This window comes from Ahaetulla prasina, chromosome 1 (assembly GCF_028640845.1).
Source record: "Ahaetulla prasina isolate Xishuangbanna chromosome 1, ASM2864084v1, whole genome shotgun sequence".
NCBI classification, from domain to species: Eukaryota; Metazoa; Chordata; class Lepidosauria; order Squamata; family Colubridae; genus Ahaetulla; species Ahaetulla prasina.
Genome location: NC_080539.1, coordinates 374,590,871 through 374,735,049, shown reverse-complemented (window position 1 = coordinate 374,735,049; position 144,179 = coordinate 374,590,871). Strand labels below are relative to the sequence as shown.

The 144,179-nt window shown below is 42.0% G+C and overlaps 4 protein-coding genes and 1 pseudogene across 5 annotated transcripts; 4 read left to right on the top strand and 1 right to left on the bottom strand.

Moving 5' to 3' along the window:
- The first annotated feature begins 26,627 nt into the window (after window positions 1–26,627).
- LOC131188289 (vomeronasal type-2 receptor 26-like) lies at window positions 26,628–40,831 on the top strand. Its single transcript, XM_058163472.1, has 5 exons — window positions 26,628–26,650; window positions 27,152–27,443; window positions 30,658–30,735; window positions 31,549–31,678; window positions 39,927–40,831. Exons 1-5 carry the CDS (start codon window positions 26,628–26,630, stop codon window positions 40,829–40,831), a joined length of 1,428 nt encoding a protein of 475 aa, XP_058019455.1.
- A 5,670-nt stretch (window positions 40,832–46,501) lies between these two features.
- On the top strand, window positions 46,502–107,840 carry LOC131188403 (ceramide synthase 4-like). Of its 2 annotated transcripts, none has more exons than XM_058163656.1 (11): window positions 46,502–47,323; window positions 56,171–56,344; window positions 59,990–60,107; window positions 60,858–60,976; window positions 94,485–94,542; window positions 95,476–95,526; window positions 96,382–96,474; window positions 97,478–97,606; window positions 99,225–99,331; window positions 101,103–101,259; window positions 106,257–107,840. In XM_058163656.1, exons 2-11 carry the CDS (start codon window positions 56,175–56,177, stop codon window positions 106,368–106,370), a joined length of 1,116 nt encoding a protein of 371 aa, XP_058019639.1. In that variant the 5' UTR covers window positions 46,502–47,323; window positions 56,171–56,174; the 3' UTR covers window positions 106,371–107,840. The 2 variants fall into 2 exon arrangements, with proteins under 2 accessions (XP_058019639.1, XP_058019638.1); XM_058163655.1 differs by lacking the exons at window positions 94,485–94,542; window positions 95,476–95,526; window positions 96,382–96,474; ... (2 more) ...; window positions 101,103–101,259; window positions 106,257–107,840 and adding exons at window positions 63,410–63,467; window positions 64,152–64,202; window positions 71,644–71,736; ... (2 more) ...; window positions 76,519–76,675; window positions 77,818–78,983 and having other exon boundaries at window positions 46,522–47,323.
- Window positions 85,761–92,605, top strand: LOC131188404 (ceramide synthase 3-like). The gene is made up of 2 exons (XM_058163657.1): window positions 85,761–86,371; window positions 92,239–92,605. The coding sequence occupies exons 1-2, from the start codon at window positions 86,229–86,231 to the stop codon at window positions 92,549–92,551; spliced, it is 456 nt and encodes a 151-aa protein (XP_058019640.1). The 5' UTR covers window positions 85,761–86,228; the 3' UTR covers window positions 92,552–92,605.
- LOC131188284 (vomeronasal type-2 receptor 26-like) lies at window positions 107,128–123,427 on the top strand. The gene is made up of 6 exons (XM_058163459.1): window positions 107,128–107,132; window positions 109,781–110,072; window positions 112,195–112,272; window positions 117,426–117,644; window positions 121,072–121,201; window positions 122,523–123,427. The coding sequence occupies exons 1-6, from the start codon at window positions 107,128–107,130 to the stop codon at window positions 123,425–123,427; spliced, it is 1,629 nt and encodes a 542-aa protein (XP_058019442.1).
- Window positions 123,428–140,775: 17,348 nt separating this feature from the next.
- On the bottom strand, window positions 140,776–144,024 carry LOC131193179 (periodic tryptophan protein 1 homolog; annotated as a pseudogene).
- Window positions 144,025–144,179: the final 155 nt, after the last annotated feature.

Below are 144,179 nucleotides of genomic sequence, written 5' to 3'. Positions count from 1 at the left end.
ATGAGACATCATGACTTCTATCATAACATGGTGACCATCTTGAGAAGATGGGTTTATGTCTGAGAAGCTAGAGGAGTCTTCTCGGTGAAGGGCCGCGGTGTGGCTCAGGCTGTAAGAAGCCTGTAAGAAGCCTGTATTAAAACACAGCTGCCTGCAATTACTGCAGGTTCTAGTCCCACCAGGTCCAAGGTTGACTCAGCCTTCCATCCTTTATAAGGTAGGTAAAATGAGGACCCAGATTGTTGGGGGGGCAATAAGTTGACTTTGTAAATATACAAATAGGATGAGACTATTGCCTTACACACTGTAAGCCGCCCTGAGTCTTCGGAGAAGGGCGGGATATAAATGTAAATAAAAAAAAAAGATCTGCAGAATCTGCAGAATGCAAGTATTTGACTCTGAAACTACTAATGTTCCTCTTTATTACAGGGCATGGTTTCCAACTCCAGTTTCATCAAGATACAGTTCAAGACATGGAAAAGAAATTAGCTCCATGTTCCAAATTTAATTATAAGGTAAAGGTAAAGGTTCCCCTCGCACATATGTGCTAGTCGTTGCCGACTCTAGGGGCCGGTGCTCATCTCCGTTTCAAAGCCGAAGAGCCAGCGCTATCCGAAGACGTCTCCGTGGTCATGTGGCCAGCATGATTCAATGCCAAAGGCGTACGGAACGCTGTTACCTTCCCACCAAAGGTGGTACCTATTTTTTCTACTTGCATTTTTACATGCTTTCGAAACTGCTAGGTTGGCAGAAGCTGGGACAAGTAACAGGAGCTCACCCCGTTACACGGCAGCACTAGGGATTCGAACCGCCAAGCTGCCGACCTTTTGATCGACAAATTCAACATCCTAGCCGGTGGTTCTCCTCCTATCTCTCTGACCGGGCGCAGACGGTGTTGGCAGGGGGGCAGAGATCGACCCCAAGACGCCTCACTTGTGGGGTGCCTCAGGGGTCGATTCTCTCGCCTCTCCAACATCTATATGAAGCCACTGGGTGAGATCATCAGTGGTTTTGGGGTGAGAGACCAACTGTACGCTGATGACACGCAGCTGTACTTCTCCACCCCAGGCCACCCCAACGAAGCTATCGAAGTACTGTCCCGGTGTCTGGAAGCCGTACAGGTCTGGATGGGGAGAAACAGGCTCAAGCTCAATCCCTCCAAGACGGAGTGGCTGTGGATGCTGGCACCCCGGTACAGTCAGCTGCAGGCGCGGCTGACTGTTGGGGGCGAGCCACTGGCCCCGATGGAAAGGGTGCGCAACTTGGGCGTTCTCCTGGACGGGCGGCTGTCTTTTGAAGATCACTTGATGGCCGTCTCCAGGAGAGCTTTTTATCAGGTTCGCCTGATTCGCCAGTTGCGCCCCTTCCTTGACCGGGATGCCCTATGCACGGTCACTAATGCTCTTGTTACCTCTCGCTTGGATTACTGCAATGCTCTCTACATGGGGCTCCCCTTGAAGAGCACCCGGAGGCTCCAGTTGGTCCAGAATGCAGCTGCGTGGGTGATAGAGGGAGCCGCTCGTGGCTCCCATGTGACACCACTCCTGCGCAGGCTGCACTGGCTACCTGTGGTCTTTCGGGTGCGCTTCAAGGTTACTACCTTTACTACCTTAAAGGTTACTACCTTTAAAGTGCTCCATGGCATAGGGCCGGGTTATTTACAGGACCGCCTACTGCCACCGATTGCCTCCCACCGACCCGTGCGTTCTCACAGAGAGGGACTCCTTAAGGTGATGTCCACCAAGCAATGTTGGCTGGCGACCCCCAGGGGAAGGGCCTTCTCTGTGGGGGCTCCCACCCTCTGGAATGAGCTTCCCCCAGGAGTTCGCCAACTTCTGGACCTTCGAACCTTTCACCGCGAGCTGAAGACATATCTATTTATTTGCGCAGGACTGGCGTAGGATTTCAGTTTTAAATGGGGTTTTTACTGTTTTAATTATATTTTAAATTTGGGCCAATTTAATAAGTTTTTTAAATATTGTTTTTATCCTGTATTTATTCTTGTTTATTTTTATTTGGCTGTAAACCACCCTGAGTCCTTCGGGAGATAGGGCGGTATAAAAATCCAATAAAATAAAATAAAATAAAATAAATAAATAGCCCCTGAGCCACTGCATCCCTAAATTTAATTATAGGATTTTCCTATTGTGATTCTTCACTAGATGAAATTTGAGATAGTTACTTTGGTCTTGTTAACTGACAAATGAATTTTAGAAATGAAAAAATAATTTATATCACAGCCATGGAATAATCCACTGATTTTTTTAAAAAATATACTTGAACTTTTTTACATTAAAAACATAGAAAAAAAGGAAAAAGAAAAGATTATATCACTTAACAGCTATTTGTGGTGTTTTTCGTCTAACAATAATTCGTGCAATGATTACAAACATTAAATTGTACGTATTTGTGTTCTTATTTTATCTGTTGATTATACTTAATAACTAAATATCCCTGTCTATCTCCTTTTCATCCATCCATACCACCGTTCCCATATACCATGAAATACTGATGTTTCTTTATCTTTCAAACTCAGAGTTAGTTTGTCCATTTCTGCGCAATTCATGATCTTTTGTATAATAAGTCTCTCTGTGGGCACACATGGCTGTTTCCAACATTGAGCGAAGGCCATCCTAGCAGCAGTTAATATATGTAGTATTAAATATTTTATAGTCTTCATGTATTTTTTTAAAAAAATCCCCAATAAAAAGAGTTCGGGTTCTAGATCCAATTGTTCATTCGTGATTTATTGTATCCACTTTTTAATTTTTAACCAATATTTACAGGATTTGGGGCAGGACCATCACATATGGTAATATGTTCCCTCTTTATATTTACATTTCCAGCATATGGGAGACATTTTGGGATACATTTTCACTAGTCTCGAAGGGGGTAGGTGCCACCTATAGAACATTTTATATGCATTTTCTTTGTATGCTGCTGATTTTGTTAGTTTATAATTTTTGTTCCATATTTTCTCCCAATCTGATAAATTTATATTATGTCCAATATTTTGACCCCATGCAATCATACATCCTTTCACTACTACTTCTTCCAATTCTACTTCCAGCAAGTATTTATAAGTTTGGGTAATATTTTTTTGTCTTGCCCTAGTAAAATTTTATCTAATTGTTCTAGTTTAAGATATATTCCATATTCTTTTATATCTTGTTTGTATCGATTTTGTAACTGAAGATAGGCCCACCAGTCAACCCATAGTCCTTGTTCTTGGAGGTCCTGTAATGTTTTTAATTTTCCATGAATATTGAATAGATCTTTATATTTTAGCATTTTATTCAAATCTAAATTATTTGGGTGGATCATCGCTTCCATTGTGGATAGCCAAATTGGGATTATTATATAGTGTTTCTTTTTAACTTTAATCCAATTGTTTATTAGGGAATCTCTAATCAAATGTCTGTGGAAATATTGTTGTTTTGTGTGGCCTGTTTCCCACAGGAAGGCATGCCATCCTCTCTGTAGGTCGTGGCCTTCTATAGTTAGTATTCTTTTATTCTTTAAATTGATCCAATCTTTTAACCAAACTAGTGTCGCTGCACTATAATATAGCTCCCAATTTGGTAATCCAAATCCTCCTCTGGTCTTCATATCTTGTAGATATTTCATTTTTATTCTAATCTTTTTCCCCTGTCAAATAAATTTTCCAATTGTTTTATTAAGGTCATTAAAAAAGGTCTTTTCTAATTTGACTGGAACAGTCTGAAACAAATATAGGAATTTTGGTAATATAGACATCTTTACGGCTACTATTCTTCCTAATAGTGACAGCTGCATCTTCAGCCACAATTCTAAATCTTTTTTTGTTTCTTGTAATAATTTGTTGTAATTATACTCCTTTATCGCATTGCAATGCGCTGTCAACCATATCCCTAAGTATTTGATTTTTCTTGTTGTTTGAAGTCAAGTGATCTTTCCAGTTCTATTATTTGTGGTTCTGTTAAATTTTTCGGTAGAAATTTCATTTTCTGTTTATTAATTTTCAGTCCTGCTACAGATCCATATCTTTCTAATTCCTTAATTAGTGCTTGTCCTCGCTCTAGTGATTCTTCAATGATAAAAGCCAAATCATCTGCAAATGCTTGCAGTTTATATTCTTCACTTCTGATTTTCAATCCTTTTATTTCTGGATTTTGTCTAATTCTTTCTAATAATACTTCTAATGAAAGTATAAAGAGCAGAGGAGATAGGGGGCAGCCTTGTCGAACTCCTTTCTCTATATTTAAAGTTTGGGTATTTTCTCCGTTGATCATAATTTTTGCTTTTTGTATCGAATATATTGCTGTTATGATATTCTCAAATTTGGTGCCGAAGTTCATATCATACACTTATTGAATCATAAAGTGTCAATTGAGATTGTCAAATGCTTTTTGGGCATCCAAGAAAACAAGGGCTACCTGTTTCTCCGGGTGAGCTTCATAGTATTTTCCTGCCTGAGAAGGAGTGACTCCAGTGCATGGGGTATCACTCTGTCTTCTGGCTCTATGGACAGGGTTCAAACTTAAGAGACGCCCCCTTTGTAGACCTCCCACTTTCAACGATGTTCGACGAGGGTTCCGAATAATGTACCTGTAACAACACCCCACGGACACCTCCCTGACCAGACCCTTTCATTAGGGTGGGGCTGGAGTCACTCCTTCTCATCAGAAAAGGGGTGTATCAGGTAAGACCAACACCCATTTTCCTGCCTGAGAAGTCGTGACTCCAGTGCATGGGACTTACCCAAGCTGTCAGTCCTCATGGGTGGGAAGCCGTCTGGTCATCTCCTTCAGGCGTCTCTACCACACGTTGTAGTACTCTCCGACCAAAGGCTGCCTCAGCCGATGCATATGCGTCAATCCGATAATGACGTATAAAAGGTGACGGAGTCGACCAGGTCGCTGCCCTGCAAATCTCCTCCACCGACGCTTGTGTGGCCCATGCGGCCGATGTGGCCGCACTCCTCGTTGAATGTGCTGTAATAGCCTTAGGCCTTGGTAAAGCCTGAGCCTCGTAGGCTCTAGCTATGGTGGCTCTGAGTAACCTGCCCACCGCCGAAGCGGAAAGCTTCTGTCCCATGGTGGATGGTTGGAATGACACAAAAAGTGCCTCTGTCCGTCGGAAAGCCCTAGTTCTTTTGATGTAAACCCTCAGAGCCCGTCTTACATCCAGAGTGTGCCACACACGTTCCTTCGCGTGTGATGGATTAGGACAAAAATCCGGAAGAACCAACTCCTGGGCCCGGTGGAACCAGGAGTTGACCTTCGGCACAAAGGTTGGGTCCAAACGCAAAACCACTCTATCGGAGTGGAACACACACAAGTCTTCTCGCACCGAGAGTGCGGCCAGTTCCGAAATCCTGCGGGCCAATGTGATGGCTACCAAAAACAGCGTCTTGTAAGTCAAAAAACTGATGTGAACTGTCCTAATCGGTTCAAAGGGAGCCTTGCAAAGTGCCTGCAAAACCTTCTGAAGGTCCCAGGTGGGATAACGGTGAACCACTGCCGGTCTCAGGTTGGTCGCCCCCTCAAAAACCTCTTTACCTCTGGGTCCTTTGTCACCGACCGCCTACCCGCAGAACCTAACACTGACGCTATCACTGCCACCTGCCTGCGTAATGTCCCTGGTGCCAGCCCTTTCTTCAACCCAGCCTGCAAAAACTGCAACAATTGTGGAACCTTTACCTTGGTTGGCTGAATGCTTCTACCAGTGCACCAAATCACAAAGGTTCTCCAAGTGGAATCATAAATTCGTGTAGTAGACGGTCGTCTAGCCGCCTGCATTGTTGTTATCACATCTGAGGGAAATTTCCGTCTTTCTAGCAGTCTCCGCTCAACAGCCACGCGGTCAAGTGCAACCACTGGGGACCCGGGTGATGAACCGGTCCCTGACTGAGAGACACCCTGTCGGGTGGAATCCTCCATGGTGTGGCGACCGACAGACGTACCAGATCCACGAACCACAGCCTTCTGGGCCAGTATGGTGCCACCAGAATAACCTGTGCCCTGGTCTGCAGAATCCAACCAATTACCCGAGGAAGGATAGCCATCGGCGGGAAGGCATATAGTAGACCCCTGGGCCAAGGAAGACGGAGGGCGTTTACCCCTTCCGCCCCTGGTGCTGGGGACCTGGAGAAATACCGAGGAAGTTGATGGTTCACTGGAGATGCGAAGAGATCGATGACCGGCTGTCCGAATCGCCTCACAATCTCCTTGAATAACTCCGGATCCAGTCTCCATTCTGCAGGATCCAGAGGTGCCCTGCTCAACCAATCTGCTCTGACATTGTCTATCCCGGCAATGTGTTCCGCCCTGATGGAAATCACATTGCGCTCGGCCCAGCGACAAAGGCGATCCGCCTCCGCCATGAGCCCCCTGGATCGAGTGCCTCCCTGCCTGTTGATGTGGACCTTCACTGTGATGTTGTCTGTCAGGAGAAGCACATGTCGATCCCTCAAACAGTGCCTGAATGTCTGAGTGCTAACCTGGCCACTCTCAGCTCCAGCCAATTTATGCTCCTCTTTGTCTCCCCCCTTGACCAAGAGCCCTGGATCACCTGGTCCTGACAATGAGCCCCCCAGCCTATCAGACTGGCGTCTGTTGTCACCGTGATGCGGTCCTGTTCCAAAAAATGGCAGCCCCTTTCCATGTTCCTGGACTTCCACCAGCGTAGAGACATTAGAACGTCTCCCGGGACCCTGACCTTGAACTGTGACGTGTCCCTGCCTGACCTCTGAAATGGTAACATGAACCATTGTAGAGGCCTTGCATGAAACCTTGCCCATGGGACCACCTCTATGCAGGAAATCATCTTGCCCAGCAGAGATGAGAGTAATGCAAGCGGAACTCTCCTCTGTGAGCGAATCTGCACTACCAGGTCCTTGATGCTCTGAAGTCTGTCTGGGGACAGGAAAACTTGACCCTTCAGCGTATCTATTACTGCCCCTAAATGTAACAGCCGGTTCGTGGGAATGACGTGACTCTTTCCCATGTTTATGGAGAAACCATGAGTCTGCAGACAAAGTATCGTCTCCCTCAAATCTTCTATTGCCTGTCTGTGAGAGACTGACTGCACCAAAATATCATTCAGGTAGGCCTGAATCCATATTGGACGAGCCCTGAGAAGCGCTCCTAACGCCGCCAGGATCTTCGTAAAAACCCTGGGGGCCGAGGCAAGGCCGAATGGAAGCGCTCGGTATTGCAAATGCTTACCGTCGTAAAAGAACCTAAGGAACCTCCTGTGCTTCCGATTTATCGGAACATGAAGGTATGCCTCCGTAAGGTCTATGGAGGTCAAGAAGTCCCCCTTCCGGACATTCGTAAGGATTGACCGCAGGGAGTGCATCTTGAACCTCCGATACTTCACATACCTGTTCAATCCTTTCAGGTTGAGAATTGGTCGCAGCCCCCCCGAGGCCTTCTGGATGACGAACAACATTGAGTAATAACCGCTCCATTGTTCGTAAACCGGAACGGGCTCCACCGCTCCGATGTTCAGCAAGTGCTGAACCGCAGTGTCCATGATCTCTCTTTTTGTCACATCTTGAGACCTGGGACATCGAAATAAGACCGTCGGAGGGGGTGCAAGAAATTCTAGTGAGAGACCTGATGAAATGGTCTCCCTTATCCATAGATCGGAGGTGGTTTTCTCCCACTGGTCGGCGAACAGCCCTAGACGGCCACCAATGGGAGCCTGATGCCTGCCGTCAGCGGTGTCTGCAGAAGGAGCGGTTGCCCCTTCCCCGAAAAGGACGCCGTGACTGACCGCGGGACCTGCCTTTGTCAGAGGACCCCTCCTCTGAGTGATGATAGTGGCCCCACTGACCTCCCTGTGTTTGAAAACCTCTCTGATATCTGCCAAAGGCCGACCCCCAATAGGGACGAAAATAAGACTTCCGAAAGGAGGGGGAAAACCTTGTATCCCCTCTCCTTGACAAGGCAGTCAACACCTTCTTCTTCCCCTTAGTTTCCGTCAACACGGGCTCCAAAGCCTCACCAAACAACTTTGCACCTTTAAATGGCACAGAGGCCAATCGCCATCTGCGCTTTGTGTCTGCCTGCCAATTTTTTAACCAAAGAAACCTCCGTGCTGTGACCGAGGATGCAATCGACTTTGTCACATATTTCGCGGAGGACGTAGTGGCATCCGCTGTGTATTCCACAGCTGCCACTATCTTGTTGAAATCCTGATGAGTCCTCAGATCGGTCACCGGCACTTTCTCCTGCATTTGTTTAAGCCACAGGAGGACAGCCCTGCTGAAGAAGGATGCTGCTGTGGCCACCCTTATACCCCAGGCTGCCGCCTGATGCGTCTTCGTGAGGGCCTGCTCCAACTTCCGATCCTCTGGCTTCAAAACTTCCTCAGGTTCAACCAAGGTGGCCGAAGAGGAAGCAAGGGCCAAAACCGGGTCATCCACCTCAGGCACTCTCAGGAGGTCCATCAGGTCAGAAGCCATGTTAAAAAACCGTCTCTCAAGGGAGGACATGTTCGGTAATGCGGCCAGGGCTTCCCACTGTTTCTTAATCATATCTAGAAATAATTTAGGAGCAGGAACTGTCTCCGTCTCCACCGTTGGTTCAGAAAAAAGCATGTCTGCAGGGTCCTGCTCTGGACAGGCGCCTTGTTCCCCTATGAGTTAACCCTAACCCTAACCCTAACCCATTCTAAACTATCCATTATTATTCTTAAATTGTTTCTAATTTGTCTGTCTGGGAGGAATCCATTTTGGTCTGAATGTATATAATCATTCAAAATTTTCTGTAATCTGTTGGCGATAATAGTAGCAAATATTTTATAATCTACATTTAACAGAGAGATTGGTCTATATACCAGCCTAGGATCCGTATCCTCCTTCGGGATTAGCGAAATTAGTGTTTCCCTCCATGTATCTGGCATTTTAGCTGACGTTAATACCTCATTAAATAAATCAACCATTATTGGTCCTATTTGTTCTTCTATTGTCTTATAGAATTCTGCTGGAAAACCATCAGGGCCTGGTGTTTTATTACTTTTCTGGGATCTAATTGCTTGATTTAGTCCATCATAGTTATATCCTTAGTCAGCATTTCTTTCAATTCTTCTTTTATTTCTCGAGTTCTTTTTTCCTTTAGATAGTTTCTAATCTGATCCACATCTATTTTTTCTTTCTTATAGAGATCTTCAAAATATTTATGTGCAATCTCTTTTTTCTTTTCTATTGTATATTGGTTTTCTTCATTTTCATCTTGTAATTGGTAGATGGTTCTTCTCTCTCTCTCTTTTTTGAGCTTATAAGAGAGCCATCTTCCTGGTTTATTTTCTTGTTCAAAGTGTATTTGTTTGGTTGCTTTCAGATTTCTGACCAGTTCTTCCTGCTCTACTAAATTGAGTTTGTGTTTATAAAGAATCAGTTGTTCTTGTAGTTGGGAGTTTAATGGGTTATTCTGTAGATTAGTCTCTAATTTTTTGATTGTTTGAAGTAGATTATTTTGTTGGGCATATTTTTCTTCGTTCTTTTTTGCAGTAAAGAATATTATAACTCCCCGAATCACAGCTTTCATAGTATCCCATAGGTTTTGGGTCCATGTATATTGATTATTATTTTCTTTAAAATAAAAATTTAGTTCTTCCTTAATTTTCTTAGTAAATTCCTCATCTTTCAATAATTGAGTATTTAGTGTCCATCTTCTCTTTGTTTTTTTCCCCTTCCAGCTAATTCTAAGCGGGTTGTGGTCTGCCCATGAATTCAGTAAGATTTCTACTTCTGCCACTTCTTCTATTAGGTCTCCACTCATCCATGCCATATCAATGCGTGATCAAGATTTATGGGGGTTCGAATAAAAGGTGAATTGTCTTTTTTCTGGGTTTAGTGTTCTCCATATAGCTATTAAATTTAATTCTTTAGTCATTTCTACAAATATTTTTGGTAATTCTCTTTTTCCCCCACTGTCTTATTCCCCCCATTGTAGTCTTTTTGATAGTCTGTTATCGCATTGAAATCGCCTATCATGGATATGTTTTCCTTTTATAATTCAATAATTTGGTCATATATGACAATCCACTGATTTTTTTAAGCTCATAGTCAAAGGCAGTAGAATGCAGGAACCAAGTCTGATCAAATGGGGCCATGTACAAAGAAACATCTGTCCTGCCTGGTCACCATTCAGAAAGGTCCAACATTTAGCCTTCGATACTGAAAAAAATCTGATGAATTTCAGACCAGGATCCTGTTAGGACCACTTTGAATCCTGCTGTGTGCTATGCTTGACATAGAAACATAGAATAACAGAGTTGGAAGGGACCTTGGACCAACCTCCTACTCAAGCAGGAGACCGTATACCATTTCAAACAAGGGGCTGTCCTGTCTCTTCTTAAACACCTCCATCAATGGAGCACTCTCAACTTCTTAAGGTAAACTGTTCCCCTGAATTGCTTTCAATATTATGAAATTTCTTCTTAGTTCTAGGTTGCATCTCTCCTTGATTAGGTTCCACCCATTGCTTCTTGTTCTACCCTCAGGTGCTTTGGAGAATAGTTTGACTCCCTCTTCTTTGTGGCAACCCCTGAGAAATTAAACAGAAGCTGTTTTCAAACAGGAAGACGAGTAGAGAAGCAAATGGTTAACTAAACAAGAAGGATAGGGTCACACAAGATACTAAGCCATAGAAACACAAAACAAGATTAAAACAAATTGAGTGTATTTTTTCAAGTTGGACTCGGGGCACATACTGAGCAAAACAGATATTCTGCATAGATGCCCACTAAGATTTCAACTGACCTGCTGAAATTTGTTGCACAAACAGACACAGATTGCTATCTTGCTTTGGGCTAACACTTCCTCCTTGGAATGGTCTTCTCCCAAAGTTGGGCAACTGTTGAAGGCTATTCATGACTTTATAAAGGTCTTTCCTTGTGGAACCTATGGACCACTGGTTGGATTTACTTCTCTTTTCCCCCTCTATCCTTTTTCAATAAAACATTATTCTTAACTGTTTTTAATCATTGCTGTTTTAAGATGCTTTGAGATGGATTGATAGGGAAGTATGCAGACAATGAATCAGTAACTGAAGAAATTCATATGGGGAACTTCCTCTCTAAGGATCTGTGGACTGAGTAACAAGCAATAGTAATTACCTGCCATGACTGGACATTTGAGATCCTCTTTCCAAGCCTCATCATGGTCGGTTGGGCTCTGGATCCATGCATTGCATGTAATGCATGTGCCACAGCATAAATGGCATTATAGATATTGTAACTTTCACCTGTCATACTTGTTTCAAAAGTGTAATTTGGCAAATTCTGCACATTCTCCTTTCCTGTACATTGTTTTTTCCCCTTTGGATGGGTCTTGCCTGGTTCGTGGATAATGCAGTGAAAGACATGTTCCCACCACTCTGGGAGCAAGACGTCTCCTTGGGGGTTCAAAGGATCTAAAGACAAGAGGAAATGGCTAAATTCGGAGACATCCTCTGTATGATCCCTAAAATGAAGATTCCATGGAGAGGCTTTATCATTTTCAATACATCGTCAGATTCTACAACACTGAATTTCCAATGTGAAGTTAAGATCCAAACTTTCAGAATTGGTGTTCTGTTTAACATTTCATTAGCACCCAGAGACAGCTGTACGTTCAAAGCACTGATGGAGTCCCCGAACAGAATGAACACTTCAATTTTAGACCATGTTTGGAAAAGGTGAAATAATTTTCTCATTATAATATGAGTGTCTTCCAATTTGAACTTTTCAGTGAAGGCCAGGCAGATCTCCTTCTCCTGGAGCATTGGCGTCAGAGTTGAGATGAAATGTTCTCCCCTGTCATCTTCTGGGGCCAGAAGACCAACCCAGTTCCACTGGAAGTACAGGAGCAGCTGCACTAAACCCACATACTGAGGAGATTCCTTGGGATTAATCCAGATGAAGGAAGGATAAACTCTTCTCTCCCCCCGAGAGAACTCAAAGCCAACACCGAGCTGGAAAAAATAAGATTCTTTTTTCAAAGACAAAGTAAAAGTTGATGGTCAGCTTAGGGGTCACCATTGTGTGCTTAATGGCCCCAGTATTGAAGCTGACTCATTTGAGCGGCAAGCTTAACCTCCTTCCCTTCTTAGGAAGAGCCACCAGTTACCCATTTTTATTGGTTGTGGTACGTCAGAAGACAAGAGAAGAAACCAGCAACCTGATACAAAGAATGAATGGTACTAAAATGATGTCTACCCGTTTATGAAATATAAACTAAGAGTCACATGCTCATGATGCCCCCAGCCTCAAAAATTAGTATGCTTCTGATCTTTGTCTACTCCATACTGTATCCAAGAGAACTCTCTTACCTGTGGGACCTTAAAGATGCTGAAGATGGAGGCCATCAGCCTTGAGGATTTGGCGCTGAGACCACCAATGACGGACAGCAGAGTGTCCTGCAGGTCACATTTGTACCCTGGAACCACTTGGCCTCGTGAGGAGAGCAGGGAGAGGCTGTTTAAGGAAATTAACTTCGCCTGGAAATGGGCATACGTATGGAAGCCAAGTGTAATGTTTGGGAGGAGAAGCAAATCTCTATTGACCTGGGAGACGGCAAACGTCAATGCAAGGAACTGCTGGTAATTACCGGGTATGAACCTGTAGTGGGAAAAACATTGGAGAAGATTACAGAAAAGCTTGGGTGTGGTGGTACTGATGCCTCACTGTTTTAGCTTTTTTCCAAAGGATCTCCCTTGGCTAAACTTGGATGGCTTTGTGAGAAAGGCGACAAGCCTTTCCCTCCATATCATGGACGGTTTTATAGCCCTCTATTATCCCTCCCATCTTCACTTTGCTCCAGTGGCTGAAATCCTTTCCAACTGCTCCTCTTTCATCCTAATAATTTAAGGTCTCTTCTGTAGCAGCTTCTTGAGGTGAGCGTAGAACTAAAATGTGGTGGTGGTGGTGGGTCACCTCACTGATTTACTGGAGACCATTATACACGAGCAATCCTGATTCCAACACTGAGAAGGATTTTTGTAACTCCTGAACACTGGAAGAGGATTGAGTTGCTATTTGAGTTTTCTAACCACAAGTTACTATTCAGATTAATATTATAATTTGAGTTCTTCATTTTTGCTGCTTACCATCTTTCTTGTGAAGAGGTTGAGAATTCCGCCCTGTTTTAACAGCTTGCTATTTTATTGAGAAAAGCACAAAATGTGCACTACACTAGGACAGTACAAAATACTGGAATAATGATTTCTGAAAGGAGTCCCCGAATTTAAAGCAAAGAGAACATTCGTCTGCAAGTTTTTCCTCCAACTTAAACTTACGTAGTGTATACAGGGAGATTCACTGTATCAAAGTCTGGGGCAGGACTCTTAAAAATAGTTCCAAAGGGCAAATTCCCACCAATAATGAGATCACCAGGCCTATAGTAGCTTTCTTTTAAGTTAATATAATCCTTGCACACACAAATGGTTTGCAGCCTCTTTGCTATAGTTGGAGCCAGGAGCCAGAAGAGCATCAGCATCAGCAGTAGCATAACTCCTTCCCGGTCATTCTTATCATCTTCCCTCCTAGAACAGAAATCAAGGTTTATGCAGCAACTGAATTGAAGGTTGCTTCTCAAATCTCCCTGGAATTTTAGCAGATCAGACACCACCTGCGCCACCTGGATGGCACCAGGACAAATTTATATCAACTATCCTTCCTTTTACCTGTTTTTGGGCCATGACCATGGAGAAAACAAAGGCACATGAGTCTCTTCAAACCCAGGAGTTAGATCTTTGCAAGGCAGGCTAAGGTGACACGTTCTGCCCCCCATCTGGTGATCTCAAAGATATTTTTTAAAGCAACTTTTATCCTGGAAGATCTTTGTGTCTAGAAATCCACAGGGGATACATGGAGAATCACTGTTTTTCTGATAATTATATTGTCCTTAAAGACTTTGTCCTTTCCCCTTAGCAACAGCTTCTCTTCATGCAGCAGAATGGAAAACATGTTTGTGTCTCTTCTTGTAATTCTTCTTGTAATTCACAGAGCAGATGGTCATGAGGAAGTTGTAGATTTGACCTCCATGAAACTGACCCCCCTGGAAACAAGAGGGTGTTTGGCCTGGGCCATAGTTGGTCAGCTAGAATGAGTGCTAATGGGGTTTGGTGGCACGTGAGAATCAATTGTACCCTGGTAACTGTGAGCAATGCTTGGATGGAAGAACTAGTTTATTTGTACCACATGGCAGTAGATGAAATTAGAACCTGGAATAACAAAGAATAGGTGCATATTGTTATGGTTCTCTCCTTTATCTGAAGGTGGTTCCACTCAGTGGTGGTTGGTAGGAAGATATTTTATTTATTTTATTTATTTATTATTTTGATTTTTATACCGCCCTTCTATTTTGATACTTAGACTCTAGAAAGAGTGTAGAGAAGAGCAAGAAAGATGATGAGGTGCAGTGTTGGGCTGCAAATAATTTAACAAACGGTTCTTCCTAATGATTGGCTGGGTGGGCGTGGCTTGGTGGGCCATGTGACTGAGTGGGCATGGCCAACTCTGCGTCATTCGCATGGGTGGTGCTTGTATGAGCCAGGCGAGGTTGAGGGAGGAATTCAGGGGTCTTGTTGTGACTCCGGACCCTGAGCCTGTCCTCATGGAGGAGGATGACTCGGAAAGTGAGGGAGAAGAGCCGACAAGGCCTCCCTCTCCAGGTCCCTCCTTCCTAGCAATGCCTCAAGTGCCGGCGGAAGGCCAGGAAGAGGGTGTGTTGGAGCCCCCACAGATAGTGGACGAGGAGGACCAATCCTTGATTGACCCTAGGCAGCATCGGAAAGAGAGGCGTGCGCAGCAGAGGAAGAGGTGTGGCAGGCCCAGAGAGTGCTGAGTCACTGAGCCACACCCCATAAAAGCGGGTGGGGTTGCCATTGGGCCCTTCTGACAGACAAAAGCTACTAAGTGTGAACTGCATCGTGTGAGCTTCAGACAGTTTTTGGATTTAAGGCTTGGATTTTCGTGAGTAACTCTTGACCATTCTTTAGACTCCCAGTTGCTCCAGCAATGGACTGTAAACACGCTGAGTCTTGATAAGAAACTTGGCTGGCACTTGGAGAGCAGCTGCCAGAACTTTCCTCTGCCAAAGGAAACCAGGCCAACTTGTAAATAAATTGCTGGCAGACATCCTTCGGCGCTTGTGTTTTCTTAGGTGAGATGGGAGGGACAGAACAGGTCTCTAGTGAGGAAGGGTGGGAGGAAAGAAAGATCCAACATGTGTGTGTGAGAGAAAGAAAGAAGGAGGGAGGGAGAGAGAGAGAGAGACCACACCGCTGCCAGCCCTGATATAACTCTCTGAGATTGGATATCTCTCTCTCCCTCTCCCTGCTTTAGGCTTTAGGCAGGCTTAGAAAATCTGCCAGGCAGAGGGAAAATGCATGTACTATGGCATGCTATGGATGCCATTTGCTCACCCCTTTACCTGGCTCTCCTCCTTTCACTGTCTCCTCGGTGCTTGCTAAATTGCTTGCACTCTCCCTCCCCAGTCTATCTTGACGCAGGTGGGAGCTCACAATTGCCCTTTGCAAGCACGCTGTCGGTAAAGCTGGGCATCAGTGAGAGCTGGCTTTTTGCCTAGGTTTGTCCAGCTGTTGGTGGGAAAATGGCTTCCTCCCCAAGCCCCCATCTGTTTTCCCCCAACAGCTGGACAAACCTAGGCAAAAAGCCAGCCCTCACCAGTGTCTTGCATGTACCGGCCCTTGAAGCTGCCATTTAAAGAAAGAAAAGGATGTTTTTGGTACCCAGAGGTGTCATCATTGGGAGGGTGAATCACCTGTGGAAATGACTTAATTGCAACCCTACGATATGCTCGGGAGCGAGGGGTGGGGTCTCCAGGCCATTGGTGGTATTCAGCCAGTTCTATCCAGTAGTGGTGGCTGCGGGAGGCTCCGCCCACCCAGCCGGATGTCGTCATGTCCCATTTTTGATGCTCTGAGCATGCATAGAAGGTCCTGCACATGTTCAGAGGTGGTGTGCGTGCTCCCATTTGGGAACCGGTAACGAAGGTAAGTGAATACAACCACTGCTCCAGGCTCTAAATAAGGTTCCTGTCAGGGTTCTAAGGAACACCCCCAATGAAATAAAGCTCTGAGGCTTGAGGTTCCTCAAAGTTCTAATTTATTAGAGATGTCATGTTGGCACAGCTGGGAAAACCCAAAACTGAAAGCTTCCAGGTTTTCCACACCCAGTTGACAGTTCACAGCCCTGCCCCACACCCTCAAGTTCATCACATTGTCCAATCAACTCTTCACACTCAATTGGATACAATCTTCAGGCAGTCTCCATCAGACACAGGCAAAAGTCCTTGAATATGGAATGTTGTTATGACTAAGTTTCTACCACTCCAACAACAACCCCCTCCCAACTTCTCCAGCTAAAATATGTGGCAGTTAAGAAGCAAGAAAGAAAATCGCCTTCCAAAACTGACAGTTCCTTTTACACCTAAGTCCTACAACCCTGCCCACCTCTCTGACTCACTCACCCTCAAGTTCCCATTGCATCCAGTATCACTGTTGGGGCTTCATGCTTTTTCGCCATTTCTGATGGAGCACTCCACCGTGCTCCAAAGCCTGTTGGCCTTGCTTCCTCCCTTGTGGAGAGGCCAAAATGCAGTGAGCAGAGGGTGACATTGTGTGCATTTCCCCCCCCCCCAGTGCCATATGTAGACCATGAAGTCACTGAAGCCTGGGTTGTCAGGGATGGGTGGTGGTGGGAGCATGCCCATGCAGGCAGGATCCTCACTGCTGGCAAGCAGTGGCTTCATTGGGGTGGTTTTAATGACCAAGACCAAGTCGCAGTTTGGGAGCTTCTTGGACAAACAATAATTCTTGGACAAACAATCATTTGACGACTGTCTCCAGGAGAGCTTTTTATCAGGTCCGCCTGATTCGCCAGTTGCGCCTCTTCCTTGACCGGGATGCCCTATGCATGGTCACTCATGCTCTTGTTACCTCGCTTGGATTACTGCAATGCTGTCTACATGGGGCTCCCCTTGAAGAGCACCTGGAGGCTCCAGTTGGTCCAGAATGCAGCTGCACGGGTGATAGAGGGAGCCTCTCGTGGCTCCCATGTAACACCACTCCTGTGCAGGCTGCACTGGCTACCTGTGGTCTTTCGGGTGCACTTCAAGGTTTTGGTTACTACCTTTAAAGCGCTCCATGGCTTAGGGCCAGGCTACTTACGGGACCGCCTACTGCTACCGAATGCCTCCCACCAACCCGTACTCTCGCACAGAGAGGGACTTCTCAGGGTGCCGTCTGCCAAGCAATGTCGGCTGGCGACCCCGAGGGGAAGGGCCTTCTCTGCGGGGGCTCCCATCCTCTGGAATGAACTTCCCCCTGGACTTCATCAACTGCCGGACCTTCGGACCTTCCGCCGCGAGCTGAAGACCTATCTGTTTATTCGCGCAGGACTGGCATAGGATTTTTTAAATAGTTTTAATATTTGATATAAATTTTATAAATTTTATGGGGTTTTTATGATTTTATATGTTTTAATCCGGCCTTATGTTTAATAAGTTTTTTAATTATTAATTAATTAAATATAATTAAATTAATTAAATATAAATAAATTAATTATTTGTATATTATTGCTGTTTTATCTTGGCTGTAAACCCCCCTGAGTCCTTCGGGAGAAGGGCGGTATAAAAATCCAATAAATAATAAATAAATAAATAAATAAATAAATAAATAAATAAATAAATAAATAAATAAATAAATAAATAAAAATGGAGTGGAGGCCTGAGGGAAAGCGCCTAGTCCAGGCACACAGCCTTCCATGGCAGACCCCTTTGTTTCAGATAAAGCTTGTGACAACCTGATCTGGAAGGCTTCGAGGGGTTCTAGAGTTTTCATGCACCTCTGCCAGCCCAAGCGCCCTGTCTTGCTGCACCACAGTGGACTTGGCCTCATGTGGGACCCAAGGCAGATGGAAGGACGAGCAGGCCCACCGTGCTCGGCTGAAGGGTTTGGGCAACCTCGGGGTGGCTGGGGTGGCTGGGGCCTGCTCACCCTCCCATCTGCCTCGGGTCCCTCATCCAGCCCGCGACAGGACACACTGCTTCCAGGCCAGCAAACAGGGAGGGAAGCAAATGAGAGAAGCAAACAGTGAGGGAAGCAAACAGGGAAAGGAAGCAGTTGGAGAGGGACTCAAATGGGGAAAGGAAGCAAACAGGCGAGAGAAGCGAATGGAAGAGGGAAGCAAATGGGCGAAGAACAGCTGAGCCGTGGGCATGAGGACAAGCATGAAGGCAGGTGTTGTGCCTCGTCCTCCCTCCTCTCCTCAGCCAGGCCCCTCCAGTCTCCTCCCGGGCCTGCTATCAGATTCGGAGTCTGATAATGAAGATGAACGGCCTGTCATGCCTCCAGCCCCTGGCCCTGGCCCCATGCCCGGACAGGATGTCAGGAATGAACAGATAAGCCCAAGACAGCTTACTCATAGAGTGTGTGTTCCTTCGATGCAGCCGTCAGAGCAGGAGGTCAGCCAAGTGGTGCAATTACCCGGACCTGCTCCTTCTGACCCCTCCCTTTCTCAGATGCCGACAGTAGAAACTGCTGAAGGGAATTCAAAGTGGGAGGATCCTCGCTTCCAGAGATCTGAGAGGTGACATCAGCAGAGGAAGGGAGGGGCAGGCCTGGATAAATGCTGAGTCATGGAGCCACACCCCACAGCCTATATAAAGGACCTGCTTGAGTCAAGCAACTTTGAGTCAAGCAAAGTCTCATTTAGTTTGCTGAAGTCACACCTTGGATTCCTGCCTGCCCTGAGAAATCTGAAAGGAATTTGGCAAAACTGCAGAGGCTTCGTGGCCACACTTGATACGGACTTCCTAGACCCGGTCGTCGGAGGGGGAGGGGGACACAACAGCAGGTGAGGGAGGAAAACAGGCGAAGAGCAGTTAGGTCATGTGCATGAGGACAAGCACAAAGGCCAGCGAGGCAAGAAAAGGAGTGGCTGGGAGGGTAGGGTGGGATCACTTTCCTCTCCACCTACTTGAGCACCAAAGGGAAGTCCATGGTGGCTGTGGAGATCTTCTCCATTTTGGCCTCTGGAGCTGCTCTCTTGGCTTGTATTTCCCCCCCTCCCAATGCTACATTATTCTACTGAGGCCCCATTTTAATTGTAGAGAAAATATGATAAGAAACAAGAATCTGTAACTAATGTAGGAATGGGCTACATTTATATTTGTTTTTGAGGCATGCTTAGGATGTGATGACATTTTTAAAAAATTATGAAATAATCAAGCATCCTCCATTGTGCATAGTGTCTCTTGAGCATATAATAACTTTGCTGTAATTGTTGTATATAAGTCTTCCAGGATTTTGTAGTTGCCTATCCATTTGTGTAAGTAAAATCTGTTTTATATTAATGTTTATTTATTTATTTATTATTTTTTTATTTATTTTTATTTGTCGTAACAATATATACAAGCATTGCATAAAGGATTATATAATATATAAACATATATATGAGGAGAAATGAGGTACTATAAACATATATATACATAGGGGAAGAAACAATAGGACAGGAACGGTAGGCACGTTTGTGCTCTTATGCACGCCCCTTAGAGTCCCCTTAGGAAAGTGGTGAGGTCAACCGTGGACAGTTTTTGAGTAAACCCTTTGGGGTTATGAGAAGAGACCACAGAGTCAGGTAATGCATTCCAAGCATATACAATTCTGTTACAGAAATCGTGTTTTCTGCAATCTAAACTGGAGCGGTTGACATTGAGTTTAAATCTGTTGGTAGCTCTTGTGATATTGTTATTGAAACTAAAGAAGTCATTGACAGGAAGGACATTACAACGGATGATTTTATGAGCTAAACCCAGGTCCTGTCGAAGGCGACAAAGTTCCAAGTTTTCTAGACCCAGGATATCAAGTCTGGTGGAATAAGGTATTTTATTGATTTCAGAGGAGTGGAGAACTCTTCTCGTAAAATACCTTTGGACACGCTCAACTGTGTTGATATCAGATATATGGTATGGGTTCCAGACAGGAGAGCAGTAATCAAGAATTGGCCTAGCAAATGTTTTATATGCTCTGGTCAGTAGCGTGGTGTTTTTTGAAAAGAAGCTACGTAGAATTAAGTTAACAACTCTTAGAGCCTTCTTAGCTATATAGTTGCAGTGGGCTTTGGCACTTAAATCGTTAGATGTAAAAACTCCAAGGTCTTTGACAGGGTGGGGGTCATCTGCGAGGCAATGTCCATCAAGCATGTACTTTGTGATTGGGTTCTTTCTTCCAATATGCAAGACTGAGCATTTACTGGTTGAGATTTGTAGTTGCCAAATTTTAGACCAAGCAGTTAGATGATCAAGGTCCTTTTGAATTGTGGATGTATTGTCAGTGGTGTTGAAAAGTTTGACATCATCAGCAAAGAGAACACAGTTACTTGAGATATGATTACAAAGATCATTTATGTATATTATAAAGAGAGTTGGTCCAAGAACGCTACCTTGAGGAACACCACTCTTGACAGGAACAGGATTTGATAGAGCATTACCAATTTTAACTATTTGTTGTCTGTTTGACAGAAAAGCAGATATCCAGTTGTGTAAGGGTCCTGAAATGCCATAGGATTTTAATTTTAGGAGAAGTTTATCATGTACTACTGAGTCAAAAGCTTTACAGAAGTCTATGTATATTGCATCTATTGATTTACCTAGATCAAGATTTGTAGTCCATAGGTTTTTACAGTGGAGAAGTTGTAAATTGCATGATAATTCTTTCCTGAAGCCAAATTGTTTATTTGAGAGAAGGTTGTGTATTTCTAAGTGCAAGGTAATGGATTGGTTGATGATGGATTCCATTACCTTGCAGGCGACGCAACATAGGGAGATTGGTCTATAATTATCAACTAAGCTGGGGTCGCCTTTTTTGAAAACTGGAATGACTGTGGCTAGAGACCAGAGATTGGGAAGGGAACTGGTTGTAAAAGTTTTATTAAAGATTATACTTAGGGGTTCTGCTAAATTACTAGAGAGTTTTTTTAAGAAGTAAGCACAAAGTCCATCAGGTCCAATGGATAGAGATGGTTTCAAGTTACAAAGAGCTTTACCAACATTTTTTTCTGTAAAATCTATAATTGTTAAGTCGTCATACTCATTGCTTGTACGATTTGGGAATGTGGGATGAGTGCCATCACTGTTGACAAAAACTGAGCCAAAGAATTTGTTAAAGAGGTTTGCTTTAGTTACTTCGTTATTGTATTCATTGCCGTTAGAATCTTTTAGTGGTGGCATGGATCTAGAGTCTTTAAGCTTGTTGTTGACAAAATTATAGAAGGCACGACTGGAATTAGTGCGCAGAAGATCCTCTTCTTGCTTGGTGTGGTAATTTGTGCATTCAGTTTTTATTTGGTTGCATATAGTTCTGTAGCGATTTTTAAAATTGGCTACATAGCCCTTTTTGTTTCTTTTCCAGAGGGATTTTTTTTTAGATTGAAGCTTTTTTATTGATATGGGTAGTTTGCTTTTCCTGATCTTGGTGGTAGTTTGTGGTACATGTAGTTTGATAACTCTGTTGATTTCAAGTAGGAAAACTCTATAGTGGTCTTCAGCAGTTATACAGGATGAGAACAGATTTAGCCAGTCCAGAGATGAAAGATCATTGTTTATAAGGTCATAATTGGCTTTTTTGAAGTTGTAGATGGGAATGCTATTGATATGACGATTTAAGTGACGACGTATATTAAGATGGAAGTCAATCATGCAATGATCACTGTTGGAAAAGGGTTCTCTTATTTGTAGTCCATAAATGGTATTGTTGTTGTTGCAGAAGATGAGGTCAAGGCAGTTGTTTAGTCTTGTACTGTTAGTTACAAGTTGTTCAAGACCTAGGTTTGTAACAGCGTTGTATATTGTAGTGTGGATTGGATCAGTTGTACTTTCGTTTGTTATCCAGTTGATGAGAGGTAAATTTAGGTCACCCAGGAAGATGAGTGGATATGGGCAAGAGGCAGCCCATGTTAGTAGTGAGGTTAAAATATTAGCATGAGTAATGTCGTAGTCAGGGGCTCTGTAGCATAGAATGAATCGAAGTGTGGTATTAGATGATAGGTCACATACAATAGTTTCAGGAAGAGAAAGTTTGTGTGCAACTTGAATGTTTTTTAGATTCAGTGACTTTTTATAGAAAATAGCCACTCCACCACCTCTTCGGTTTTCACGATCTGAACGGTGAACTTGATATTCTTTGTTTAAAATGATGAAATCAGGGATGGATGAAATTAGCCATGTTTCACAAATAAATATAATATCAAATGTACCACTGTTTAGCAGGAGGATAAGTTCAGGTAATTTGGTAACAATACTTCTTGCATTCATCAATTTACATTTAAAATCTGTAAAGAGAGGTGTTAAAGAGGTAAGGGGCGTGCATACCTAGTTTTGAATGTTAGTTGGTTGAGGGATATGTATAACTGGTGGTTGTATAGGAGGTTGGATGGGTGGATGGATGTTTTGGGTGGTGAGTGTTTGGATGTTGTGTACTTAACTGTTTGTTGATATGGTTGGTTGGATGGATGGTTGAAAGGTTGGTTGGATGGTTGGTTGGAAGGTTGGTTGGATAGATGTTCGGATGGCTGGCTGAATGGTTTGTTGGATGGCTGATTGGATGACAGTTTCGATGGATGGTTGCTACATAGTAGAGAAATTAAGACCTAAGCAATGCAGCCTTAAGGAAAAGGAAGAAACGGAATACTTTTTAACAGGGGACTCATTTTTATCCATGTACAGCCAATAAAAACAGAAGTTAGAAACATGGAAACATAAGAGAAGGACTAATTTTATAAGGAAGGCTTGCTAAAATGGATAAGCAAATATTATTACTATTATGTGACTAATACCAATGCAATGAACATAATTGTAAACATATTATTTCTCAAAATTCCTTGTACCCAGAGAACACATTGTTTGTTTAGAAATGGAATTTTTATATGTAATAAAACTTTTTTAAAAAGAGGGGGGGGAGGAATTTTCAGCTCACAGGGCCTGAGGTAATATTTATCAGATCATTCTCAAAGAAGCACCTGAAAACTAACACTTTCCCTCAGGGGTGGGTTTCAAAAATTTTTACTGCCCGTTCTCTGGGTGTGTTCTTTTTGTTCTTTTTTACTTTTGTCACTAGCCTTTGTTCATTGTGAGCCTTAGCTTTCCTCACTTCATCTTTACAGGCTCGGGTTATTTGCTGATATTCTGCCTTAGTTATTTGCCCCTCTTTCCACTTTTTATATGTGTCCTTTTTGTCTTTCAATTTGTCAGATAATTCTTTATGCATCCATGCTGGTTTCTTTTGAGATCTATTATTTTTCTTCCTCATTGGTATTGTGCTAGACAGGGCTTTTATAATCTCACTTTTCAAAATTTCCCAAGCTTCTTGAGTTGTTTTCCCCCTGAGGATTCTCATCCATTGAATCCTTCTCAAGCTCTCTCTGAGTTTATTGAAATTAGCTCTCTTGAAGTCCAAGACTCTAGTTTGACTTTGTTCTACTACTTGTGTTTGCATAACGTTGAATTCCAATATTGCGTGATCACTTGCCCCCAAGATTCCTACAGCTTCAACACCTTCTATCATTTCATCTCTGTTAGTGAGAATTAAGTCCAATATAGCTGATCCCCTTGTTCCCTTCTCTACTTTTTGGGAAACAAAGTTATCTGCTAGGTTTGTTAGGAACCTGTTGGATCTTCCACTTGGTGCAGAGTTTGTCTCCCAGTTGATGTCAGGGTAGTTAAAATCCCCCATTACTACTGTAATGTGCTTCCTACATACCTTAGTTAGCTGACTAGCAAAAAGTTCATCATTTTATGTGCTGCTATGTACGTATAATCTACTTATTCCATGGAAGCATTGGTATGAGTGGTCACAGTTACCAGGATATGACAGATTGTCGTGCGCCACCATGTCCATTATCTCTCATACTTTCTGACCAAACTGTGGCACAGGCCAACATAATGTATGCAGGGGCTCAGTTTTATATAGGTCAGATAGGCAATGTCACCATGACTCTCAAGTCCACCTGCTCTGTGCATTACAAGAAGAGACACAAACATGTTTTCCATTCTGGCGCATGAAACAAAGCTATTCCTGAATGGGTGGAACAAATTGTTTTGCCTTGCAATTATCAGAAGAATGGTAATTCTTCATGTATCCCCTATGGATTTCTAGACAGAAAAAAATCTTCCAAGATGAAACCTGCTTTAAAAAAAAAAATCTCTTGAGTTCTCCAGATGGGAGGCAGGAGATGTCACCTTAGCTGGTCTTGCAAAAAGCTCACACCGGAGTTTGAAGAGACTCACATGCCTTCGTTTCCTCTTTTGTCACATCTCAAACAGAGGTAAGAGGAAACACTGTTGATTTAAATCTGTCCTGGGGCCATTCAGGTGACACAGGTGGTATCTACTGCGCTGGTTAGAGTAAGTAGCTTGCTTAGGAATTAAGAACCATCCCCTTAAGAGATTCCTTTTAAGAAATGTAGTTTTATGTCACATCGTCACATCTGTGTTTCTGACTGGCCACTGGGTCAGACTTCTGATTGGCTGCGGGGCTAACTTGCTATGTGTAGATTAGTGGGGGGTTTTAAATTTCAGCCCTATCGGGAGCTGTTTGCTCCTTCAACATGGGGACAAACTATTTCGTTTCACCTACGTGAATTTGGAACAGACTATGTGTAACTCAGAAGAATCTCTTCAATGACTGCGAGTTATCATTTAGAGAATGCCTGACGAATAAAAGTAATCTGCAAGATATCCTTTCCATGGAGTTTATCTGTCTGTGCCAAGCAGTCTGCTGCTTGAAGCAGAATATCTACTGTGCTAAAGTTTTAGTGAGATTTCAGGAGCAACCATCAAATCAGTTGCTGCATAAACCTTGATTTCTGTTCTAGGAGGGAAGGTGATAAAAATGACCAGGAAGGAGTCATGCTACTGCTGATGCTGATGCTCTTCTGGCTCCTGGCTCCAACTACAGCAAAGAGGCTGCAAACCATGTGTTTGTTCAGGGATTATATCAACATAAAAGAAAGCTACTATAGTTCTGGTGATCTCATTATTGGTGGGAATTTGCCCTTTGGAACTATTATTAAGTATGTGGTCCCGGTCTTTCAACAACGCCCATGGATGTTTAATGTAAAAGCTTTGTAAGTTTCACCTGGAGAGAAAACATTCAGTTAATTATTGAGTTTACTTCAAATTCAGGGACCCCTTTTCACAAATGCAAATACTTCTTCTAGTATTTGCGCTGTCCTAGTGTAGTTCACATTCTGTGCTTTCTCAATAAAGTACCAAGCTCTTAAAATAGGCTGGAATTCTCAATCGTTCCTTCAGGAAGACAATAAATAACAACAAAAGTGGAGAGGAACAACACATTAGAAATGGTGCTGGCCTGGCGAAGTAGTCACATTATCATATGAAATTAGATAGTTAACAGCCTTGCCAAAAAAGGGCATTAAGAGTTGTTAACCTAATCTTGCGAAGCTTCTTCTCCGATAATATTGTACTGCAAACTAGGGCATACAAAACCTTTGCTAGACCAATTCTCGAATACAGCTCATCTGCCTGGAACCCGCACTGTATATCAGACATTAATATAATTGAGCGAGTCCTGAGATATTTCACGAGAAGAGTCCTCCACTCCTCTGCTCACAACAGTATACCTTATGCCATCAGACTTGGAAATTTTGGCCTTAGACGACTTAGAACTACGCCGCCTTCGGTCTGACAAGCGTAGTATACAAAATTATCTGCTACAATGTCCTACCTGTCAATGACTACTTCAGCTTCAAACACAACAATACATGAGCACACAATAGATACAAACTTAAGGTAAACTGCTCCAAACTCGATTGCAGAAAATAAGACTTCAGCAACAGAGTGATCAATGCCTGGAATGCACTACCTGACACGGTGGTTACTCTCCCAAACCCCCATAACTTCATAACATAACAACAGAGTTGGAAGGGACCTTGGAGGCCTTCTAGTCCAACCCCCTGCTAGGCAGGAAACCCTACACCATCTCAGTCAGATGGTTATCCAACATTTTCTTAAAAATTTCCAGTGTTGGAGCATTCACAACTTCTGCAGGCAAGTCGTTCCACTTGTTAATTGTTCTAACTGTCAGGAAATTTCTCCTTAGTTCTAAGTTGCTTCTTTCCTTGATCAGTTTCTACCCATTGCTTCTTGTTCTACCCTCAGGTGCTTTGGAGAACAGCCCGACTCCCTCTTCTTTGTGGCAACCCCTGAGATATTGGAACACAGCTATCTTGTCTCCCCTAGTCCTTCTTTTTATTAAACTAGACATACCCAGTTCCTGCAACTGTTCTTCATATGTTTTAGCCTCCAGTCCCCTAACCTTAAACTGTCTACCGTGGGCCTCACCCCATTCCTAAGCAGTCTGTAAGAGGCGTGCATAAGCGCACCAACATGCCTACCGTCCCTGTCCTAATATCCCCATTGATTTGTATACATTTCCTGTGTTCATATTCATGTATCTGTTATCTCGTACATGTCTGACAAACTAAATGAATAAATTAAATAAATAAATAAATAAGTCGTGGTGGAAAACTCAAATAAAACTCGATCATTTTCAAGTGTTCAGGAGTTGTAAACTCCCACCCCCGGGTGTTAGAATCAGCATTGCTTATGTATAATGGCCTTCAGTACATCTATAAGGTGATTCCCACTGTAGTCCTGGGCTCATCAACCGTTACCATACCTGAAGAAGCTTCTCCAAGAGAGACCCTAAATTATTAGCGTGAAAAAGGAAGGATTGCAAGAAGATGGGAGGAATAGTAGAGGGGTGTAAAAGTCTGTGAAGTGGACGGAAAGGCTTATCTCCTTTCTCACAAAGCCGTTCAAGTTTAGTCAAGGAGGATCCTTTGAAAAAACTCCAACCTCAAAGAAATGTGAGAGTTGCTGCCCAAACCCCTCCCTGCAAACATTGAAGCAAACTCCAACCATACATATGAGCTTTCCTTTAATGTTCCCCAATATTTTTCTCTTTACAGCCTCATCAAAGTCATCAAAGTTTAATCAAAAAGATCCTTAAAAAAAAACCCCAAAGCCAATAAAATTTGGGAGTTGCTGCCCCAACGCCCCATCAAACAGTGAAGCAACTCTTAGCACACACCAGCAGCTTTCCTGTAATGTTCTCCAATGTTTTTCTCACTACAGGTTCATCCCCAGTAACTACCAGCAGTTCCTTGCATTGACATTTGCTGTCTCTGAGGTCAATAAGGATTTTCTTCTTCTCCCCAACATCACCCTTGGCTTCCACATCTATGGCCATTTGCAGACTGAGATGATTATTTTCGCAAACAGCCTCTCCATGCTGTCCTCACGAGGCCAAGTGGTTCCAGGGTACAAATGTGACCTGCAGGACACTCTGCTGTTTGTCATTGGTGGTCTCAGTGCCAAGTCCTCAAGGCTGATGGCCTCCATATTCAGCATTCTTAAGGTCCCACAGGTAAGAGAGCTCCATTGGATACAGTATGGAGTAGACAAAGATCAAAATACACACAGAGAAGCCAAAGATGAAACTCAAAGTTGTTGTTGTTAGTTGCGAAGTCGTGTCCGACCCATCGCGACCCCATGGACAACGTTCCTCCAGGCCTTCCTGTCCTCTACCATCCTCTGGAGTCCATTTAAATTCATGCCTACTGCTTCAGTGACTCCATCCAGCCACCCTGTTCTCTGTCGTCCCCTTCTTTTGCCCTCAATCTTTCCCAGCATTAGGCTCTTCTCCAGTGAGTCCTTCTTTCTCATTAGGTGGCCAAAGTATTTCAGTTTCATCTTCAGGATCTGGCCTTCTAAAGAGCAGTCAGGGTTGATCTCCTCTAGGACTGAGTTTCTGACTCTTAGATTATTCTTTATTAAAGGATAGCCATCTTTTTAGTGCCATTTATTGTCTGTATCAGGTTGTTGGTTTCTTCTCTTGTCTTCTGACAACCAATAAAAATGGCTAAGAAGGGAAGAAGATGAAGTTTGCCAGTCAAAATGAGTCAACCTGATTGAAGGGCCATCAACCACACAATGGTCACTACTAAAGTCATCATAAAACTTTTATTTTGTCTTTGAAAAAAGAATCTCTTTTTCTCCAGCTTGGTATTGGCTTTGAGTTCTCTCAGGGAGAGAGAAGAGTTTATCCTTCCTTCTTCCGGATTAATCCCAAGGAATCTCCTCAGTATGTGGGTTTAGTCCGGCTGCTCCTGTATTTCCAGTGGAACTGGGTTGGACTTCTGGCCTCTGAAGATGACAGAGGAGAGCATTTCATTTCAACTCTGACGCCAATGCTCCAGGAGAAGGAGATCTGCCTGGCCTTCGCTGAAATGTTGAAGTTGGACGATATTCATATTACCCTGAAAAAATTAATCAGCATTTTCAAAAACTGGTCTGAAATACAAGTCTTTATTCTGTTGGGAGACTCCAGTAGTATTTCCAATATACAGATAGCTGTGTCTGTTCATGAACAATCGACAAAGACAACATTTCAGAAAGTTTGGATGTTAACCTCCCATTGGAAACTTAGTATGGTGGAATTTCAAAACATGTTGCAATGGATAAAGCCTTTCCATGGGTCTCTGCATTTTAGGGACCACACTGGGGATGTCTCAGAATTCAGCCATTTCCTCCTGTCTTTAGACCCCTTGAACTCACAAGGAGACATCTTTCTTCCTTGGTGGTGGGAAGCAGTCTTTAAGTGCAAACTCCATAAATCAGGAAAGATCCCTCCAAAGGGGGAAAAACAATGTACAGGAAAGGAGAATGTGCAGAATCTGCCAAATTACATTTTTGAAAGGAGCATAACAGGAGAAAGTTACAATATCTACAATGCCGTTTATGCTCTGGCAAATGCTTTACATGCAATGTATGGATCCAGAGCCCGACCAACCATGATGAGGCTTGGAAAGAGGATCTCAAATGTCCACTCATGGCAGGTAATTTCAGTGGCTAATCATGGCTTATGTCTCTATGGCTTAGCATTAAACTTAATCTTGCGTAGCTTCTTCTCCAGAAACACCACACTACTAACCAGAGCATATAAACCAGAGCATATTTGCTAGACCAATTCTAGAATACAGCTCGCCTGTCTGGAACCCTCACCACATTTCTGGCATCAATACAATTGAACGTGTCCAGAAATATTTTACAAGAAGAGTTCTCCATTCCTCTGAAAGCAACAATATACCTTTTATGTATTTATTTTTTATTTATTTATTTATTTATTTATTTTTATTTTGTCACAACAATATATGTAGGTATCATACAAAAAGATTATATAGTAAATAAATACATATATGAGTAAATATAAGGAGGTATAAGCATATATATAGGAAGAAGAAAAGAAAAACAATAGGACAGGAACGGTAGGAACGTTTGTGCACTTATGCATGCCCCTTATGGTCCTCTTAGGAATGGGGTGAGGTCAATAGTAGAAAGTTTTTGGATAAAACTTTTAGGATTATCCCACCAGACTTGAAATCCTGGGTTTAGAAAATTTAGAACTCCGCCACCTTCGACAAGACCTGAGTTTAACTCATAGAATCATCTGTTACAATGTCCTTCCTGTTGAAGACTACTTCAGCTTCAATCGCAACAACACACGAGCACACAATAGATTTAAGCTTAATGTGAACCGCTCCAATCTTGATTGCAGAAAGTTTGACTTCAGCAACAGAGTTGTTAATGCCTGGAATGCACTACCTGACCCTGTAGTCTCTTCCCAAAATCCCCAAAGCTTTAACCAAAAACTATCTACTGTTGACCTCACCCCATTCCTAAGAGGTCTGTAAGGGGCATGCATTAGAGCACCAGCGTGCCTACCGTCCCTGTCCTAATGTTCCCTTTAATTGTATCCAATTTCATATAGTTATTACATACTTATGATTATATATATGCTTATATATTATATATTTATTTCATGCTTATGCTTATGTATACTGTTGTGACAAATAAATAAATAAATAAAATCCTGTGTGAACCCATCCCATTTCTTCAGTTTTACATTTATCGCACTGCTCAGCTTGTTGTGTGAATGTGGCAAGTCTTTGTCTACTTGAGCACATAAAGCAGGACTCAAAATAGTCTCAATGGGTTGTTTGTCTCAAATCCATCAGACTTTTCGGCATAAATGGATGAACAGTTAACTCCTCTGAACCGTGAAATGACAAACTACGGCAGGCACTTCCTTCTACTTTTCTCCACTACGTCAAACCTGTGGACTTGTACACGGTTGTCATACAAATTATTTAACGGTTGTGTAAAATGAATTTATCAGTTACAAGACCTTGGGACAAAGTAAATATTTAAAAGTGCATAGAGCCAAGTATATAAAATTATATTCTATTCTATTCTATAAAGGGAGAAGTCAACCTTTTCTGTATCTTTTTCACGCAGGAAAGCCTTAGAGGTCACAGATTTTATTGCAACCAATTCCTTTAATAAAATAATCTTCTGCTTCAACCTAATGGAGTTGAGGGTCTTTCTTTCCTAAGGGACCAGATTGGGGCAGGTCTGCCAAAGGGTCTCCATTCTTTCAGATTCTTCCCTATTTGAGGAATGTCCAGTTCAACAACAGTGCTGGAGAGGAAGTCTCCTTCTCAGAAGATGGACTGGGATCTGCTTGCTATGATCTTCTCAACTGGGTTCTCCTCCCCAATCAATCTTTTGTCCCCGCAAAGTTTGGGCAAACAAATCCTGAGGCTCCCCCAGGCCAGGATTTCACCATTAACTCTGATGGAATCATCTGGGCCACAAAGGTGAGCTTCAAGGAAATGTTGTAAGTTCAGGAAAAGATTCATTCTCTTCCTGAGATGCAAAACATCTTTCTAACTTGTGAAATAATCAATTGAGTCAGAAATTGAGTCAGAAGTCATGGCAGTCATTTTATGAAAAATTTCCATTTAATGTAACACATTTGAGGTCTGATTTGTGTGTGTTTTTTTAATTTGCATTTATATCCCGCCCTTCTCCGAAGACTCAGGGCGGCTTACAATGTATTAAGCAATAGTCTTCATCTATTTGTATATTTACAAAGTCAACTTTTATTGCCCCCCCAACAATCTGGATCCTCATTTTACCTACCTTATAAAGGATGGAAGGCTGAGTCAACCTTGGGCCTGGTGGGGCTTGAACCTGCAGTAATTGCAAGCAGCTGCTGTTAATAACAGACTGTCTTAGCAGTCTGAGCCACCAGAGGCCCTTATTCCACAAAGGGCTGGGATTGAAAAGAATGTCTGCTTGAAATGCAGGATGCAATTAAAGCGAGCAACAGTGTTTTCCATGGACCATTTCGGCTCAGTTGTATCCTTATCTTTCTCTTAGAAATGTTGTAGTGCAGGCTGAGACCCCAGATCCAGTCTCCCACATCCATGGGTGTGTCAGGAATGCCAGTGGCCTGAATCCCGCAGAGCTGTTCTTGATTTCTGATAGCCAGTGGCAAACTATTTGTTTAGAAAAAATAAACTGAACATAGAAGTAGGAATAAGGAAGGGAAATAGGAATGGGGAAAAGAATGAACGCTGCAGGTTTATTGCTTAGGTCATCTCAAGTATTTCTCTTTTCTCTTTCAGAAAATGCCCTTTGCCAGGTGTGGCATGAAGAGGTGCCAGGCAGGAGAGAGGAGAAGAGTTCCAGAGGGAAAGCAGGTTTGCTGCTACCAATGTGACGCTTGTCCAGAAGGGACCATTTCTAATCAGACAGGTAGGGCAGACTTCAAAAGTAGATCTTCCACAATCTAGAAAGACATTCATTAAATCATTTTTCGCTATTGTTGTTTTTTTTGATAAGATTGACATAATAATAATAACAGAGTTGGAAGGGACCTTGAAGGCCTTCCAGTCCAACCCCCTGCCCTGGCAGGAAACCCTACATCATTTCAGACAAATGGTTATCCAACGTTTTCTGAAATTTTTCCAGTGTTGGAGCATTCACAATTTCTGCACGCAAGTTGTTCCACTGATTAATTGTTCTAACTGTCAGGAAATTTCTCCTTAGTTCTAAGTTGCTTCTTTCCTTGATCAGTTTCCTCCCATTGCATCTTGTTCTACCTTCAGGTGCTTTGGAGAATAGTTTGACTCCCTCTTCTTTGTGGCAACATCTGAGATATTGGAAGACTGCTATCATGTCTCCCCTAGTCCTTCTTTTCATTAAACTAGACATACCCAGTTCCTGCAACCCTTCTTCATATGTTTTAGCCTCCAGTCCCCTAATCATCTTTGTTGCTCTTCTCTGCACTCTTTCTAGAGTCTCAACATCCTTTTTACATCGTGGCGACCAAAACTGAATGCAATCATACTTTTCTTTTCTGTTTTTTGAAAATGTTTTTTATTTTTATTTCTTATACACATGTTGTAAATATACATTCTCTTATGCCTAATTGATCATACATATACTTTTGTTTTCTAAAGAAAGGATAAAGATAAGACATTTTAATTACATTCGGGGTTGCTCTACTACCCTTTCTTTTCCCTCCTTTCACAACAAATCTTCTTCTCCTTTCTTTCCCCTCCCTACCTCCTCCCCTCTCCTACTTTCCTCCCTCTCCTCTCCTTCCTCTTCCCTACTTCCCCTTCCTCTCCCCCACTCCTCCCCTCTTTTCCCCCTTTCTCACCTTCTCTCCTACTCTTGTTCCCTATCCTTTGTTCCTCTCCTTCCTCTTTCTTTCATTCCTCTTTCTCACTCTCCTCCTCTATCTTACCCTCTACTCCTCTACTCCTCTACTCCTTTCTTTCTTCTTTGTTGTGCAATATTTCCCTTATTTGGTATCCGAGCAACTCCGATATTTTAATAATGTATACTTCCTTTTCAGTTACTTTTCCATTTTACCCAATCTGTCATTTCATAATTGTACATTTATATTTATAATCTTCTTTCTCCCCCCGCTTTTCCATTTACTCTGGCATCGTCTGGGTTTCTATTTCTTTTTTGTCTTTTCCCTCATTTAACTTTCTATTATCAAAATAATTTATCTATCATCTTTTATTCATATTTCTTTTCTAACCACACATAGAATCTTCCCCATGTCTTGAAATACACCAATTCCTCTTTATTCTTAGAGTTAATCTATTCATTTCCGCACAGACTAAAATCTTTTTTATTACTTCACCTTCTGACGGGATTTTGTCTTCCAATTTTGCGCAAGTGCAATTCTTGCTGCTGTTATTACATGTATAATTAAATACACATTTTCTTTGCTATATCTCTCTGGCAAAATACCGAATAAAAAAAAATCCTCTGGTTTTAATTCTATAGGTTTATGTAACATTTTCTCTAACCATGTCTGTATTCTAGACCAATAGTTTTTTGCTTCCATCTATGACCACCACATATGATAATCCTGGCAAATGCGAGCATTTCCAATATTTAGCTGATTTATCTTTAAACATTTTTGCTAGCCTTTCTGGTGGCATATGCCACCTATAAAACATTTTATATAATTTTTCCTTATATGCCATTGCCATTGTCAATTTATAATTTCTTTCCCATAGTTGTTGCCATTTCTCTAATTCTATCGCATAACCAAAGCTTTTCGCCCGTGTTATCATTGTCTCTTTTACTTCTTCAACTTCTAATCTAATTCGCAATGAATAATTATACAATCTTTTAATCATTTTTTTCATCCCTTCCAGTCAATATCTGATCCAACTCTGATTCCCCCAAATTAAAACCATATTGTTTCAAATCTTTATCATATCTTGATTGTATTTGCAATCTTGTGCACCAATCAGTCTCAATCCCTTGTTTTTCTAAGTCTTGTTTCTGTTTTAGTTCTCCCTTCTCTGTTAAAATGTCCTTGTACCTTACAATCTTGTTCATGTTACTCATATTCATATGTGTCAACGCTTCTGTTGTTGAAAGCCACATTGGTATTTCCATATAATGTTTTTTCTTTCACTCTCTCCCATACTGTTAACAAGCCATTTCTTACACAAAGTCTCTGGAAGTATCCATGTTTCCTATTTTTCCCATACCATAAGAAAGCATGCCAACCTAGTTGCAAATCATGTCCTTCCAAAGTCAATAGCCTTGTATTTCTCAGTAGGATCCATTCTTTAACCCAAGTTAACATTGTCGCTTGGTGATAAAGTTCCCAATTTGGTAGACCAAAACTTTCTCTAGTTCTAGAATCTTCTTTTGTAAAAAGTTTTATTTTCATTTTCCAACAACCTATTCAATATACAGTCTCTTATTCAACATTAATCATTAATTTTCATTTGTTACTTATTTGGGCCTGCCCAGCTACCACTTCCTTCCTTAACAAGCCTTTCCTCCTCCCTCCTCTACTTTCTTCTACTTTCTTCATCCTTCCTCTCCTTCACTTTTCTACATCCTCTCCTCCTTCCCTACTCTTCTCTTCCACCCTTTCTAACCCTCTCTCTTTCCCCTTTCTTCTTCCTCTCCTTTACCCCTTTTCTACCTCTCTCTTTCCTACCTACTTTCTTCCTTCACTCACTCCTCTCCCTCTCCATTCCCTTCTGAAATAGCAGCTGAGCAGCCCCGCTTTCATTTCAAATTATTTCTATTTCTTAATTACTTATCTTCAATCATTCCTTTACATTAATCCTTCATCTCCCCCCCCTCCCCCTTTCCCCTCCCTCCCCCCTCCCACCCCCCGAGACTTCCCAGAACAAAGTACAGGGTATAAAATTAACAATCATAAATTAAAATACAACATAATTCAAATCCATAGTCACTCCTCTCTCTAAGACCTTAACTCCCCTTCCAGAAACAAAAAGGTACATTCTTCTTCCAGTCCATTATATATCAGTCCTAAAATCTTCAGAATCTTCCAATTAAATTAGTATTTCCAGTTCATCAATAATATCCAATCTTCATCGATCAAGACCAAAACGATATTCCATCTTCCAGTATCTAGTTCTAGAATCTTGAAGCAATTTATTATTAATTCTTGCTTTCTTCCCTTGCCATATTTATTTCCATAACATAGCCTCTGGTGGCTCAGCAGACTAAGTCTGTCTGTTATTAACACAGCTGCTTGCAATTACTGCAAGTTCAAGTCCCACCAGGCCCAAGGTTGACTCAGCCTTCCATACTTTATAAGGTAGGTAAAATGAGGACCCAGATTGTTGGGGGTAATAAAGTTGACTGTATATAATATACAAATGGATGAAGACTATTGCTTAAACACAGTGTAAACCTCCCTGAGTCTTCGGAGAAAGGCGGGATATAAATTCAAATAAAAAACAAACAAACAAAAAAACCTCTCAAAATATTTTTTCTCTAGCTTTACTGGAATTGTTTGAAAAAAGAGCAAAATTCTTGGTAATACATTCATTTTAATTAGTGCTATTCTTCCCATTAACGATGGTTGCAGATTTTTCCATTTTTCCAAATCTATTTCAATTTGATTTCTCAGTTTATAGTAGTTATCTTCCTTCACTGTAATACATCTTGAAGTTAGTTGGATGCCCAAGTATTTCACTTTCTTCATTATTTGAATATCTAACTTCTCCATTAGTTGCTTCTTTTGTTTTTCTCTTATGTTTTTAACTATAATTTTTGTCTTATCTTCATTTATTTTCAATCCAGCTACTTCTCCATATTCCTCTATTTGCTCTATTAGCTTTGGGCCCATTTCTATTGGTTCTTCCATAATGAATACTAGATCATCCTCAAATGCTTGTAGCTTATATTCTTCCCTTTTAATTTTCATTCCTTTTATTTCTTTATCTTGTCTTGTTTTTCTGTTTAAAATTTCTAGCGTCAAGATAAATAACAATGGAGATAACGGACATCCTTGTCTAGTTCCTTTTCTGATATCTACTTTCTCTGTCATTTAATATAATATAACAACAGAGTTGGAAGGGACCTTGGAGGCCTTCTAGTCCAACCCCCTGCCCAGGCAGGAAACCCTACACCATCTCAGTCAGATGGTTATCCAACTTTTTCTTAAAAAAAATTTTTTTTAAAAATTTCACCATTTATTATTACCTTTGCCAATTGGTCTTTATATATAGTCTTAATCATATTAATGAATCTATCCCCAAAGTCCATCTTTTGTAATTGTATAGTCATAAATTGCCAATTCACATTATCAAATGCCTTCTGTGCATCTAAAAATAACAATGCCATTTGTTTCTCTGAATACGGTCTGAATGTATGAATTCATTTAACAACCTCTTCAATCTTTCTGCCATGATTAATGCAAATATTTTGTAATCTGCATTTAATAGTGCAATTGGTCTATAATTCTTTATTTGTTGTAAATCTGTTTTTTCTTTTGGTATAAGAGTTATATATGCCTCCATCCATGAGTTTGGAACCTTGGCTTCTATTAATATATTCTATATTCTATTAATTAAATACTTGTAACATTGTATATACCTCTTGCAATTTTTTATATAATTCCTCTGGTAGTCCATCTGATCCCAGGGTTTTTTCATTCTTCTGCCTTTTAATTCCCTTCATTAATTTCATCATGAATATTCTTTCTTCTAGTGCTTTTTTTAACTTTTTCTGGTATTTTAGGAATCTTTGCTTTTTCCAAATATTATTCTATTTTCCCTTCTGATATCTGCTCTTGTTGATATAATTTCTTATAATATTCCTCAATTATTATTTTTTTTCCTCATTTTGATAACATATCTTTCCATCTTGATCTAATAATTGAGTTATCAGTTTCCTTTCTTTCTTTCTTTTTCATTTTGTATGCTAGCCATCTTCTTGGTTTATTTGCATTTTCAAAAGAAAAATGGCTTTGTTATTATTATTATTTTATTATTATTATTTATTAAATTTTTATACCGCCCTTCTCCCGAAGGACTCAGGGCGGTGTACAGCCAGAGTAAAATACAAAATATATACAATTAAAACGGATTTAAAATATAAAATTACTAAATGGCTCAGAATTAAAATGAATTTAAAATTTAAAATACTACTACTAAAACCCAATTTAAAATCAATCCATTTATGCCAGTCCCGCTTGGATGAATAAATATGTTGATTTTATTTTCCTTGTCAAGTCTTCATTTGCAATTAAGTTCAATTTATGTTTTTTCAAGTCCATTAGGTTCTTAATTTTCTTTTTTGTCTTATGGATTTTTTGCAAATCTTTCTCTAATTTCTTGTATTCCACCTCCAATTTCTTTTGATTTTGTCTATTCTGTTTATTTCTTTTTCCTGCAAAAGTCATTGCCAAGCACCTTATATATGCTTTACTAGTGTCCCATATGTTTTGCAATGATGTATGTTCTTTTCTATTTTCTTTGAAGAAAAAAGTCAATTCTTTTACCATATATTCTATAAAGTCTTTCTCATTTAATAGGCTTTGATTTAATGTCTATCTCATTATTTTTCTTTGTCCTTACCATATCATCGTTATTGGATTGTGGTCTGCCCATATATTTGCTTCTATATCAATCTTGTCTATCTTTATTTTATTTTATTTATTTATTTTATTTATTTATTTGTCACAACAGTATATATAGGTATAAGTATGTAATAACTATACGAATTGGATACAATCAAAGGGAACGTTAGGACAGGAACGATAGGCACGCTGATGCTCTTATGCACGCCCCTTACAGACCTCTTAGGAATGGGGCGAGGTCAATAGTAGATAGTCTTTGGTTAAAGCTTTGGGGATTTTGGGAAGAGACCACAGAGTCAGGTAGTGTGTTCCAAGTATTTACAACTCTGTTACTGAAGTCATATTTTCTGCAATCAAGATTGGAGCAGTTTACATTAAGCTTAAATCTATTGTGTGCTCGTGTGTTGTTGCGATTGAAGCTGAAGTAGTCTTCAACGGGAAGGACATTGTAGCAGATGATTCTATGAGTTAAACACAGGTCCTGTCGGAGGCGGCGGAGTTCAAAATTTTCTAAACCCAGGATTTCAAGTCTGGTGGAATAAGGTATTTTGTTGTGATCAGAGGAGTGGAGAACTCTTCTTGTAAAATATTTCTGGACACACTCAATTGTCTTGATGCACTCATACTTTTCGACCGAACATTTCAGTTGATGGATCTAAGCTGACCTGACCACAGACACCACCTTTCCCAATCCGCAGCAGTTCCATGTACAATAGCCTCAGGGCACAATTTATGAATCGCCAACCTGCATTTCCACTCCTACTCTAATATCCAATTGCAAAAACCAACTTCCAAACATTTCCAAAAGGAGTGGGATATGCAGTTCAAACGATATGTCTATGGAGATTCTCAGTCATCCAGGTTAGTGGCCACCAACTGGTGGTCTGTGGACCACTGGTGGTCCGTGAGAAAATTTTGGAGGTCCGCAGCAAAATTATTTGCATTTTTTATATTGCACTAAATTAGGGGTCCTCAAACTAAGGTCCCTGGGCTGGATAAATGCAATGAACGTTTGTGTTGCTGCAGTCTCCCCCTTTGGGGTCTGTGTGGGTCAGAGGGGGCAGAAATTGTGACTTGGGGTCTGCTTCAGCCTCCTGGTGCAGGGCTTTGGGCTGGAGAGAAGCACTGCTGGTAGCGAAGAGCCGGAGGGCTTTGTTCCAATGGGACTGCATCATGGCCTGGAACTGACTGACCATCTCAGCCCGCTGAGCCTCCAGGTGTGAGTACCTGGTCTTGCACTTCCACAGGTCTTCCTTCTGCTTGGAAAGCCTATGCTCCTAGTCCTCAGAGAGGTGCTTCTGCTGAGCCTCCTTCTCAGTCAGATCCAATTTGAACTGAGCTGTTTTGCCAACTCTTTCTTGTGGCGGCTGCTTAGCTCCAACAACTGCTTCCTGTTGGGGCCCTAAGGAGCCCGGGTGTGGAGGCGAGGAGTGGCTGGGAGGGGAGGGGTGAGTAGAGGCTGGTGAGGCGCCCCTTGACATGAGTGATATCGAGTTGACCACACCCACCTAGTCACATGACCACCTAGCCATGCCCACCCAGACAGTCATTAGGCAGATCGTATAAGTGGTCCTTGGGGTTTAAAATTATGAATTTAGTGGTCCCTGAGGTCCAAAACGCTGGTGACTCCTGATCTATTTGTTGTCCCAAAGGTTGTTTTTTTTGTTTTTTTGTTTCAAGAGGCAAGCAGACTTTCTGGTTTTTCTTTGAAGATGTTTCGCTTCTCATCCAAGAATTCTTGGACTCTTCAAAGAAAAACCAGTTGTATCTTGAAAAAACAAAAGTATCTTTGGGAGTTCAAGCTATAATTTTTATTATTTAAGGTGTGCTTCTTCTGTCAACTCTATCAATCTCCGAGGGCCTCTGGTGGGCCTTCAAGGGCCTCTCCCACCAAGGCCTCTGGTAGCTCAGCAGACTAAGACAGTCTGTTATTAACACAGCATATTGCAATTACTGCAAGTTCAAGCCCCACTAGGCCCAAGGTTGACTCAGCCTTCCATCCTTTATAAGGTAGGTAAAATGAGGACCCAGATTGTTGGGGGCAATAAAAGTTGACTTTGTATATAATATACAAATGGATGAAGACTATTGCTTAACACAGTGTAAGCCGCCCTGAGTCTTCGGAGAAGGGCGGGATATAAATTCAAATAAATAAATAAATAAAATAGACCTTCCAAAGAAAGAGCAGGACAGCAAAGAAGTCTGAAAGAGCAAATTTGAAGGACAAAGCGGAGAAATTAAAGCAGGGATAACCAACAGGAAAATCTACATGCAAATAAAACAGCAACATTCCTGGATGTAACAGTCTTCTGTGGGTTCCAATATTGTGAGTGGGGGGAAAAACAGTATTGAAAGCCCCAGTGGACATCGAAGTGCCCAGTAGGTGGAGAGCTGGAATTGAGCAAATCCTGTTCTCTAGCTAACTTATCCCAAGGATCATCATAAATAAAGGAAGATTTGCCCTTTTTTGATACACCATAAATTGCACCATGGGTACCTTCATCACTCCTTTGGTGAGTTGGCTTCAACAGAATAATGAGAATCATGTTATCTTTGCAGGAGGGAGAATGTCCATGGTAATTGCTCAAGAAGTCCTTTGACAAAGACTCTTGATTTCAGATGCAGCTCACTGTGAATCCTGCCCAGAAGACCAATATCCCAACAAGGACAAGGACCAATGCATTGCCAAGAAGATCCACTTCCTTGCCTATCAAGACACCCTGGGATTCACTTTAGTTTCTCTTGCTCTTTTCCTCTCTGGGATCACTTCTGCAGTCCTGGTGATTTTCTATAAACATCACGACACACCGATTGTCAAGGCCAACAACCGAGATCTCACCTACATCCTCTTGGCCTCCCTCCTGCTCTGCTTCCTCTGCTCCTTCCTCTTCATTGGTCGACCTGTGAAGCTCACCTGTCTCTTCCAACAATCTGCCTTTGGCATTCTCTTTTCCCTGGCAGTTTCCTCTGTGTTGGCAAAAACTGTCATGGTGGTTCTGGCCTTCATGGCCACCAAGCCAGGGAACAAGACAAGGAAACTCTTAGGAAAACCACTCACCAACTCCATTGTCATAGCCTGTCCCCTGGTCCAAGCCCTTCTTTGTGCCACCTGGCTGTTAATCTCTCCCCCATTTCCCAACTTGGACTTTCACTCCTTGTTTGGAGAGATCATCTTGGAATGTAAGGAAGGCTCAGCTGTAATGTTTTACAGTGTCCTCTCCTACCTAGGTTTTTTGGCCCTTGTTAGTTTCACAGTGGCATTTCTAGCTAGGAAATTGCCTGACAGCTTTAATGAAGCCAAGTTCATTACTTTTAGCATGCTGGTCTTTTGCAGTGTTTGGATCACTTTCCTCCCCACCTACCTGAGCACCAAAGGGAAGTCCATGGTGGCTGTGGAGATCTTCTCCATTTTGGCCTCTGGAGCTGCTCTCTTGGCTTGTATCTTCTTCCCCAAATGCTACATTATCCTACTGAGGCCTGACTTGAATTGTAGAGAAAATATAATGAGGCACAAGAATCTCTGATTTATGTGAGGATTGGAAATTTTTATTTTGACTTTGGGGCATGCATAGGGGGGTGGGAAGCACTGAATTATGGGCATGGGCATGCATGTGTGCAACTTCCGTGCGACCCCCGACTTTGGCAAACAATGGCAAAAAGGTTTGCCATCACTGGAATAGAAGAATGGCACCATCAATGCCCAGCCCAACAACCACTTCTCCTGTGTCACTAAGAGATGGCTCATACAGATGAACAGCAGGAATTCCCTCTCAAGCGATTACACCACAGCTGGGCCCCTGATCACTGCTCTCCCCTCTCGCCCTTCCCCCTGCTTCCCCATTATGAAGTCTTCTCCTACTGGAAGATGGCAACCAGTTATGGTCACCACATTACAAAAAAGTTGTTCAGACTTTGGAGAAAGGGTAGAGAAGGACGACTAAGATGTTTAAAGATCTGATAAAACATAGGAAGAGCAGTTGCTGGAGTTGGATATGTCTAGTCTAGAGAAAAGAAGGACTAAAGGTGACATGATGGCCTGAGGGTAGGGTTGCCTTCCATGAGCTTAGTTATTTGCTTGCAGATATTTCATTACCCGACTGGGAAACATCATCAGTGCTAGAAGGGAGGGCATTTGTGGAGTGGAGGAGAAAGTGAGGGGCGAGGAGGAGGAATATGGGGTGGAGAAAGGAAGGAGGAGGAGAAAAGAAGGAAAGGAGGAGGAGGAAAAGAAGAGAAGGAGGAGGAGGAGGGAAAGAGGGGGGAAGGAGAAAGGAAGAAAGGGGAGGAGGAGAAGGGAAGGTAGGGGAAGAGGAGGGGAGACGGAGGAAGAGGAGGAGGGAAGGAGGAGGGAAGAGGAGGAGGAGGAGGGGAGGAGGAAGAGGAGGGAAGGAAGAGGAAGAAGAGAAAGGAAGGAGGAGGAGGAGGAGGGAAAGAAGAGGAGGAGAAGGGAAGAAAGAGGAAGAGGAGGAGGGGAGGAGGAGGGGAGGAAGAGGAAGAGGAGAAGGGGAGGAGGAAGAGGAGGGAAGGAAGAGGAAGAAGAGAAAGGAAGGAGGAGGAGGGAAAGAAGAGGAGGAGAAGGGAAGAAAGAGGAAGAGGAGGAGGGGAGGAGAAGGGGAGGAGGAAGAGGAGGGAAGGAAGAGGAAGAAGAGAAAGGAAGGAGGAGGAGGAGGAGGGAAAGAAGAGGAGGAGAAGGAAGAAAGAGGAAGAGGAGGAGGGAGGAGGAGGGAGGAAGAGGAAGAGGAGAAGGGAGGAGGAAGAGGAAGAGGAGGAAGGAAGAGGAAGAAGAGAAAGGAAGGAGGAGGAGGAGGAGGAAGAAGAGGAGGAAGGAGGAAGAAGGAGGAAGAGGAGGAGGGAGGAGGAGGAGGAAGAGGAAGAGGAGAAGGGAGGAGGAAGAGGAGGAAGGAAGAGGAAGAAGAGAAAGGAGGAGGAGGAGGAGGAAAGAAGAGGAGGAGAAGGAAGAAGAGGAAGAGGAGGAGGGAGGAGGAGGGAGGAAGAGGAGGAGGAGGAGGGGAGAGGAGGAGGAGGGAAGAAGAGGAAGAAGAGAAGGGAGGAGGGAAGAAGAGGAGGAGAAGGAGGAAGAGGAAGAGGAGGAGGGAGGAGAAGGGAGGAGGAAGAGGAGGGAAGGAAGAGGAAGAAGAGAAGGAGGAGGAGGAGGAGGAAGAGGAGGAGGAGAAGAGGAGGAGGAGGGGAGGGGGGGGGGAGGAAGAGGAAGAGGAGAAGGGGAGGAGGAAGAGGAGGGAAGGAAGAGGAAGAAGAGAAAGGAAGGAGGAGGAGGAGGAGGGAAAGAAGAGGAGGAGAAGGGAAGAAAGAGGAAGAGGAGGAGGGGAGGAGGAGGGGAGGAAGAGGAAGAGGAGAAGGGGAGGAGGAAGAGGAGGGAAGGAAGAGGAAGAAGAGAAAGGAAGGAGGAGGAGGAGGAGGAGGGAAAGAAGAGGAGGAGAAGGGAAGAAAGAGGAAGAGGAGAAGGGGAGGAGGAAGAGGAAGAGGAGGGAAGGAAGAGGAAGAAGAGAAAGGAAGGAGGAGGAGGAGGGAAAGAAGAGGAGGAGAAGGGAAGAAGGAGGAAGAGGAGGAGGAGGAAGAGGAGGACTTTAGGGTCCTTGGAGCTCTTCGAGCTTAGTTATTTGCTTGCAGACATTCCATTACCCAACTGGGTAACATCATCAGTGCAAGTGAGGGTGCCAGTTACTGTATATCTGAACAGGAAGCAATCCAGCCACCCCCTCAGTTCAAGATTCTAGTTGCTACCTGTAAAGAGCTACATACCTTAACGATTGCAGTTATTTATTCTGGTTGTTATTACATCAGTTCTATAGCCCATCTGGTAGTCCAGTCAGTTTTGGTAAATAATAAAATATAATCTATTACATATTGCAATCTTGGTCATCTATGGGGTTCCAGCAAGTACCAGTCTGAATTTCTCCATTTATGCTCCCGTGGGGATTGTGTTTTAGTTAGGAGTGTCACACTCTTGGTTTAAAAACAAAGAAACAAAAATGTACAGTATGTAAATACACATTTGAGCATATTAGGAAATGCACATTTTGAGAGAAGGAGGCGGGGGGAGGGGAGGGATATAGGACCAGCAGGAGAGCTTTAGTTAAGAGCCATGGTGGCGCGGTGGTTAGACTGTTAGAGTACTGCAGGCTACTTCTGACTGCCAGCTGCCTGCAATTTGGCAGATCAAAACTCACCACACTCAGGATTGACTCAGCCTTCAGTCCTTCTGAGGTGAGTAAAATGAGGACGCCAGATTGTTGGGGGCAATAGGCTGACTCTGTAAATGGCTTAGAGACGGCTTGTTGTGTCTGTGCCCCCTGAGCCAGGCCTCCTGCCAGAAAGTGATTTGGATCTGGGCCTGCTGCCAGAAAGGGACTTGGAAAGTGAGGGGGAAGGGCCGTCAGGACTTACCTTGGGAGCACCGGCTTCCCTGGCCCAGCTCCAGGAGCCAGAAGCAGGCCAGGTGGAAGAGATAACGAGGCCTCCGTCCCCTGACTCTTTCTCCCCCCAGGCCATGCCTTCAGACCCAGCTGATGGCAATCAGGCCTGGCTGGACCCTAGGTTTCGTAGGCAGGAGAGGAAGGAACAACAGAAGCAGGGGTGGGGCAGGCCTAGGAAGTGCTGAGTCATGGAGCCACACCCCACAGGATATAAAGGCAGCCAGAACTGCTGTGTCTCTTCGTAGCAGGCAAATCAACTGATTATCTAAGAGATGAAGTTTGTTCCTGAGTGACTCACCAGCGTCAAGGGAGATAACAGAGACACTTGGCACACGCTCACTATTCTGCTGCCAGAGCTGATAGTGCCGGCTAATTAAGCCATTACTCAGACGGAGGCTAAGGGGGGACGGAACAGGGCTGTAAAGCACTGTGCAGTGGCATATAAATCTAAGTGTGTTTGCTATTGCTCTTCTGTGGTTGAGGAGTTCAAGCCCATTTGTTGGAGAGCCTGCACCCTAGTGGCCGATCACAGAACTCCTCAACGATACTGGGAGCTCCTTCCTAAATCCGAGCATCATCTCTAACACCATAGCTCAAAAGACAGAGCAGCCTACAGCCACACCACAAACATCAACAAGGTTCAAAAAGCAATTGAACCAGTCTTCTGCAATGTCTTCCATAGTATCTGTTCCACAGAATGGTGCTGGATATACATCAGATGACCTCAGCAAATCCGGGAGAAGCTAGGAATAGAATAGAATAGAATAGAAGGGAAGGGAAGGGAAGGGAAGGGAAGGGAAGAGAAGAGAAGAGAAGAGAAGAGAAGAGAAGAGAAGAGAAGAGAAGAGAAGAGAAGAGAAGAGAAGAGAAGAGAATTTTTTATTGGCCAAATGTGATTGGACACACAAGGAATTTGTATTGGTGCATATGCTCTCAGTGTACATAAAAGAAAAGATACATTCGTCATGAATCATAAAGTACAACACTTAATGATAGTCATAAGTTACAAATAAGCAATCAGGAAACAATATCAATATCAATATAAATCATAAGGATACAAGCAACAAAGTTACAGCCATACAGTCATAAGTGGAAGGAGATGGCTGATGGGAACGATGAGAAGATTAATAGTAGTGCAGTCTTAGTAAATCGTTTGACAGTGTTGAGGGAATTATTTGTTTAGCAGAGTGATGGCCTTCGGGAAAAAACTGTTCTTGTGTCTAGTTGTTCTGGTGTGCAGTGCTCTATAGTGTTGTTTTGAGGGTAGGAGTTGAAACAGTTGATGTCCAGGATGCGAGGGGTCTGTAAATATTTTCACGGCCCTCTTCTTGATTCGTGCAGTATACAGGTCCTCAATGGAAGGCAGGTTGGTAGCAATTATTTCTTCTGCAGTTCTAATGATCCTCTGAAGTCTGTGTCTGTCTTGCTGGGTTGCAGAACGAAACCAGACAGTTATAGAAGTGCAGATGACAGACTCAATAATTCCTCTGTAGAACTGGATCAGCAGCTCCTTGGGCAGTTTGAGCTTTCTGAGTTGGCGCAGAAAGAACATTCTTTGTTGTGCTTTTTTGATGTTATATGGGATGTTATATTCCCGACTTAGATCCCTGTCAAGTTCCCAGAAGTCTCATCGGGACCTCTGACAGGATCAGCAATAGAGCCTTGGAAATGGAGTATAAGCCCATTTGTTGGGGAGCGTGGCCTGTCCCCTAGTGGCCAATCAGAGAACTCCTTAACCACACTGGGAGCTCCTTCCTAAATCCCAGCATCATCTCCCTTACAATTGAACAAGGAGAACAAGCCATGGGGCCCCTCTAGAGGTGGCTGGAGGATCAATGATCCTGAATGGTAGCTGGAATCCAGCCAAGTTTGAAAAAAACTTTGGAAAAAGTGCAAAGAGCAACTAAGATGATTCAGGATCTAGAGACTAAAACATATGAAGAATGGTTGCAGGAATTGGGTATTGGCTAGTCTCGCGAAGAGAAGGACTAGGGGAGACATGATAGCAGTCTTCCAGTATTTGAGGGGCTGTCACAAAGAAGAGGGGATCAAAGGGGCCGGAATAGCTCAGGCTGTTAAGAAGCCTGTTATTAGAACACAGTAGCCTGCAATTACCGCAGGTTCAAGCCCGGCCCAAGGTTGACTCAGCCTTCCATCCTTTATAAGGTAGGTAAAATGAGGACCCAGATTGTTGGGGGGGCAATAAGTTGACTTTGTAAAAAATATACAAATAGAATGAGACTATTGCCTTACACACTGTAAGCCGCCCTGAGTCTTCGGAGAAGGGCGGGATATAAATGTAAACAAAAACAAAAAAAAAACTTATTTTCCAAAGCACCCAAGGGCAGGACGAAAAACAATGGATGGAAACTAATCAAAGAAAGAAGCAACCTCCGAACGAAGCAGAACAATTAACCAGTGGAATGGCTTCCCTTCAGAAGTTGTGGCTGCTCCAACCCTGGAGGCTTTTGAGAAGAAACTGCACAGCCATTTGTCTTAAAATGGTCTGGGCTCTCCTGCTTGAGCAGGGGGTTGGACTAGACGACCTCCAAGGTCCCTTCTAACTCTTGTTATTCTGTTATTCTTTGCTGTTCTGAACCAGCCTGTTTTGGAACACTATGTACAGTACATTGTGTGCCTTTTTCACAAGTAAACTAATTTCGTAAGCAGAGAATGAGGTGTTCTGGGACTTGCTCTCTCTCTCTCTCTCTCTCTCTCCCCCCCCCCCGATTTCTCATTTTCTCGCTCACTTATTCTTTCTCGTTCTCTCTCTTTCATTCTCTCTGTCTCGTTCTTTTATTCTCTGTGTCATTCTCTCTCTCTCTCATTTTCTCTCTCTCTTTCTCCTTCTGCCCCCGCTCTCCCCCTCTCCCCCTCCCTCTCTCTCTGTCTGTCTGTCTCTCCCTCCCTCTCTCTGTCTCTCATTTCTCATTCTCTCTCTCACTTATTCTCTCTCATTCTCTTTCTCATTCTCTCTCTCTTTCATTCTCTTTGTCTTGTTCTTTCTTTCTTTCTTTCTTTCTCTTTCTCTCTTTCTCCTTCTTCCCCCTCTCTTCCCCTTCCTCCCCCTCCCTCCCTCTCTCTCTGTCTGTCTGTCTCTCCCTCCCTCTCTCTGTCTCTCATTTCTCATTTCTCATTCTCTCTCTCACTTATTCTCTCTCATTCTCTTTCTCATTCTCTCTCTTTCATTCTCTTTGTCTTGTTCTTTCTTTCTTTCTTTCTTTCTTTCTTTCTTTCTCTCTTTCTCCTTCTGCCCCCTCTCTCTCCCTCTCTCTCTCCCTTTCTCTTTACAATCGTCAGAGCTACTCCAGGCAGAGATGGGGAGACCTTCGGTCAGTCCCAGAGGCGGGGATTGGCCCTGCGTGCTCCTGTCCTGAGAGGCTCCTCGGCATTTTGCTCACATTCAGGGAAGGCGTCCACACTGAATTCCACCCACCCAAGGATCCCCATCTCTCTCCCGGATCAGAGTCTGATAATTCCGTTCCGCCTAAGGACGCCCGTCTTCTCTCTTTCCCGGATCGGAGCTGGCAAAAGAGCAGCCCAAGTCCCAGGCGGCGACAGCAGCGACGGCAACGGCGGCAGGTCTGGCGTTGGAACCGAGAAGACGGCCGGGGTGGGGTGGGGGACATTTAGGAACCCTGGAGAGCATCAGTCCGGGCACCCAAAAGGGGGTTGGAGGAAGCGCCAGGCGTCCTTTCCGGGGAGGGGGGGGGAATCAACGCTGTTTGTCGGAGCGATGGGCGGGTGGGAGGGAGGAGAAGAGACCCCCGTCCTGTGTTCACCCAACCAGCCCGAGCAGAAGCGGCTCCGAGATAGAGGAGGCGTCGCTGTCCCCGGCTGAGTTTCGTTTCTCTTTCCCGATTCGGGCTCCCGCGGTAGAAGCTGTTTGTGGGGACGCTCCGGGCGGGTTTCCTTCAGGTTCTGGGTCCCCGTGTGAATCCAGAGAACGGTGGATTCAGGACCCAGGTTCTCTATCCCGGGCAGAAATTCCGTTTCAGAGCTTTCGTTGCCAGACCAAAGATGTTGTTCAAAGTAAGTGTCTCCAACCTTGGCAACTTTAAGCCTAGAGGTCTACAACTTCCAGAATTCTGGCTGGGGAATTCTCGGAGTTTAACATAACATAACATAATAACAGAGTTGGAAGGGACCTTGGAGGTCTTCTAGTCCAATCCCCTGCCGAGGCAGGAAACCCTACACCATTTCAGACAAATGGTTATCCAACATTTTCTTTAAAAATTCCAGTGTTGGAGCATTCACAACTTCTGCAGGCAAGTTTGTTCTAACTGTCAGGAAATTCCTCCTTAGTTCTAAGTTGCTTCTTTCCTTGATCAGTTTCCACCCATTGCTTCTTGTTCTACCCTCAGGTGCTTTGGAGAATAGTTTGACTCCCTCTTCTTTGTGGCAACCCCTGAGATATTGGAACACTGCTATCCTGTCTCCCCTAGTCCTTCTTTTCATTAAACTAGACATACCGAGTTCCTGCAACCATTCTTCATATGTTTTAGCCTCCAGTCCCCTAATCATCTTCGTTGCTCTTCTCTGCACTTTTTCTATAGTCTCAGCATCTTTTACATCGTGGCAACCAAAACTGGATGCAATATTCCAAGTGTGGCCTTACCAAGGCATTATAAAGTGGTATTAACACTTCACATGATCTTGATTCTATCCTTCTGTTTATGCAGCCCAGAACTGTGTTGGCTTTTTTGGCAGTTGCTGTACACGGCTGGCTCATATCTAAATGGTTGTCCACTAGGACTCCAAGATCCCTCTCACAGTTACTACTATTGAGCAAAGTACCACATATACGGTACCTGTATGATGTCAATCTACCATCTTCGCTTTTGGTGGTATCTCCAGTGATTGGAGAAGGAAAAGAGGAGAAGACCAGTGGTTGAACATCAGGAGAAACTCAGCTAAAGCTGCTTTTTACACGACACACTTTGCCAGATCAGCTCCAGGCGATGTTGGTATTTTCTTTTAGAATGGAATAGAATGAAGAAGCTGGAAGGGACCTTGGAGGTCTTCTAGTCCAGCCCCCTGCTCAAGCGGGAGAACCTGTATTATTTCAGACAAGTGACTGTCTAGTCTCTTCCTGAAAACCTCCAGTGATGAAGCACCCACAATTTCTGGTAGCAAGCTGTTCCACTGATTAATTGTCCTCCCTGTTAGGAAGTTTCTCCTTAATTCCAGGTTGCTTCTCTCTTTGATTAGTTTCCAACCATTGTTTCTTGTCTTGACTTCTGATGCTTTGGAGAATAATTTGACCCCCTCTCCTTTCTCACAGCCCCTCATATACTGGAAGATTGCTATCATGTCACCCCTAATTCTTCTTTTCATTAGACTAGCCAAGCCCAAATCCTGCAGCCATTCTTCATGTGTTTTAGTCTGCAGGCCTTTGATACCAGGGCCTCTGGTGGCTCAGACTGCTAAGACAGTCTGTTATTAACAGCAGCTGCTTGCAATTACTGCAGGTTCAAGCCCCACCAGGCCCAAGGTTGACTCAGCCTTCCATCCTTTATAAGGTAGGTAAAATGAGGACCCAGATTGTTGGGGGCAATAAAGTTGACTTTGTATATAATATACAAATGGATGAAGACTATTGCTTGACATAGTGTAAGCCGCCCTGAGTCTTCGGAGAAGGGCGGGATATAAATGCAAATAGTAATAATAATAATAATAATAATAATAATAATAATAATAATAATAATAATAATAATAATAATAATAATAATAATAATAATATTTGCACACAGGACGTACAATAATATGTGTGGGAAACATAGCAGTGTGCTTATATTCATTAAAGTCATGCCCGCAGACCTATATCATTTATCTTTTGTGGATTGAAAACTGCACAATCAATTGTACAAACTCAAACCGTTCTAAGTGTGAGAAACAGTCATAAGTTCCCTTTGGCAGTGCTGTTGTGACTCCGGATGGTCACTAAACGAACTGTCGTAAGTCGAGGACTACCTTTAAACTGGATATTAGAGAGCAAGATTGGGATCACAACTTTGAGAGGTAATCAAGCTGTGGCTAATTTAATCCTTGGGAAATGCTTCACACTCAGCAATTTTTATAAAAACACCTTCCACACCTGACTTCTTTTACTTTTATCACGATTTTGGGGCTTGTCCTAAGGCTGTGAGGTGGGCATTGTGTGTGTGTGTGTGTGTGTGTAGGAGCTTCAGAGCTGCTGTCTCGGGTGGAAATGGTTTGTGGCTCAGGATATGGCGGGACTCCAGCTGTGGCCGGAGCCCTGGTGGACTTTGTCAAACATCACAGGTTTTGTGAGCAGCTGCTGTTCTCGGGGTTGGGTGTGGGGGTGAGCTGTATTGCAACAGGGGTCTCTTTTGCAATGCCTGGAGATAGCCTGGGAGATTTGGCTGAACACGTCTCCCTATCGCTTGCCAAGCAAAGCCTCAACAACGACTGCAAGGACAGACTTTCCTTGGTTTGAAGCCTCCGCCTTGAAGGATTCCATATGATTCTTCAAGTCTATGGAGATTCTCAGTCATCCAGGTCAGGGCTCTCCAACCTTGGTCCCTTTAAGACTTGTGGACTTCAACTCCCAGAGTCCCTCAGCCAGCAGCCCCTCCCTCCTGGGAATCTAGAACAGGGCTCTCCAACCCTGGTCCCTTTAAGACTTGTGGACTTCAACTCCCAGAGTGCCTCAGCCAGCAGTCCTTCCTTCCTGGGAGTCTAGAACATGGGTCTCCAACCTTGGTCCCTTTAAGACTTGTGGACTTCAACTCCTAGAATCCCTCAGCCAGCAGCCCCTCCCTCCTGGGAGTCTAGAACAGGGCTCTCCAACCTTGGTCCCTTTAAGACTTGTGGACTTCAACTCCCAGAGTGCCTCAGCCAGCAGCCCCTCCCTCCTGGGAGTCTAGAACAGGGCTCTCCAACCTTGGTCCCTTTAAGACTTGTGGACTTCAACTCCCAGAGTGCCTCAGCCAGCAGCCCCTCCCTCCTGGGAGTCTAGAACAGGGCTCTCCAACCTTGGTCCTTTAAGACTTGTGGACTTCAACTCCCAGAGTCCTCAGCCAGCAGTCCTTCCTTCCTGGGAGTCTAGAACAGGGATCTCCAACCTTGGTCCTTTAAGACTTGTGGACTTCAACTCCCAGAGTCCTCAGCCAGCAGTCCTTCCTTCCTGGGAGTCTAGAACAGGGTCTCAACCTTGGTCCTTTAAGACTTGTGGACTTCAACTCCCAGAGTGCCTCAGCCAGCAGCCCCTCCTCCTGGGAGTCCGATTTCGTTGTTTGCTTGTTTTTTGGGGAAGATGTTTTGCTTCTCATCCAAGACACATTCTGTCATCTTGATGATATCCCTCCGTTAATTGGCTTTTTTTTTTGGCAATTGGAGCACCTGGCTGACTCACACATAAATGGTGATTTATGAGGGCACCGTGATCCTTCTCACAGGCAAGACCGCTGAGCCAGGTACCGCCTATTATTTATACCTGCATCAGGGTTTTTTTCCTGCCTGGTTTCAGGACTAAACTTGTCTCCCCATTGAACTCCATCTTAGACAGACAGGCAGATTAACAAAGCCAGAAGTGTGCAGCAGCTGCTAAAAAAGCCAACACAGTTCTGGGCTGCATCAACAGAGGGATAGAATCAAGATCACATGAAGTGTTAGTACCACTTTATAAGGCCTTGGGAAGGCCACACGTGGAATACTGCATTCAGGTTTGGTCGCCACGATGTAAAAAGGATGTTGAGACTCTAGAAAAAATGCAGAGAAGAGCAAGAAAGATGATTATGGGACTGGAGGCTAAAACATATGAAGAACGGTTGCAGGAACTGAGTATGTCTAGTTTAATGAAAAGAAGGACTAGGGGAGACAGGATAGCAGTGTTCCAATATCTCAGGGGTTGCTACAAAGAGGAAAGAGTCGGGCTGTTCTCCAAAGCACCTGAGGGTAGAACAAGAAGCAATGGGTGGAAACTGATCAAGGAAAGAAGCAACTTAGAACTAAGGAGAAATTTCCTGACAGTTAGAACAATTAATAAGTGGAACGACTTGACTGCAGAAGTTGTGAATGCTCCAACACTGGAAATTTTTAAGAAAATGTTGGACAGCCATTTGTCTGAAATGGTGTAGGGTTTCCTGCCTCGGCAGGGGGTTGGACTAGAAGGCCTCCAAGGTCCCTTCCAACTCTGTTGTTATATGATATGATATTATATTATATTATATTATATTATATTATATTATATTATATTATATTATATTATATTATATTATATTATATTATATTATATTATATTATATTATATTATATTATATTATATTATATTATATTATATTATATTATATTATATTATATTATATTATATTATATTATGTTGAAAGGGACCTTATAGGTCATCTAGTCCAACCCCCAGCCCAAGCATGAGACCCTACACCATTTCTGAAAAGTGGCTGTCCAATCTTCTCTTGAAAGTCTCAAGTGATGAAGCTCCCACAACTTCTGAAGGCAACTTATGTTCCACTGTTTGATTATTTTATTTATTTATTTATTTATTTATTTATTTATTTATTTATTTATCATATTTGTATACCGCCCTATCTCCCTAGGGACTCAGGGCGGTTCACAGGCGAATAAAAAGGTACATATAGATACAGAGTAAAATAACAGTTAAAAAGCTTATTCTACATGGCCCAATTTTTTAAAAAACAATATAAATAATAAAACCCATTAAAACCAATATAAAATTTAAAATCTAATCCAGTCCTGCGCAGATGAATAAGTGTGTTTTAAGCTCGCGACAGAAGGTTCGGAGGTCCGGAAGTTGACGAAGTCCTGGGGGGAGTTCGTTCCAGAGGGTGGGAGCCCCCACAGATTGTTCTCGCTGTCAGAAAATTTCTCCTTATTTCTAGATTAAATCTCTTCTTGACCAGTTTCAATCCATTTTTCCTTCTCTGGCCTTCAGGTGCTTTGGAAAATAGCTTGACCCCCCCCCCCGGTCCTCTCTGTGGCAGCCCCTCAAATATTGGAACACAGCTATCAAGTGTCTCCCGGTCCTTCTCTTCATTAGATTAACCGTGCCCAGTTCCTGTAACAATTCATCGTATGTTTTAGCCCCCAATCCCCTAATCATCCTGGTTCCATTTTTTATTATTATTATTATTATTATTATTATTATTATTATTATTATTATTATTATTATTATTATTATTATTATTATTATTATTATTATTATTATTATTATCCCGCCCTTCTCCGAAGACTCAGGGCGGCTTACACTATGTCAAGCAATAGTCTTCATCCATTTGTATATTATATACAAAGTCAACTTTTATTGCCCCCAACAATCTGGGTCCTCATTTTACCTACCTTATAAAGGATGGAAGGCTGAGTCAACCTTGGGCTTGGTGGGACTTGAACCTGCAGTAATTGCAAGCAGCTGCTGTTAATAACAGACTGCATTAGTCTGTTGAGCCACCAGAGGCTCTATGGTCTCAACATCCTTTTTATAGTGTGGTGGCCAAAACTGGATGGAGTACTCTAGGTGGGTCTTACTAGCGTTTTATAGAGTGGTATTAGTACCTCCCTTGATCTTGGTTTTATCCGTCTGTTAATGCAATTTAGGATTGCATTTGTTTATCTGGCTGCCGCTGCACACGGCTGGCTCATATTTAGCTGGTTGTCCACTAAGACTCCAAAATCCCTCTCACAGTCACTGCTATTAATCCTGGTTTCACCCAATCTGTATGTGTACTTTTGGGTTTTCTTACCCAAGTTATCCATCTTACTGGATAGTGCCCCATTTTACTGGATATTCCAGTCTGTCAAGAGCCTTCTGACTATTGAGTTTATATTCCAAAATCTTAGCAGTTCCCACCAAACCAGTGGTCTGAAAGAGGGCTCAAAGAGGCCATCTCTGCTAAAACTGAACAGCCCCCCTTCAACAGAGAAAGTGGGATACGAGTGCACCTGTCTCCTCTTTAGTGTGCAGCCCACACCTGATTACAAAAGGTGACTCTGAGGATGATTCTGAAACTATAGATAAATCCCCAGGTGGCCTCAACGACTCTCAGAGAGCTAACCACCATCTCTAAGAGTGTGTTCTGTCCTCCTTCGCCTCCATCCGAGTGATGGCTTAATTAGCCGGCACTATCAGCTCTGGCAGCAGAATAGCGAATGTCTGTCAAGTTCTCTGATATCTCCCTCGACGCTGGTGAGTCACTTCAGCTCTTAGTTAATCAGTTGATTTGCTGGCTACGAAGAGACACAGCAGTGCTCACTGCCTTTATATCCTGTGGGGTGTGGCTCCATGACTCAGCACTTCCTAGGCCTGTCCCACCCCTGCTTCTGTTGTTCCCTCCTCTCCTGCCTATGAAACCTAGGGTCCAACCAGCCTGATTGCTATCAGCTGGGTCTGAAGGCGTGGCCTGGGGGGGAAAGAGTCAGGGGATGGAGGCCTCATTATCTCTTCCACCTGGCCTGCTTCTGGCTCCTGGAGCTGAGCATGGGGAGCCGGTGCTCCTGAGGTAAGTCCAGACAGCCCTTCCCCCTCACTTTCCAAGTCATTTTCTGGCAGGAGGCCCAGCTCAGGGGGCGCAGATTCAACAGAGTGCTAACATCCAGGTGACAACCAAATATAAACCCTTCGATTCCCCTCCAGTCAGTTAGAACTGAAGAAGCTTCTTGGATGAGAAGTAAAGTGTTTTCAAAGAAAAAAAAAACCCAAGAAAGTCTAGTTGCCCTTTGGTAAAAAAAACACCTTTGGGACATCCTTCTGAGTTTCTACTCCAAAGCAATTCCCCCCAGCTTAGTGTCATTTGTGAATTTGGTGGGTGCTCCTTCAATCCCCTTGTCTAGGTCATTTATGAAGATGTTGAAAAACACTTGGGCCTAAGACAGAATCTTGTGGTACCCCAGTGCATACATCAACTCCATGTTCTATTGTAGTTGATGTATGCACTTGTATGCAGTTGATGATGTATAGAACATGTAGAACTACATGTTCTGTGTAGTTCTATTGAGAACTGCACTGTGAGTGTGATTGGTCAGCCAACTGCAAATCCATCTGATGGTGGTACTATGTATGCTATATCATTCTATCTTACCAAAAAGATGTCTATAGTCTACTTTATCAAATGCCTTTCTGGAGTTTAAGTATACTATATCCCAAGTATTTCCTTACTCCACTGATTTTGTCAGTCAAAGAAGGCAATCCGGTTTGTTTGGATGACCTACTTTCAACAAACCCATGGTGGCTTCCGGTAATCACCTTGTTCATTTCTAGGTGCTCACCTAGAAATCTGTTGCTTGTTGATCTTTCCCTAGATTTTTCTCAGGTAGTGATGTCAAGCTGATTGGTCTGTAATTTCCTGAATCCACTTTTTCCACTTTTTTGAAAATTGGAACCCCATCAGCTCTTTCCCAATCTTCTGGTGGGTCCCCTGTCCTCCAGGAGCTCTAAGACAACTTCCACTCATTGTCCACTTCATCCCTAGTGTTAAGAATTAAATCTACTAGAGCTGACCATAGTTCTCTCTTCCACTTTTTTTTTTTTTTTTGACGGCAAAGTTGTAAGCTAGGCATGTGATACATGATCACAGAAGTGTTTCAATAATCCTTGAATTGTCTGTTTCCTAACTTGACCTAGCTAAAAGCACTGGCAGAAAGGGAAGGAGATGGAGTACTGTTGCTGGAGTAGTGTGGGAAGAAATATCCATCTGGTTCAGTTCCAAGCTGGGAGAAAGACACTGGAAACATGGAGGCTGATTGGAAAGAAGGTTTAGTGATGAAACAGAACCATTTGGATTCTGGTGCAGCTGACCACATGGAGTTGAGAGTGGATAGCTTTTATACCTTCTCTTCGGTTTTGCACTTGAACTTCATATTCCTGTGCAAGAACATGTATTCTATTTGCTGTTGTCAAACTCCCATAGGGCCATGTAGGGGTTATGTAGGGGTCATAGCTGGTTCTATAGGCAAAGTACAAATGCTAGGTGTTTGTCTGAGCTACGTTTGGTTGAAGTTTGGACTGGTGATGCAGTGAAGGGGTTTGTGTTCTGAAAGGGTGTTGGGCAATTCCTATTGTGGCTTAATGGCTTTGTCCTGTATTGGATCTTGAGTAAGGGCTATTTGCTTATGAATAGGCTATTTGCTTATGAATAGAGCTATCTAAATACTTGTCTTCTTTCAATAAGCTCTTTATCTCTTAAGTGCTGACATCTGCTGTGGGCTATTAAGGAAGGTGGGAGCTGCTTTCTGCCTCTAAAAAAACACACATCTCCATTTCTCATTTAGGGAAATATAATATCTCCCTTTATTAATATTTCCCAAAATATGTCATTCTTCTGGGAGTTGGGTGGGTGCTAAGCTACTACCAGTAGGAAGGGCTGAGAGGGGAGCCTCATTTTGAAAACACCCGATCAGTGTCCCATCTCATACCCTGACTTTCTTCTCTCTTCCCAGGGAAATGGCTCAGCTCACTCAGTGGCTTTTGAGAGAGGAATACTGGCTACCTCCAGGATTCACCTGGGAGGACATGCAGGAGACAGAGAACATCCTCTATCCCCAACCCCATCACCTCCTGCTCTGCCTCCCCGTCGCTCTCCTGCTGGTCGGCCTCCGGTTCTTGTTTGAAAGGCAAGCTCTTCATTTGGCTCTTTCAGTCAAAACCAAGGAGCAGTGGAAGGAAGAGGCCCTCCCCCACCTATTTGGAGAGATCTTTCCTTCCCTCCCCACCCAAATGCTTGACACAGTGGGATGTCCCTTTTGCCTTTAGCAGTCATTTTGGATGCACTGAATTTGTAAGATTGACAAATATGAGAGCCAATGAAAATTGAACATGGCATTATTATGAGCCACAGTGGCGCACTGGTTAGAGTGCAGTACTGCAGGCTACTTTTGCTGCCTGCCAGCTGCCTGCAATTTGGCAGTTCAAATCTCACCAGGCTCAAGGTTGACTCAGCCTTCCATCTTTCCGAGGTCGATAAAATGAGGATCCAGATTGTTGGGGAAAATATGCTGTCTCTGTAAACCACTTAGAGGGGCTGCAAAGCACTGTAAAGTGATATATAAGTCAGTGCTAGTGCTATTATTTGAGCCAGTGTTCATTCGGTGTGAAGTATCAGCTGTATGCGGATGATACTCAGCTGTACTTTTCTACACCGAACCACCCCAACGAAGCTATCGAAGTGCTGTCCCGGTGTCTGGAGGCCGTACGGGTCTGGATGGGGAGAAACAGGCTCAAGCCCAATCCCGCCAAGACAGAGTGGCTGTGGATGCCGGCATCCCGGTACAGTCAGCTAAATCCGCGGCTGACCATCGGTGGCGAGTCATTGGCCCCGATGGAGAGGGTCCGCAACTTAGGCGTCCTCCTGGATGAACGGCTGTCTCTAGAAGAGCATTTGACGGCCGTCTCCAGGAGAGCGTTCTACCAGGTTCGCCTGGTGCGCCAGTTGCGCCCCTTTCTGGACCGGGATGCCCTATGCACGGTTACTCACGCACTCGTGACGTCTCGCCTGGATTACTGCAATGCTCTCTACATGGGGCTCCCCTTGAGGGGCATCCGGAGGCTACAGTTAGTCCAGAATGCAGCTGCGGGTGATAGATGGAGCCCTCGTGCCTCCCATATGACACCTATCCTGCGCAGACTGCACTGGCTTCCTGTGGCCTTCCGGGTGCGCTTCAAGGTTTTGGTGACCACCTTTAAAGCGCTCCATGGCATTGGGCCGGGTTATTTACGGGACCGCCTACTGTGACCGAATACCTCCCACCGTCCCGTGCGCTCTCACAGAGAGGGTCTCCTCAGGGTGCCGTCAGCAAGGCAATGTCGTCTGGCGACACCCAGGGGAAGGGCCTTCTCTGTGGGGGCTCCCACCCTCTGGAACGATCTACCCCCCGGACTTCGTCAGCTTTCGGACCTTCGGACCTTCCGCCGCGGGCTTAAAACATACTTATTTAATTGTGCAGGACTGAGCTAGATTTTAAATTTTGGGTTTTAAATTGGGTTTATTTCTATTTTTAATTGGACGGGCTTTAGAATAAGTTTTTTAAATGTTTTATATTGTATTTATATTCTATTTATCTGTTTTTAGTGCCTGTAAACCGCCCTGAGTCCCTTGGGAGATAGGGCGGTATATAAATATGATTAAATAAATAAATAAATAAATAAATAATTCCAGGGGCGAAATCCAGCAGGTTCTGACAGGTTCTGGAGAACCGGTAGCGGAAATTTTGAGAAGTTTGGAGAACTGGCAAATACCACCTCTGGCTGGCCCCAGAGTGGGGTGGGAATGGAGATTTTGCAATATCCTTCCCCCAGGAGTGGGGAGGAAATGGGGATTTAGCAGTATCCTTCCCCTGCCATGCTCACCAAGACACGCCCACCAAGCCACACCCACAGAGCCGATAGTAAAAAAAATTGGATTTTACCACTGATTCATTCTCATGACCAAAGCTGTTGCCTTTTCTAAGAAAATCGCCATCCCCTTGAGCAAAAAACTGGGTTTGCAAGAAAAGGTGAGATGGAAACCTTCTCCAAACCCGATCCTGGAAGCTTTTTACACAAAGAGGAGGAAATTAAATCCAGAAATCACACCCAGATAACTGATTCAGCTGGATTCATTAACTTCTTTATGTACATAATAATTAGATAAAGTATTTACAATACCAATAGTTGATTCTTCCAATGTTTTAGAAGTTACAGGAAGAATACAATGGCAAGAGAGAACAATTAGTTTCATTTCAGCACAGCAGACAAGCACAAGCTAATTTCATTTTAGATCTGAGCACAGAGCTTAATACAAAGAGAATCTCCTCTATGAGGGCAGTTAATCTTCTGCACAGACTCAGAAGCTGCAGACTATGACACACCCTGGCTCCAATCTGTCTCAGCTTTCAATTGGCTGACTTAGTTGCTATGCCTATTCATTGGCTGACCTTCTTACCATGTCTCTGCCAGTTCATGAATAATCTGACAAGTGTTCATTCGCTTGACCAAACCTGTTGCCTTTTCCAGGAAAATTGCCATCCCCTTCAGCAAAAAATTGGGTTTGCAAGAAAAGGTGAGAAGGAAACCTTCTCCAAACCCGATCCTGGAAGCTTTTTACACAAAGAGGAGGAAAAATCCCCAAAAGGTGAGTTTCTTCTACACAGGATTGCAGATAAATACCACCCATCTCACTCTCAGAGGAACTATGGGCAGTTTACAGCTCAAAGGATAAACACTATGTGAAAGTAAAATACATCAATAAAATGGGAGCCTAATATAAAGATAGAGTAAAGTAAAAATGAAAAGGTGAATGGAGACTCTTTAAGGTGTTAATCACTCCCAGGTTTGCATGTCACACTGCAAGCCCCATATAAGTTGGGAGAGCCAGATCTTCACATTTTGCTGAGATGCCAGGAGTGTGGGGGCCCACCTCTCTGCTTTTCTCCTCCCCCGATCCAGAGGTGGATTTCAGCAGGTTCTGACAGGTTCTGGAGAACCGGTAGCGGAAATTTTGAGAAGTTTGGAGAACTGGCAAATACCACCTCTGGCTGGCCCCAGAGTGGGGTGGGAATGGAGATTTTGCAATATCCTTCCCCCAGGAGTGGGGAGGAAATGGGGATTTAGCAGTATCCTTCCCCTGCCATGCTCACCAAGACACGCCCACCAAGCCACACCCACAGAGCCGATAGTAAAAAAAATTGGATTTTACCACTGATTCATTCACATGACCAAAGCTGTTGCCTTTTCCAAGAAAATCGCCATCCCCTTGAGCAAAAAACTGGGTTTGCAAGAAAAAGTGAGATGGAAACCTTCTCCAAACCTCATCCTGGAAGCTTTTTACACAAAGAGGAGGAAATTAAATCCAGAAATCACACACAGATAACTGATTCAGCTGGATTCATTAACTTCTTTATCTATATAATAACAGATAAAGTATTTACAATACCAATAGTTGATTCTTCCAATGTTGTAGAAGTTACAGGCAGAATACAAGGGCAAGAGAGAACAGTTAGTTTCATTTCAGCACAGCAGACAAGCACAAGCTAATTTCCTTTTAGATCTGAGCACAGAGCTTAATACAAAGAGAACCTCCTCTATGCAGGGCAGTTAAGCTTCAGCACAGACTCAGAAGCTGCAGACTAAGATACACCCTGGCTCCAATCTGTCTCAGCTCTCAATTGGCTGACTTAGTTGCTATGCCTATTCATTGGCTGACCTTCTTACCATGTCTCTGCCATTTCATGAATAATCTGACAAGTGTTCATTCGCTTGACCAAACCTGTTGCCTTTTCCAGGAAAATCGCCATCCCCTTCAGCAAAAAACTGGGTTTGCAAGAAAAGGTGAGAAGGAAACCTTCTCCAAACCCGATCCTGGAAGCTTTTTACACAAAGAGGAGGAAAAATCCCCAAAAGGTGAGTTTCTTCTATACAGGATTGTGGATAAATACCACCCATCTCACTCTCAGAGGAACTATGGGCAGTTTACAGCTCAAAGGATAAACACCATATGAAAATAAAATACATCAGTAAAATGGGAGCCTAATAGAAAGATAGAGTAAGGTAAAAATGAAAAGGTGAGTGGAGACTCTTTAAGGTGTTAATCACTCCCAGGTTTGCATGCCACATTGCAAGCTCCATACAAGTTGGGAGAGCCAGATCTTCACGTTTTTCTGAAAGGCTGGGAGTGTGGGGGCCCACCTCTCTGTTTTTCTCCTCCCCCCATCCAGAGATGGATTTCAACAGGTTCTGACCAGTCCTGGAGAACTGGTAGCGGAAATTTTGAGTAGTTTGGAGAACTGGTAGTAAAAATTCTGACTGGCCCTGCCCCCATCTATTCTCTGCCTCCCGAGTCCCAGCTGATCGGGAGGGGATGGATATTTTGCTGTAACCTTCCCCTGCCACGCCCACCAAGCCATGCCACGCCCACCAAGCCACACCACGCCCACAAAGCCATGCCACGCCCACAAAGCCATGCCCACAGAACCAATAGTAAAGAAATTTGAAAACCACTACTGCCCCCATCCCTGCATGTGTATTCATAGCAAAGAGAAATTAACAAAAAAATTAAAAACTGTGGGGGACGGATGTTGCATTTCCCAGAAAAGTGATCTTGGAACTTGGCTGTGCAGCTTTTCTCACCTGGTTCTGCCTCCTGCCTTCTAGGAAGAAGTCAGCGGATTAGCCAAGCAGTGCGACCTCCAACCAAGGCAGGTAGAGAGATGGTTCCGGTACCGACTGAATCAGAACCACCCCAGCGTGACCAAGAAATTCTGTGAAGCCAGGTGAGTGGAAACTCTTGGGGCAGGGCAATCCATGCGGACCAGAGCATCTCTTTTTGCCCAAAAAGGATCTTTGTCACTATTGACTTTACAAAAAGATTCTGAATGACTTTAGAAGGGTGTTTGTGTTGGATGTCTAGTAGGAGTATGCCTGTTTGAAGAGTCTTTATCAATTGATCAAGAATGCTTCTCCCAAAGTTTCTTTACTTAAGGGTGGGTTTCTAAACTTGAAGAAAGTTCACCAGGGGAGAGAAAGTCTTTGAAATCAACTGATCCCCTGGGTAGCTGAATTCTGTCAGAAAGCTTTGGAGCACAGGGAAGACGAGACGGGTTGCGTCATCAGCTGGGATGGAGCAGTGGGAGAAGATGGCAAGGAAGTGAATGGCAGTAGGCACAAAGTAGAACTGCTTAATTCATTCTTTGCACCTGTCTACATGCGAAAGGAAAACAATACCCCAGCCTACCAAAAGTAGAACCATTAAAAACAGACTAAGTACATGTCCAAATAGGTAGGAAAAGGTAAGAAACACCTGTCCAACCTAGATAAGTCAAATCACCAGGACCAGATGGTTTACATCCCAGAATTCTGAAGGAGCTGGCAGATGTGATCTCAGAGTCACTTATTTTCAAAGATCCTGGAGAATTGGTGAATTACCAGAGGATTGGAAAAGAGTTGATGAGGTTCTTATCTTCAAAAAAAAGGAGGTTGGATTTCTAGACAAACAGAAAGCATTTGACAATGTGAACTGGCAATTTATGCTAAAACAATTAAAAGATATGGATTTTGGGGAGAGATTTATTAACATGATTAAGGCAATATATTATAAGTAAACAGAAAAGGTACATGGAGATATGACAGGTTAACATTAGAAAAGGTACAAGACAAGGATGTTATTTATATCAACACTATTATTTATATCAACACTGGAAGTATTAAACAGAAATAATAATAATAATAATAATAATAATAATAATAATAATAATAATAATAATAATAATAATAATAATAATTTCTATACCGCCCTTCTCCCGAAGGACTCAGGGCGGTTTACAGCCAGATAAAACCAACAATAAATAGATACAATACAATTAAAACCAATATTAAAAAACCTATTAAATTTGTCCCATAATTAAAATACATTAAAACCATAAAAACCTCATTAAAATTAATAATAATAGTAATAATTATAATAATCATAATAATTATTATGCCAGTCCTGCGCGGAAGAATAGATACGTCTTCAGCTCGTGGCGAAAGGTCCGGAGGTCAGGAAGTTGTCGAAGTCCTGGGGGAAGCTCATTCCAGAGGGTGGGAGCCCCTACAGAGAAGGCCCTCCCTCTGGGGGCCGCCAGCCGACATTGTTACACAAGATATAGGGATAAAAGGTATGGAAATAGAAAAGGAAAAATATAAATTACAGGCATTTGCAGACAATTTAGTCTTCATTCTGGAAGATCCACAAGAAACAATCATGCTGCTATCAATACCTGTGAAGATCCTGGAAAAGATTTATCAGGCAATGAATCAGTGTACACCTAGAGGAAAGCAAAGTTATAACTAGAAGTGTTTGTTATGCCAAACAAATCTTATTGCATTCTTTGATAAAATGCAATAGTGGACCAGCAAACTGCTGTGGGCATAGTATGCTAGGACCTCAGTAAAGCATTTGACAAAGTAGACCACTACCTACTACTTGATAAGAAAGGAAAATGTGGAATAGATATTACCATCATCAGATGGATTCGTAACTGGCTGATACATCACATTCAACATTTAGTCCTCAATGGAACTACATCAGAGGGAAGTAGGCAGCTGGAGACCTCTTTCCTTGGGTCCAGCACTCTCTGACATCAACATCAATGATTTAGATGAAGGAATAGATGCGAAACTCATCAAATTTGCAGACGATAACAAGCTAGTGGGAATAGCCAACACTTTAGAAGATAGGCTCAAGATCCAGAAGGATCTTGAGAGATTTGAACACTGGGCCTATCCAAAAAATGGCAAGACACTTCTTTCTCTTTTCCTTTTCCTCCACCATTTCCCCACTATTTTCATTTTCATTTTATATTTTGATAAGTTCATTAAGATTATAGTTTTAAAAAGAAGGGCATTTGTTTGATGCAAAGGAAAGCATCCCTCTTCAGCATCTTACAATACTGGTAGCAATGTGTTTTGGCCTCCGAACCAGTGGAGGGCCCCATTAGATTGTCAGAGAGCACATTTGTTGGGTGTTTATGACTGGCGATACAAAGAGGGGCGATCCTTTGGTGGATGGACAGTCATGTCTCCTCTGTGATCCACAACCAAACTAGTCATCTTGCCCTCAATCCTCTGTCAGCTGGACTTTGTATTCCCTTCTAACACTAGAAGCTCTGGGTCTCCCAGCCTGTTGTCCAATTATATCCTGATGCTTTTTTCTGATTGTTTTCCAGCTGGAGAACCGTGCAGTTCTTCGTTTTCTTCTTCATGGCATTGGCCATCCTTTACAATGTGAGTACCAACTTTCCCTACTTCTTTTGTTCATTGTCAAAAAAAACAAAAAAACAAAAACAAAACACAACTGGTCATGTGTAATGCAGGTATTGACCACGGGTGAAATGCTACCAGTTCGGACAAATTTGGCTGAACTGGTAATAATAAAAGCTACCGATTCAGGCGAACTGGTAGTAAAAAATATGCTACCAGTTCAGACGAACTGGTATTTCCGATGATCAGCTGTGCCGTGCGATTTATATTTGCTAGAAAGCAGGATATCCTACTTTCTAGTGAATCTAAATCATGCGGCACAGCTATTTCCCCCCCCTCGCTGTTCTACTTACCTTAGAAAAGGCTTCTTAATCCTCCTTTTTCAGCGCTTTGTGGTAGCGCCTGTGGTGTGCATGCCTGCAAAGCATGCGTTTGCCGCACACCGCACATGCGTGTGCACATCAAACCAATAGCAAAGTGAACTGGTAGCAGACTTCAGAGCATTTCACCCCTGGTATTGACCTTCTCTGCCTCCCACCTCCTAATTGATTAGCAAAAGAGGGTCCATTTTTCAACTCTTTACAATATCTTAGTGACTACAGTTGCTTTGTGGTCTCCTTTCCCTTTCATCGTCCCTTCATATCAGGTCTAAAGAAGTGTTGGTGGGCTGGTATGATGTCACTCCTAATGAATGGTGTCTTCTTGCAGAAACCCTGGTTCTGGAATGTCCGCGAATGTTTCGATGGGTACCCACTGCAGGTAAGGCATCAGGAGACATTTGAATGACCATTTCAATGGAAAAATGTGCATCAATTACTAAGCCCTTGTGCAATGTGTGTGTGTGTGTACCAAATTTATATTTGCTGATAAAGAAATAAAGGGAGACTAGTATAGATTTATTTCGAGCTATTTAGCTCTCATCAGCTAGCCATACCTTTACTTGGAATTGAACTTGGGCTGCTTGCATATTAGGCAGTTGTATTAACCTCTGAGCCACAAGGTCTCCTCGCTTTGTAAGCTTGAGCCAGGGGACAGATTAAGTGTTTTTCTTTCGAAGCACCTGGTCTACCCCAATATGGGAGGGAGCATACTGCTTCCCTTTCGCCTTCGATTGGAGCTGACAGGTGAAAGGGAAGCAGTGTGCTCCCTCCCAGATTAGGGTAGACCAGGTGCTTCGACAGAAAAACACTCTCTCTCTCTCTCTCTCTCTCTCTCTCTCTCAAATATATATATATATATATATATATATATATATATATATATATATATATATATATATATATATATATATAATATTATATATAGGTCTTTGGTTATTCGGGTTTTCTCCCGCGTAAAATTGGAAGTGTCTTGGTGACGTTTCAATGAAGTCGAAAGAGCTGCAATCACACATTGCTCCCAGAAGCACGAAGCTGAAGCCTGAAGATGACGAATGAGACTTCGTCGAAACGTCGCCATTTCAAACCCCTCCAATCCATACATGCAGCAGACTGACACCCACTATGAAGATGTAGCACGACCACGAACACGAAGCCAAACAACAGCTATGCAGCTCACCAAATCCCCCTGCAGCTCAGACTAATCTGAGCAAAACCAAGCCCCCACCCAAACAGGACACACCCCCAGCCAATCAGAGCACCAAAAAACCCCCATCCAATCAGAGCACAGCCAAGCTCCCACCCAATCAGTTCAAACCCCCACTAGCAGTTAAAAAGGAAGACACAGCTGCAGTCACACATTGCTCCCAGAAGCACGAAGCTGAAGCCTGAAGATGACGAATGAGACTTCGTCGAAACGTCGCCAAGACACTTCCAATTTTACGCGGGAGAAAACCTGAATAACCAAAGATCTACATACAAACACCCGCGAAAACCTCAGAAAACATATATATATATATATATATATATATATATATATATATATATATATATATATATATATATATATATGACTTTCATCCAAGCTTTAGGAATTCAATTCTGTCCTGTTTTTGCAGCTGAAAAGGAAGGGATTAAGCAGTGATAAGAAATATCACATGAGGACAAATGTAAGGAAATCACCACCACTTTCCTAGCTGACAAATTTATCTTCCAAAGGATGGAGGAGGGAACAGCTATATCGGACTTAATTATAATTAAGAGGGACGATAATGCAGGAACAGGTAATAGAACAAAGACTAGTGAGCTGATTTTAACAAACCAAGAAAGACAATAGGAAGGATTCCGTGGACCAATCAGTTTGATATCAGAACCTGGGAAAACCTGTAAATATCTATCTATATCTTTATCACTAATCACATCTCTAGAATATAACTTAGTATAATATTCTAAAAAAGCTTTTTTAATCAAATTTTGCTGATATACTTCCTTACCTCTATATTCTATTTTATCAATTATACGTCGTTTCTGTTTCTTTCTTAATAAATATGCTAACCACCTTCCAGGTTTATTAGAATTATTAAACAAATTATGTTTTACATATTGTAAATTAGTTGCCACCTGATCTGCCATTAACATATTAAATTGACCTCTTAATATATTTATTGACTCTTTTATTTTACTATCTCCTGGATTGCATACCAATAACTGCTCCTTCCTTTTAATTTCCTCTTCTAGTTCTTTTCGCCTTTTGTGCAGTCTATTTCTATATTTATTATTCATCTCTAATAAAATTCCCCTCATATAAGCTTTGCTGGTGTCCCAAACTATCTCTATAGGTGTCCCTTTATCCATGTTCAAAGAAAAAAATTCCTTCATTAGAGTTTTACATTCATTTACATTTTGTTCATATTTAAACAAGTTCTCATTCATCCTCCACGACCTCCTGGCCTCTTTTTCCCGATCTAACTCAATCCATACCGGGCTATGATCAGACAAGGTTCTAGAACAAATTTTTGTCTTCTTCACTCTGAAAAACAAATCATTAGTAATTAAAATGAAATCAATCCTAGAAAAAGATTGATGTCTGTCAGAAAAAAATGTAAAATCTCTCTCTTTTTCATTGCGTTCTCGCCATACATCTCTCAATTCTAAATCTTCCATCAAATCAAAGAATGCCTTTGGCAGTTTTACACGATTGGAAATATTTCTAAGACTTCTTTTATCTTTCTGGGTATCCATCACTCCATTCCAATCACCCATTAATATATAAGTTTTATAATCCCAAGATGTTATTCTTTTATGTAAAAACTTATAAAATTTTTCTTGTTGTTGATTTGGTGCATAAACTCCTATTAAAAGTATTTTTCTCCCTTCCAATAAAAGTTCAATAGCAATATATCTTCCTTGATTATCCGCCTCAATTAATGTTGCAGATAAATTACTCTTTATATAAACAACTAGTCCATTCTTCTTTTCTGTAGCAGATGCAACAAAATGTATTCCCAATTTCGAATTTATCAAATATTTCTGGTCTAATGTTCTAATATGTGTTTCTTGTAAACATACAATGTCATTTTTAAATTGCTTCAAATAATGAAATATCTTTCTTCTCTTTTGTGGTGAGTTTAATCCATTGACATTCCAAGATAAAAGTCTAATTGCCATTATCAGCAATCGGAAACTTTTGAAGCACCAGCCACAAATCATATCTTTCTTTGGGCCTTGCTCCTCCCACTGTTTCCGTCTTGGTAATAGCAGATTGAGCCTGTTGAGCCTTTTCTTCTTGTTCCTTGCGTTTGACAGCTGCTCTTGTCATCCTTGGTTCTTTTGGAATCTCTGATCCCATCTTAGACACATCCAACGCTTGTAAAAGGTCTTCTTCCATTACTATCACTTCTTTTTCTTTAATTTCACCTTCCTTTCTCCTACCATCCGGAGATGGTGGACTTTCAACTTTAAGCACATAAGCATAAAAAACTTGTGCTTTACTGACTGTATTAAGACGATGTGCTTTCCCTTCATATCAATTAATTTCTTCAGAGGAAATAGTGTTTGCAATTAAGCAGCTTAAAGCGAATAAAGCACCAGGTACAGATGGCTTGACAACTACTTATTATAAAAATTTACAAAATGAGATGATTGTACCACTTAAGGAGTTATTTAACAGAATACAAAGGGGAGGAGAAGCTCCTCCTTCATGGATGACAGCTTTTATCTCATTAATATCTAAAGAAGATCGAGATGGTTTTAAACCAGAGAATTATAGGCCAATATCGCTTTTAAATACTGATTATAAGATATTTGCTAAGATACTAGCGAATAGATTGATGCCACTGATGAATCAATTAATTCATAATGACCAATCAGGATTTATTAAGGGGAGACAGATGAGATATAATATGAGACAAATTGTAAATTTACTTGAATATTTGGAAGGAAACAGCCAGGTTTCAGCAGCATTCCTCTTTTTGGATGCCGAAAAAGCTTTTGATAGATTGGATTGGCAGTTTTTGTTTAAAGTAATAGAAAAAATGCAATTTGGGGATTATTTTATTCAAGCAATTAAGGCTATATATCAAAAGCAAACAGCTCAAATAATAGTAAATGGTGGATTAACAGAATCTTTCAAGATTGAGAAAGGGACTAGACAAGGATGTCCCTTGTCACCATTATTATTCATTCTAACTTTGGAAATATTATTGAGTAAGATACGTGGTTTAGATCGAATAAAAGGAATTAGAATTAAAAATCAAGATTATAAATTAAGAGCGTTTGCAGATGATTTGGTTGTTTCTTTATCTCAACCAATACATTCAGCTGTATATTTGATGGAGACAATTGATCAGTATAGTAAGGTATCTGGGTTTAAAGTGAATCAACAGAAGACAAAAATGATAATTAAAAATATGAATACACATCAGAGGGAAGAATTAGAAAGAATAACTGGATATGAAGTAGTTAAAAAGGTTAAATACTTAGGAGTATACATTACAGCATCGAATGTAAAATTATATAAAAATAATTATGAGGTATTGTGGGGAAAAGTAATTAAAGAAATGGAGAAATGGAAGAAGTTACAATTATCATTGTTGGGAAGAGTGGCAGCTATAAAAATGAATGTTTTGCCTAGATTTTTATTTTGTTTCAAATGATTCCAATTTTGAAGAAAGATGCAAATTTACAAGAATGGCAAAAAGGGATTAATAATTTTGTATGGAAGGGTAAAAAACCGAGGATAAAGTTAAAAATAATGCAAGACGTTAGGGAAAGAGGGGGTTTAAAAATGCCTAATTTGAAATTGTACTATGATGCAGTTGTTTTAACTTTAATTTCTGATTGGATTAATTTAACAGAGGAAAGGATTTTGAATATAGAAGGTTATGGTTTGTTATATGGATGGCACGCATATGTAATATATGACAAGAAAATTGATAAGACATTTAAGAATAATATGGTCAGAAGTGCGTTGTTGAGGATTTGGAAAAAATATCAATATAAGTTAGATGGAAAGATACCAATATGGACCATCCCCAGACATATGATAGAGAATATAAATATATTACAAAAAATGGAAGTTATCACTTACAAAGAGCTTTTGACTATGGAAAAAGGGGAATTACAGTTAAAATCTAGGGAGAAATTGAGGATGAAGGAAGAAATTATACATGGTTCCAGTATGGACAATTGCAATTTAGATGGAAAATAGATCAGAAAATTGGTATAAGGCAAAGTGATGATAATCTGGTAAAACAAATAAAAGATCAAGGTCAACAGCATATAAAGAGATTATATAATGTATTGGTTGAAATTGATTCAGAAATGGAGTTGGTTAAAGATTGTATGGTAAAATGGGCACAAAATTTTCAACAACCTATAATGTTAGAAACATGGGAAAAATTTGGGTGAGGAATGTTAAATTCATAAGCACAAAATTAAAGAGAAAATTTTTATAAAATGTTTTATAGATGGCATTTAGATCCTAAAAAACTGTCATGTATGTATCCAAATGTGAAAGCAAAATGTTGGAGATGTGATTGTGAGGATGCTACCTATTATCATATATGGTGGACTTGCAAAAAAGTTAAAGCCTTTTGGATTAAAATATGGTGGATTATGCAGAACATTTTGAAAAAGAAGATCAAGTTTGTTCCACAGTTCTTTTATTAGGAATAATCTCAGATTGCACTGTTATAGAGACAAAACTGATTCTGAATTTAATAACTGCTGCAAGATTATTGATTGCACAATATTGGAAGAAAGAAGACTTACCTACAATTGGAGAATGGATTAGTAAAGTATCAAATTTAGCAGAAATGGCAAAAATTTCTGCCTACTTGAAAGACTGTACACAAGAAAAATATATTTTGGAATGGAGGAAGTGGATTGATTATATTCAAAATAAGTATCAGATTAAAAAATATCAATTAGTTTTTGAGTGAAGTTAGGAATTATTATGTATTAGTTTAAGAAAGAAGGGAATTGATAGTGTGATGGTGTGAAATGGAATATGTTTTATGTTATATTTTAGATTATGTTTGTTAGTTACAATACCCTGTATTCTGTTCTGGGAAGTCTCGGGGGGGGGGGAATGAGGGGGGGAAGGGGAAGACTATAAATTGATTGGTTGCCATTGTACAGGAATAATGGTAGAATTAAACAAGTTGGAATGGTGTAATGTCGGGACTGCTCGGCAAACACTCCCGAAGGGAAAGGGTAAGGAAAGAGGAGTAAAGAAGGAAGAAAGTAGGTAGGCAGGTGGGTAGGGAGGAAAGAAGGGAGGGAGAAGAAAGGATAGGAGGAGGAGAAGAAGGAGAAGATAGAGGGTTAGAAAGGATGGTAGTGAGAAGTGGGAAAGAGGAGGGGAAGTAGGAAAAGGTGGTGGGGGAAGTTTAAGGAGAAGGTGGTGGGGGAAGTTTAAGAAGGATGAGAAGGGAAGAAAGGATTAAAGGGGGGAGTGGCAGTCGAGCAGCCCTGATTGAGTATAATTTCAGTATAGGACTGATTGTTGGATAAGTGATTGTATTGTACACTGGTCAAATTGTGAGAATTATTATGGAAAAATAAAAATTTTGCAAAAAAAAAAAAAGACCTGGGAAAACCCTGGAAAAGATATTAAAGCAGCAGATTTGTGAACATATAGAAACAAATAAATTGATTAGGAGAAGTCAGGATGGGTTTGTTAAAGGCAAATGATGCCAAACAAACCTTATTGCCTTCTTTGATGAAAGGACTAAATCAGTGGACCAAGGAAATGCTGTGGGTCAGGGGTGAAATCCAAATTTTTTCCCTACCGGTTCTATGGGTGTGGCTTGGTGGGTGTGGCAGGGGAAGGATATTGCAAAATCTCCATTCCCTCACCTCCTGGGGGGAAGGATACTGCAAAATCTCCATTCCTTCCCCACTCTGGGGCCAGCCAGAGGTGGTATTTGCTGGTTCTCCGAACTGCTCAAAATTTCTGCTACCGGTTCTCCAGAACCTGTCAGAACCTGCTGGATTTCATCCCTGCTATGGATATAGTATACTTACTCCAGCAAGGCATTTGGTAAAGTAGACAAAAAAGTAGACAAACCCCTCCTTCTTGAACACTGTGGGATAGACAGCACCGCCACCAGATGGATTTGCAGTTGGCTGACCAACCGCACTCAGCAAGTGGTTCTCAATGAAACAAGGTCTAGATAGAGAGAAGCATGCAGTAGGACATCTCTAGGACAGTATTTCTCAAACTTGACAACTTTAAGATTATGTGAACTCCTAAAATTCTCTAACCACAGGACCGGTTAGAGGTTAGTTAACTGGCACAGGACTGGGCTATTTACGGGACCGCCTGCTGCCACTGATAGCCTCCCATCGACCTGGGAGGGTCTCCTCAGGGTGCCGTCAGCCAAACAATGTCAGCTGGCGACCCCCAGGGGGAGACCCTTCTCTGTGGGGGCACTTACCCTCTGGAATGAGCTTCCTCTGGGGTTACGATTACTCCCCGACCTCCGGACCTTCCGACGCGAGCTCAAGACTTTTTTATTTCATCGCGCAGGGTTGGCCTAATGTATTACTGTTTTAAGAGGGGTTTTATTATTGTTCTTTGAATAATTTTAATTAGGTGCTAGCCAATTTGAATTAGATTTTTATATTGTCTTTTAATTTTATTTATAAATACTGTTTTATGTTGGCTGTAAACCGCCCTGAGTCCTTCGAGAGAAGGGTGGAATAGAAATTTAATAAATAATAATAATAAAAATAATCACCATGAACACAATACTAGGATATTGTCTTCACTTTGGAAGCTGAGGACATGACACCATTTGTCCATTTATGCATTGCAGCCTCTCCAGCCGAGTCTTTTGGGCTACTACCTCCTACAGTTCTCCTTCTACTGGTCCTTGGTCATTACAATTCCTTTTGATGTCAAACAGAAGGTGAGTGAGCTCTGGCAGAAGAGATGTAATCCAGCTGGTCAGGAAACCCCAGTCAGATTCCAGAAGGAAATCTGTGTCTTCTTTTTGGTGCACTATCAGCATTTATGTGGAAGCCCATCTGGCCAATGCAGCTCAGGTAGTTCATTTGAAAACTCCACAGTCGATAAAAAGAAGAGGAAAAGTAAAACAAAACAAAGCAAGGGTGCTAGGTTTTCAATTTTCTGTGACAGTTTCCCAGCCACTCTCACAATCCCTTTCTACCTTCCTCCACCCAGCAGCAGCCAGATACTCTGTTTGCTGGGAAGGAGAGGGGGAAGGGAGAAGGGAGAAAGGAAGGGAAGGGAAAAGGAAGGAAGGAAGACAGGAAGGAAGGAAGGATTTCCAAAACTCTTCACAAGATAAAGAAATATTTCTGAAACAATGACTCAACAGGGCACAGTTGTCTAATTCCACTCAAAACCTCTTCCCCATAATGGGATGTATGGGCCTGCTGGGGGAGCTATAAAATCAATAACCCAGTTATCTTCTCTTCCTGCAGGACTTCAATCTGACAATTTTCCACCATGTGGTTACCATCTTGCTCATTGGCTTCTCCTATTGCCTCAATTTCATCCGCATTGGTTTACTTGTCATCTTCCTACACGATGCTTCCCAAGGTCTGCTGTATGTAAGTTAATGCTCAGGAACACTCTTCCTCTACCCCAAGATTAAAAAAAAAAGAATACTGTCAAGGTTCCAAGGAACAACCCCAAAGAAATTTTGCTTCTTAACTGACAAATACATTATTCCCCTTCCTCTCTTTTTGAAAAAACAACAACTGACTCATCCATGTTTTTTGGAAGGAGGAAATAAATCTGGAAAAGAATTTATACTAGCCTTTTCTTGCCTGCAGTCTGCTAGATGTGTTGGGACCAGCTAAATAATTGCTGCCTTAGTCCCAATCTGAAAGGCTTCTTTGAAGGTCAAGAAAATACAAAATGAAACTAATAATTAAGAGAAAGAAGCAGCATCAAAAAAAATGGGGGTTGAAATTGTTTCAAATTTTCGATATCCAGTTTTGAGTTTAAAAGCATGTTTGTTCTGTATTGAACACACAATGTTTGGAAATGAGCTAACACCCACTTGTGGGATACTAAGATATTCCCATTTGGTTGCAAGCTGGTCTTCATTCAGGTTTCTCTTTAGCATTTTCATATTCTGCAAACTACAATTCCCAGGATCCCACCGGGAGATAGAAATTTGCCATCATACTATGAAAGTTGAGTGTTCTCACAACAGGAGCCTCAAAGGTGCTTTTTCAAGAGACAACTAGACTTTCTGGTTTTTCCTTGAAGACATTTCGCTTCTCATCCAAGAAGCTTTTTCAACTCTGATTGTATGGTGGGGAATGGAAGAATTTAAACTCCTTGCACTCAGCTGGTCATTTGCGTTCTTTTAGTGAGTCGTTAAGCTCTCCTGGAGGTTTATCTTTTTTTTTTATTTGCATTTATATCCCGCCCTTCTCCGAAGACTCAGGGCGGCTTACACTATGTCAAGCAATAGTCTTCATCCATTTGTATATCATATACAAAGTCAACTTATTGCCTCCAACAATCTGGGTCCTCATTTTACCTACCTTATAAAGGATGGAAGGCTGAGTCAACCTTGGGCCTGGTGGGTCTTGAACCTGCAGTAATTGCAAGCAGATGCTGTTAAGAACAGACTGTCTTACCAGTCTGAGCCACAGAGGCCCAATATCTGTGTCCTCAGGATCACCTGAGTGGTGCAAATGGGTGTGGAGACTTCTTGGCTGCAACCAAGTGACTCAACTTCCAAGTGGCCTCAACGACTCACTAAAAGAATGCAAATGACCAGCTGTCTGAAAGAGGTATAAATCCTTCCACCCCACTATCCGGTCAGAGCTAAAGAAGCTCCTTGGATGAGAAGCAAAACATCTTCAAAGTCCAGTTGCCTCTTGAAAAAGAACCTTTGGGACAGCCATGACCTGGATGACTGAGAATCTCCATAGATATCAACGATTTCTACTTCTTTTTCTCTCTTTTTCCCCAGAGTGCAAAGATGTTTAACTACCTGAAGTGGCGGAAAACCTGGAAAACACTCTTTGCCATTTTCTCAGTGCTATTCCTCTTTGTTCGTGGCATCGTTTTCCCTTACAAGTACGTTTCGGGCAGGAATTTAACTGCATCATTTTTTTTGACGTTTCCAATCACATCTTGGGACATCTTTTTTTACATTGTGATGACCAGAACTGGATGCAGTATTCCAAGAGTGGCCGTACTAAGGCTTCCTTAGGACCACTTTACAAAGCCTTGGTACAGCCATACTTGGAATACTGCATCCAGTTTTGGTCAACACAATATAAACAAGATTCTTGTGTCCTCCTCGCCTCCGTCCGAACGATGGCTTAATTAGCCGGCTCTTGGCAGCAAAATAATTAGTGTCTGCCAAGAGCCCTCGATAGCTGCCAAGACGCTGGTGAGTTACAACCTTCAGCTTTAGTCAATCCGTGGATTTGCCTGATACAAAGAGACATACCAGCTCTTGCTGCCTTTTATATCCTGTGGGGTGTGGCTCCATGACTCAGCACTTCCTAGGCCTGGCCCTCCCCTGTTTCTATCGTTCCTGCCTCTCCTGCCTACGAAACCTGGGATTGAGCCAAGCCTGATTGCTGTCAGCTGGGTCTGCAGGCATGGCCTGGGGAGTGGGGAAGAGTCAGGAGAAGGAGGCCTCGTTATCTCTTTCGCTTGGCCTGCTTCTGGCTCCTGGAGCTGATCCAGGGAGGCCGGTGCTTCCAAGGTAAGTCCTGATGGCCCTTCCCCCTCACTGTCCAAATCACTTTCTGGCAGCAGGCCCGGCTCTGAGTCACTTTCTGGCAGCAGGCCCGGCTCCAAGGCACTCTCGGGCATGGGGCCAGGTTCGGGGGCGGGAGCCACAACAAAGATGTTGAGACTCTGGAAAGAGTGCAGAGAAGAGGAAGAAGAATGACTAGGGGGCTGGAGGTTAAAACAAATGAAGAACAGTTGTAGGAATTGGGTATGTGCAGTCTAGAGAATAGAAGGACTAGGGGTGAATGATAGCAATCTTCTAATATTTGAGTGGCTCTTACAAAGATGGGGGTGGTGTGTGGGTTTCAAACCAGGGGTGAAATGCTCCCAGTTCGCACCGGCTCTCCCGATTAGGTAGCGATGGCAGCTGCTGGTTTGGAGGACCGGTAGCAAAAATCCCTGGCCCCGCCCCCTGCCCCTGCTGAGCCGCACCATCAGCAGAGGTTTTTTTTTTACTTTTAAAAGTTTTTCTTCAGCCGAAAACATGCCTTTAAAAGTGAAAAAAAAAACCTCTGATGATCGCGGGGCTGAGCAGAGATCATCAGAACACTTTAAAAGTTTTTTTTTTAAAAAAACCCTCTTCAGCCAAAGGGGAAAAAAAGGAAAAGGAGGGGGGGCTTTAAAAGGCTCCTCTGGCCATCCCAGCTTAGTTCCTCATCACCAGAACCTTAAAAAACATGTTTTCTACATGTTAAAACAATTATTTTAAGAGGTTCTGGGCTGTTATGAGGGAACTTCAGCTGAGATCGCCAGAGGAGCTGACTTTAAAACTTTTTTCCCTCTGGCAATCCCAGAGGAGTTTCCTGATCCTAGCAAGTTTTTAAAATCACTTTTTAACAGCCCCCACTTACAAGAGCCCCCACCCATGCCCACCCAATGCCCCCTCCTCACTTACCTATAATTACTGCTCCTTTCGGGCTGGCAACGCAATGCTTACTTCAGCTACTGATTACAGCTTGCTTTGATTTCCTGCTTTGCTGAATGAGGAACTCTTGGAGTTGAAGTCTACAAACCTAAAGCTACTAAAGTTGGAGACCCCCTGATCTAAAAAAATAAATAAAAAATAATAAAATATTTGTGCAGCTTTCTGAGATTTGGTGTGTTTCTGTAATGTTTCACTCTAACTACACAAACACACAAAATCTCACAAAGCTGTATGTGGCATTTTTTTGTGTGCGTGAGTAAGTTGTGTTGTGTGTGTGTAAAGTGTGAAAGTGTGAGGTTCCTGCTTGTTGCAGGGGCCATTTTGGGTGAAGTGCAGCTGCTTTTACATTATGTGTGAGTCAGTTGTGTTGTGTTGTGTTGTGTAGTGTGTGTGTAAAGTGTGAAAGTTGGTTTTTGGTACCTCTTATTGTTTTGTATACTTTGTTTATTATCTTGATCTTCGGACTTTTCGCCGTGAGCTGAAAACGCACCTATTTATTCAAGCAGGACTGGCTTAAAAGTTTTACTAATTTTAATTGGGGTTATTTATATTTTAAGGTTTTAAATTGTTTTAAATTTTGGGCACCTTGTAATATGTTTTGTTTTAACCTTGTTTTAATGTGTATATTGTGGATTTTTATCTGGCTGTACACCGCCCTGAGTCCTTCGGGAGAAGGGCGGTATAAAAATCGAATAAAATAAATAAATAAATAATAAATTTTTATTATTTATTGTTAGTGGCCACGCCCACCCAGTCATCTGACCACCAAGCCATGCCCACCAATTAAGCCACGCCCACAGAACCAGTAGGGAAAATTTGTAGATTTCCCCCCTGTTTCAAACTATTTTCAAACTATTTTGAAAGTTCCTGTCCTATTGTTCCCTTCATTATATCAAATTAATATTATTGATGCATATTTTTACTTATATATTTTCTTCAATACATGTTGTTTTATCTATGACAATTGTTTGTGTATACTGTTGTGACAAAAAAAACAAAACATTTTCCTCTCTCTTTTTCCATCCCCTCAAGGGTTCTCTACAACACATATTACTATTTGGCGGAGCTCTACCCACCGTATTTTGGCTATTACTTCTTCAACATCCTCCTGATCTCCCTGTATCTTCTCAATGTTTTCTGGGCCTACCTAATCATCCTCATGATTTATAGGTTCCTGATCCATGGCAAGGTAAGGGCAGAAATTGGGCATTTGTGAATTGGACACTAAACACTCGGGAACTGAAGGCATGTGTTGGGGTGGGGGGAGAAGACCACCAATTACTTTGGTTTAACCCTGCTCCACTTTCATTTTTATTCCGTGTTGAGTCTGGTGCAAGATTCCTTGGTTCTGCTGATACTCAGTCTTGCCTCTGGTTTTTCCCAGCTTGAATTATAGATTATAAACTCTGCAGGACACTTGAACCCTGGGCCCTATCTAACAAAATGAAATTCAGTGTAGAGAAAAGTAAAGTCTTCCACTTAGGCAAGAAAAACCAAAAGGAAAACATTTAGACTGGGTAAAACCAGGCTGTTCTGTCCCCTCCCGGCCTCATGATGTTTTTTTGATTCCATTTCCAACATTTGCTAGAATATTTTTAAACATTTTAGCTAACCTAGCCGGTGGTAAGTGCCATCTATAAAACATTTTTATATAAATTTTTATATAAGTTATATAACAATGGCCTCTTAAACATTTTGAAGCCCCTTCTTCTAAAACAGTGGTTCTCAACCTTTATAGTGCTGCGACCCCTTTAATACAATTCCCCACGATGTGGCGACCCCAACCGTAAAATTATTTTCGTTTTGAATTTATCGCGCCTGAAGCCGTATTGGCTAGCGATCTGAACTGCTTGCGACTGCCTTGAGGACGGAGGCATTAAAGCGGAGACTCCTCCCCTATTAAGTTTATGGCGCCTGAAGCCAGATTAGGCTAGCGATTGGGAGTGATTGCAGCTGGCTTGAGAGGGAGACATCAGAGCAAAGATTTCTCTTTTTTTTAATTCATCGCGCCTGCAGCCGAATTTGGCTAGCGATTTGAAGAGCCTGCAGCTGGCTTGTGGAATCAACCATTGGAGCGCGATTCTTCAACTCGCAAGTATACTTCCCAAAGCAAATCGTCATTCAACCTCCAACAGGGTCCCGACCCACAGGTTGAGAACCGCTGTTCTAAAAAGCCATGGGCTTGCCTGTACGCCATGCAAACCATAGCACGGCCCTTGGGGTTTTGTCACCAATGCCAAAGGCCAGTTGTGTGTCTCCACAAAAGATTCGTTTCCCTCTGATGGACTCCAGCCAAGCAGGATTGGTGACATCTCTTTTTCTCTGTTGTAGCTGGAAAAGGATGTGCGGAGCGACTCAGAGGGCAGCGAGGAAGAGGATGTGGATGAAGTGGACCAGAAGGCAGAAGCTATTTTCCAAGGCACCCGAAGGCCAAACAAGGAATAATGGATGGAAACTGATCAAGGAGAGGTTCAACCTACAAATAAGGAGAAATTTTCTGACAGTGAGAACAATCAACCAATGGAACAGAAGTTGCCTTCAGAAGTTCTGGGAGCTTCATCACTCGAAGCTTTCAAAAAGAGACTGGACGGCCATCTGTCAGAAATGCTATATAGGGTCTCGTGCTTGGGCAGAGGGTTGGACTAATGACCTACAAAGTTCTTTCCAACTCTGTTATTCCATTCCATTCCATTCCTCTATTCTGTTCTATTCTATTCTATTCTATTCTATTCTATTCTATTCTATTCTATTCTATTCTATTCTATTCTATTCCCATCCCATTTCTATTTCTATTTCTATTATTTCTATTTTATTGTCAGGCAAACAGGAGCATCGTGAGGTAAACCACAAACAACATACAGCACAGATAGAAGAAAAGGGCGGGAGAAAAGGGAAACTCCCCCTTTACACCCAGAGCAACCAATCACAGTGTAGATTGTCTCATGCACGAACAGACAAGTTAGTCAGGAACATCATGAGGTAAATCGTGAAGGAGCAGACAATATAGTCAGCAACACAGGAAAAACATGAGGTAAATTAAACAGTATATAGAACACACAGAAGAAAAAAGGCGAGGAAAAAAGGGAAACTCCCCCTTTATGTTTACAGCATCCAATCACAGTTTAGCTTACCTCATGCATGAGTAGACAAGCTAGTCAGGAACACAGGAATATTGTGAGGTAAATCAAACAGTATACAGAACACAAACAGACTAGATGAGCTACAAAGTTCCTTTCAACTCTGCTATTCTGTTCTGTTCTGTTCCTACTCCTACTCCTACTTTTTTGTCAGGCAAACAGGAGCATCATGATTTATATTGATTGTTTCCTAATATGATTTGATTGCTTATTTGCACCCTATGACTCTCATTAAGTGTTGTACCTTATGATTCTTGATGAATGTATCTTTTCTTTTATGCACACTGAGAGCCTATGCACCAAGACAAATTCCTTGTGTGTCCAATCACATTTAGCCAATAAAGAATTCCGTTCCGTTCATTTCCATTCCGTTCCATTCCATTCTATGAGGTAAATCACAAACAATACCCACAGCAACCAATCATAGTATATAGGCTCACGCAGGACCCCACACTTTCTACGAGGGAGATGGAAACATTGGGAAACTCTGCCCTAGAATATAAACTGAGACTGAACCTCCTCCTTCTAGCACTGATGATGTCACCTAGTTTGGTTTGGAGAAGGGAAGGAGGAGGTGAAAGGAAGGAGGAGGAGGAGAGAAGGAGGAGGAGGAGGGAAGGAGGAGGAAAAGGAGAAAAGAAGAAGGGGCAGAAGAGAAGGGAAGGTAGAGGAGGAGAAGGGGAGGAAGAGGAGAAGGCAATGAGAAGGAGGAGAAGGGGGGAGGAAGAGAAGGAAAGAAGGAAGAGGAAGAGGGGAGGAGGAAGAGGAGATAGGAAGGAGGAGAGGAGGAGGAGGAGGAGGGAAGGAGTTGGAAAAGGAGAAGGTGATGAGAAGGGGAAGAGGAGGAAGAGGAGGAGGGGAGGAGGAAGAGGAGAAGGGAAGGAGGAGAAGGAGAAGAAGAAGGAAAGGAGGAGGGGAATAAGAGGAGGAGGAGGAGGGGAGGAGGAGGAGGAGGAAGAGGAGAAGGCGACGAGAAGGAGGAGAAGGGGAGGAGGAAAAGAAGGAAAGGAGGAGGAGAGAAGAAGAGAAGGAGAAGGAGGAGGGAAGGATTTGGAAGAGGAGAAGGTGATCAGGAGGCGGAGAAGGGGAAGAGGAGGAAGAGGAGGAGGAAAGAAGGAAGAGGAGGAGGAAGATAAGGGGAGGAGGAGGAGGAAGAGGAGGAATATAGGCTCCTTGGTGCTCTCTGAGCTTAGTTATTTGCTTGCAGAAGTTTCATTACCCAACTGGGTAACTTCATCAGTGCAGGTGCCAGCTACTGTATCTAAATAGGGAGCAATCCAGTCAACCCCTCAGTTCAAGATTCTAGTTGCTACCTATAAAGAGCTAAATGGCATTGGGAATAAATAACTAATGGATACCTTCCTGGAATATTCTGCATATCATACCTGGCCTTCAGTGCCTGCTAAAAGCCCTATATACATATAAGAGTCTTAGTGGACAACCAATTAATATGAGCCAACAGTGTGTGCCTGTGCCAAAAAAGCCAATGCAATCCTAAATTGCATAACAGAGGGATACAATCAAGATCAAGTGAGGTACTAATACCATATTCTATAAAGCGCTAGTAAGAACACACCTAGAGTACTGCATCCAGTTTTGGTCACCACACTATAAAAAAGATGTTGAGGCCATAGAAAGAATGCAGAGAAGAGCAACCAGGATGATTAGGGGACTGACCTATGTTTAACTCCTAGAATCATCTATTGCAATGTCCTTCCTGTTGAAGACGACTTCAGCTTCAATCACAACAATACAAGAGCAAACAATAGATTTAAATTTAATGTTAACGGCTTCAATCTTGATTGCAGAAAATACGACTTCAGTAACAGAGTTATTAATGCTTGGAATGCACTACCTGACTCTGTGGTCTCTACTCAAAATCCCCAAAGCTTCAACCAAAGACTATCTACTATTGACTTCACCCCATTCCTAAGGGGTCTGTAAGGGCACAAACGTGCCTACCGTTCCTGTCCTATTGTTTCCTTCCATTATATCCAATTTATATAGTTATTGCATACTTATATATATGCTATATAATATATAGTTACTTCATGCTTATGCTTATATATACTGTTGTGACAAAATAAATAAATAAATAAATAAAATAAAATAAAATAAAACAATGCACGCCACGCCTAAGAAATTCCCCCCAACCCCCTTATTGTCTTAAGTCATCCTTTTAGTTGTTTTACACTTTAAAGGGTTATCTTGGCGATTTCCATCCATCTACCAATATCTTACCTTATTTACTTGTAATTTTTACCTTGGGCCAATGTTCCTGTCTCCTGATAGGATTTTTTCCCCAGGTGTAAGTTCCTGTCTCCTGGTAAGCTCTTAGCAAGTCATAATACCTTACCATTTGTAGACACTTTGCATAGTCAGGGAAACAGCAGACAGACGGTCTCATACTTTGGTATTACATTTGTTAAGCTTTATAAAAGAATAGCCTTTATTTATTTCCTTTAATGGCCTGGGCTCTCCTGCTTGAGCAGGGGGTTGGACTAGAAGACCTCCAAAGTCCCTTCCAACCTACTAACACCCAAAACTAGGTATGCACGCCCCTTACCTCTTCAACACCAATCATATCAGATCTCAAATGCAAATTGATAAATGCAAGAAGCATAGTCAACAAATTACCTGAATTTATCCTCTTATTAAACAGTGGCACATTTGATATCATTTTTGTTTGTGAAACATGGCTGAATTCATCCCTTCCTGACTCCATTATCTCAAACAAAGAATATCAAGTCTATCGATCAGATCGGGAAAACCGAAGAGGTGGTGGAGTGGCTATCTTTTACAAAAAGACACTGAATCTAAAAATATCCAAGTAGCACATAAACTCTCTTCCTGAAACTATAGTATGCGACCTATCCCTTGACACTACTCTTGATTCTTACTATGCTACAGAGCCCCGACTATGACATTACCCACGCAAATATGGTAACCTCAATGCTAACATGGACTACCTCTTGCCCATACCCTCTTATCTTCCTGGGTGACTTAAATCTACCTCTCATTAACTGGACAACCAATGAATGTTCAACTGACCCAATCCATACTACACTATACAACGCTGTTACAAACCTAGGTCTTGAACAACTTGTAACTAACAATACAAGACTCAACAACTGCCTTGACCTCATCTTCTGCAACAATCCAAACTCAATTTACGGGCTACAAATTAAAGAAACTATTTCAAACAGTGACCACTGCATGATTGATTTTCGTCTCAATATACGTCCATACTTAAATCGTCATAACACCAGAACTCCCAACTACAACTTCAAGAAAGCCAATTACGACCTTATAAACAACGATCTTTCATTTCTGAACTGGCAAAATCTGTTTGCAACCTGCATAACCGCTGATGACCTCTATAGAGTCTTCCTACTTGAAATCAATAGAGTCATTAAATTATATGTACCACGAATGACTACCATGTCCAAGAAAACAAACTACCCATATCAATAAAAAGCTTCAATCAAAAAAATCCTCTGAAAAGAAACAAAAAGGCTATGTTACAAACTTCAGAAACCGCTACAGAAACATATGCAACCAAATAAAACTGAATGCACAAATTACCACACCAAGCAAGAAGAAAACCTTCTACGCACAAATTCCAATCGTGCCTTTTATAATTTTGTCAACAGTAAACTTAAAGATTCAAGATCCATCCCACCACTAAAAGATTCTAACAACAAAGAATGCAATGACGAAACAGTCAAAGCAAACCTCTTCAACATTTTCTTTGGCTCAGTTTTGTTAACTCCGATAACACATATCCAACATTACACAAACGAACCAGCAATGACTATGATGATTTAACTCATATAGATTTCACAGAAGACAACGTTGGTAAAGCTCTTCACAACTTAAAACCATCGCTTTCTATTGGACCTGATGGTCTATGTGCATATTTCTTAAAAAAACTTTCCATTAATATAGCTGAACCCCTAAGTATTATCTTTGATAAAGCTTTCACTACCAGTTCTCTTCCCAAACTTTGGTCACTAGCCACAGGCATCCCCATCTTCAAAAAGGAGACCCCAGCTTAGTCGAAAACTACAGACCGATCTCTCTTTGCTGTGCCACCTGCAAAGTCATGGAATCTATCATCAACCAATCCATTACCTCACACTTAGAAACTAACAACCTACTCTCCAACAAACAATTTGGTTTCAGGAAAAAGTTATCATGTAACTTACAACTTCTCCACTGCAAAAACATATGGACTTCAAATCTAGATCAAGGCAAATCAATAGATGCAATCTACATAGACTTCTGCAAAGCTTTCGACTCAGTAGTACACGATAAACTTCTCCTTAAACTAACATCCTATGGCATCTCAGGACCCCTCCACAAATGGATATCTGCTTTTCTGTCTAACAGACAAGTGGTCAAAATTGGCAATGCTTTATCAAATCCTGTTCCTGTCAAGAGTGGAGTTCCTCAAGGCAGCGTCCTTGGACCAACACTCTTTATTCTATACATTAATGATCTTTGTGACCATATCTCAAGTAATTGTGTTCTCTTTGCTGACGATGTCAAACTATTTAACACCACAGACAACACTTCTATCATTCAAAACGACCTTGACCATCTAACCGCTTGGTCTAAAAATTGGCAGCTCCAAATTTCAACCAGCAAATGCTCAGTCTTACATATAGGAAAAAAGAACCCAAAACTAAGTACATACTAGATGGACATTACCTTACAGACGACCCCCATCCCGTTAAAGACCTTGGAGTTTTCATGTCAAATGATCTAAGTGCCAAAGCCCACTGCAACTACATAGCAAAAAAGCTCTAAGAGTTGTAAACCTAATTTTATAGCTTCTTTTCCAAAACACCACACTACTAACCAGAGCATATAAAACATTTGCTAGACCAATTCTAGAATACAGCACACCTGTTTGGAACCCTCACCACATCTCTGACATCAATACAATTGAACATGTCCAGAAATATTTTACAAGAAGAGTTCTCCATTCCTCTGAAAACAACAAAATACCTTATCCCACCAGACTTGAAATCTAGATCAAGGCAAATCAATAGATGCAATCTACATAGACTTCTGCAAAGCTTTTGACTCAGTAGTACACGATAAACTTCTCCTTAAACTAACATCCTATGGCATCTCAGGACCCCTCCACAAATGGATATCTGCTTTTCTGTCTAACAGACAAGTGGTCAAAATTGGCAATGCTTTATCAAATCCTGTTCCTGTCAAGAGTGGCGTTCCTCAAGGCAGCGTCCTTGGACCAACACTCTTTATTCTATACATTAATGATCTTTGTGACCATATCTCAAGTAATTGTGTTCTCTTTGCTGACGATGTCAAACTATTTAACACCACAGACAACACTTCTATCATTCAAAACGACCTTGACCATCTAACCGCTTGGTCTAAAAATTGGCAGCTCCAAATTTCAACCAGCAAATGCTCAGTCTTACATATAGGAAAAAAGAACCCTAAAACTAAGTACATACTAGATGGACATTACCTTACAGACGACCCCCATCCCGTTAAAGACCTTGGAGTTTTCATGTCAAATGATCTAAGTGCCAAAGCCCACTGCAACTACATAGCAAAAAAAGCTCTAAGAGTTGTAAACCTAATTTTGTAGCTTCTTTTCCAAAACACCACACTACTAACCAGAGCATATAAAACATTTGCTAGACCAATTCTAGAATACAGCTCACCTGTTTGGAACCTCACCACATCTCTGACATCAATACAATTGAACGTGTCCAGAAATATTTTACAAGAAGAGTTCTCCATTCCTCTGAAAACAACAAAATACCTTATCCCACCAGACTTGAAATCCTAGGCTTAGAAAACTTGGAACTCCGCCGCCTTCGACAAGACCTAAGTTTAACTCACAGAATCATCTATTGTAATGTCCTTCCTGTCAAAGACTACTTCAGCTTTAATTGCAATAATACAAGGGCAACCAATAGATTTAAACTTAATGTAAACCGCTTTAATCTAGATTGCAGAAAATATGACTTCTGCAACAGAATCATCAGTGCTTGGAATACTTTACCTGACTCTGTGGTCTCTTCCCATAATCCTAATAGCTTTAACCAAAAACTTTCTACTATTGACTTCGCCCCATTCCTAAGAGGACCATAAGGGGCGTGCATAAGCGCACAAACGTGCCTACCGTTCCTGTCCTATTGTTTTTCTTTTCTTCTTCCTATATATGTTTATATGTGTATATACTACATAATCTTTTTGTATGATGTTGTGACAAATAAATAAATAAAATAAATAAATAAAAAACTCTGTTATTCTGTTAACCTTTGCTGTTCTGAACCAGTCTGTTTCTGCAAGTTGTGTACAGTACATTGTATGGCTTTCTTACAGGTGAACGGATTTGGCAAGCAGAGAATGAGGTGCTCTGGGATTTGCAGTTCTCTCTCTCTCTCTCTCTCTCTCTCTCTCTCTCTCTCTCTCTCTCTCTCTCTCTCTCTCTCTCTCTCTCTTTCATTCTCTCTGTCTTATTCTTTTATTCTCTGTCTCTTTTCTCTCTCTCTCCCTCTCTCCCTCTCCCTCTCTCCTTATTCTCTCTCTCATTTTCTCTCTCTTTCTCTCTCCCCCTCTCATTTCTCATTTTCTCTCTCACTTATTCTTTCTCATTCTCTCTCTCATTCTCTCTCTCTCTCTCTCTCTCTCTCTCTCTTTCTCTTTAACATAACATAACATAACAACAGAGTTGGAAGGGACCTTGGAGGCCTTCTAGTCCAACCCCCTGCCCAGGCAGGAAACCCTACACCATCTCAGTCAGATGGTTATCCAACATTTTCTTAAAAATTTCCAGTGTTGGAGCATTCACAACTTCTGGAGGCAAGTCGTTCCACTTATTAATTGTTCTAACTGTCAGGAAATTTCTCCTTAGTTCTCAGTTGCTTCTCTCCTTGATTAGTTTCCACCCATTGCTTCTTGTTCTACCCTCAGGTGCTTTGGAGAATAGTTTGACTCCCTCTTCTTTGTGGCAGCCCCTGAGATATTGGAACACAGCTATCATGTCTCCCCTAGTCCTTCTTTTTATTAAATTAGACATACCCAGTTCCTGCAACCGTTCTTCATATGTTTTAGCCTCCAGTCCCCTAATCCTCTTTGTTGCTCTTCTCTGCACTCTTTCTAGAGTCTCAACATCTTTTTTACATTGTGGCGACCAAAACTGGATGCAATATTCCAAGTGTGGCCTTACCAAGGCATTATAAAGTGGTATTAACACTTCACGTGATCTTGATTCTATCCCTCTGTTTATGCAGCCCAGAACTGTGTTGGCTTTTTTAGCAGCTGCTGCACACGGCTGGCTCATATCTAAATGGTTATCCACTAGGACTCCAAGATCCCTCTCACAGGTCTTTCATTCTCTCTGTCTCATTCTTTCATTCTCTCTCTCTTTTCTCTCTCACTCACTCTCCCTTTCTCCTTCTCCTCCTCCTCCTTTCCTTCTGCTCCACTCCCCTTCCCTCTCTCTTTTCCCCTCCTCTCCCTCTCTCGTCAGAGCTACTCCAGGAAAGGCGCAGAAATGGGAAGACCTTTGATCAGTCGAAGGGAGCGAGTGACCCTGCGCGCTCCTGCCCTGTGATGCCCCTTGGCATCTTGCCAAGGAATTCAGGGAAGGCGGTCCCTCTGCAGTTCCACCCAGCCATCCACGGACGGACGCCCGTCTTCTCTCTCTCCCGGATCGGAGCTGGCAAAAGAGCAGCCCAAGTCCCAGGCGGCGGCAGGTCTGGTTTTGAGACGCAGAACACCGGGATGGGGTGGGGAGAGCATTTAGGATGGCTGGAGAGCATCATTCCGGGTACCCAAAAGGGGGTTGGAGGAAGCGCCGGGCGTCCTTTTCGGGGAGGGAGGAATCAACGCTGTTTGTCGGAGCGGTGGGCGGGTGGGAGGGAGGAGAAGAGACCCCCGTCCTGTGTTCGCTCAACCAGCCCGAGCAGAAGCGGCTCCGAGATAGAAGAGGCGTCGCTGTCCCCGGCTGAGTTTCGTTTCTCTTTCCCGATTCGGACTCCCGCGGTAGAAGCTGCTTGTGGGGACGCTCCGGGCGGGTTTCCTTCAGGTTCTGGGTCCCCGTGTGAATCCAGAGAAAGGTGGATTCAGGACCCAAGTTCTCTATCCCGGGCAGAAATTCCGTTTCCGACTTTCCCGTGCAGAAATTCCGTTTCAGAGCTTTCGTTGCCAGACCAAAGATGCTGTTCAAAGAACTTTATTTATTTATTTATTTATTTTATTTTGTCACAACAATATATGTAGGAATCATACAAAAGATTATATAGTATATAAACATATATGGGTAAATATAAGGAGGTATAAGCATATATATATGAAGAAGAAAAGAAAAACAATAGGACAGGAACGGTAGGCACGTTTGTGCGCTTATGCACGCCCCTTATGGTCCTCTTAGGAATGGGGTGAGGTCAATAGTAGAAAGTTTTTGGATAAAACTTTTAGGATTATGGGAAGAGACCACAGAGTCAGGTAAAGTATTCCAAGCACTGATGATTCTGTTACAGAAGTCATATTTTCTGCAATCTAGATTAAAGCGGTTGACATTAAGTTTAAATCTATTAGTTGCTTCGCTGGATCGTTTCCCAAATTCTCCCCTCCCCCCCCAAAAAAAGTCAATTTGGTTCAGTTGGGCAGCAAAAGTAAATGTTTGACACAGGGATGTGGTTAAAAAGGTGCTTTTTTTTTTTTTTCCCCAGAGGCAACTGGACTTTCTGATTTCTTTTTGAAGATGTTTCGCTTCTTATCCAAGAATGAGAAGTGAAACGTCTTCAGAGAAAAACCAGAAAGTCCAGTTGCCTCTGTGGGGGGAAAAAACCCACCTTTGGGATAACCATGAGCCGGATGATTGAGAATCTCCATAGACATCCACATCTCTGACATCAATACAATTGAACGTGTCCAGAAATATTTTACAAGAAGAGTTCTCCACTCCTCTGAAAACAACAAAATACCTTATCCCACCAGACTTGAAATCCTAGGCTTAGAAAACTTGGAACTCCGTCGCCTTCGACAAGACCTAAGTTTAACTCATAGAATCATCTATTGTAATGTCCTTCCTGTCAAAGACTACTTCAGCTTTAATTGCAATAATACAAGGGCAACCAATAGATTTAAACTTAATGTCAACCGCTTTAATCTAGATTGCAGAAAATATGACTTCTGTAACAGAATCATCAGTGCTTGGAATACTTTACCTGACTCTGTGGTCTCTTCCCATAATCCTAAAAGCTTTAACCAAAAACTTTCTACTATTGACCTCACCCCATTCCTAAGAGGACCATAAGGGGCGTGCATAAGCGCACAAACATGCCTACCGTTCCTGTCCTATTGTTTTTCTTTTCTTCTTCCTATGTATATATATATATATGCTTATACCTCCTAACATTTACTCATATATATGATTATATGTTTATATACTATATAATCTTTTTGTATGATGTTGTGACAAAATAAATAAATAAATAAATAAATAAATAAATAAATAAATAAATAAATAAATAAATAAATAAATAAATAAACAAACAAACATTGGGGATGTGATCTTCCTAGATATGGAGGAGCGACCTGGCAGGTGACAAACAAGCTTTTCCCTGTTGCAATAGAATAGAATTCAGCTTCAGTCGCAACAATACAAGAGCAAACAATAGATTCAAACTTAATGTCAACCGCTTCAAACTTGATTGCAGAAAATATGACTTCTGTAACAGAGTTGTTAACGCTTGGAATTCATTACCTATAGTCTCTACTCAAAACCCCAAAAGCTTTAACCAAAAACTGTCTACTATTGACCTCACTCCATTCCTAAGAGGTCTGTAAGGGGCGTGCATAAGAGCACAAAAGTGCCTACCGTTCCTGTCCTATTGTTCCCTTCATTATAGTATTATATGCATACTTTTACTTATACTTTTACTTACATATACTTTTTTCTCACATGATGGGTTATTGTTTATGTTGATGATTGTATATACTGTTGTGACAAAATGTGGTGGTCCTGTCACAAAGCGAAACAATACTGGAGCAAAATTAAATCACAACTGGAAGAAATTATTAAACAAAATATAGAAATGAGGCCAGAAACATTTTTACTAGGAATACTTTCAGGGTCTTATGAAAAAGAAATACGGTATTTAGTTATTCATATAATTACAGCAGCACGAAGAGTTGACGCACAGAATTGGAAAAACAGTAATATACCAACCGAAGATAAATGTGATTAAAAAAGTTTGGGAATGTGCGGAAATGGATAAGCTTACGAAGGAGATACAAGACAAAGAGGAAACAGAATATTACCTAGTATGGGAGAAATGGTATAAATGATTGGAGGAAAAAGAAAAAAGACAAGGAAAGATTAAATAATGGTTGAAATAGGAGAAGATATGTAAGAACAAATGGGAGGAAACAAAAATTGTTGAAAGGAAATAGTGTACACATTTATGTTTATGTATATATGTAAATAAAATGATTATAAAATTAGAAATATATGTTTTCATTAGGATAAGGGGGGGGAAATGTATAACTATTGGTTACCGACGCAAAACTGTTGAAAAGAAAAAAGTGTCAAATTTTCTTTTTCTTTTTTTAAAAAAAATCTAATAAAAGTATTTTTTTTAAAGAAACCCAGTGATTCGCTTAACAAATGTGGTGAGAAAAGTCGTAAAATAGGGCAAAGCTCACTTCACAAATTTCTGTCCTAACAACTTAAATTTTGGCCTCCAGTCATACGTTGAGGGCTACCTGTATTCTTAGTCAACCGGAGGTTTGAAGGTCTTCAGATGAACTCCCAGAGTTCCTCAGCTAGCAAAGCTGGCTGAGGAACTCTGGGAGTTGAAGTCCACAAGTCTTAAAGGGACCAAAGTTGGAGACCCCTGCTCCAGAGGGTTATAGTTGCAACTCCTAAAATTCTGCAGACAAGGTAGTTCTGGAGGACAGAGAGTTCAGGTAAGAAATGACTTTTTAGATGAGTCCCAATACAGCAGCTGAGAGGAGGAGTCCCACTCTACAGCTGAGTCAGAAGTGGAAAAATGGGATGGTTGTGCGTAGGAGCCAAAGGCTCTTTGAGATGGTGGCAACCAACCAACTGACATCTTCCATCTTCTGTGGTGTCTCCAGTGACTGGGGAAAGGAAAGAGGAGAAGACCAGCTGTTGAACATCAAGAGAAACTCAGCTAAAGCTGCTTTTTACACGACACACTTTGCCAGTTCAGCTCCAGGTGATGTTGGTATTTTCTTTTAGAATAGAATAGAATGAACAAGCTGGAAGGGACCTTGGAGGTCTTCTAATCCAGCCCCCTGCTCAAGCAGGAGAACCTGTACTATTTCAGACAAGTGACTGTCTAGTCTCTTCCTGAAAACCTCCAGTGATGGAGCACCCACAACTTCTGGTGGCAAGCTGTTCCACTGATTAATTGTCCTCCCTGTTAGGAAGTTTCTCCTTAATTCCAGGTTGCCTCTCTCCTTGATGAGTTTCCAACCATTGTTTCTTGTCTTGACTTCTGATGCTTTGGAGAATAATTTGACCCCCTCTCCTTTCTCACAGCCCCTCATATACTGGAAGATTGCTATCATGTCACCCCTAATTCTTCTTTTCATTAGAAAAAAGATTTCTAATGAAATGAGCCAAGCTCAAATCATGCAGCCATTCTTCATATATTTTAGTCTGCAGGCCTTTGATATTTGCACACAGGACGTACAATAATACATGTGGGAAACATAGCAGTGTGCTTATATTCATTAAAGTCATGCATGCAGAACTATATTGTTTATCTTTTATGGATTGAAAGCTGCACTATCAGTATAATACCACTTTATAATGCCTTGGTAAGGCCACACTTGGAATATTGTATTCAGTTTTGGTTGCCACGATGTAAAAAAGATGTGGAGACTCTAAAAAGAATGCAGAGAAGAGCAACCAAGAGGATTAGGGGACTGGAGGCTAAAACCTATGAAGAACGGTTGCAGGAACTGGGTATGTCTAGTTTAATGAAAAGAAGGACTAGGGGAGACATGAGAGCAGTGTTCCAATATCTCAGGGGTTGCCGCAAAGAAGAGGGAGTCGGGCTGTTCTCCAAAGCACCTGAGGGAAGAACAAGAAGCAATGGGTGGAAACTAATCAAGGAAAGAAGCAACTTAGAACTAAGGAGAAATTTCCTGACAGTTAGAACAATTAATAAGTGGAACGACTTGCCTCCAGAAGTTGTGAATGCTCCAACACTGGAAATTTTTAAGAAAATGTTGGATAACCATCTGTTTGAAATGGTGTAGGGTTTCCTGCCTGGGCAGGGGGTTGGACTAGAAGGCCTCCAAGATCCCTTCCAATTCTGTTGTTGTTGTTGTTGTTGTTGTTGTTGTTGTTGTTGTTATTGTACAAACTCAAACATCTAATCCGTCTGCAGATTAAGAAATCAATCCAGTTTTTGAGTTAAAAAAAAATGCAAACAAAATGTGGTTTAAATCCTCTAAAAGGACATTGTAGCAGATGATTTAATGCTCGGGTCATACCGAAGGCGGCATAGTTCTAAATTTTCTAAAGCCAGAATTTCAAGTCTGGTGGCATAAGTCTGGTGACTACTTCAGCTTCAATCACAACAATACATTTACGAGCACACAATAAATTTAAGCTTAATGTGAACCGCTCCAATCTCGATTGCAGAAAATATGACTTCAGCAACAGAGTTGTTAATGCCTGGAATGCACTACCAGATTCTGTGATCTCTTCCCAAAATCCCCAAAGCTTTCTTGCTTGCTTGCTTGCTTGCTTGATTGATTGATTGATTTAAATTTCTATACCGCCCTTCTCCCAGGACGGTTTACAGCCAAAATAAAACAATAGATACAAAAATTAAAACAAATTTAAAAGACAAATATTCAAATTTGGCTAGAACTATAAAAACCCAATAGAAAATCCATTTAAAAACCATTAGGCCAGTCCTGTGCGATGGAACAGAAACATTTTCAGCTCGCGTCGAAAGGTCTGGAGATAAGGGAGTTGGCGGATCCCTGGTGGTAGCTCGTTCCAGAGGGTTGGAGCCCCCACAGAGAAGGCCCTCCCCCTGGGGGTCGCCAGCCAACATTGTCTGGCCGACGGCACCCTGAGGAGACCCTCCCTATGGGAGCGCACTGGTCGATGGGAGGCCACCGATAGCAGCAGGCGGTCCCGTAAATAACCCGGTCCTTTAACCAAAGACTATCTACTATTTCCTAAGAGGTCTGTAAGGGGCGTGCATAAGAGCACCAGCGTGACCTACCGTTCCTGTCCAAAGGTTCCCTTTGATTGTATCCAATTTCATATAGTTATTACATACTTATGATTATATATATGCTTATATATTGTATAGTTATTTCATGCTTATGCTTATATATAAGGTTGTGACAAATAAAATAAATAAATAAAGGTATTTTGGTGGAACGCGTCTCCCCATAGCTTGCCAAGCAACGCCTTGACAAAGACTGCAAGGTCAGGATCTCCTTAGTCTGAAGGAGATGGAGTAATGTTGCTGGAGTAGGAAGGGCCGAGAGGGCCCCTTCCTTCTGAAAAACACTCGATCAGTGTCTCATTTCACCCCCTGCCTTTCTTCTCTCTTCCCAGGGAAATGGCTCGGATCACTCAGTGGCTTTTGAGAGAGGAATACTGGCTACCTCCAGGATTCACCTGGGAGGACATGCAGGAGACGGGGAACATCCTCTATCCCCAACCCCATCACCTCCTGCTCTGCCTCCCCGTCGCTCTCCTGCTGGTCGGCCTCCGGTTCTTGTTTGAAAGGCAAGCTCTTCATTCGGCTCTTTCAGCCAAAACCAAGGAGCAGTGGAAGGAAGAGGCCCTCCCCCACCTATTTGGAGAGACCTTTCCTTCCCTCCCCACCCAAATGCTTGACACAGTGGGATGTCCCTTTTACCTTTAGCAGTCATTTTGGATGAACTGAATTTGTAAGATTGACAAATACGAGAGCCAATGAAAATTGAACATGGCATTATTATGAGCCACAGTGGCGCACTGGTTAGAGTGCAGTAGTGCAGGCTACTTCTGCTGCCTGCTAGCTGCCTGCAATTTGGTAGTTCGAATCTCACCAAGCTCAAGGTTGACTCAGCCTTCCAGCCTTCTGAGGTCGGTAAAATGAGGACCCAGATTGTTGAGGGCAACAGGCTGACTCTGCAAACCGCTTAGAGAGGGTTGTAAAGCACTGTAAAGCAGTATATAAGTCTAAGTGCTAGTGCTTGTGCTATTATTTGAATTAGAAAGGCATGGTTTGAGATTGGTGTGACCCACGCCCAAGTGGGTAGTAATAAACTTAGTTCTTGGAAAAAACAAACTTTATTCGAACAGCTGGGAATTACTTCATTCCCAGAGTCGTTCAACTCAAAGTAAAACAAATGCCTCAGCTGGATTCATTAACTTCTTTATATACATAATAACAGATAAATATTAGACAAGATATGGAAGGGTATGGAAATTTAAAAAAAGGAAAAATATAAATTATAGATATCTGCAGACGATTTAGTCTTAATTCTGGAAGATCCACAAGAAACAATCATACTGCCGTCATTCCCTTTTGAAGATCCTGGAAAAGATTTATCAGGCAACGAATCAGTGAACACCTAGAGGGAAGCAAAGTTATAACTAGATGTGTTTGTCAAAAACATATTATGCCAAAGAAATCTTAATGCATTCTTTGATAAAATGACTAAATTAGTGGACCAGCAAAATGTTGTGGGTGTAGTATGCTAGGACCTCAGTAAAGCATTTGACAAAGTAGACCACTACCTACTACTTGATAAGAGATCCATCATCAGATGGATTTGTAATTGGCTGATACATCACATTCAACATTTAGTCCTCAATGGAACTACATCAGAGGGAAGTATGCAGTTGGAGACCTCTTTCCTTGGGTCCAGCACTCTCTGACATCATCATCAATGATTTAGATGAGGGAATAGATGGAGAACTCATCAGATTTGCAGATGACAACAAGCTAGTGGGAATAGCCAACACTTTAGAAGATAGGCTCAAGATCCAGAAGGATCTTGAGAGACTTGAACACTGGGCCTATCCAAAAAATGGCAAGATACTTCTTTCTCTTTTCCCTTCACCATTTCCCCACTATTTTCATTTTCATTTTATATTTTGATAAGTTCATTAAGATTATAGTTTAAAAAAGAAGGGCATTTGTGTGATACAAAGGGAACCATCCCTCTTCAGCATCTTACAATACTGGAACGAGCTTCCCCCAGGACTTCGTCAACTTCCTGACCTTCAAACTTTCCGCCGCGAGCTTAAGACACATCTATTTATTTGCGCAGGACTGGACTAGAATTTTTTAAATTTTATATCTGGTTTTAATGGGGTTTTATTATTTATATTTCTATTTTAAATATTTGGCCTTATTTAATAAGTTTTTTAAATTGTTGTTTTATTCTGTATGTTTTATTTGGCTGTAAACCGCCCTGAGTCCCTAGGGAGATAGGGCGGTATAAAAGTGCGAACAAATAAATAAATAAATAAATAAATAAATAAATAAATAAATAAATAAATAAATAAATAAATAAATAAATAAATAATAAATAGTAGCAATGTGTTTTGGCCTCCAAACCAGTGGAGGGCCCCATTAGATTGTCAGAGAGCACATCTGTTGGGTGTTTATGACTGGGGACGCAAAGAGGGGCGATCCTTTGGTGGATGGACAGTCATGTCTCCTCTGTGATCCACAACCAAACTAGTCATCTTGCCCTCAATCCTCTGTCAGCTGGACTTTGTATTCCCTTCTAACACTAGAAGCTCTGGGTCTCCCAGCCTGTTGTCCAATTATATCCTGATGCTTTTTTCTGATTGTTTTCCAGCTGGAGAACCGTGCAGTTCCTCATTTCCTTTTTCATGGCATTGGCCATCCTTTACGATGTGAGTACCAACTTTCTCTACTTCTGTTGGTCATTGTGAAAAAAAAACTTGATGATTTTTTTTTAATTTGAATTTATATCCCGCCCTTCTCCGAAGACTCAGGGCGGCTTACATTGTGTTAAGCAATAGTCTTCATCCATTTGTATATTATATACAATGTCAACTTTTATTGCCCCCAACAATCTGGGTCCTCATTTTACCTACCTTATAAAGGATGAAAGGCTGAGTCAACCTTGGGCCTGGTGGGACTTGAACTTGCAGTAATTGCAAGCAGCTGTGTTAATAACAGACTGCTTAGTCTGTTGAGCCACCAGAGGCCCATGATGTGTAATGCAGGTATTGACCACGGGTGAAATGCTACCAGTTCGGACAAGTTTGCCTGAACCAGTAGTAATAAAAGCTACCAATTCGGGTGAACTGGTAGTAAAAAATATGCTACCAGTTCGGACGAACCGGTATTTCCGACAATCAGCTGTGCCGCACGATTTATATTCGTTAGAAAGCAGGATAAATCACATGGCAAAACTGTTTTTCCTCCCCTCGCTGTTCTACTTACCTTAGAAAAGGCTTCTTAATCCTCCTTTTTCAGCGCTTTGTGGTAGTGCCTGTGGTGTGCATGCGTGCAAAACATGTGTTTGGCGCACACCGCGCATGCATGTCCACAGCAAACCAGTAGCGAAGTGAACTGGTAGTAGACTTCAGAGTATTTCACCCCTGGTATTGACCTTCTCTGCCTCCCACCTCCTAATGTTTAACATGTTTAACATGTTTGATTAGCAAAAAAGGGTCTATTTTTCAACTCTTTCCAATATCTTAGTGATTACAGTTGCTTTGTGGTCTCCCTTCCCTTTCATTGTCCCCTTCATGTCAGATCTAAAGAAGTTTTGGTGGGCTGGTATGATGTCATTCCTAATGAATGGTGTCTTCTTGCAGAAACCCTGGTTCCGGAATGTCCGCGAATGTTTCGATGGGTACCCACTGCAGGTAAGGCATCAGGAGACATTCGAATGACCATTTCAATGGAAAAATGTGCAGGGGGATTTGAGCTGGTGAGCTGCATTGCTAACCAGCCGAATTACACACTTTCACTAACTGAACTAACCAGCTCAAATCCCCCTGCAACTCAGACTAATCTGAGCACAACCAAGCCCTCACCCAAATATGACACACCCCCAGCCAATCAGAGCACAAAAAAAACCCCATCCAATCAGAGCACAGCCAAGCTCCCACCCAATCAGTTCAAACCCCCACTAGCAGTTAAAAGGAAGAAACAGCTGCGAGCACACATTGCTCCCAGAAGCACGAAGCTGAAACCTGAAGATGACGAATGAGACTTCATTGAAACGTCGCCAAGACATTTCCAATTTTATGCGGGAGAAAACCCGAATAACCAAAGACCTACATACAAACACCCGCAAAAACCTCAGAAAACAAATTATACACACACACACACACACACACACACACACACACACACACACACATAAATTGGAATGAATGGCCTTCCTGACTAAATGTAATTAAGCATAGCTCATAACTAAGCATAGCTCATAAAATCATCTGCTACAATGTCCTACCTGACAATGACTACTTCAGCTTCAACCACAACAATACACGAGCACACAATAGATACAAACTTAAACAAGCACCTGAAGGCAAAAAGAAATAGGTCCAGGGGCTCTCTAGGATAGTATTTCTCAAACTTGACAACTTTAAGACATGTGGACTTCAATTCCTAGAATTCTCCAACCACCATGAACACAATGCTAGGATATTGTCTTACTTTGGAAGCTGAGAATTGGGATTACATGACACCATTTGTCCGTTTATGCCTTGCAGCCTCCCCAGCCGATCCTTTTGGGTTACTATCTCCTGCAGTTCTCCACCTACTGTTCCATGATCATTACAATTCCTTTTGACGTCAAACAGAAGGTGAGTGAGCTCTGGCAGAAGAGATGTAGTCCAGCTGGTCAGGAAACCCCAGTCAGATTCCAGAAGGAAATCTGTGTCTTCCTTTTGGTGCACTACCAGCATTTATGTGGAAGCCCATCTGGCCAATGCAGCTCAGGTAGTTCATTTGAAAACTCCACAGTCGATCAAAAGAAGAAGAAAAATAAAACAAAACAAAACAAAGCAAGGGTGCTAGGTTGGTGCATCTTATAATAATAATAACAGAGTTGGAAGGGACCTTGGAGGTCTTCTAGTCCAACCCCCTGCCCAGGCAGGAAATCCTACATCATTTCAGACAAATCGTTATCCAACATTTTCTTAAAAATTTCCAGTGTTGGAGCATTTACAACTTCTGCAGGCAAGTCGTTCCACTTACCAATTTTTCTAACTGTCAGGAAATTTCTCCTTAGTTGTAAGGTTGCTTCTTTCCTTGATCAGTTTCCACCCATCTTAAGATGCAAAACTATATGCTACAAAATTTCTCGTTGATATGATATTTGAATACACCATAGGACAACAATTTTTGAACCAGGGTGCCTCAAATGGGCTAACTTATGGAATGCACCCCAAATATGGCAGCAATGATCTTGTGCCTGCTTCAGAGCTCCTGGCTGTTGCTGCACTGCTGTGCTGCTACTGAGATTTTATGATCTTCATTTTCAATTTTCTGTGACAGTTTCCCAGCCACTCTCACAATCCCTTTCTACCTTCCTCCACCAGCAGCAGCCATATACCTGTTTCCTGGGAAGGGGAAGGGGAAGGGGAAGGGGAAGGGGAAGGGGAAGGGAGGGAGGGAGGGAGGGAGGGAGGAAGAATTTCTAATACTCTTCACAAGATTCTCAAAGGTAAGAAAGTATTTTTGAAACAATGACTTAACAGGGCACAATTATCTAATTCCACTCAAAGCCCCTTCCTCATAATGGAATGTATGGGCCCCCCTGGGGAGCTACAAAATCAATAGCTCAGTTGTCTCCTCTTCTTGCAGGACTTTAGTATGACAATGACCCACCATGTGATCACTATCGTACTCTCTAGCTTCTCCTATTGCCTCAATTTCATCCGAATCGGTTCAGTTATCATGTTCCTACACGATGCTTCCGATATTCTACTGTATGTAAGTCAATGCTCAGGAACCTTCTTATTCTATCCTAAAATGTTCAAAAAGAATCCATTATTTCCGTTCTTTTTTTTTTTTTTAAAAAACCCCACTCATCCATGTTTTTTGGAAGGAGGAAATAAATCTAGAAAAGAGGGGCCTCTGGTGGCTCAACAGACTAAGCAGTCTGTTATTAACACAGCTGCTTGCAATTATTGCAAGTCCAAGTCCCACCAGGCCCAAGGTTGACTCAGCCTTCCATCCTTTATAAGGTAGGTAAAATGAGGATCCAGATTGTTGGGGGGGCAATAAGTTGACTTTTTATATAAATATACAAATAGGATGAAGACTGTTGCTAACATAGTGTAAGCCACCCTGAGTCTTCGGAGAAGGGCGGGATATAAATTCAAATTAAAAAAAAGAATTTATACTAGCCTTCTCTTGCCCGTACTCTGCTAGATGTGTTGGGACCAGCTAAATAATTGCTGCCTTAGTCCCAATCTGAAAGGCTTCTTTGAAGGTTGAGAAAATAGAAAATGAAAATAATAATTCAGAGAAAGAAGCAGCATGAAAAGAAAATGCGGCTGAAATTGTTTCAAATTTTCGATATCCAGTTTTGAGTTTGAAAGCATGTTTGTTCTGTATTCAACACAAAATGTTTGGAAATGAGCTAACGCCCACTTGTGGGATACTAAGATATTCCCATCAGGCTTTGGTTGCAAGCTGGTCTTCATCCAGGTTTCTCTTTAGCATTTTCATATTCTGCAAACTACAATTCCTAGGATCCCACCGGGAGATAGAATGCGGGTGCTGCAGCTTAAACCCACAAAAATTTGCCATCGTACTATGAAAGTTGAGTGTTCTCACAACAGGAGCCTCAAAGGTGCTTTTTCAAGAGGCAACTGGACTTTCTGGTTTTTCTTTGAAGACATTTCGCTTCTCATCCAAGAATCTTTTTCAACTCTGATTGTATGGTGGGGAATGGAAGAATTTACACTCCTTGCACTCAGCTGGTCATTTGCGTTCTTTTAGTGAGTCGTTAAGCTCTCCTGGAGGTTTATCTGTGTCCTCAGGATCATCTGAGTGGTGCAAATGGGTGTGGAGACTTCTTGGCTGCAACCAAGTGATTCAACCTCCAAGTGGCCTCAACGACTCACTAAAAGAATGCAAATGACCAGCTGTCTGAAAGGGGTATAAATCCTTCCACCCCACTATCCGGTCAGAGCTAAAGAAGCTTCTTGGATGAGAAGCAAAACATCTTCTATAATAGCACTACTATTAATCGTTTCATAGTTCCCATCACCAATCTCTTTCCACTTATGACTGTATGACTATAACTTGTTGCTGGCAATCCTTATGATTTATATTGATATATTGATCATCAATTGTGTTGTAAATGTTGTACCTTGATGAACGTATCTTTTCTTTTATGTACACTGAGAGCATATGCACCAAGACAAATTCCTTGTGTGTCCAATCACACTTGGCCAATAAAAATTCTATTCTATTCTATTCTATTCTATTCAAAGTCCAGTTGCCTCTTGAAAAGGAACCTTTGGGACAGCCATGACCTGGATGATTGAGAATCTCCATAGGTATCAACAATATCTACTTCTTCTTCTCTCTTTTTCCCCAGAGTGCAAAGATGTTTAACTACCTGAAGTGGCGGAAAACCTGCAACACACTCTTTGTCATTTTCTCAGTGCTATTCCTCTTTTTTCGTGGCATCGTTTTTCCTTACAAGTACGTTTCAGGAATGCATGAAATAAGGGCAGGAATTTGACAACACAATTACAATGACATTTCCCCTCACATCTTGGGACATCTTTTTTATATTGTGATGACCAAAACTGGATGCAGTATTCCAAGAGTGGCTGTACTAAGGCTTCGTTACTATCTCTTCACAAAGCCTTAGTACAGCCATACTTGGAAGATGGCAACCAGTTTTAGTCACCACAATATAAACAAGATTGTCATGCCCCCATCAGAGTCTGAATCTGAGACAGAAGATGAACAGCTGAGAGTGGGAGAGTGGCTCCGTCGGCTGTGGAGGAAACTGGGGAAGGGCAATGTCAGGCTGGGCAGAGCAGTGGAGAGAGAGAACAAGGGAGAGGGGGTTCACATGAAGACCAAGGCCCACCCCCCTCCTCATCCTAGGGCGCGCAGGGAAGAATGCAGAAGAGAGCAACGTGGGTTGCGTGGCTTACGAGGAAGGAAAGGGCCCCGATTCCCTTCACAAAGCACACCTGGGGATGGAGTTTAAAGGAGAGGGGCATTTGTCGGGAACAAACACTGAATTCATCTAGTGTTGAGAGTTGTGGCCTGCATTCCTGGCGTTCCTCCTGACTGTTTGAATTGGTGCCCTGCTTCTGTGTGGTTATCTTGCCTTGCTGGAATTATTGCCGTGATTCACTTCTGGGACTCATTATCTTGTCCTGCTGGAGTGGTTGATTGCAGTCATTCCACTTACAGTGTTTGGACTGGAGCATCTGCAGTCAGAGGCTGCTGCAGGTTTGTGGGAGAGCTTATCTCCAGGCCAGAGAGTAAATAGGACATTGGGGGCAACGTTGGTGCTAATAAATAATAAAGGGACTCATACCAGTTCTCTAGCTGTGTTGCCTTTGTGACACGCGCTGGATCGTCACAGAGATGTTGAGATTCTGGAAAGAGTGCAGAGAAGAGGAAGAAGAATGACTAGGGGGCTGGAGGTTAAAACAAATGAAGAACAGTTGCAGAAATTGGGTATGTGTAGCCTAGAGAATAGAAGGACTAGAGGTGACATGATAGCAGTCTTCCAATATTTGAGGGGCTCCTACAGCGACGGGGGTCGGAGAGTCAAACTATTTTGAAAGCACCGAAAGGCAAGACAAGAAACGATGGATGGAAACTAACTGAGAAGACAAGCATCCTAGAACTAAGGAGAAATGACTTAACAGTGAAAGCAATCAACCGATGGAATAGCTTGCTTTCCGAAGTTATGGGTGCTCCATCATTGGAGGCTTTCAAGAAGAGACTGGATGGCCATTTGTCTGAAATGGTATAGAATCTCCTGTTCGAGCAAGGGTTGGGCTAGATGACCCCCCAAGCAGTGGTGGGATTCAAATAATTCAACAACCGATTCTCTGCCCTAATGATTTCTTCCAACAAGCAGTTCACCAAACTGCTCAGAAAGTTAACAACCGGTTCTCCCAAAGTGGTGCAAACTGGCTGAATCCCACCACTGCCCCTAAGGTACCTTCCAAGTCTTTTATTCTATGTTCTCTCTCAGCTTGTAACTGCTATAAACAAGTTAGAACCTGCATGTAACCCATCGAACTTCCAGAGTTGGGAGGCCACATCCATCTGTTGTTCTCTATTAAAGTACTTCAGTTTTAATCAATTTTGGCTAAAGCCGTTCAGATCATCTGTTCTTGTTTTGAAACCCAAATGAATAACCTGAATTCCTAACCGGATTGATTATATCAGCCTTGAAAACTACTGAAGAGATTCTTTTTTCTTTTTCCATCCCCTCAAGGGTTCTCTACAACACATATTACTATTTGGCGGAGGTCCACCAGCCTTATTTTGGCTACTACTTCTTCAATGCCTTCCTGATGGTTCTGTACCTTCTCGATGTTTTGTGGTCTTGCATAATCATCCTCATGATTTATAGGTTCCTGATCCATGGCAAGGTAAGGGCAGAAATTGGGTACTTGTGAATTGGGCACTCAGCACTCGGGAAGGTGGAGGGAGAAGACCACCAATGACTTTCATTTTTTTTTTTATTAAAAAAGTTTTACAACAATTGAATTTTTCCCCCTCCCCCCCTCCCTCCTAAACCCCCCTCCCCCCCCCGGACTTCCCGGAGCAAACACAAGGTATAGTTCCTTAAACAAAACAGTCATACATTAAACTTTTTAAAATCTAACACAATTATAATCTTTCTCTCTCACATAACCTGACTTCTTCCATTAAAATCAAAAATAACATCCTTCATTCAAAAGCAATCCGAAATTTCTTAATCCGATATCTATTTTGAATATAATCAATCCAGTTCTTCTGACCACCAATGACTTTCATTTAACCCTGCTCCACTTTCATTTTCATTCCGTGTCAGTTTTTCTAGAGTCTCAACATCTTTTTTATAGTGTGGTGACCAAAACTGGATGCAATATTCTAGGTGTGGTCTTACTAAGGCTTTATAGAGTGGTATTAGTACCTCACTTGATCTTGATTGTATCCCTCTGTTAATGCAATTTAGGATTGCATTGGCTTTTTTGGCTGCCGCTGCACACGGCCGGCTCATATTTAGCTGGTTGTCCACTAAAAGTCCAAGATCCGTCTCACAGTCACTGCTATTAAGCCTGGTTTCACCCAGTTTATATGTGTACTTTTGATTTTTCTTACCTAAGTGTAGGGTTTTACTTTTTTCTACATTGAATTTCATTTCGTTAGATCGGCCCCAGTGTTCAAGTCTGTCAAGTTCCATCTGGATCTTGAGCCTATCTTCTAGGGTGTTGGCTATTCCTGCCAGCTTAGTACCATGTGCAAATTTGGTAAGTTCCCCTTCTATTCTCTCATCTAAGTCGTTTATGAAGATATTGAAGAGTACTGGGCCTAAGACAGAACCTTGTGGTACCTTGTGGTACCTTGTGGTACAGAACCTTGTGGTACCTTGTGCTTACTTCTCTCCATGTAGACTTAGACCATTAAGGACTACTTGTTGAATATGATTTGTCAGCCAGTTGTGAATCCAACTGGTGGTCAAGCTATCTATCCCACTTTTGTCTAGCATACAAAGAAGTAGGTTGTGGTCTACTTTGTCAAATGCCTTGCTGAAGTCTAAGTATATTATATCCACAGTATTTCGCTGGTCTACTAATTTAGTCACTCTGTTGAAGAATGAAATAAGATTGGTTTGGCATCATCTGTTTTTAACAAACCCTGCTAACTGCTAGTTGTTACTTTACTTGTTTCTAGGTGTTGGCAGAGCTGTTTTTTAATTATCTTTTCAGTATCTTCTCGGGTATTGATGTTAGCTGACTGGTCTATAGTTTTCTGGGGGTTTTTTTCCCCTCCTTTTTTGAAGATGGGAACCACATCAGCTCTTTTCCAGTCCTCTGGTAGTTCCCCGGTGTTCCAGGATATTTGAAAGATGTGGTGCAATGGTTCTGACATGACATCTGCCAGCTTCTTTAGAACTCTGGGATGTAATCCATCAGGTCCTGGTGATTTGTATTCATCTAGATCAGACAGGTGTTCTCTTACTATTTTTTTTTGGCTTATTTTAACTTTTATTTATCTTCTTCTCATAGTTCCCATCACCAATCTCTTTCCATTTATGACTGTATGACTATAACTTGTTGCTGACAATCCTTATGATTTATATTGATATATTGACCATCAATTGTGTTGTAAATGTTGTACCTTGATGAACGTATCTTTTCTTTTATGTACACTGAGAGCATCTGCACCAAGACAAATTCCTTGTGTGTCCAATCACACTTGGCCAATAAAATTCTATTCTATTCTATTCTATTCTATTCTATTCTATTCTATTATTACCAGTCTGTTTTTTCCTCCTTTTTTGAAGATGGGAACCACATCAGCTCTTTTCCAGTCCTCTGGTAGTTCCCCGGTGTTCCAGGATATTTGAAAGATGTGGTGCAATGGTTCTGACATGACATCTGCCAGCTTCTTTAGAACTCTGGGATGTAATCCATCAGGTCCTGGTGATTTGTATTCATCTAGATCAGACAGGTGTTCTCTTACTATTTTTTTTTTGGCTTATTTTAACTTTTATTTATCTTCTTCTCATAGTTCCCATCACCAATCTCTTTCCATTTATGACTGTATGACTATAACTTGTTGCTGACAATCCTTATGATTTATATTGATATATTGACCATCAATTGTGTTGTAAATGTTGTACCTTGATGAACGTATCTTTTCTTTTATGTACACTGAGAGCATCTGCACCAAGACAAATTCCTTGTGTGTCCAATCACACTTGGCCAATAAAAATTCTATTCTATTCTATTCTATTCTATTCTATTCTATTCTATTCTATTATTACCAGTCTGTTTTTTACAGTTACGTTTCTGGTAGGTTGGGCTATAGTTTCTTTTTGCGTGAAGACCGATGCAAAGAATGAGTTAAACTTAAGCAGCTCTGCTTTCTCTCTTTTGCCTGTTACTTCCTTGCCGACTTCTCTCTTTAGTGGACCGACTTTTTGCTTGATTTTTTTTTTATTTATTTGTCACAACAGTATATATAAGCATAAGCATGAAATAACTATACGATATATAAGCATATATATAAGCATAAGTATGTAATAACTATACGAAATTGGATACAATCAAAGGGAACATTAGGACAGGAACGGTAGGCACGTTGGTGCTCTTATGCACGCCCCTTACTCTTACTCTTAGGAATGGGGTGAGGTCAATAGTAGATAGTTTTTGGTTAAAGCTTTGGGGAAAATGGCAGAAAGCAAAGAGGAACTAAAGACCCTCTTGATGCAGGTGAAGGAGGAGAGTGCAAAAGTTGGCTTGAAACTCAACATTAAGAAAACTAAGATCATGGCATCCAGCCCTCTTAATTCCTGGCAGATAGATGGGGAGGAAATGGAGGTAGTGACAGATTTTATTTTCCTGGGCTCCAAGATCACCACAGATGGGGACTGCAGCCAAGGAATTAAAAGACGCCGAAGGAAAAACGCTTTTAAAAGTAAAAAAAAAAAACCTCTGATGATCGCGCGGCTCAGCTCTGCCTGCAGGGGGAAGTGGGGTGGGGCAGGGATTTTTGCTACCGGTTCTCTGAACCACCCTCCGCCATTGCTACCGGATCAAACCGGGAGCATTTCACCCCTAGGGCAGGGCCAGTCAGAATTTTTACTACCGGTTCTCCAAACTATTCAAAGTTTCCACTACCGGTTGTCCAGAATTGATCAGTACCTGCTGAAACCCACCTCTGATGCTGCACCATCTCAATTGCAGGTCCCTCTTGCAATTTTGTTATGGAGGGCCACCCACCTTTGTTTTCATGATACAAAATGGGCCCCCCAAATATACAATCCAGACACTGGGTCCTAGAGAACACCAGAGCTTCAGTAGAGGAGAATGACCGTGGGTTGGGTTTTTGAAGAGATATCAAAGGTAAGGTGGATATCTCAACCTTGCAGGGGGTTCAAACCCTCATGCCTCTTAAACATTTTTTTAATTAGTTTTTTTATTAATTACATTTCTTAATGCTTAATACACATCTTGTTATCTGGGTGTTTAATTTGCTTAACAATATATACGGCGTTCTTAATCACTATCTCTTTTTTTCCAACCACTGATAAAATGGATTCCATTATTTGATAATATTCTGTATCATCTTCCTGTTTTATTTTTAATGTCAGTTTGTCCGTTTCTGCACATTGTAGTGTCTTCTTAATGATTTCTTCATCTCGTGGTGTTTCTTCATTTTTCCAGCATTGCGCAAGTACGATCCTCACTGCTGTCAAGATGTGTAATATTAAATACATAGTTTTCTTATCAACTTTACCTGATATTATACCTAATAAAAATAGTTCAGGTTTAAAATCTGCATGCTTTCCAATCATTTTTTCTAGTCGTTTATGTATTTTTTCCCTTTTTTTTTTTTTTTTTGCTTTACAGCAAGTCCACCACATATGATAATATGTGCCCGTTTTTTTGATTCCATTTCCAATATTTGCTAGACATATTTTTAAACATTTTAGCTAACCTAGCCGGTGGTAACCTGGCCATCTATAAAACATTTTAATATAAGTTTTCTTTCTATGAAGTTGCCATTAACAATGACCTCTTAAACATTTTGAAGAGTCATGGCCTTGCCTGTACACCAGCGGTTCTCAACCTGTGGGTTGGGACCCCATTGGGGGTCGAATGACGATTTGCCAGGGGTCGCCTAAGACCATCGAAAATATGGGAAGTATACTTGCGAGTCGAAGAATCGCGCTCCAATGGTTGACTCCACAAGCCACAATGGTTGACCCCCAACAATCTGAGGACCCAGATTGTTGGGGGGGCAATAAGTTGACTTTGTAAAAATATACAAATAGAATGAGACTATTGCCTTATACACTGTAAGCCGCCCTGAGTCTTCGGAGAAGGGCGGGGTATAAATGTAAACAAAAACAAAAAAAAAGCCAGCTGCAGGCTCTTCAAATCGCTCGCCGAATTCGACTTCAGGCGCGATGAATTAAAAAAGAGAGAAATCTTTGCTCTGATATCTCCCTCTCAAGCCAGCTGCAACCGCTCCCAATCGCTAGCCTAATCTGGCTTCAGGCGTGATAAACTTAATAGGGGAGGAGTCTCCGCTTTAATGCCTCTGTCCTCAAGGCAATCGCAAGCAGTTCAGATCGCTAGGCAATACGGCTTCAGGCATGATAAATTCAAAACGAAAATAATTTTATGGTTGGGGTCGCCACATCGTGGGGAATTGTATTAAAGGGGTCGCCACATCGTGGGGAATTGTATTAAAGGGGTCGCAGCACTATAAAGGTTGAGAACCACTGCTGTACACCATGCAAACCATAGCACGGCCCTTGGGTTTTGTCACCAATGCAAAAGGCCAGTTGTGTGTCTCCACAAAAGATTTGTTTCCCTCTGATGGACTCCAGCCAAGCAGGATTGGTGATGTCTCTTTTTCTCTGTTGTAGCTGGAAAAGGATGTGCGGAGCGACTCAGAGGGCAGCGAGGAAGAGGATGTGGATGAAGTGGACCAGAAGGCAGAAGCTATTTTCCAAGGCACCCGAAGGCCAAACAAGGAATAATGGATGGAAACTGATCAAGGAGAGATTCAACCTAGAAATAAGGAGAAATATTCTGACAGTGAGAACAATCAACCAATGGAACAGAAGTTGTCTTCAGATGTTGTGGGTGCTTCATCATGGGAAGCTTTCAAGAAGAGACTGGATGGCCATCTGTCAGAAATGGTGTAGGGTCTCCTGCTTGGGCTAGGGGTTGGATTAGATGACCTACAAGGTCCCTTTCAACTCTGTTATTCTATTCCTATTCCTATTCCTATTCCTATTCCTATTCCTATTCCTATTCCTATTCCTTTCTATTTCTATTATTTCTATTTCTATTCTATCGTCAGGAAAACGGAGCATCATGAGGTAAATCACAAACAACATATAGTGCATACAGAAGAAAAAGGCGGGAAAAAGGGAAACTCCCCCTTTACACCCGCAGCAACCAATCATAGCATAGATTGCCTCATGCAGGAGCAGACAAGCTAGTCAGGAACACAGGAAAATCATGAGGTAAATCAAACAGTATATAGAACACAGAGAAGAAAACAGACTAGATAACCTACAAAGATCCTTTCTATTCTATTCTATTCTATTCTATTCTATTCTATTCTTATTCCTACTCCTACTCCTACTCCTACTCCTACTCCACTCCCACTCCCATTCCCACTCCCACTCCTACGCATTCCTATTCCTATTCCTATTCCTATTCCTATTCCTATTCCTTTCTATTTCTATTATTTCTATTTCTATTCTATCGTCAGGAAAGCGGAGCATCATGAGGTAAATCACAAACAACATACAGCGCACACAGAAGAAAAAGGCGGGACAAAGGGAAACTCCCCCTTTACACCCACAGCAACCAATCATAGCGTAGATTGCCTCATGCAGGAGCAGACAAGCTAGTCAGGAACACAGGAAAATCATGAGGTAAATCAAACAGTATATAGAACACAGAGAAGAAAACAGACTAGATAACCTACAAAGTTCTATTCTATTCTATTCTATTCTATTCTTATTCCTACTCCTACTCCTACTCCTACTCCTACTCCTACTCATTCCTATTCCTATTCCTATTCTGTTGTCAGGAAAACAGGAGTGTCGTGGGGTAAATCACAAACAACACCCACAGCAACCAATCATAGCATATAACCTCATGCAAGAGTCCACACTTTCTACAAAGTAGCTGTGTGCGTGTGCGCTTGCTTTTTGGGGAAATGGGAAGTGGGGGGAAGAATGTGCCTCGGGCCATCTGTTTTGTGAACATTGGAGAAGCGAGATTGTGGTGCCTGACAACTGCCTGTTATCACCTTCTCAGCTTGAAGTTCTCACCACATCTTCGCATCTTGGGATTGGCTCAAAGTTGAAGTGGACATTGGGTGAGGCCTTGGAGAAATCGGTTCAACCCAACGCTTTGGCACGAGAAATTCAGATCCTGCCTAAACTCTCTCTGCTACCACTGTCTTCCAATAAAAATTCCTTTTGAAATGCTTTTTGTTTCAAGAGTTCTACTTTCTTGAGAAGGCTGGTGAGGCAGGACCTTACACAACATCAGAGAGCACCAAGAACCCCTTACTTCAACCCTGAGCTACAATTCCTGTTCTGTCCTCACTTCACGTTAGTCTGTAATGCAGCTCAACATGCAATTAGACCCACCGATCCTCCAATAGAAGACCGTGTGCGTAGTTCTGAAGGCTTTATTGGAAGAACAGGATATGGTGAAAGTGGGGAAAACAGGGATACATACAATGAGAACCAAATACACGATAGACAGTATTAAGTTACTGCTGAACATAACAATTAATAAATACAAGCAGTATTGTATTTATTTGTATATAATAATTATATAATATTTATATAATTGTATATAAATACAATTCCTCTATCGAAACTCCGATTTGTCTCAAGGGGCTCAGTTACATATAAGTCAAAATATCCAACTTCACCTTCATTCTCAAGTCTATCTCTGGGGATTACAACAAGAGACACAAACATGTTTTTCCCTTTCTGGTATGCAAATGGATCTGGTAATAATTGGATAGGACAATTGCTTTTCTTTGCAATTATCAGTGGAACTGCAATTCTCATTCCCTGTGGGTTTCTAGTCACAAAAAGCTTCCCAGAGAACATCGGCTGTAAAGAAAACATGTCCAATGGGGCAGGACATATCACCTCACCTGGTCTTGCAAAGAGCTCACTCCTGGGTTTGAAGACACTCAGCTGGCCTTAGCTTTGTCTTCAGTCACAGCTGAAGCACTTACAAGGGGAAAGATGGTTGATATAAATTTGCTACAAGGCCATCCAGGTGGAACTACCTGCCTCTGTTGTGCTAAAGCTCTGATGAGATTTCAAGTGCTACCTGCAATTTACCTCCTGCACAAACCTAGATTTCTGATCTTGGAGGGAAGGTGAGAAGAATGACTGGGTTGCCCCTCCTGCTGCTGCTATTCTGGCTCCTGCTTCCAACTTCTGCTAAGAGGATGCAAAATGTATGTGTGTTGACAAGGTCTTTGCAGATTCTGGAGGACTATTACAGGTCTGGTGATCTCATTATTGGTGGGAATTTGCCCCTGGCAACTATTGTTTTAACCTTCAACAGCCTCACCTTTCAGAAAGACCCTTTCCAGCATCTTTTACCAATTTTGTAAGTTTCATCCAGAGGCGAAATATGTAGATGAATGCTTTCTTTCTTTCTTTGGGATTCAGGGACTCCTTTTAGAAATACTGGTCCTGATGAAGTTTGCAGTGTCGTAGAGCAAATCTTTGCACATTTTTTCAATAAAGAAACCAAGCTCATAAAAGAGGATAGACTTCTTAAACATTCCGGAATTCCTCCTGATAAAAAGTGAGGAGGGAAAACACATTAGAAATTGGGCCTGTCTAGCTAAGACATTGGCCTATAATATTAATTTGAATAGAAAGTCACAGTGGACAAGTCAAATACAAGCTCAATGCTTTTCCAGTATGAGATACGAGTTGCTGGATACGAGATGGGTGGCAAATAAATTTCCTAAATAAAATAAAATAAATACAAAAATACAAAAGGAAGACTCAATTTTGGAATCAGTAAGTGCTCATGAACAATGGCCTCTGGGAAATCTACACTCTGACACCAACTGGAGTTCTGTGCACAGCAATGGTTTCTTGTCACGAAGAAATTTCTCCAAGAGAGAATAAAATTGATAACCTGCTAGAGGAAAAAATGGGAAATATTACAATCACTGGAGAAAAGGAAGGGAGGAATGGATGATAGAGGGGTATTAAATGGTCTGTGATTGAGATGGACAGTTTAATCAAGGAAGATCCTTTAAAAAAATCCAAACCCAATGAAACTTGGGAGTTTCTCCAAAGAACAACACAAAAGACAAGAAGAACTCCAATAGCATATGTGAAATTTCCTGTAATGTTCCTCAATGTTTCTCTCACCATAGAATCAGGCCCAAGAAATACCAGCAGTTCCTGGCCTTGGTTTTTACAGTCACACAGGTCAACAAGGATCTGGTTCTCCTCCCCAACATCACCCTTGGCTTCCACATCCATGACAATCACCAGATTGAGAGAGAGATTTCCTTAATCAGCCTCTCTCTGCTCTCCACAAGAGGCCAGATGGTTCCAGGTTACAAATGTGACCAGCAGGACACTCTGCTGTCCATCATTGGAGGTCTCAGTTCCCAATCCTCAAGGCAGATGGACTCCATTTTCAGCATGTTCAAGGTCCCACAGGTAAGGGGGCCTCTTTAGATACAGAATAGAATAGAATAGAATTTTATTGGCCAAGTGTGATTGGACACACAAGGAATTTGTCTTGGTGCATATGGTCTCAGTGTACATAAAAGAAAAGATACGTTCATCAAGGTACAACATTTACAACACAATTGATGGTCAATATATCAATATAAATCATAAGGATTGCCAGCAACAAGTTATAGTCATACAGTCATAAGTGGAAAGAGATTGGTGATGGGAACTATGAGACGATTAATAGTAGTGCAGATTTAGTAAATAGTCTGACAGTGTTGATGGAATTATTTGTTTAGCAGAGTGATGGCCTTCGGGAAAAAACTGTTCTTGTGTCTAGTTGTTCTGGTGTGCAGTGCTCTATAGCGTCGTTTTGAGGGTAGGAGTTGAAACAGTTTATGTCCAGGATGCGAGCGATCTGCAAATATTTTCACGGCCCTCTTCTTGATTCGTGCAGTATACAGGTCCTCAATGGAAGGCAGGTTGGTAGCAATTATTTTTTCTGCAGTTCTAATTATCCTCTGAAGTCTGTGTTTTTCTTGTTGGGTTGCAGAACCGAACCAGACAGTTATAGAGGTGCAAATGACAGACTCAATAATTCCTCTGTAGAATTGGATCAGCAGCTCCTTGGGCAGTTTGAGCTTACTGAGTTGGCGCAGAAAGAACATTCTTTGTTGTCCTTTTTTGATGATGTTTTTGATGTTAGCTGTCCATTTGAGATCTTGCGATATGATAGAACCTAGAAATTTGAAGGTTTTTACTGTTGATACTGTGTTGTCTAGTATTGTGAGAGGTTATGGAATAGACAAAGATCAGGAGCACACACAGAAGTAAGGATAAAACTAAAGTTATTTTGGGGGACACTGTTGTGTCTTCAGCCCCCGAGCCTGGCCTCCTGGCAGAGAGTGAGTCAGAGAGTGAGGGGGAAGAGCCGACAGGGCTTCCCTCTGCAGGACCTTCCTCTCTGGCTCCGGTCCAGGTCCCAGAGGCAGGCCAGGTGGAGGAGATGATGAGGCCTCTTTCTCCCACACCTTCCCCCCTCCCCAGGCAACGCCTCAAGACGCAGCTGCTGACAATCAGTTATTTTGTGGGGCACAACATGAGCTTGCGACTCTTAGTTTATGCTTCACGAAAGGGTAAACATCCTTTTAGTGCCATTCACTCTCTATATCAGGTTGATGGTTTCTTCTCTTGTCTTCTGACATATCACAATCAGTCAAAATGTGTAACTGGTGCAGAGATAGGATTCACTGACCTTTGCTACTGGTTCAGAAATGTGAGCACTTACCATCTCTGTGCATGCACAAGGCCTTCTGTGCATTCGCAGTGCTTGCGCATTATTTCTGGGCAGGTGGGAAGGCGGTCACTACCGGTTCGCCCGAATGGGATACAACCGGCTGAATCCCATCCCTGAAACACTGGATCTTCTTAAGAAGGGAAGAAGCTTAAACTTGCCACTCAAAGCGAGTCAGCCTGACTGGTGGAGCAAAAGCCACACACTGGTGACTCCTAAAGTCGCCATAAGTCTTTACTTTGATTTTGAAAGAAGATTTTCACTTTCTCCAGCTTGGTGTTGGCTTTGAGTTCTCTCAGGGAGAGAGAAGAGTTTATCCTTCCTTCTTCCGGATTAATCCCAAGGAATATCCTCAGTATGTGGGTTTAGTCCAGCTGCTCCTGTATTTCCAGTGGAACTGGGTTGGACTTCTGGCCCCAAAAGATGAGAGAGGAGAACGTTTCATCTCAACTCTGACGCCAATGCTCCAGGAGAAAGAGATCTGCCTGGCCTTTACTGAAATGTTGAAATTGGATTTTCTTGCTTCTACAAAGTTGAAATTTCTTCATACTTTCAAGACGTGGTCTAAAGCTGAAGTGATTGTTCTCTTTGGAGACTCCAGTAGCATTACAAATATACTGGCAGTGATGAATGTTCACGAACAGTGGACAAAGGCAACATTTTGCAAAGTTTGGATCTTAACTTCCCATTGGAAAGTTACCATGATGGGATCGCAAGACGTATTGAAAGGTCTAAATCCCTTCCATGGGGCTTTGCATTTTAGGGACCACTCCGGGGATGTCTCTGAATTCACCCATTTCCTCCTTTCTTTAGACCCTTTCAACCCACAAGGGGACGTCTTTCTCCCTCAATGGTGGGAAAAGGTCTTTGAATGCAAGATCTACAAACCAGGTGAAATTTCTCCAGCCCGGCAAAAAACATGTACTGGAAAGGAGAATTTGCAGAATCTGCCGATGTATGTGTTTGAAACAGGCATGACAGGGGAAAGTTACAATATTTACAATGCAATTTATGCTCTGGCACATGCATTACATGCAACGTATGGTTCAGGATCACAACCAGCCCTGATGAGGCTTGGAAAGAGAATCTCAAAAATCCGGTCATGGCAGGTAATTTCTGTGACTTTTTTATCCAGTCCACAGATCTTTAGACAGGAAGCTTCCCATATGCATTTCTTCAATTGCTGAGTCAATGTCCATATCTCAGTACAGATTAAAACAGAAATTATTTACGAACTATAATTTGAATTAAGTGTATGGTTTTGTTGAAAAGGGGCAGACGGGAGAAAAGAAAAGAAAAGTAAACCGAACCATAAGATCTATAGAGGAAAGATTTTCCTATAAAACTCTGAAAAGTGGACATTTTTTATTTATTTATTTATTTTGTCACAACAGTATATATAAGCATAAGCATGAAATAACTATACAATATATAAGCATATATATATATATATAAGCATAAGTATATAATAACTATATTAATTGGATATAATGGAGGGAAACAATAGGACAGGAATGGTAGGCACGCTTGTGCTCTTATGCACGCCCCTTACAGACCTCTTAGGAATGGGGTGAGGTCAATAGTAGACAGTTTTTCGTTAAAGCTTTGGGGATTTTGGGAAAAGACCACGGAGTCAGGTAGTGTGTTCCAAGTATTAATGATTCTGTTACTGAAGTCATATTTTCTGCAATCAAGATTGGAGCGGTTAACATTAAGCTTAAATCTATTGTTTGCTTGTGTATTGTTGCAATTGAAGCTGAAGTAATCTTCGACAGGAAGGACATTGCAATAGATGATTCTATGAGTTAAACTCAGGTCATGTCAAATGCGGTGGAGTTCTAAGTTTTCTAAACCCAGGATTTCAAGTCTGGTGGCATAAGGTATTTTTTTGTATTCAGAGGAGTGGAGAACTCTTCTTGTAAAGTATTTCTGGACACATTCAGTCGTACTGATGTCTGAAATGAGGTATGGGTTCCAGACAGTCGAGCTGTATTCAAGAACTAGTCTAGCAAATGTTTTATATGCTCTGGTTAGTAGTGTAGTGTTTCTGGAGAAGAAGTTACCAAGATTAGGTTTACAACTCTTAAAGCCTTTTTTGCGATATAGTTGCAGTGGGCTTTGGCACTTAGGTCATTTGATATGAAAACTCCCAGGTCTTTAACAGGGTGGGAGTCATCTGTAAGGTAATGTCCATCGAGCTTGAATTTAATGTTTAGATTCTTTTTTCCAATGTGTAAGACAGAGCATTTGCTAGTTGAGATTTGGAGTTGCCAAGTTTTTGACATCAGAGAGGATTTGTCATTCCAGAGCAAAATGACAATATCTGTACGAGACGGTTCAAGAGGTGAGCTAAGGTCCTAGTAGGTATATTTGAAGAACTACCTGTTTCCCTCAGTACCTAGCCTGAATCCCACCTGTTAGAACACACTCGACTCTATTCATTTTAACTTTGCTTAATGTTTCTATGGCTCATCATCCTGGGTGACCTCACTCTATTTGTTTAGTCTGCCATTTGCTATACTGTTCAGCTTGTGTGAAAGCAGCACCTGTCAACCACACGATAGGATTCAAAATGTTCCAAATGGGCTCCTGGTTTGAAATTAATCAGAGGTTTTTTTGCATTAAAGGATAAAGGTGGAATCAGTCTGGACAGTGAAGTGACAAACGAGGAAAGGTTCTTCCTTCCATGTGGCCTCACCTGGTTAGACCTGGTTCCTGCATTCTGCTGTCTTTGACTATGAATTAGAGAAAGTTAGTGGGGTTTCACATGGTTGTGACAGAAATTATTTAATCATCCCTAAAAGACATCTGTCATTTAGGAATCAACATCTGTCAAGATGTTGAGACTCTAGAAAGAGTGCAGAGAAGAGCAACAAAGATGATTAGCGGGCTGGAGGCTAAAACAGATGAAGAACGGTTGCAGTAACTGAGTATGTCTAGTTTAATGAAAAGAAGGACTAGGGAGACATGATAGCTGTGTTCCAATATCTCAGGGGTTGCCACAAAGAGGAGGGAATCAAGCTATTCTCCAAAGCACTTGAGGGTAGAACAAGAAGCAATGGGTGGAAACTAATCAAGGAGAGAAGCAACTTAGAACTAAGGAGAAATTTCCTGACAGTTAGAACAATTAATCAGTGGAACAACTTGCCTGCAGAAGTTGTGAATGCTCCAACACTGGAAAAATTTAAGAAAACGTTGGATAACCATTTGTCTGAAATGGTGTAGGGTTTTCTGCTTGGGTAGGAGGTTTATTTATTTATTTATTTATTTATTTGATTTTTATACCGCCCTTCTCCCGAAGGACTCAGGGCGGTGTACAGGCAAAAATAAAACAGATAATACAATATACAATTTAAAAAGCAGATTAAAAAACTTATTTTAAAATTAGCCTGATAGGTTAAAATATACTAGACTAAAAAACCCCATTTAAAATTAATTAATAAAAATTTAAAATTTAAAATTAATAAAATTCAATTCAAGCCAGCCCCGCGCGAATGAAAAGATGTGTCTTCAGTTCGCAACGGAAAGTCCGAAGGTCAGGTATTTGGCGTAAACCCGGGGGAAGCTCGTTCCAGAGTGTGGGAGCCCCCACAGAGAAGGCCCTTCCCCTGGGGGCCGCCAGCCGACATTGTTTGGCGGACGGCACCCTGAGAAGTCCCTCTCTGTGAGAGCGTACGGGTCGGTGGGAGGCATGTGGTAACAGCAGGCGGTCCCGTAAGTACCCAGGCCCTAAGCCATGGAGTGCTTTAAAAGTCATAACCAACACCTTAAAGTGCACTCGAAAGGCCACAGGTAGCCAGTGCAGTCTGCGCAGGAGCGGTGTTACGTGGGAGCTACGCGTAGCTCCCTCTATCACCCGCGCAGCTGCATTCTGGACTAGCTGAAGCCTCCGAGTGCACTTCAAGGGGAGCCCCATGTAGAGAGCATTACAATAATCCAAGCGAGAGGTAACGAGCGCATGAGTGACTGTGCACAAGGCATCCCGATCAAGAAAGGGGCACAACTGCCGAACCAGGCGAACCTGGTGGAAGGCCCTCCTGGAGACGGCTGTCAAATGATCTTCAAACGACAGCCGATCATCCAGAAGGACACCTAAGTTGCGCACCCTATCCTTTGGGGCCAGTAACTCGCCTCCAACAGTCAGCCGCGGCTGCGGCTGACTGAATCGGGGTGCCGGCATCCACAGCCACTCCATCTTGGAGGGATTAAGGTTGGAGTAGAAGGCCTCCAAGGTCCCTTCCAACTCTTCTTGTTGTTGTTGTTGTTATTATTATTATCATTATCATTATTATTTATAAGATGTGGGCTGGCAGGAATAGCCAACATCCTAGAAGATAGGCTCAAGATCCAGACAGACTTGAACCCTGGGCCCTATCTAACAAAATGAAATTCAATGTAGAGAAAAGTAAAGTCTTACACTTAGGCAAGAAAAACCAAAAGTACACTTAAAGATTGGGAGAAACCAGTCTTAATGGCAGTAACTGTGAGAGGGATCTTAGAGTCTTAGTGGACAACCAATTAAATATGAACCAAGAGTGTGTGGCGGCAGCCCAATAAGCCAATACTCTCCTAAGTTGCAAAAAGAGAGGGATTGAATCAAGATCAAATGAGGTACTAATACCACTCTATAAAGCCTTAGAAAGACCACACTTAGAAAATTCCATCCAGTTTTGGTCACCACACTATAAAAAGGGTGTTGAGACTCTAGAAAGATAGCAGAGAAGAGCAAACAAGATGATTAGGAGACTGGAGACTAAAACATACAATGAACAATTGCAGGAACCTGGCATGGCTAGTCTAGTGAAGAGAAGGACTAGGGTAGACATGATAGCAGTCTTCCAATATTTGTGGGGCTGCCACAGACAGGAGGGGGGTCAACCTATTTTCCAAAGCACCAGAAAGCCAGAAAAAGAGTAATGGATGGAAACTGATCAAAGAAAGATTCAACTTGGAGATAAGGATAAATGTTCTGACAGTGAGAACAATCAACCAATGGAACAGAAGTTGCCTTCAGAAGTTGTGAGAGCTTCATCGCTGAAGGCTTTCAAGAAGAGACCGGACCGCCATCTGTCAGAAATGGTTTAGGGCCTCCTGCTTGGGTGGGGTGGGGGGGTTGGACTAAATTATCTACAAGATCCCTTCCAACTCTGTTATTCTATGATCTATTTTAAAATGCATGTAACCAAGTATCACAGAAACAAAATCATGCAATGAAATTTGGAGTGTGGCATTAAAAACTTTGTATGAGGGATCATTCTGGTAAAACTAGAGTTGAAGAAGCCATGATAAAAGGCTCCAATGATAATACCTCCTCTTTCATAGAGAAAGAGTAAAATTTTTGATATTACTCCTCATTGATCAGAACTCCTGGAATTCCTCTAGTTTCTCAGACATACCCCCGTGTCCTAAGCTGATGGCCAACAAAGAACAATAGAAGCCCTGATACTTCATATAACATAACATAACATAACATCAGAGTTGGAAGGGACCTTGGAGGCCTTCTAGTCCAACCCCCTGCCCAGGCAGGAAACCCTACACCATCTCAGTCAGATGGTTATCCAACATTTTCTTAAAAATTTCCAGTGTTGGAGCATTCACAACTTCTGCAGGCAAGTCGTTCCACTTATTAATTGTTCTAACTGTCAGGAAATTTCTCCTTAGTTCTAAGTTGCTTCTTTCTTTGATCAGTTTCCACCCATTGCTTCTTGTTCTACCCTCAGGTGCTTTGGAGAACAGCCCGACTCCCTCTTCTTTGTGGCAACCCCTGAGATATTGGAACACAGCTATCATGTCTCCCCTAGTCCTTCTTTTCATCAAACTAGACATACCCAGTTCCTGCAACCGTTCTTCATATGTTTTATCCTCCAGTCCCCTAATCATCTTTGTTGCTCTTCTCTGCACTCTTTCTAGAGTCTCAACATCTTTTTTGCATCGTGGTGACCAAAACTGGATGCAATATTCCAAGTGTGGCCTTACCAAGGCATTATAAAGTGTGTAGCCTTCAGCCAATTTTTCCAATTCCTGAAAGATTTCTTTTCTTTCAGATTCTTTACTATCTGAGGACCGTTCAGTTTAACAACAGCGCTGGAGATGAAATCTCCTTCTCAGAAAATCGACTGGGTTCTGCTCATTTTGATCTTCTCAACTGGGTTTTCCTCCTGAATAAATCTTTTGTGCCCATCAAAATTGGGGAAATAGATGCTAGGGCTCCCCCAGGCAAGGATTTCACTCTAAACTCTGACGCAATTGTCTGGGCCACAAAGGTGAGCAGGAAGGAAATGTTGTAAGTTGAGGAAAGATTCATTCTCTCCCAAGGTTGCAGAACATCCTTCTAACTTTCTTTGGTGGTGTGGAGACCGGGACCGCCTGCTGTTATCTTATGCCTCCCACCGACCCGTACGGTCACACAGAGAGGGTCTTCTCAGGGTGCTGTCCGCCAAGCAATGTCGGCTGGCGGCCCCCAGGGGAAGGGCCTTCTCTGTTGGAGCACCTACCCTCTGGAATGAACTTCCCCCCAGTTTGCGCCAATTACCTGCCCTTCGGACCTTTCACCGTGAACTGAAAACGTATCTGTTTATCCAAGCGGGACTGGCTTGATTTTTAAATTTTTAAATTTTTGAATTTTTAATAATTTTAATGGGGGTATTTTAGTATGGGTCAATTCGACGGTTTTAATTCTCGGCCACTTATAGAATATGTATTTTAACTGTTGTTTTAATTTTGTATATTGAATTATTTTAATCTGGCTTTACACCGCCCTGAGTCCTTCGGGAGAAGGGCGGTATAAAAATCTAAATAATAAAATAAAATAAAATAATAAATAATAACTTGGTCCTTAACACCAATAAGACTAAGGAGCTTACAGTGGACTATAGAAGGAATGGATCATATTGAGATGAAACCGGAAACATTTTTATTAGGAATACTCCCAGGGTCTTATGAAAAAAAAAAAAATTTAACCGTCTGTATTATCACACCAGCAAGAATAATATACACACGGAATTGGAAAAACAATAACATACCGACCAAAGATAATTTTATTAGAAAAGTCTTGTAATGTGCAGACATGGATAAATTTACAAAGGAGATACAAGAAAAAGAGTAAACAGAATATATATATATATATATTTGCATTTATATCCCGCCCTTCTCCGAAGACTCAGGGCGGCTTACACTATGTCAAGCAATAGTCTTCATCCATTTGTATATTATATACAAAGTCAACTTATTGCCCCCAACAATCTGGGTCCTCATTTTACCTACCTTATAAAGGATGGAAGGCTGAGTCAACCTTGGGCCTGGTGGGACTTGAACCTGCAGTAATTGCAAGCAGCTGCTGTTAATAATAGGCTGCATTAGCCTGTATTATATAATATTATTATATAATAATATATATAATTATATTATATAATATATAATATTATATAGTGTGGGAGAAATGGTATCAATGGCCAGAGGAGAGAGATAAAAGGCAAGGAAAGATCAAATAAAGAAGGTATAGGAGTAGAAATTTAACAACAAATAAGAGGAAACAGAAAAAAATGTGGTTTAGAGAAATGAAATTGGGTACACTGTTATTTATATGTATATATGTAAATAAATTAATATTACCTATATGTATAAAGAAGACAAGGGAGAAAAAATGGACAAGTAAGAAATTATTAACCGTTGTGAAATTGTTGGAAAGAAACTATTGTTTAAAGATTCTTTTTGTTTTTTGAAAAATGTTTTTTTTTTATTTGCATTTATATCCCGCCCTTCTCTGAAGACTCAGGGCGGCTTACACTATGTCAAGCAATAGTCTTCATCCATTTGTATATTATATACAAAGTCCACTATATTGCCCCCAACAATCTGGGTCCTCATTTTACCTACCTTGTAAAGGATGGAAGGCTGAGTCAACCTTGGGCCTGGTGGGACTAGAACCTGCAGTAATTGCAAGTAGCTGTGTTTTTTAATAACAGGCTATCTTACAGCCTGAGCCACCCACGGCCCTTTTAACTTACTGCACCTGTGTCTGGTTTGCCAATTGCACAGAGGCAGGTGGGACAGCGCTCCAGAGGGTCAACATCATTGCTCAGAGGATCATTGGTTGCCCTCTCCCCTCTTTGGAAGAGCTTGATAGCTCCCGCTGCCTTAAGAAAGTTCAAAACATTCTTAAGGATCCATCTCATCCTAGGCACCCTTTTTTTTTTAACTATTACCGTCTGGCAGACGGTACAGGATAATAAAAACAAAGATAAATAGGCTGAAAAACAGCTTCTGTCCTAGAGTAGTAACAATATTGGCTCTGGTGGCTCAGACTGGTAAGACAGTCTGTTATTAACAGCAGCTGCTTGCAATTACTTCAGGTTCGAGTCCCACCAGGCCCAAGGTTGACTCAGCCTTCCATCCTTTATAAGGGAGGTAAAATGAGGACCCAGATTGTTGGGGGCAATAAAAGTTGACTTTGTATATAATATACAAATGGATGAAGACTATTGCTTGACACAGTGTAAGCCACCATGAGTCTTCGGAGAAGGGCGGGATATAAATGCAAATTAAAAACAAATTAAAAAAATATTGAATTCTACGGTATAGTGCAATATTAATGCAGTATCAGGGGTTTTCAATTCAATTGTATGGAATGTAAAGGATGTGTGTTTTTGTTTTATTTTTATAGTTTTCTTATATATGACACTTAATTTCATTGCAATGACAATAAAGTAAACTAAATTAATTTGCAAAATAGTCTATTGAGACAGAAAATATGGCAGTGATGTGGTGAATATCCTGCTTTGCATGTAACACACTTGAGGTCGGATTTGTGTCAAGCCACAAATGGTTGAGATTTGGAAGAATGTCTGCTTGTAACCTAGGACACAGTTAAAAGATGGGTTGCCACAAAGAAGAGGGGGGTTAAGCTATTCTCCAAAGCACCTGAAGGCAGGACAAGAAGCAATGGATGGGAACTGATCAAGGAGAGAAGCAACTTAGAACTAAGGAGAAATTTCCTGACAATTAGAACAATTAATCAGTGGAATCCCTTGCCTCCATAAGTTGTGAATTCTCCAACACTGGAAGTTTTTCAGAAGAGATTGGACAACCATTTGTCTCAAATGGTATAGGGTATCCGGCCTTAACAGGAGGTTAGATTAGAAGACCTCCGAGGTCCCTTCCAACTTTGTTATTCTAGATTCAAAATGCAACAATGAGTTCCCAAGACCATTCCCATTCAATTGGATTCTCATGATTCTTTGTTTTAGAAATGCTGTAGCTCAGTGCCACAAGATTTCTTTTGTGGGTCCCACTTCCAATCTCCAGCATCTACTGGTGGGTCAGGAGTGCCCCTGGCCTTAATCAACAGGAGCTGCTCCTGGTTTCTGGTAGACAGAGTTGAACCATTTCATTTGAAGAACATAGACATAAGAATATGGAATGGAAATACGAATTTGGAAACGCATAGAGGAGTATGTTTGTAGCACACATGAGGTCCTTGGTCCTCTTGGAGCTTGCTAGTTTTCTTGCTGATGTTTCATGACCCAAAGTAGGAACATCTAGTACTGATGATGTTACCTAATTTGGATCATGAAACATCAGCAAGAAAACAAGCAAGCTCCGAGAGCACCAAGGACGCCTCAATTTGAAAATTAATTAATGAAGCATGTTCATTGCTTAGGTCATCTCAGTAATTTCTCTTTTCTCTTTCAGAAAGTGCCCTTCGCCAGGTGTAGCATGAAGAGATGCCAGGCAGGAGAGCGGAGAAGAGTTCCAGAGGGAGAGCAAGTTTGCTGCTACCAGTGTGATGCATGTCCAGAAGGGACCATTTCTAACCAGACAGGTAGGGCAGATTTCAGATGTGGACCTTCCATGATCCAGAAAGACATTCAGTAGATTAAAATATATGCTTGTTATTGTTATCATTTTTGATAAGATTGACATGCATTCATACTTTTAAACAGAACCCTTCATGGATCTAAACTGCCATGGTCCTAGAGGCCACCTTTCCTGATTTCAGGCAGGAGAGTTTCAGGGTAGAATTTATGAACCCCCAATCTGCATTTTTACTCCTATTGTGACATCTAGTTGGGAAAACCAACTTCCAAACTTTTCCTGAAGGGGTGAGGTGTGTGGTTCAAGTTTTAATTTTTACTATTTTAGGCTGTGCTTCTTCTGTCAGCACTATCAATCTTCAAGGAAATAGAACTATCAGAGAATCTATATCTATCAATAAATGAGAATATTTGTAGCTCAGGGTTGAAATGAGGGGGTCTCTTGAGCTCTCTGAGTTGGTTATTTTCTTGCAGACATCCATTCTCCAAACTAGGTAACATCTGCAAGAAAACAACCAAGCTCAGAGAGCGCCAAGGACTACACAGTCCTCCTCCTTCTCCTCCTCCTCCTCCTTCTCCTCCTCCTCCTCCTCCTCCTCCTCCTCCACTCCCTCCTATCACTGATAATGTTATCTAGTTTGGGTAATGAAACATCTCCAAGAAAGCAACCAAGCTCAGAGAGCACCAAGGACTACACAGTCCTCCTCCTCCTCCTCCTCCTCCTCCTCCTCCCTTCTATCCACTCCCTTCTATCATTGAAAGTTTGGGTAATGAAACATCTGTAAAAAAAAAACCAACTCACAGAGCATCAATGACCCCTCCCCTCAATCTATATGTCTACTTATGTTGGTGAATCTATCCCATCAAGAAACCTCTGACCAGATTTGAAGTACAAAGCAGAGAGTTCAAGGCTGTGATAATGAATAGATATTGTACAGGAAACAGCAGCATTCCTCCCTAAGAGATCGATCAATGTTCTGGGAGTTCCAGTATAAAGTGGGTGAGGGGTGAACAGTTGGCGGTCTCAGATTAAAAGCCACGGTAATCATGGAAATTCCTAACGATTGCAGAGGGACTCCCCGCCCCTCACACCAAACTGACCACAAAGTTGGAGCTGAACAAATCCTTGTCTCTAACTAACCTATCCCAAGGATCATCACAAACAAAGGAGGATTAGCCCCTTTTTTATGCCCCATAAATTGTACAGTGGGTCCTTCCTTTTGTGGCCACAACAGAAAGAAGAAAGCCATATCATGGGAAGGAATGTGGGAAGGATAATGCTCATGGCAGATGCCCCTGAAATCCTTAGACAAAGTTTCTTGATTTCAGATGCAGCTCTCTGTGATTCCTGCCCAGAAGACCAATATCCCAACAAGGACAAGAACCAATGCATTGACAAGAAGATCCACTTCCTGGCCTATCAAGACACCCTGGGATATACTTTAATTTCTGTCACTCTTTTTCTCTCTGTGATCACAACTGCAGTCCTGCTGATTTTCTATAAACATCATGACACACCGATTGTGAAGGCCAACAACAGAGAACTCACCTACATCCTGCTGGTCTCCCTCCTGCTCTGCTTCCTCTGCTCCTTCCTCTTCATTGGTCAACCAGGAAAGCTCACCTGTCTCTTCCAACAATCTGCCTTTGCCATTCTCTTTTCCCTGGCAGTTTCCTCTGTCTTGGCAAAGACTGTCATGGTGGTTCTGGCCTTCATGGCCTCCAAGCCAGGGAACAAGACAAGGAAACTCTTAGGGAAACCACTGACCAACTCGGTTGTCTTAGCCTGTCCCCTGGTCCAAGCAGTTCTTTGTGCCACCTGGCTGGTAACCTCCCCACCATTTCCCAACTTCAATTTCCACTCTTTGGTAGGAGAGACCATTTTGGAATGTAATGAAGGTTCAACTTTAATGTTTTACACCGTCCTCTCCTACCTAGGTCTTTTGGCCCTCATCAGTTTCACAGTGGCATTTTTGGCTAGGAAATTGCCTGACAGTTTTAACGAAGCCAAGTTCATTACTTTCAGCATGCTGGTCTTTTGCAGTGTTTGGATCTCCTTTCTCCCTACCTACCTGAGCACCAAAGGGAAGTCCATGGTGGCTGTGGAGATCTTCTCCATTTTGGCCTCTGGAGCTGCTCTCTTGGCTTGTATCTTTTTCCCCAAATGCTACATTTTCCTACTGAGACCCAATCTGAACTGTAGAGAAAACATAATAAAAACCAAGAATCTCTAACTAATGTAGGGACTGGCCTCATTTAGATTTGTCTTTGAGGAGGTAAGGAGACACTTACAAATCACCCAGTTGTGTGACATGTAGTGGTTTTAAGATGATAAGCAGCACATTGAATTATACCTGGCAGGAACCTGGGAGCTGGTATAGCTCACGCAATAAAAGTATAACATGGGTGAACTTAGTAATGCACACTATTGTGAGCATCACTTCATTTTGGATCAGCTGTAGCTTTTAAGGGGTCTTCAAGGGTAGCCCCAAGGGGAGAACATTGCAGTAGTCCAATGAGTAACTGCCAAGGCACAACTGACTTTTAGCAGAGCCACCAGTCTGGAGTAATGCACAATTGGTATGCTGATGATACTATCTTCCTTTCCATCAAATGGACTCCCTCAGTTCCAGGTTCTCCAGAGGTTTTCACCATCCAATGGACTCCTATCAAGCAGAACAGAAATGAGACAATGCCTCCGTTTCTCTCTTGCAGATAGCAAAAAAAAAAAAAATGGAGCAGCTTGGAGGTCAGTGGGGGACAAGCTGGGCCAGAAGGCCTAGTAGAAAAACAGCATTGTCAATCCCCAGCCCAACCGCCACCATCCCTGTATCATAAGGTGACCAGACGTCCCACTTTTGGCGGGACAGTCCTGCTTTTTAATAATTTGTCCCGCGTCCCGTGGCATTTCAAAAAAGTCCCAATTTTTTTTAAAAAAATCCCACCTTCAGACACAGACTCCATTCACTCCCATTCTGAAAATGGGAGGCGGCAACGCAAGAGGAAGAGGAGGAAGTGGAGGCGGGGTAGTGGGTGTTACAGACATCAAGCAGCGTCTCTCCTCCGCTCGCCGCCTCCTCCTCCTCTTGCGTTGCCGCCTCCCATTTTCAGAATGGGAGTGAATGGAGTCTGCGTCTGAAGGTGGGAGGAGAGACGCTGCTTGATTTCGCCCGCCGGAGGCTGTCTGGAAGAGCCGAGAGGAGCCGAGAGGAGAGCCGAGGCTGCCTGGAAGAGGCGAGAAGCAGTGCAGCAGCCGCTCCTCCTCCTTCAGCCAGGTGGTGAGCCCTTCCTCCCCCCGTCAATGGTGTCCCGCTTTGCCATCGCTGAAATCTGGTCACTTTACTGTGTCATCAAGAGAGCACTTTTGCAAATGAATAGCAGGAATTGACAGATTAACAGAGTTGGAAGGGACCTTGTCTGTCGTCTAATCCAACCTCCTCCCCTGCTCAGTTTCTGACAAATAGCTGTCCAATCTCTTCTTGAAAGCCAATGGTCAGACCAAAGCCAGATAGCCAGGTGAACCCCTGGTCACTGCTCCCCCTGTGCTTTCCTAGTAGGCAGACTTTCACCAACTCAAGAAGGATCTCTTAAAGACGTCTACAGGCTAAATCTTGCACCAAGCAGCTGCACTTCAAAGGATTTGCTTCAGGAATCCTTGGCTCTCTCTCCCAGCTTGGCTGTTTGCTTGCAAACATTCATTACGCAACTGGATAACATCATTGGTGCAAGTGAGGGTGCCAGCTACTGTCCTTAAACAGGGAGTAACCCTTCCCCCACTCAGTTTATGATTCCGATGGCTACCTATGAAGACCTCAATGGCACTGGGATTGCATAATATATAGGCCCTTTCACAAAATTTTCAGACTATCATAGCTGGTCTTTAGTACCACCTAAATCCTTTTTCTTGGAAGGGATTTGGCATAAGGTAGCCTGAGGTGGGTTTGTCTTTCATAGCCCCCCTTTTTCCTAGAACTGATCGTCTCCTAAAACACGGGTGTCCCTGGCCTTCTGGAAGTGAAGTAGACCCTCTAAAGTAAAGGGTACCCCTATACCCCTCAAGTAAATACTTATAAACAAATGCATTTATCATGTATAAGCAGAATTGATATTGTTTTGTAGAGGCATTATGTTGCAAACAACTGGAAAGTACAGAAATCTTGCTAAATGTTATTCTTTGTGACCTGTGTACCAGCTAATTCCTGTAACATGATTTTATAAGAGGAGGGTACCGTAAGTAACAGATGGAACAGGTGGTGTAAGATATTTCCCACATATGGACATATTATACGATAACCAATTAAGTCAACTTCTTCTTTTCTTGTTATGCTATTTTCTGTAAGGAAAGTATAAAAGTAATAACTTGGGCGTATCCCGGGTTCAGATTTTTTTCCCATGTGAGTGGGGTCTGATCCTTTTTGTGCAAATAAATCCTGTTTTGTGTCCTTTTTTTTTTTTTTGTTTACATTTATACCCCGCCCTTCTCCGAAGACTCAGGGCGGCTTACAGTGTATAGGGCAATAGTCTCATTCTATTTGTATATATTTTTACAAAGTCAACTGATTTGAAGACTTAATTTTCTGCAACAGAGGCAGGTGACAACATCCTCAGATGATGAAGGTGAATATATGTGCCACAGGATAATGTTGCAGGATCCAATCTGGGTCAGTCACTGGGACCAAAGGTTTTGACTTCTGAGCTTTGGGACTTGTGCTGGAGCCCATGTTCAGGGAACTTCTCTCTAGCCAGATGATCTTTGCGGATGAACTGGACCCAGTGGTATCCCATTCCATCATTCCATCATTTTTTTTCATTTTTATGTTCTTTTTTTTTAAAAAAGACAAATTTGGTCACCACATTACAAAAAAGATATTGAGACTTTGAAAAAAAAAAGTGCAGAGAAGAGCAACTAATATGATTAAAGGCCTGGTGACTAAAACATATGAAGAATGTTTGCACCTCTATAACTGTCTGGTTTGGTTCTGCAACCCAACAAGACAGACACAGACTTCAGAGCATCATTAGAACTGCAGAAAAAACCATGGCTACCAACCTGCCTTCCATGGAGGACCTGTATACTGCACGAGTCAAAAAGAGGGCTGTGAAAATATTTACAGATCCCTCACATCCTGGACATAAACTGTTTCAACTCCTACCCTCAAAACGACGCTATAGAGAACTGCACACCAGAACAACTAGACACAAGAACAGTTTTTTCCCGAAGGCCATCACTCTGCTAAACAAATAATTCCCTCAACACTGTCAAACTATTTACTGAATCTGCACTACTATTAATCTTCTCATGGTTCCCATCACCCATTTCCTCCCACTTATGACTCTATGACTGTAACTTGTTGCTTGTATCCTTACAATTTATACTGATATTGTTTCCTGATTGCTTATTTGTAGCCTATGACTATCAATAAGTGTTGTACCTTATGATTCTTGATGAAGGTATCTTTTCCTTTATGTACACTGAGAGCATATGCACCAAGACAAATTCCTTGTGTGTCCAATCACACTTGGCCAATAAAAATTCTATTCTATTGGTTCTAGGGGATGGATGGGAGTCAATGGATGGTTTGTGTATTCTAGCTTATGATTGTTAGATATTATACCCTGTATATTGCTCTGAGAAGCCGGGGGAGGGATTGGGTGAGGGTGGGAGGGGAGAGGGGGAAGGCGGAGGGTTGGTGGGAGGAGGAGGGGAAGTATGGGTAAAAAAAATTTAAAACTTTTTTTTAAAAAAAATTCTATTCTATTCTATTCTAATCCATTCTGTTCTGTTCTGTTCTGTTCTGTTCTGTACTATTCTATTCCATTCCATTCTGCATTCTATTCTATTCTATTCTGTTCTTCTTCTGTTCTGTTCTGTTCTGTTCTGTTCTGTACTGTTCTGTTCTGTTCTATTCTATTCTATGCTATTCTATTCTTATTTTCCAAAGCACCAGACATGGAGAGAAGCAACTTGGAATTAAATTAAAGAGAAACTTCCTAACAATTAACCTGTGGAACAACTTGCCTTCTGAAGTTGTAGGTGCTTTATCACTGGAGAAATTTAAGAAAAGACTGGACATCTGAAATGGCATAATGAAATGGCTAAATTATCAGAAAATAATAATTCTGAAAGTACAAATGTCCCATTGCCACTATTTACTGTAAATTAAATTACCATTGATTTCTCTTGGACATTTTGGCTGGTGATTGTTTATTTCAGAACTAGGCAACGAATTCCACCTTAGTTTGGTCTTCAATTTTGGTCCCCGTTTTTTATTGTGCTCTGACTTTTTTTTTTTTTTAACTACAGCTTGCAGATCCTGTGCCTATTTGGCTCTTAGCTTGATGACATCAGCATAATACAGGTGATTGAAGTTTGTGTTCCTTCTGTTTTAAAACCAACCTCCTCTTCCTCCAAGCTACCTTCCCTCAACATACATTCAGCATAAATACCTGGAGGAAATGCAGCTTTGTGGCACACCTTTGTTAACCTGGAGCCAGCCTGTTTCGCCCTGTTCTGTACACTGTGAACTTCCTGATCTGTAAAGAGGTTTTGCATGCAGAGAATGAGTTGTTCTGAGATTCCCATCTTTTTTAGCACATTCCACAATTACAAGCAATCAACACAACCACCCACAATGGTGTCTGGTTGATGATCAGTGTTTTACTACTCGGAGGAACAGAATCAACAATTTGTGGATCACCCATACCTAAAGGTTAAGCATGTTGTCTCCCAGAATGCAAAGATTAAAAGTATGAGAGAGACGCTCCCTCAAATAATCAAGTCCACCAATTATTATCCCTTATCCCTCTTTCAACTCCTACCCTCAAAACGACGCTATAGAGCACTGCACACCAGAACAACTAGACACAAGAACAGTTTTTCCCGAAGGCCATCACTCTGCTAAACAAATAATTCCCTCAACACTGTCAGACTATTTACTGAATCTGCACTACTATTAATCTTCTCACAGTTCCCATCACCAATCTCTTTCCACTTATGACTGTATGACTATAACTTGTTGCTGGCAATCCTTATGATTTATATTGATATATTGACCATCAGTTGTGTTGTAAATGTTGTACCTTGATGAACGTATCTTTTCTTTTATGTACACTGAGAGCATATGCACCAAGACAAATTCCTTGTGTGTCCAAACACGCTTGGCCAATAAAAAAAATTCTATTCTATTCTATTTCAGGTTGGGATGAATGATACGGCTAAAAGCCTGAGAACATCTGTATCTTCAGCTGAAGGATAACAATCAGTGAGGGTATCAGCTTTGGAAGCCATACTAGGCTGTACCAGCAAAAACAGAGTCCGGGAGGGCCACACACATCCCTTCTGAGCTCCATTTTCACTGGCAGAGGGCTGCAGGAGGCTGTTGCAGCTGAAAACGGACCTCGGGGAGCTCTGTTTTCTCTGGCAGAGACACTGTGTGTTGTGACTCCAGCCCCTGAACCTGGCCCCATGCCCGAAAGTGACTCCGAGAGTGAGGGGGAAGGGCCGTTAAGGCTTACCTCAGGAGCACCGATTCCTGTGGCTTGGCTCCAGGAGCCAGAACCAGACCAGTCGGAGGACGTAATGAGGCCGTCATCCCCTGATTCCTCCCTTCTCCTGGCTACGCCTTCAGACCAAGCTGATAATAATAATAATCAAGCTTGTCATTTAGGGCCTCTGGTGGCTCAGACTGCTAAGACAGTCTGTTATTAACACAGCTGCTTGCAATTACTGCAGGTTCAAGTCCCACCAGGCCCAAGGTTGACTCAGCCTTGCATCCTTTATAAGGTAGGTAAAATGAGGACCCAGATTGTTGGGGGCAATAAGTTGACTTGGTATATAATATACAAATGGATGAAGACTATTGCTTAACATAGTGTAAGCTGCCCTGAGTCTTCGGAGAATGGCGGAATATAAATGCAAAAAAAATTTTTAAAAAAATTGTTTGAACTTTGGCAGGCAGCTGCGATTTCTCTGCCAGGACTGATAAGAGCCATGAATCCACTGGCTGAAGGCCAGCTCTTTGCTCCGAAGTGGGGAAGGAGACAGAACACTGTGGCCCAGTCCTTCATTGTTTCCAGGGCGGTCCCATGGACCAGATCTAAGCATCCTGTGGGCCGAATCTGGCCCACAGGCCTTGTGTCAGCTTTGGAAGCCATACTAGGCCAGAAGCTTCCCTGCTTCTATTTTGTCTTGTGTGGGAAAGTAGGAGAGGGGAGGGGGAGTTAGTAGAGGGGCCCATTAGACACAGTAACATTCTTTCTGCCAGTCAAGGTCAGGCCGGTCCTGCAGCTGGAGAAGGAATGGTCAGAGTGACGTCTCGAGATGGGACGGTTGGCGATTGGAGCATGTGATCGACTGTGGAGTCAGAGGGTGGTTTGGGGGTTTTGATTTACTGAGGGAAAACCCAGATCTCTCAGTTTCGGATTTTCCCAGATGTGCCAGTTTACCTATCCTAGTAAAAGAACTTTGAAAGATGCCAGCTTCTGAGTTTTTACTTTGGGAGGGGGTTTTCTGGAACGCTGACTGCACCTCACAAATACTGAGAATAATGTATTCGGAAAGCAACTGACTCAGCTTATCAAAAGAGCTTTAAACCAAAATTGAGGGAGGAAAGTGACCAATCTTTATGGCCTTTAGGACCTAATTCTAAGCAAACCTACTTCAAGAGTACTCTGGCCTCTTGTTAATATAATATAATATAACAATTTGGAAGGGACCTTGGAGGCCTTCTAGTCCAACCCCCTGCCCAGGCAGGAAACACTACACCATCTCAGTCAGATGGTTATCCAACATTATGTTCTTGGTCACCTGAGTGGTACAAATTGCTATGGAGCAGGGGTGAAATGCTCCCAGTTCAGACCGAATCAACTGATCCGGTAGTGATGACGGTGGGTGGTTTGGAGAACCGGTAGCAAAAATCCCTACCCTGCCCATGCCCAGCTGGGCCGCACGATCATCAGAGGTTTTTTTTTTTTTTTTACTTTTAGAAGCATTTTTTTTTCGGCAGAAAAAAATGCTTTTAAAAGTAAAAAGAAAAGCCTCTGATGGGAAATAATAATCCAAAGAAATTTTACGGTGTGCAGAAATGGACAGGATGACGTTAGAAATGAAGAAAAGGGAAGAGTCGGAATATTACAAAGTGTGGAATAAATTATATGATTGGTTGGAAAAAAGAAATCAAAATTATAAATTGGATTGTTAATCTAACTAAGTTAAAATTAGGAAATGTAAATTATTGGATTGGTAAATAGAATAATAGAATGTAAATATAAGTATGTATAGGATTGAGTAAAAAAAAGAACAGAGAATATATACCATTGCCGATACGACAAGCTGTAAAATATATAACGCTATGTTTGTTATGTGTTTTTAATGCGTTTTTTTTTTGTTGTTGTTGTGTTTTTTCTTCATTTTGTTTTTAAGGGTGAAAACCTTAATAAAAATTATTTTTTTAAAAAAAGCCTCTGATGATCGTCAGAGTCTTTTAAAAGCATTTTTTACAATGTTGCAAAGTTTGTGACCTTAATGACCTGCTAAACAAATGCAAATTCTTGGAGACCAGCTGTCTGCAAGGAGTATAAATCCTTCCATTCACCCACCATCCAGTCAGAGCTGAAGAAGTTTTGGGGATGAGAAATGAAACATCTTCAAAGAAAAACAAAATACACAGGTACAGTATATGTGGTACGTCGCTCAATAGCAGTAACTGCCAAAAAAGCCAACACAGTTCTAGGCTGCATTAACAGAGGGGGAGAATCAAGATCACATGAAGAGTTAATACCACTTTATAATGCCTTGGTAAGGCCACACTTGAAATATTGCATTCAGTTTTGGTCAGCACAATGTAAAAAAAGATGTGGAGACTCTAGAAAGAGTGCAGAGAAGAGCAACAAAGAGGATTAGGGGACTGGAGGCTAAAACATATGAAGAACGGTTGCAGGAACTGGATATGTCTAGTTTAATGAAAAGAAGGACTAGGGGAGACATGATAGCAGCCTTCCAATATCTCAGGGGTTGCCACAAAGAAGAGGGAGTCAAACTATTCCCCAAAGCACCTAAGGGCAGGACAAGAAGCAATGGGTGGAAACTCATCAAGGAGAGAAACAAACTGAAATTAAGGAGAAATTTTCTGACAGAACAATTAAACAGTGGACTAACTTGGCTCCAGAAGTTGTAAATGCTCCAGCCCTGGAAGTTTTTAAGAAGAGGTTGGATAACCGTTTGTCTGAAGTGGTGTAGGGTTTCCTGCCTAGGCAGGGGGTTGGACTAGAAGACCTCCAAGGTCCCTTCCAAGTCTGTTATTCTAAAACCGGAAAGTCCAGTTGCCTCTTGAAAAAGCACCTTTGGGACAACCATGGCCTGGATGACTGAGAATCTCTACAGAAATTTGGGGAGGTTGTGGCTCCAGATGGTTGTGCAAAGGAGCCAAAGGTTTTCTGAGATGGTTGCAAACCATCAACTAGCACCTTTCACATTGTGTAGTGTCTCCGGTGACTGTGGAAGGGAAAGAGGAGAAGACCAGCTGTTGAACATCAGGAGACAACTGAAGCTGCTTTTACAGGACCCCTTTTGCCACATCAGCTCCAGGCAATGTTGGCATTTTCTTCTGAAGCTCATCACATGAGAATTTATTTTATTTTATTTTTATTTATTTATTTTGTCACAACATAATATAAAAAGATTATATAGTATATAAACATATATATGAGTAAATATTAGGAGGTATAAGCATATATATATATATATAGGAAGAAGAAAAGAAAAACAATAGGACAGGAACGGTAGGCACGTTTGTGCGCTTATGCACGCCTCTTATGGTCCTCTTAGGAATGGGGTGAGGTCAATAGTAGAAAGTTTTTGGTTGAAGCTTTTAGGATTATGGGAAGAGACCACAGAGTTAGGTAAAGTATTCCAAGCACAGATGATTCTGTTACAGAAGTCATATTTTCTGCAATCTAGATTAAAGCGGTTAACATTAAGTTTAAATCTGTTGGTTGCTCTTGTATTGTTGCAATTAAAGCTGAAGTAGTCTTTGACAGGAAGGACATTACAATAGATGATTCTATGAGTTAAACTTAGGTCTTGTCGAAGGCGATGGAGTTCCAAGTTTTCTAAGCCTATGATTTCAAGTCTGGTGAGATAAGGTATTTTGTTGTTTTCAGAGGAATGGAGAACTCTTCTTGTAAAATATTTCTGGACTCATTCAATTGTATTGATGTCAGAGATGTGGTGAGTGTTCCAAACAGGCGAGCTGTATTCTAGGATTGGTCTAGCAAATGTTTTATATGCTCTGGTTAGTAGTGTGGTGTTTTTGGAAAAGAAGCTACGCAAGACTGAGATGGTGTAGGGTTTCCTGCCTGGGCAGGGGGTTGGACTAGAAGGCCTCCAAGGTCCCTTCCAACTCTGATGTTATGTTATTATGTTATGTTAAGATTAGGTTTACAACTCTTAGAGCTTTTTTTGCTATGTAGTTGCAATGGGCTTTGGCACTTAGATCATTTGACATGAAAACTCCAAGGTCTTTAACAGGGTTAAATCCCTCCATATGAGCTCTGTCTCAAAGTTAGAGGAGTAAGCTTGATATTGCAGAATACAGAATAACAGAGCTTGAAGTGAACTTGGCGGTTTTCTAGTGTAACTCCCTTCTCAAACAGAAGACCTTATCATTCCAGAACCGGATAGGAGTCAGTTTTGCAAAGTAGTCAAACTGAAGCTCATTTAGTCCTTGAGAAATGTTCCACGCCCAGCTTCTCATTTTTACGACTTCCACATCCAAGTGTCTTTTTTCAACTTTTGCCAAGCAAACTCTTTAACAGAGAAAGAAATGTCAGAGCATTCTGTTTCTAATACCCTTTTAATTAATTGACTGAGATAGAGATCTTTTTGGCGGTACGTCTAATTGTTTTTCCTAATTGGTACTTCAAAAGGTATTTCTAGGCTGTGCCAAATACATTTATTTTCATTTAGATTTAGATTAACAGAGTTGGAAGAGACCTTGTATGTCATCTAGTCCACCCAAGCAGGAGACCCTACACCATTTCTGACAAATGGCAGTCCAGTCTCTTCTTGAAAGCCTCCAGGGATGAAGCTTCCACAACTCCAGAAGGCAACTTCTGTTCCATGGGTTGATGGTTCTCACTGTCAGAAAATTTCTCCCTATTTTCAGGTTAAATCTTTCCTTATTTAATTTCCATCCATTATTCCTTGTCTGGCCTTCAGGTGCTTTGGAAAACAGCTTGATTCCTTCCTGTCTGTGGCAGCCCCTCAAATATTGGAAGACGGATATCATGTCTCCCCTGGTCCATTTCTTCACTAGACTAGCCAGGCCCAGTTCCTGCAATCGTTCTTCATAGGTTTTAGTCTCCAGTCCCCTAATCATCCTGGTTGCTCTCCTCTGCACTTTTTCTAGAGTCTCAACACCTTTATTATAGTGTGTTGACCAAAACTGGATGCAGTACTCTAGGTGTGGTTTTACTAAGGCTTTATAGAGTGGTATTAGTACCTCTGTCAGGTTGCCTCCGATCAATGTTTAAGAAAATAAAGACCCAACTCCATCATTTTGAAGTGATTGGTAATTTTTACATGTCAGATTGCAAACAAAGCTTAGCTTAAAGTGACCAGATTTCAGCGATGGCAAAGCGGGACACCATTGACCAGGGGGGGGGGCCTGCGCATGCGCGCTGAGTATTGCCACCTGCCTGAAGGAGAAGGAGCAGCTGCTGCTTCTCCGCTCTTCCAGGCAGGCTCGGCTCTCGGCTCGGCTCTTCCAGGCAGGCTCGGCTCTCCTCAGCTCTCCTCTCCACTCTTCTCTTCCTCTCGGGTGAAGTCAAGCGGCGTCTCTCCTCCCTCTCGCACCCCCTTCTCTGCCACGCCCCCTTCTCCGCCTCCTCCTCTTGCGTTGCCACCTCCCTTTTTCAGAATGGGAGTGAAACAAAAAAAAAATCAGGACTTTTTGGAATTGCCGCGGGACGAGGGACAAATTATTAAAAAGTGGGACTGTCCCGCCAAAAACGGGACGTCTGGTCACTATAGCTTAGCTAGAACTGAAACTAATTACTACTGTACAAAAGTATATCCTCTCTTGAACCCGCCCCCTCCAGAGTTCAAACAGTCATCAGCCCAATGTCCTTCTCGTCCTTGGCCATGTGTTGTTTCACTTCCGATGTTCTCCCTCTGTTAATCTTCTGGTTGGTGTAGGAATTTAGCACCCACCCCCCTCCTAGAAGAATGAAATATTTTGGAAAATATTTAAAAAGGCAGAATATATTTCCCTGGATGAGAAATGGAGAAACATGTTTTAAAGACAAAGCAGCTCCCTGCAACTTCCTGCCACCCCCCACCTTTGTCAATGGGCCATTAAAGCCTCAACCAAGCTCACTCATTCTCCCCACCTTTGTCAATGGGCAATTAAGGCTTCAGCCAAGCTCACTCAATCCCCCCGCCTTTGTCAATGGACCATCATTTGCAACACAATAGAACAGAAACTCACCACATGGCAAGGCTCAGGCAAGCTTGAGGGACAACCTACAATGTTAACTAAGACCCCTAGACCACCTGGGAGTTTGACAACCAATCAGGATACTCTTCCTGTGCCCCAGAAAGTTCAAAGCTCAGAAAAAGCATAAAGCCAGGGAGCGCACAGGATCTCATCCCTTTTCTGTTCAGGAACTCAAGCCATGTGATCCTGACCACCATTAAACCATCTTTCCAAGCAGCCTCCATGTTTCCAGTGTCTTTGTCCCCACTTGGAACTGAACCCAGATGGATATTTCTTCCAACATTGGAATGCAAAGTATGCAGCACTCGTTAACTTGCCCGCCAAGTCTGTTAAAATCCTTATCTTTCCTTCTTCCTGAAATGAAGAAGTAATAAAATAGTTAAACACTCTACTAAGTAAATATACTTTTAAAACAATAAGCGGAGGCTGACAACTTCACTTGATCTTGATTGCATCCCTCTGTTCACGCAGTTTAGGATTGCATTGGCTTTTTTGGCGGTGGCTGCTGCTCACAAATTGAGAGAGCTCTTTGAGGCCTCTGAATACAAATTAAAGGAGAGTTATCACATTCCATTCCAAGTGTGGCCTCACTTGGGTAGTATAGAATGATGCTATCACTTCACATGATCTTGATGCTATCCCTCTGTTGATGCCACCTAGGTTTGCACTGGCTTTAATTGGCAGCTGTAGCACATTGCTGAGTCATACTTTTAATCCCAAAAGCTTTAACCAAAAACTGTCTACTATTGACCTCACCCCATTCCTAAGAGGACTATAAGGGGCATGCATAAGAGCACAAAAGTGCCTACCGTTCCTGTCCTATTGTTCCCTTTCATTATATCCAATTAATATAGTTATTGCATAAAGGTAAAGGTAAAGGTTCCCCTCGCATATACGTACTAGTCGTTGCCGACTCTAGGGGGCGGTGCTCATCTCCGTTTCAAAGCTGAAGAGCCAGCGCTGTCCGAAGACGTCTCCGTGGTCATGTGGCCAGCTTGACTCAATGCCAAAGGTGCATGGAACACTGTTACCTTCCCACCAAAGGTGGTCCCTATTTTTTCTACTTGCATTTTTATGTGCTTTCGAAACTGCTAGGTTGGCAGAAGCTGGGACAAGTAACAGGAGCTCACCCTGTTACACGGCGGCATTAGGGATTCGAACTGCTGAGCTGCCAACCTTTTGATAGACAAGCTCAACGTCCTAGCCCCTGAGCCACCGCGTCCCCTTAGTTATTGCATACTTTTTCTCATATATATGCTTATATGATGTGCTGTTGTTTTATGTTGATGCTTGTGTATACTGCTGGGACAAAATAAAATTTAAAAAAATGTTGATCCACCAGGATACCTAGATCCCTCTTACGGTCACATCTTGCCTATTGTGTATCCCCGACATTTTCCACCTTCTGCAATGTCTCCAATGCCTGGGGAAGGGAAAGAGAAACTGGGGAAGGGAAAAATGCAAGACCTTATTTTTCTTACCATTGAGCTGCCTCTTTTTGAACAGGGCCCCAAAGCTCAAGTCTGTCAAGATTCAAGGTTTTGGTTACTATCTTTAAAGCGCTCCATGGCATAGGGCCGGGTTACTTACGGGACCGCCTGCTGCCACCGATTGCCTCCCACCGACCCGTATGCTCTCACAGGGAGGGACTCCTTAGGGTGCCGTCCGCCAGGCAATGCCGACTGGCGACACCCAGAGGAAGGGCTTTCTCTGTGGGGGCTCCCACCCTCTGGAACGAGCTTCCCCCAGGGCTGCGCCAACTTCCCGACCTCCGAACCTTCCGCCGCGAGCTTAAGACACATCTATTTATTTGCACAGGGCTAGCTAGCCTAGGGTTTTTAGTTTTAAATTTAGTTTTAATGGGGTTTTATACTATTTTAGTGATATTTTAATTTCGGCCTAATTAATAAGTTTTTTAATTGTTGTTTTTATTTGTATTATTCTTATGTTTTTATTTGGCTGTAAACCGCCCTGAGTCCTTCGGGAGATAGGGCGGTATAAAAATTCGAATAAATAAATAAATATAAATAAATAAATAAATAAATAAATAAGATTCTTCTGGATTTTGAATCTATCTTCCAAAGTGTTAGCAATTCCCATCTTGGGATCATCCTTAAATATGATGAGCACCTCTCAATCCCCTCATCTAGCTTTATTTATTTATTTTATTTCGTCAGGCATGTGTTTTATGACAGATACAAGTGTGGTGTCTTTTTAATTTTTTTTAACAAACACAAAAGACAAGTGTAAACATAATTATAAATACATGTAAAGGATACAAATAAAAGAAAACATTAGGACAGGGACGGTAGGCATGCAGGGGCACTTATGCACGCCCCTTACAGACCTCTTAGGAATGGGGTGAGGTCAATAGTAGATAGTCTTTGGTTAAAGCTTTGGGGATTTTGGGAAAAAACCACAGAGTCAGGTAGTGCATTCCAGGCATTGACAACTTTGTTATTGAAGTCGTGTTTTCTGCAGTCTAGTTTGGAGTGGTTTACCATGAGTTTGTATCTATTGTGTGCTCTTGTGTTATTGGTTGAAGCTGAAGTATTCATTGGCTGGTAGGACATTGTAGCAGATGATTTTATGTACTATGCTTAGGTCAGACCAAAGACGGTGAAGTTCTAAGTAAGCCCAAAATTTTGAGTCTGATGGCATAAGGTATTTTGCTGCGAACAGAGGAGTGGAGGACTCGTCTTGTGAAATACCTCTGGACTCGCTCAATTGTATTAATATCTGATATGCAGTGTGGGTTCCAGACAGATGAGCTGTATTCAAGAATTGGTCTGGCAAAGGTTTTTTATGCCCTAGTTTGAAGTTCAATATTACCAGATTGTTCGATTGGAGCAATGCAACAATCTTCAGCCACTCCACCATGCTTGTGAGTTCATCGAAGTCAGCGGTGCAGAAACATAACTGTAAAAAACAGACTGGAAATAAAAGTTAAAATAAGCAAAAAAATAGTAAGAGAACACCTGCCTGATCTAGATGAATACAAATCAACAGGACCTGATGGGTTACATCCCAGAGTTTATTTATTTTATTTATTTTTATTTATTTATTTTGTCACAACAATATATGTAACTACCATACAGAAAGGTTATATAGTATATAAAGGTATAGAAGAAAAGAAAAACAATAGGACAGGAACGGTAGGCACGTTTGTGCGCTTATGCACGCCCCTTATGGTCCTCTTAGGAATGGGGTGAGGTCAATAGTAGAAAGTTTTTGGTTAAAGCTTTTAGGATTATGAGAAGAGACCACAGAGTCAGGTAAAGTATTCCAAGCACTGATGATTCTGTTACAGAAGTCATATTTTCTGCAATCTAGATTAAAGTGGTTGACATTAAGTTTAAATCTATTGGTTGCTCTTGTATTATTGCAATTAAAGCTGAAGTAGTCTCTAACAGGAAGGACATTACAGTAGATGATTCTATGAGTTAAACTTAGGTCTTGTCGAAGGTGACGGAGTTCTAAGTTTTCTAAGCCTAGGATTTCAAGTCTGGTGGGATAAGGTATTTTGTTGTTTTCAGAGGAGTGGAGAACTCTTCTTGTAAAATATTTCTGGACACGTTCAATTGTATTGATGTCAGAGATGTGGTGAGGGTTCCAAACAGGCGAGCTGTATTCTAGAATTGGTCTAGCAAATGTTTTATATGCTCTGGTTAGTAGTGTAGTGTAGTAGTGTAGTAGTGTAGAGTTCTAAAGAAATTGGCAGATGTCATGTCAGAACCACTGCACCACATCTTTCAAATATCTTGGAACACCAGGGAACTACCAGAGGACTGGAAAAGAGCTGATGTGGTTCCCATCTTCAAAAAAGGAAGAAGAAAAAAAGATCCAGAAAACTATAGACCAGTCAGCTAACATCAATACCCGGGAAGATACTGGAAAAGATAATTAAAAAACAACTCTGCCAACACCTAGAAACAAGTAAAGTAACAACTAGCAGTTAGCAAGGTTTGTTAAAAACAGAGGATGCCAAACCAATCTTATTTCATTCTTCAACAGTGACTAAATTAGTAGACCAGCAAAATACTGTGGACATTATATACTTAGACTTCAGCAAGGCATTTGACAAAGTAGACCACAACCTACTTCTTTGTATGCTAGACAAAAGTGGGATAGATAGCTTCACCACCAGTTGGATTCACAACTGGCTGACAAACCATACTCAACGAGTAGTCCTTAATGGGTTTAAGTCTACATGGAGGGAAGTAAGCAGTGGGGTGCCACGATGTTCCGTCTTATGCACAATACTCTTCAATGTCTTCATCAATGATTAAGATGAGGGGGTAGATGGGGAACTCATCAAATTTTGATGACCCCAAGCTGGCAGGAATAGCCAACACCCCAGAAGAGAGGCTTAAGACAAAGAAGGATTTTGACAGACTTGAACACTGGGCCCTATCTAACAAAATGGAATTCAATGGTGAAAAAGGTAACATTTTAGGCAAGAAATCTACAGATATAGATTAGGGGAAACAGCTCAATAGTTGTAACTGTGAGAGGGATCTTGGAGACCTAGTAGACACTCATTTAAATGTGAGCCAGCAGTGTGCAGCAAAAAAGCCAACACAGTTCTGGGCTGCATAAACAGAGGGATAGAATCAAGATCACGTGAAGTGTTAATACCACTTTATAATGCCTTGGTAAAGCCACACTTGGAATACTGCATCCAGTTTTGGTCGCCATAGTATTAAAAAAAAGATGTTGAGATGTTGAGAGTGCAGAGAAAAGCAACAAAGATGATTAGGGGACTGGAAGTTAAAACATACGAACAATGACTGCAGGAATTCAGTCTTCATGTTTTAGGTTTGGTCCCATATGTTGATCTCTTGCCCCCTCCAGTTTTAATTTAAACTCTTTGGATGATCAGAGCTAGTTCTTTCCCAAATACATTCTTGCTAGTCTTCATGAATTGCAATCCTTCTAATGGTAGGTTGTTGTTAGTTGCAAAGTCATGTCCGACCCATCGTGACCCCATGGACCACATTCCTCCAAGCCTTCCTGTCTTCTACCAACTGCCTGAGTCCATTGAAGCTCATGCCGACTGCTTCAGTGACTCTATGCAGCCACCTCGTTCTCTGTCGTCCCCTTCTTCTTTTGCCCTCATTTTTTCCCAGCATTCGGCTCTTCTCCAGGGAGTCCTTCCTTCTCATTAGCGGCCAAAGTATTTGAGTTTCATCTTCAGGATCTGGTCTTCTAAAGAGCAGGCAGGATTGATCTCCCCTAGGAGTAACCGGTTGGATGACCTTGCCATCCAAGGGACAGCACCAGAGTTCAAAGGCCTCCATTCTTTGGCACTCAGCCTTCCTTATGGTCCAACTTTCACAGCCTTACATTCCAACTGGGAAAACCAGAGCCTTAGACTATATGCACTTTCTTTTTTTTTACTTCTTTTTTTTTGTTTACTTAGAATTTTAATTAAAAATCATAAGCTTATAGGATAGGATAGGATAGGATAGGATAGGATAGGATAGGATAGGATAGGATAGAATTTTTATTGGCCAAGTGTGATTGGACACACAAGGAATTTGTCTTGGTGCATATGCTCTCAGTTTACATAAAAGAAAAGATACCTTCATCAAGGTACAACATTTACAACACAATTGATGATCAATATATCAATATAAATCATAAGGATTGCCAGCAACAAAGTTACAGTCATACAGTCATAAGTGGAAAGAGATTGGTGATGGGAACTATGAGAAGATTAATAGTAGTGCAGATTCAGTAAATAGTCTGACAGTGTTGATGGAATTATTTGTTTAGCAGAGTGATGGCCTTCGGGGGAAAACTGTACTTGTGTCTAGTTGTTCTGGTGTGCAGTGCTCTGTAGCGTCGTTTTGAGGGTAGGAGTTGAAACAGTTTATGTCCTGGATGCGAGGGGTCTGCAAATATTTTCACGGCCCTCTTCTTGATTCGTGCAGTATACAGGTCCTCAATGGAAGGCAGGTTGGTAGCAATTATTTTTTCTGCAGTTCTAATTATCCTCTGAAGTCTGTGTTTTTCTTGTTGGGTTGCAGAACCAAACCAGACAGTTATAGAGGTGCAAATGACAGACTCAAAGGTACAACATTTCATGATTCCATTACAGCTCCATAGCTGCTACTGCTATTAGCAGAATTACTTGCTTCAGAACTTGATGTGGTAACTGCTAGCCTCTGTCAAGTTCCAAAAACATCATTCACTGTGGAAATTGTGCTTATGTCCCAGAGTTATAGTCCCTGCCTTTCTCCTCCAAAGGCATAAACAAATGGCAGATCTGGACAGCAAGCTAAACAAAACAGGGCACCCATTTTCATATCTCTGGAATAGACTAAAGAAGGCTCGTTTCCTAGGATGTCCCAAATTTTCACAGATTTATCAGAAGATGCTGTGACAAAGCATCTTTTGATTTGGCTACTGAACTGCTTCATCGTGTGCTTTCATTGTGAAGACTGTTTTATGGGAACGAGCATCAAGACAGTATACAAATCCATCTTCCGTGCTAGCTGAGAAGTGGCGAGGTGAAAAATGATTCCAAGTCACCCTTTCAACTTGTCCACTAAATCTCCAGGTTCTATGGTTGTCCTGTGGACTTCTGCAGTCCTATAAAATGGCTGATTTGTCATAAGAGGCAGAAATGAGAGTCTGTGTTTCAAATGGATGAAACTGCAGTGTTTGCACCTTGTCTGTGTGAAGAGAAACTGTTGTGCCCCTGGGCATGTCCCAAAGAATTACAGAATAGTCAGCTGAGGCACTTGCCAAGACAGATCTCAGATGTCTCTTTTGGGATTATGGGAAGATGTCTCTTCCCATAATCCCAAAAGCTTTAACCAAAAACTTTCTACTATTGACCTCACCCCATTCCTAAGAGGACCATAAGGGGCGTGCGTAAGAGCAAAAACGTGCCTACCGTTCCTGTCCTATTGTTTGCTTGTTTCTTTTTTTTTTTTTTCTTCTTCTTAGAATAGAATAGAATAGAATAGAATAGAATTTTTTATTGGCTAAGTGTGATTGGACACACAAGGAATTTGTCTTGGTGCAGATGCTCTCAGTGTACATAAAAGAAAAGATACGTTCATCATACACATTCTTATATATATATACATATGCTTATACTTCCTTATATTACCTCATATATATGTTTATATACTATATAATCTTTTTATGTGATGCTTATATATAATGTTGTGACAAAATAAATAAATAAATAAATAAATAAATAAATAAATAAATAAATAAATAAATAAATAAATGTTTATTCCATGGAAGATCAAGCACTGCATCAGTATTCCCCCGATGGTCTTCTTTGGATAAATTCTTCTTTTGTTTCTTTTTCTTTAAAGGTAAAAAGGTAAAGGTTCCCCTCGCACAAACGTGCTAGTCATTTCTGACTCTGGGGGGAGGGGCGGTGCTCATCTCCGTTTCAAAGCCGAAGAGCCAGCGCTGTCCGAAGACATCTCCGTGGTCATGTGGCTGGCATGACTCAACGCCAAAGCTGCACAGAACACACCGAACCGTTACCTTCCCACCAAAGGTGGTCCCTATTTTTTCTACTTGCATTTTTTTACGTGGTTTCGAACTGCTAGGTTGGCAGAAGCTGGTACAAGTAACGGAAGCTCACCCCGTTACACAGCATTAGGGATTTGAACCGCTGAACTGCTAATCTTTTGATCGACAAGCTCAGCGTCTTACCCACTAAGCCACCGCATCCCTTTTTCGTTAGTTTTTAGTTTCAGTTTCAGTTTCAGTTTTTAGTTTTTATGTTTTTCTTTAGTTTCGCCTTATGTCCTAGTGAAAAAACTGGCTCTAAAGAGTCCACTATGTCAAGATCCCATATTTCAATAACAGAGTTCATTGTGCCAACAGCAATATAATTTCCTGCAGAATCATTGGGACTAGGATCAAAGTTCATCCATTCCACACTTAAGGGGTATGTGTCAAGGTTCCAGAAAAACCTCTTCTGCATAAAAAAACTCAGAAGCCATTGTCTTTCAGAGTTCTTTACTAGCATGAGGAAACTGGCACACGATGAGTGAAATTCCAAAACTGAACTTCCGGATTCTTTTCCCAGTTATACGAACCCCAAGAGTCCCACCCCCCTGACCCCTTTCCTGGTCACATGGTCCCACGTTCTCCCAGTTCATTCGAATATCTTCTCGCCACTCTTCCTGCAGATGTGAACACCATCCGACCTTGACCGCTTGAAGAATGTTACCATACCCCTCAACCCCCCTTCTTCCCCTCAGGGGAAAAATGTGGCAGCGTCTGGAACTCTAAAGTCTAGTATGGTTTCCAGGCCTGACAGTATGCAGATAAAATAAGATCATGATGGACATAAAAGGAATCTCCTTCATGATTATAAACATGAACTTCTAGGCCTCAGTGGTCCTTATCAACTCTGCCACATAAAACAAGACTGTCATTTGACTTAATCCCAAAGTCTTCTTTCTCATATTGATCAGTATCTTTAATAGTGTTATATGGATCATTTCCATTAGTTCCATGTACTGCAAGCCCTGCAAAGATTTCTCCAATGCTCTCAGTACCTGCATTTTCTTCATCATAGTTATCCAAGTCATATTCTGTCAATTCAGCATCCATCTAGCTTATCAATATCCTCATCTTTGGAGCAGAGCTGGCTACCTCACCATTTATTTATTTATTTTATTTGAATTTATATCCCGCCCTTCTCCGAAGACTCAGGGTGGCTTACATTGTGTTAAGCAATAGTCTTCCTCCATTTGTATATTATATACAAAGTCAACTTATTGCCCCCAACAATCTGGGTCCTCATTTTACCTACCTTATAAAGGATGGAAGGCTGAGTCAACCTTGGGCCTGGTGGGACTTGAACTTGCGGTAATTGCAAGCAGCTGCTATTAATAACAGACTGCTTAGTCTGTTGAGCCACCAGAGGCCCCGTCAACAACATCCATTGCACCCGAGGTTTCTTCTTGTCCACCTCCACCCTCATCCACATCCTCATCCTCTGCCTGCAATCACTCTTTAATTTCAGTAATTAAATGCTTCAGTTCTTCCTTGTCAAGTTTTATTTATTTATTTATTTATTTGTCACAACAGTATATATAAGTCTAAGCAAGAAATAACTATATGAATTGAATACAATCAAAGGGAACATTAGGACAGGGACGGTAGGCACGCTGGTGCTCTTATGCACGTCCCTTACAGACCTCTTAAGAATGGGGTGAGGTCAATAGTAGATAGTTAAAGCTTTGGGGATTTTGGGAAGAGACCACAAAAAAACCTTTTGGGTGTCTCCTTGGCAACACCTTGGCAACACCTTGGGGCACCCAGGTAACACAAGTTACGGGACGACTCATGGCTCCAACCGGGATATGAAAGCAGGAATGGAGCAGCTGAAGGAGGCTTCCCCCACTCTATGCACTTTCATTGGCAGGATGATATCTCTGTTTTCTAGTACGCTGTCTAACTTTGCCATAGCTTTCCTCCCCAGGAGCAAGCATCTTTTAATTTC

What these genes read in the sequence shown, in the direction of transcription:
- LOC131188289 (XM_058163472.1), top strand. Translation starts at nt 26,628, where the DNA reads ATGGCCTTCAGTACATCTATAAG. An exon ending in GCCTTCAGTACATCTATAAG is followed by an intron (nt 26,651 to 27,151) that starts GTGATTCCCACT and finishes TTCTCACTACAG; the next exon opens with GTTCATCCCCAGTAACTACC. An exon ending in GACCATTTCTAATCAGACAG is followed by an intron (nt 31,679 to 39,926) that starts GTAGGGCAGACT and finishes TCTTGATTTCAG; the next exon opens with ATGCAGCTCACTGTGAATCC.
- LOC131188403 (XM_058163656.1), top strand. Translation starts at nt 56,175, where the DNA reads ATGGCTCAGCTCACTCAGTGGCTTTTGAGAGAGGAATACTGGCTACCT. An exon ending in GGAGGAAAAATCCCCAAAAG is followed by an intron (nt 60,108 to 60,857) that starts GTGAGTTTCTTC and finishes CCTGCCTTCTAG; the next exon opens with GAAGAAGTCAGCGGATTAGC. An exon ending in GGCATCGTTTTTCCTTACAA is followed by an intron (nt 99,332 to 101,102) that starts GTACGTTTCAGG and finishes CATCCCCTCAAG; the next exon opens with GGTTCTCTACAACACATATT.
- LOC131188404 (XM_058163657.1), top strand. Translation starts at nt 86,229, where the DNA reads ATGCCCCTTGGCATCTTGCCAAGGAATTCAGGGAAGGCGGTCCCTCTG. An exon ending in CAAGTCCCAGGCGGCGGCAG is followed by an intron (nt 86,372 to 92,238) that starts GTCTGGTTTTGA and finishes CTCTCTTCCCAG; the next exon opens with GGAAATGGCTCGGATCACTC.
- LOC131188284 (XM_058163459.1), top strand. An exon ending in GCATGTTCAAGGTCCCACAG is followed by an intron (nt 110,073 to 112,194) that starts GTAAGGGGGCCT and finishes TCCTTTCTTTAG; the next exon opens with ACCCTTTCAACCCACAAGGG. An exon ending in GACCATTTCTAACCAGACAG is followed by an intron (nt 121,202 to 122,522) that starts GTAGGGCAGATT and finishes TCTTGATTTCAG; the next exon opens with ATGCAGCTCTCTGTGATTCC.